Source organism: Linepithema humile, chromosome 2, assembly GCF_040581485.1.
Source record: "Linepithema humile isolate Giens D197 chromosome 2, Lhum_UNIL_v1.0, whole genome shotgun sequence".
Classification (NCBI taxonomy): domain Eukaryota; kingdom Metazoa; phylum Arthropoda; class Insecta; order Hymenoptera; family Formicidae; genus Linepithema; species Linepithema humile.
The window spans coordinates 11,425,728-11,569,906 of NC_090129.1; the positions used below are offsets into that span (position 1 = coordinate 11,425,728).

A 144,179-nucleotide genomic window follows, 5' to 3' on the forward strand; every position below is an offset into this window, starting at 1 on the left:
AAAAAGATTAACAAAGTTGAAGTACTCGACAAACGATTCGATTGCCTTTCTACTATTTCTCACGGTTGCGACTATGCTGCTCGTCTGTTCGGTAGAGAGTGCTTTTGAAAAATGCTGTTCTCATAAGGTAAATTTTTTTAAGTTTTCTCGTATTTTCGAGAAAGTTCCACCTTTCCTTATTCTCTGCGCCGGATCGCGCTCGCGCAGTATCGATCTTTGTGCGACGTCGACGTCGATCGATATTTGGCAGCCGTGAGCTGGCGCCGCTTATCAGATGATCAATGCGTAATCTTTCAATACAAACTGGCATCGATCATAGATATATTATATATAGATAGAGCTTTGTGAATCTTACGCCTGCCAAGATAAAATTATCTTTTCCTCCCTCGCGCATGTGCAATCACGCATTTATCTTCAAAAAACAGAAGTGTTTATCCATGGTTGCGTTCCGTTTTGCGCATAGCACGCATCGTTCGCATCGCTAATGCTTAGCGCATTGGCTGCGTTTCGTTTCATTATGCGCATGATACATGCTTTGAAACGGAACGATATTGAACGCATTAGAAGCGGAAAATCAAAATGGATTCCACAATAAATTGCGCTATCAATGTGACAATGTTTTTAATTGATGAAATGAGTGACAGTAATAGTAGTGAATCATCAATGACTCTTCCATTATGACTCTTCCTATTTTGACACTTTTTACAATATCGCTATCAATCGCTATATGCAATTACGCAATCGCATGGAACGCATAAGCCGAGAGCACAAGCTTTTACATAATGCGTAATGCATAAGCATAAGGAAATTGATTGGTCTATATATAAGCATAAGCAAATGCATAAGGAAATGGACCAATCAATTTCCTTATGCTTATGCGTTATGCTTTATGCAAAAGTCTGTGCTCCGGCCAATAAGCTGCTGCAACTCAAACTTGAGGTAGCTGATGCGTGTATTATGCGCTGCAGGTGTGGGAATCTAGGGAATTCTAAGCGCTGTTCATGCGCGCATTGAGTGAAACGGAACGTTTTCTATGGGTGTTTACGATAATTCAAGTTCGAGTTAGTTTCACTAGGACCGAAAAATGAGATAGACATAACCATCTAGAACCTTTATGATTTATGACAACTCGACGCTGTCTTGTATTGCTTGAGTTAAATTAATTGAATTTGTTGAGTTTATAGAGCAAATTTTATTGTAATAAAAAAATGTCAACTGCAAATCAGTCTATGAAAGAAACAAATAATGTTGGTATGTATGTTGGTATACTTCTTTAATAGATATAATTATATATATATGTATATAATTATATTTATTAAACTCAACAAATTCAATGAATTTAACTCAAGCAATACAAGACAGTGTCGAGTTGTCATGAATCATAAAGGTTCTAGATGGTTATGTATATCTCATTGTCGGTCCTAGTGAAACTAATAGCGTTTTCGAGTAAACGGGGTTTGAACGACCCAAGATTGGTTAATGACGTCATTGCAACCTCTCTACCAATGAAAGACTTGCATTTATAGTAAAATAGTGATTGATCAACCCTAGATCGTTCAAACCCCGTTTATTCGAAAACGCTATAACTCGAACTTGAATTATCGTAAACACCCTATGTAATTCGTGCGCATAATGTGCGAAACGGAACGCAACCCATGACAGTCAAGGATATAACCTAATTTTATGTAAAAGTGCTGTATCTGCCGAGATAAATATACGAATGCGCATGCGCGAAGGAGGAAAAACCGTCATTATCTTGGCAGGTGTTGCATTATAGCAAAAATGGTACAAAGCTCTATCTATATGTAATATATCTATGGCATCGATGGCATCGATCATGTAATTTTTCCCTAGGAGTAAAAACGTGAAAAGTGAAGTGGGAGTGGACATGCTCGCATTTTTCGTGTTTCTGTGGGCTAGCGCCTCTATGTGCACAAAACGTGCACATTGAACTACGTAGCCAATGTCCACGAATCCCGTAGGTAATGTCCACGATCTTTTGGGTTTCTTCCGTGCTATGTTTACGACTTTTTGGTTCCGATATGTGCTATATTTACAAAGTGTCGGTGGGCTTGTTCGTTTTAGCTACACTGGGGCTGCTCTGGGTCTGCTCTACACAGGATAATACAGGACAGATAAATAGTTTGTCCTGTATTATCTTGTTTAGAGCAGACCCAGAGCTGCCCCAGTGCAGCTAAAACGAACAAGCCCGGTAATGCATACTTGTAAAACATGATTATGTATATCAATCAGATTTGAAATATAAATACACACGTATTGTAAATACATGTATTGTAGCATTTATTTTTGCATTTACAGTTTATTTAGCAAAAGATCAGTTATTTTCAATAACCTGTGTAATTTGAAAATGTACATTTACATTATTTTAATAAATTACTTCTATAATTGTGTGTGTGTGTGTGTGTGTGTGTGTGTGTGTGTGTGTGCGCGTGCGTGTGTGTAAATAAAGTATTGCATTTTTGTCAATATTTAAAAAAATGATAAACTTATAGATATTTCATACAGTAATGACCAATAACTTATTTTGAATATTAAAAGCCAGGGTTGGGCGTTTACACGTAAACTATAATAGATGTAAAAATACATATTAAACACGAATGCAAGCTAGACAGTAAAAATAATCTTTTTATTTATAATTTGAGAGGACTATAGTCATGAATCGCCGCAAGCAAGTGTGCACCGCACAAAGTTTCATTTAACAATTAAGTTTTAAAATCTAATTCTATATTCTTAACACTACACATACACAAAATTTTGTGTGCTTGTTCTGGAAAACTTTAATTTTTTTTAAAACAAATATTGTATATCAATTGAAAAAAACCGTGTCATAAAACTTGAAACTATATTGGTCGGATCAAATACTTGTTTATTTTTTAAAATATAACTACCGTAAAAATTGCTCTTTTTAAAAATTGTGTATTTACCAATTCTTTATAAATCAGATATTGTCAAAAATTATTTTAAAAATGTTATTTATAAAAGATTGATAAATAAAAATATGCAACAAAAATGAATGAAATAATGAGACAACAAAGGACTTTTTGAAATTTTTTAATTTGGAAATTCATAATTTACAGTTCAATATAACAGAATCGTAAGAAAAATTTGAAACATTGTGGTTTATAATTACAGAAAAGCAGGTCATAACAATTCTTTACACAATTTCACGTCACAAAACTCACACAACACATGGACGTCTTCGGGACGTACCACATATGTCCTCAGATGTTCATTTTATGACGTCAGTTTTTGGACGTCGAAAGGACGTCCAGAGAACGTTTTATGGACGTTCCAAAATATTGTCTACATCTTTATGAGAGATAAGATGTTTTGAAGATGTCCTGGGAACATCCATAAAATGTCCCCAGGATGTCTGTGGTACGGCCCGAGGACATCTGTGGTATGACCCAAAGACGTCCATAATAATGTCTCAAAAGACATCCGTTCCCAGAGAATAATGTAATTCGTACGAACTTACACATATTTATATTATATATACTATATTATATTATTAGTGTATTATACATATATATAATCATATATAATAAAAATATTTAATATATATATATACTTAATAAAAAGTTAAAAATAAAAAAATTTAATAATACAAAAAATTTTTAATATAATATTTTTAACATTTTAAAATAATCAATTAAAAATACAAAAATTGGATTACTTAAAAATTGCAAATTTATTTTAATAAAAATTAAATACATAACAATAATAATCAATTATAAATGTCATAAATTTTATTTAAATAAATTGAAATTAATTATATAAAAATAAACTGAATTTAATTAATTATATAAGAACTTTTATTTATGTTTTATTGAGGTTTAAAAATCAGCTATTTAAATATTATATATTTTATTTAAGAAAATTGAAGAAATAGAAATTATTTTTATAAAAATTAAATCGATTTTTAATTGGATTTATTAAAAATATGTCAATAAAAAATAAATTGTACGTTTTAAATCATGTAATAAAAATATAATATAATTTATTCAAATAAATTAAAGTTTTGTAAATAGTAAATAATTAAATAAATTAAAATAATAACAAATTACATTGATTACATTATAATTTAAAAATAAACTGTACATTTTTAATTAAGTAATAAATATATCATATATTTTATTTAAATACATGAAAATTTATTGTATAAAAACATTTTTAGTAATAATTTATTAATATTTTACAATACTTTACAATTCATTCCGTAAAAATTAAATGCATTATACAAAAATGTTGAATTTATTAACAATTTGTTTTTTTTAAATAAACAATCAAAAATTAATACATTTTAACAAATAGATGTAAGTGAAATTTATAAAAATTAAATTAAATAAAATAAATAAAAATTCAGATTTTTAAAAATTTTTTATTTTTTATAATCAGAATTAATTTTTGACTAATCATAATTTAATTTACATGCAATTACAAAATATATGTATATATGATTATTAAATATATTCATAAAATAAAAATATATATATATGTGTATATATATATGTATAAGGGCAGTTTCAGCGACATTTTCAAGTATAACTGGGCAGTTTTGACGACATTTGGCAGTTTTTACGACCGTCGTGGAAAATATCGCGGTATAAAGGCAGTTTTCACGACTGTAGTCATATCCACCTTTATACGGCTGTGTAGAATCGTGCCGGGTTTTGGTAAATGTTATTTAATTCCATATAATAAATACTGAATAAATTTTTTGTAAATTATTTATCAATACAATTAATAGTTTATAATTAATATAAATATTGCCAAAAAAAAGTATTCTTGTAGATAAAAAATTATTTTAACAAATTACAGGAAAAGATAAGACGTAAACGGCCAAGGCTAGTTGATCTTGCTACATTTATTGTAAACAATTCATCGGCCTTAAACTTCTAATTGTATTTTATTTATATTTTAAAAATTATTTTATTAAACGTAAATTGAAAATTTTAATTCCAAAAAGAACATTAATTTATTTATATATTATTTTACATTTTAACAAAAAAAATCATTTTAGATATAATAAAATATTAAAAAATTGAAGCTATATTTTTTAATTAATTATTTTAAGTATTTATTAAGGATATATTTTTTAATTATAATTTATGTTACATTAAATAAATACATGCTTGTAAATATATAAGGAAACTGTAAATCGAAAAAAATTTAACGCTGCATTATATCAAAAAATAAGTACGTCGCTTTGTTGTATTCTACTCGATTGTTGACTCAATAACAAGAGAGAATGCTTTCTCTTCTATTATCTAAACGGCCGAGCGCGACAAAGCAACATGGTTTGTTCTTTACAGCTGCACTAGAAGTATACTAAACAGGAGGATAGTGCAGGCTAGACTATCTATCTATTCTGTACTATCCTGTTTTAATGCAGCAATAAAGAAGTGCGTTTGGTTCTGTATTCCTCCTAAAGAACTCTAGAATACCCCGTATCTAAGGCCCATTATACAATGAAAACATAAGAAATAAGGAATAAGCGATATCCAATAAGAGCACTATTTTTATGGAGACATCCAAAAAATAGAGCTCTCATTGAATATCGCTTATTCCTTATTTTTTCCATTGTATAATGGGCTTAATGACGGACAGAGGCGCGTTCAGAAACTACACTCTGGGGAAAAGTCTTTGTTTATTATTTATAGTATATATAATATAGTATATGTATACTATAGATAATAGACAAAGATTTTTACTTTGGGTGTAGTTTCTGAACGACCCCAGCATTTAAGTCCATTACACAATAGAAAAAAATAAGAAAAAAGGAATAAGCGATATCCAATGAGAGCTTTATTCTCGTCAAGACATCCGAAAAATAGAGCTGTTATTGGATATTACTTATTCCTTATTTTTTCCTTTGTGTAATAGAATTTATGCCGGTAAATGTACACCTGGTCACAGGAATACCTTATATTTATAGTATATTTTTATAGTATAGTAATATTTTTATAGTATAGTAATATTTTTATAGTATATGTTACGTATACTATATAAAAATGTTAAGGCATTCCTGTGACCAGGTATATTATGGAACCCGAAATGCACGTCTGGCATCACTATCTTAGATTTTAACAGTCATGATCAAAAAGTGATGCGTTTATAACTTTTAAAAACAAAAGAAGAATTGATAACTATTGCGTCATTTTTTGCTGTGCGTCAATGTATCCTATAAATGTACGAAATTGAGCTTTGTTTGAGTTATATAAATTTAGCACATGCGTATAAAAACATTAGTAATTGTTAAATCAGTCTCGTTAATATTTTTCTATGCTTCATTAAAGCTAACGTAGCAGCTTAATTATTATTTATTATTTCTAAACTGCATATTTGCATTTGTTTATCCAAAATGTTTGTATTAATATTTGCTAACGGATGCTATACTGTGTGTAAAAAAAAACAAATAAAAAGATTGTGTTAAAAAAATCTCACACTGTCGCAGCTCACAGTAAGTATAAATATAAATATAACATTATACAATGTCATTGTATAGATATTTTGTAATATTATTGTGTAAGAATAATATTGGAAAAAAATATATAATAATTTTTTGGTTTAGACTTGCACAATGCAAAATATTGCATTAATAACGTATATGAATATACAATGTGTTTTTATTAATAATGTGTTTTTATAAAATTTTAGAAAATAAATTTGTTTTACAAAAGATTGCAGACAACTTAAACAAAGAAATTCCAGCTGTAAAATTATTGAATCTATCAATATCAGGTAATGTAATATTAACTATGTATATCAAAAACTATATTAAACAATTATATTTATATAATGTGATATATGTACAATAAAAATTATTTTATTTTAATCTTATAAATCTCATTTGTTAGATGTATCATTAACTACTAGTGATGTGTTTAATGACACATTAAACACATCAAACTCAAATGTGAATAAAAATGATAACGCATCATCGAATAAAAACTGCAATGATATTGAGCAATGCAATAAAAATGATCAAATTGATTATAGTTTACCACTTTGTAACAATGCACATAGCAATGATAAAATTAAAAATTCCGCATCCTTCTCTATAAATGTTCTTACTAATGTTTCTACTAAGGATGACGATCTCAATAAAGTAATTAATAATAGTAAAGTAGCTACTGATAACAGCATAATAAATGGTAAGTCTTTGACATGTAAAATTTATTGGCATATAATATATATTTTTTAAATATATAGTGTTATGTTTGATATTTTAATTTTAGTTTTGTTTTATGTTAGAATTATGTGAGACATTTTATTTTTAAAATAATTATAATTATCTTTCCTAAAATATATTGCAATAAAAATTTTTTAATATTTTTTTATTTTTTACTTTTCAGATTTATTAACTGTAGATGCCACCTTATTAAATATTAATACATCAGATGTGAATTTGAATACAGAAAATATTAATGCATTAGTTGATAAAAACTTCTATGATATTCAACAATGCAACATGTGTGATAATAATGCAACACTTTGTGATAATGCAAATGCCAATAATGAAATTAAATCTCTTACGTATTTATCAAAAGATACTCTTATTATCGATAAAAATTTTAATAAATTAACTAGTAATAACAACGTAATGAATGGTAAGACTTTAACATGTATTTAATTTATATATGTATTTTCTATAAATTTTTATCAAAAATAAAGAATTCGACCATAGGGAATCAAAAATGTGAAAGAAAAGGATTTAAGTTATTAATACGTAACAATTTTGAACAATTTTGTTTATAAACGTATTGCCGTTTTGATTCAATCCTTCTTTTTCTATCAATAATAGTACAAAAAATTAACATACACAAATATCATGAAGGACATTGAATGCACATGTATTAAAACCAGTTGCAAATCAGTACAACCTGCAAATCAGGGACAAAAAAATTACAAAATCAAATCAGTATAATAATTTGTACAATTATAAATAGAAAATACTATAACTCTAGAAATATAAAAAAATAAAATTTTAACACTAATAAAAAATACTATAGATAAAAGATACTATAGCTTTAAAAATATAAATAAAAACATTTAAAAAATTAACGCTATTTTAAAATTAATAGAGAGACAGCAAGTAAGACTAATATGAAACAATTCATATGAAACAAAAAGGAATATCAGTCCTAGTCGCTTTACTCACAAGTGAATCAGAGTTTGATGTTGCAACACTTTTTTATCTCTCTGATTTGCATATTATATTACTTATTACGTAATTATTGAATTATTACGTAATTGCTTTTGGTATGAATTCTTCATCATCTACTCCGTGTATTAATTTATATAGAACTGTCATTTATAAGAATTAGATTCGAATTAGAGAATTGAAACATTTAGCACTTTATTTATGAATAAATGTAAATTACTCACAATTAATATGTACTAATATCAGCATTGGCCTTTTTTATTAATTATAAATTTTTCTTTTCAGATTTATCATTAAGTGATAATGTTGCTATATTAGACCAATGCAACATTAAATATTAATACATCAGATATAAATTCGAATGGAATGGAAGATATTTGTGCATTTTTTGATAAAAACTCCTTTATAAATTGTGATATTGAACAACTTAATACAGATGATAAAAATGATAATAATATAAACTCTTTTGATATTGAACAAAGTAATAGAAGTGATAAAAATGAGAATAATATGAAACCGTGTGAGCTTCGGCGGACGCGGATTAGCTCGCCGGAATCCAGGTTCGGTCGGTTGGGGGTATGTCAAATAAACCAAATACTCGTTTATCAGAAAAATAATGAAACAGTGTTTATTGAGAAAGATGTTGATACGATTTGCCTCGAATGATCTGCTACAATGCTCGTGCATACATGCGAAGCGTGTGTAAGATGAATTTGAAATACTATATAAATTAGCCAAATATCGGTGAAGTAATTAGCAAGTGATAGCGAAATAGTTCTTTAAAGCGGCGTGAAATGAATACAGAGTAGCGTGAAGATAAATGCGGAGTTTCGTTACTGGTAAAATAATTATTTGAGCAACGGTGGAATAATTATTTTAAAGCGGCGCAAAATATAAGTAAAAGCAACGTGAAAATAAATGCAAGATATCGGCAAAGGCGAAATAATTATTTAAGCAATGGTGAAATAATTATTTTAAAGCGGCGCAAAATATAAAAGCGAAAGCACGTGGAAATACATGCAAGATATCGGCAAAATGAAATAATTATTCGAGCGGCGGCGAAATAATTATTTAAGGCGGCGTAAAATAAATGCGAAGTATACGTGAAAATCAATGCGAAGTATCGTAATAATGAAATAATTATTTGAGGCGACGGTGGAATAATTATTTAGTATGACGTGAGGCGTCCTGGTGCGGTCGGCGAGAGCGCAAGCGCGGGCGATCGTGTCGCAACGGTTGGTACGAGACGGAGCGCTCGTCGGTGAGTGCGTTCGTAGTATCGCGAGTCTGTTCGATCGTAGATCGATGCGGACTATTCGGCGGCGCGGATTGGTCGACGCGGTGTTGCTTGCCGGACGGATTATCGTTATGAAATCCCGGCGAATAAACGCGGTGTGCGGACTTAGGCTGCCGATTACGTTCGGCGGGAGTACGAGGATGCTCGTACGAAGACGGAATTTAGAATAGCGACCTGGCTAGGTATGCGGAAATGCCCGCAATACAGAGTTCGGTGGCCTAGAGGAACCAAGTACGCTTGGCGGGTATACGAATATATTCGTATCCTGGAATCAAAGAATACCGAGGACGCTCGGCGGTACACGAGGATACTCGTGTACCGCCGAGCGCTGGCACAGGTATAGAGTCCGAGTATGCTCGGTCGGGACTACGAGGACGCTCGTAGCAGGGTTGTTCGCTGTCGATCAGCGAACGGAGTCTGGTGAGAAGACGTTCAGACGGGCCTCTTTTATACCCGGCTGGCGGCCGAATGATTTCGAATCGGCAAGCATCGGCGGTTTCGGCGGCGAGTCCCCCACAATACGGAATTTCGGAACGGTCGGGTGTGGGGGATTTTCGGCGGTTGACCGCCGTTGTTTTTGATAGGAAATTTATCGGCGCGCGATGCGCCCTTGGTGGGCTACGGACGATGGACGGTCCGTAGCCGTAACGATGCAGCGGGCTGCATCGTTACAAATATAACGTTTTTTGATGCAAATGCCAATGATGAGATTGAGACTAAGAATATTACATCTAATTGTAATTACAAATGTGTTATTACATCCAATTTAAACTTAATAATACTTATAGCATTATTGATAAGAAAGTTTCTTTAAATAAGACTTTCGGAGATACTTCAAATTTAACATTGACAGATTTTGCTCCACTTGCAGAATCTACATTTACAAAAGAGAAGTTAACACGACAATGTATGATCAGTGCTAATAATATTAACATTGACAACTCTTTGATAACTTCTGATAACTCTTTTACATCTGAGCATAATAGTAGTTTCCATCTATCAGATTGTTCTATATCACAAAATGAAAATACAGATGAAGATGAACATACAGAGATTGCAAATCGTACAAGTATAAATAAAACTATAAAAAATACATTAAATTTAACAAATTCGCTACATTCATCCAAAATAAATATATGCGATGATAGAAATATGTATGTTGAAACATCTGATAATCCCAAATTAAAGAAGAGTATGTGTCCATATTGTCATAAATTACAATCACAATTTGCGAGGCACTTAGAGTTAGTACATAAAACTGAAGAAGATGTAAAAAAGTTTTGTTTCTTACCTAAAGGTAAATAATTATTATCACAGTCTTTAATAATTTAAATAATTTTATTATAATTTTATTTAATAATTTAAATAATGTTATTACAAATATCTATCATAATTTTTTTACAAATTTTAGGTAATCCAGAACGAAAAAAAATTATTAATATAATTAGACGATTAGGAAATTTTAAATATAACACAGATCCAAACATTAATAAAGGAGATTTAATTGTATGTCGTCGTCCGGCAAAAAAATTGAACAAGCAAGCTGTTGATTTTATTCCATGTGCAAAATGCAGAGGTTACTTTTCTAAGAATAATATTAGACATCATTTTAAATTATGTACACAACAGACTGAGCATAAAAATCAAAGAAATATAAAAGTATTAGGACGTACAATAGCTTGCCATATACATTATACTGCAAGTACATTATTAAGAAGATTAGTATTTCCAGTGATGAGAGAAGACAGTATAACTCAGCTTATTAGATATGATGAGTTATTGATTGCTTATGGCAATAAAATGTGTCTAAAGTATCGTCTTCAACATCAACACGACATGATTAGAGCACGATTAAGATTACTAGGACGATTTCTTGCTGCTATGAAGGAAATTGATAATACTATAGCAGATTTTACTTCAATATATAATCCAAAAAGATATGATTATTGTGTGCAAGCTGTCAATAATCTTGCACAATTTGATGAAACAACATGGACATATAAGATACCTTCTATAGCATCTTCTTTAGGAACACTTATAAAACAAGTTGGACAAATTTTGAGAAGCATATGCATTAAGAAACAAGAATTCGACAATCAAGTTACAGTAGAAAATTTTTTGAAATTATTTGAAGAAGATTATCCTATCAGCATAAACAAAGTTGTACACGAAACTCAAGGTTGTCGAATGAGACAAAGAAACATAGTTTTACCATCTATGAATGATATTAAAATGTTGAATTCTTATTTGAAAGATGAACGTACGAAAGCTTTAAAAATATTACAAAAAAATGGATTTTCAATTCAAGCTTGGCGTATTCTAGCTGAAACAACATTAGTATCTACCATGATATTTAATAGAAGACGCGCTGGTGAATTGGAGCGTATTTTAATAGAAGATTTAAAAAATCCCGCAGCAATTTCGAAAGAAGAGGTACCTGAATTACAAAAATCTTTATCAAAATATGTACGAATAACAATACGTGGAAAATTAGCAAGAACAGTTCCCGTCTTACTTCACGAGGATATACTAACATCTATGCAAATGATTATTAAATATCGTAAATATGCTAGTGTTCCCATGGAAAATCCTTATGTGTTTGGTATAAACTCGACTGATAAGAAAAGATACAAATATTTGAGAGCATGTGTATTAATGCGAAAATATTCTGTAGCCTCTGGGGCGAAAATTCCAACTTCGCTACGAGGTACAATATTGCGAAAACACATTGCTACAATATGCATTACATTAGATATATCTGATAACCAAATTAGTGATTTGGCAAATTTCATGGGCCATCACGAAAAGATACATAAATCGCACTACAGGCAATCTGTCATAACAAGAGATTTGGCTATATCACGATTGTTAAAATATGCTCCTCGAGGAAGGAGAAGAGATATCTGATGAAAGCAATGAAAGTGAAGAGAATGAAAATATTGAACCGGATAATGAATATAATACAAATACAAATACTTCTAATATGTTATCAAAAAATATGAAGCAATTTAAACAGTTTAGAAATGAGGATGAAATAAATAATACATTAAGACAGAGAAAAGGTATGTTTAAGTAATACTAATATTTTTAAATATATAACTTAAAACTTTAAATATATAACTTTAAATATATAACTTAAATATATAACTTCTATATTATGTTTATAATGTTTTTATTAATTGTATCTATAATTAATATTTATATAAAAATGTTAAAATATATATGATAATATTGTTGTTATTATTATAGTACATTCTTTCGATTCTACAAAGAAAGTAAAAGAAAATTCAAGAGAAAAAATAGTTTATAATGATAAAAATGTAATAGAATCAAATAATGAATATACAGATTCAAGTTTAAATAATTCGAATAATCAACCGACGTCAAGAATATTAAAACAATCTAAAATAATGCTTAGCAGAAAGGATGATGTAAATAGTAGAACAGAAAAAAAAAAGAAAAGTATGTTAAAGTTATATTTATATAAAACATTATCTTTTAATAATCGTATTTAAAATTTACCTATAAGTGTATTAGACTATACTTATTATATATTTAAAGTGAATATATAAATTTATTATTTCAGTATCTCCATTTGGTCTTAAAAGAAGAAAAAGCAATAAAATTCGATGGACTGACGATGAACGCACAGCAGTTTTATCCTCGTTTTCTATTAACATGAAAAATAATAAGTTACCATCTTTTCGTCAAATTAATGAAGTAAAAGTAAAGCATCCAATATTAAAAAATCGTACAAATGCTCAAATAAAAACTTGGATCAATAATCAAATGAAAACAAAACATAACTTTAAAGATTAATTAAAAATTTATTAAAAGCAAAACATGAAAAATATTAAATATATTTTTAACTAGCTTATATTAATCATTCAACTAGCTTATATTAATCATTATATATAAGTTATGTCTAAATATTTTTTTCAATAAATGATAACATTTTAATATTTTTAGTATAAAACTGTATTCAGTATTCTAACACATTATAATTTTTAAATTTTAATAATTTTTAATAAATAGATAAATTAATGTTAATAATTTAATGTTTTTCATGTTTTTAAAGTAATTAATATTTTACTTGATTAAGTATAAGTTCAAAATGTGTCACAAAAATTTGCAAAAAAATTGAAAAATTACTGTTAAAATATAACGATACAAAACTAAACTTACATGATTGTAATAACAAAAAATATTTATATATATATAAAAAATATATATATATATATATATATATATATATATATATATATAAACATTTTTTTATCTATAGATATATTTGAAACAGAGAAACTAAAAATTAAGATGTGAAAAATATGAAAGTATTGAATAAGTTTTTTTTAATTAAGTTAGTAAGATTAAATTGTAAGTTAGTAAGATTTGTTTTTTGTTTTTTTTTAAAGAAAATTTTATTGTTATTTTCAAAAAAATTATTTTATATGAAGGTTTCAAATTTTTATGCTAACAATAAGCTATATTAAGTTTTGTTATATCTTTGAGTAAATATAATCCAAAGCATAGCAAAAAAACCCAAAAAAGATAAAGATTAGTATATTATTAATGCATGTTTATATAACATTATAATACTATAAACATCTCATGCATTATCTGATTAGATGACTTATTGCGAAATTTACAACTCAAAATATTATAACAGAAATGTTCTGGAGAAATTGAGAATTAATAGTAATTATAATTTTTTTTTATTTTAAGCAGTATTTTTAGAAATGTAAGGATTTAAAATTAGATAAATGTAGCTTATAATTGGCCAATTTTAAATCCTTATATCTCAACTACTGCTCGAAATTTGCGAGAAAATAAAATTGCAAATGCTTTTATGTCTTAATTTGCCTTCTTACCATATTTTATTTCTCTTATTATATTGAATTATTGTATTGTGATAAACTTATAATAAAATATTAAGTTTAAGAAAGTTATAAGAAATTTTATGTAACAAACTTATATAATAAAAATTTATATAATAAAAAAATATTTAAAATTTTTTTTCAATATTTTTATGTTTAAAAATTGTTTTTCCGTTTAAAAAATAAAATATTTGATAGTAATAAAATATGAAATTTAGTTGGCTAATTAAATTAAGAGTATTTAATGTGGTCACAGGTTCAAAAATCTAAAACATGTTAATAAATCGAATATGTATATGTATAATAGTCAAAATTTGTAAACTTAAGACATGTTAATAAATCGAAGTCTAATTGAAAAACGTATTTGTATATTATATACACATAATATTAGAACGTATTACAAAATATCAATTGAATAGTAAGATATTATGACCATAGACATAGTAAAATAAACTAAGTATAGAAGTTCAGAATATTTTTTTCTAAATTAGATAAAAAAGAAGAAAAGATTTAGATAAAAATGTTTTCTCTCTCTTTTTACCCAATTCACTGTAAATATAAGGAGCAATATTTACATTTAAGATTGTCGTCATTTTCTTAAGATATGGCTTTCTAATTAGTTTATAGTATTTTAAGATGATCTTAAATATAAAAATGAAATATGAATACTGCCCAATAAAATTTGTCTAGCTTTTGAAATTTATTAAAATTATGTAACATTAAAAAATTTGAAACTTATTAAACTTTTAAAACTTATTTAAAAATGTATCTCGTAAAATTATGTATTCTTCAATTTATACTAGCAACTTTTTTAAAAATAAGGTCTCACCAGGAAAAGATTTTATTATTCTTTAAATTTATTTTTTATAAATAATTTTTCTTTTAGTCCGCGTGGCAATATAAAGATAGTTTTAAACTATAATGAACGGCATAAAAGCTGTTACGACTAGTCCTTAAAACAACTATTATATCGCTACAATTGCAGTATATATAATTGTAGCGACATATCGGTTGTTTTAACGACAGTATATATAATATAATTTTACCGATATAATGGTTGGTTTAACGACAGTTTATATTAAGTGAATAAAAAGTACAGGGACGGCGAAATATCTCGAAAACTAAGCACTTTAGGAAAAAGTGTTTTAGACAAGAATTGTAGGGTTTAAGAAGATCTATTTACTGATTTTATCAATTTCACCTTGGGTATCGTTACTAGGATCAGGTCAAGATCACATTGATTTTTTTAAATGAAACATCCTACTTTTTATTCTAGAATCGAATAGCTGATGTCAAGAGCTTTTCAAAACGCTATAATGAAGTTATTTTTCATTAAGAACTTTCCGAGTTATGAGACTTAATGTCATAATATTTTGACATAAAATACAAAATATCTTGTAAAATATTCAGTTTTCGGTAATCTTACCTTAATACTTCTATGCACAGAATAATAAGACGGATCAATTGGTGTAAAAAAACACATAGTTGCTTTTAAGAAAAAATATGTAATTTGTGATATGCAGCTACACTTTTTTTAAAAACAACTATGTGTTTTTTTACAACCAATTGATTTGTCTCATTATTCTCTGCATTAAAAGTATTAAGGTAAGATTACCGAAAACTAAATGTTTTATAAGTTATTTTGCATTTTATGTAAAATACTATAACATTCAAACCTCATAACTCGAAAAGTTCTTAATAAAAAGTAACTTTATTATAGTGTTTTAAAAAGCTTTTGACATCAGCTATTCGATTCTGGAATAAAAAATAGGGTGTTCTATTTAAAAAAATCAATGTGACCTTGACCTGATCTTAGTGACGCCACCCAAAGTCAAATTGATAAAATTAGCAAATAGATCAGTTTAAACCCTACAACTCTTGTCTGAAACACTTTTTGCTAAAATGCTTAGTTTTCGAGATATTTTGCCGTCCCTGTACTTTTTATATACCCTGTATAAACTGTCGTTAAAACAACCGTTATATCGCTAAAATTATATATACTGTCGTTAAAATAACCGTTATATCGTTAAAATTATATATACTATCGTCAAAACGACCATTACATCGCTACAATTATATACTGTCGTTAAAACTGCCATATTACAAAAGAAGTCGTTGAAACTGCCATTCCATACTTTTTCTTTTTGTACTCGAAAACTAGATAAAATATGAAAGAAAAACTTTATCAAACTATTTTTAGAGTAATTACGCATATATGTATACAAAAAACAAATATAGTCGTCGAAACTGCCCTTAGACACATATATATATATATATATATATATATATATATATATATATATATATATATATAATGTATAACGTGCAATATTATTATGCCCGGGTACATAATTGTACGTAATTGTAATATAGTCACTATTCCTTTTACAGAGGCTGTGAAACACCGATACAAAAAGATCGACGATCGTGCGATCGAAACAACAATAATTGATTGGTTCCGGCGAGCGACAGATCGCCTAAAAAAACAGGAGAAGAATGTGTAATGCGTTTCATAATAAAAAATTTAAATTCTATTTAAATATTGTGTTTCAATTAAAATAAAAAAAGTATTTTATAGTTTAATTGCATTGGTGTCCGTTATTTATACTTGTATGCATTTAAGTACAAGTATATACCCATACTTAAACAACATATTTTCGTAGTACGGCATTAGTGCATCGTTGTAACGTAACATAATGGATTTCTTACGGACGTTTTTTTTTTAAAAATGATTTATGTCAGTAAAAATAGTATAAAATGTAAACAAATATGCGCGTTTTAATTTTGTTTTTGCCATTATTATAAAATATTTGTTTACTTTTAATTACACTATTTTTACTGACATGAAAATATATTTTACTAAATAAAATACAACAATAACGTACTAAGGACGTATAGAAGACGTAGTAACGTCACGATAATGACGTACTAACGACGTACCAACGACATACGACGGCGTTTTAAAGATGTACAAAGGATGTACTAAGGACGTACAGAGGACGTCTAAGGGCGGTACATTGTACGTACAAATGACATCTACTGAACGTTCTCGGAACATGTCTGGTACGTCATCTGGACGTCCGTACATGTCGAGTGGGACGTCCTATAGACATCCATCGAACGTCGAATTGTTGTATGGGAATTATTCGCTCACGCTATGAACCGACTAAAACAAATGCAGTCTACTAACTTTGATGGGTATTTGTTTCTGATTGTTGCTTAAGATAGTCCCCAAGCAACACAGTTAGTTAAAGAATACGTTTAATAAACGTTAAAAATTAATTTTATACGTATAAACTGAAAAATAAACGTTTAAAATTTGAGACGATTTTTGTACTAATTTAATAAACGTTATAAAAACGTTTTATAAGACAATTTTTAGACATGTGTTCTTTCAAATGTAATTATATAATTATAATAATTGAGACGTAAAAAGTATATAATATAATAAGATATTTCATTATATTTAAAAGTTAATAATCTTCAGAAAGTTTACATATAAATTTTTTTATTTCGAAGGAAGTGTATATATATATATATATATATATATATATATATATGTATGATAGTAAAAGAAATAATAAAAAAAAAAAAATATTTCTATTAAATAAATATTGGGAAGACGTGATAAAAAGATATATGTTATTAAAACATGAATATAGCAACAATATATATATATACATGCGCATGCGTCGTTCCTAGCGCTGTTGGCGCCTTTACTGTGTCGTTTTTGTTACTTGTGTCTTACGTGTTAATATAAAATAAAATATTTCTTTGCCACTCGTGCGCAACAGATATATTTATTGTAGCAGAAAGAGTAAAAAGTTCAACAAGTTATTTATATTTATAGGCATTGATACTGTGCAATTAATACCTGTGCAATTAATACCTGTACAATTTGGTATTAAATTTAAGGACAGTGATAACTGTGACGGAAGGTTATATTGATATTATAAACATAACCAAGCTTGGCTTTGTGCTTGTGTGAATATTTTCTAGCATATAAAATATACAAAGGTTATTACGCTGTGTTATATTGTTTGTTCTTGTAACAATAGCATTACATGGAAAATAAGACAAATTTTATTATGAATCTTTCAAAAAGACAAAAAAGTCGGCATTTTGCCAGACAAGCATATGAAGAATTTAAGCAGCTAAAATCTCTTTGTCATAAAAAAAAAACTTATAAGTTTAGTGATTCTGATATCGAATGGAATAACATTCCAGTATTGAAACCAATAGAATGCTCCACTAAACATGTACTAACAGATTATTTAAGCATATCCTCGAACACTCAAGCAGATAGTGATTTACATAGCATTGTAAATAATTTTGATTGGAAAGAAAACGTACCTCTTGACAAATCTTTAGAAAATGATTCATCAGAAACTGATTTTTCAGAAATAAATTTACCAAAAAAGGTGAAAGTTTCTAATAAAATGATACAATCTTTGGCTGAATGGGCTCTATTACACAATATAACTCATTCAGCATTAGATAATTTATTATTTCGCTTAAATGAATTTGTAGATGATCTACCTTTAAAGAGCAAAACTATACTTCATACACCCAGACAAGTGAATACTTTGAGTTTAGATAATGGTTTATACACACATTTTGGTATCGCAAAGAGTCTTTTCAAAATATTAAATGATTTAAATGAAAATGTAATTCTAATTTTAAAAATTGATGTAAATATTGATGGTGTCCCTATTTATAAAAGTAGTGGAATATGTCTGTGGCCTATTTTTGTAAGATGTATAGATATAAAAAATAAAAATCCTTTTGTAGTTGGCATTTTTACAGGCACTGGAAAACCAAAACCTTTGGATCTGTATTTACAAGAATTTTTATGTGAGTTAAATGTTCTATCAACAAATGGTTTTTTTTATAATAGACAACAAATAAAAATAAAATTAAATGCCTTTATATGTGATGCGCCAGCTCGAGCTTATTTAAAATGTTGTACTTCTCATAATGGCAAGTATGGTTGTGAAAAGTGCTCCGTTGAAGGAATTAGTATCTCACATCGAATGATATACAAAAATATTTTTGCTTTACGAAGAACTGATCAATCATTCTATAATCAAGTTGATGAAGATCATCATAAAGGTATTTCTCCTTTAATAAATTACAATATTGGTGCAGTAACTCAATTTCCTTTGGATGCTATGCATCTTTTGTGTCTAGGAGTAATGAAAACTTTATTGTTTCGCTGGGTTGTCAATGGAAAACCACTTTATAAACTTTCCTTTCATTCAATTAAGAACTTTACGAGAAAAATGTTGTTCTTAAGACCATTTATTCCGAATGATTTTGCAAGAAAAACAAGATCTTTAACAGAATTAAGTAGATGGAAGGCCACTGAATATAGGCTTTTTCTGTTATATGTTGGACCAGTAGTCTTAAAAGGTATTTTAGATAATGCAATTTATAAGCATTTTATGCTTTTACATTGTGCAGTATTTATTTTATCTAGTGCTGAACTCGTTAGATATATAAATTATGCTGAAGAACTTTTAAAAAATTTTATCTTGCATGCTGAACATATTTATGGAAATCAAATTCTAGTTTATAATTTTCATAATCTCATTCATATTTGCGATGATATTAGAAAGTTTGGTTTATTATGGGATTATTCCAGTTTTCCCTTTAAAAATTTTTTAGGCAAATTAAAAAAATTGATTCGAGGTCCATCTAATCCTCATCAACAAATTTGTTTACGCATTAATGAGTTGAGTATGCTTAAATTATCTATTAAAGAAGATAGTGTGCAGGTAATACATTCTCACAATAACGGTCCTATACCGAGAGAATATAAATATACAAAACAATTCCGTAAAATAATCACACCATCGTATACTTTATTAATATCAGACAATAACAGTCATATAGAACTAGATAACGGAACTATTGCTATAGTTAAAAATATTTTATTTGATAAAGTCCATACAAAACATTATGTAGTTGTCAATGAATATAAAGAGATAAAAGACTTTTACAACTATCCATGTAATTCATCTATCCTTCATACTTTTAAAGTTTCTAATTTAAACCCAACACTTCATACTTACGATTTAAAAAACGTGAAAAGGAAATTAGTTGCTTTACCAGATAATCAATCTGAAATTGATACATATATTATATTTCCATTATTACATCTTGATAAATAAAGTTTTTAAAATTGCATTTTTTGGATTTATACATAATTACTTTTGTTTTATATCTGTAATCAAATTATTATGTCAAAATGTATAAAATTGTTTAGTTGAGCATTAAATATGTTGAGCAATAATAAGTTGCGTATAAAATTTTTACTAGCAGTCTTTATTATGAATTCTTAATATTATTAATATAAAGAAAGTTTAAAATATCGGAATTAAGTGATCAACTTGCTTTAACTAAGTTTCATTTATTAAATTTCAAGAAAAATATCAAAAGTAATTATTTTTTAAATTTAATTAATAAAACATTTAATGTGTGGATTTAATATAATCGTTTTTGTATATATTTGTATGATTATAATATAGTATTTATTTTAGAAATATGTATTGTGTGGCTGAATTTATTGAAACTGCAGAAACAGAAGTTATACCAGCAAAATGGATTAATAAAGAAGGTACTAAATGCTTTTGGCCTTATTACAAAGGCACCGACCAAATTAAAAAAGCTATTTTATCAATCGAAATTTCTGATCCAGAGAAGTGGGTCGAGTATGATACCAGAATATTACATAAATATAGTGAGTACATTTGTGTAACAAATTTTATTTATTATTTTATTATTTTCACACATCTTATTTTATAAATTGCTTTTTTATTATTTTTATTTCTTATATTATTTTTCAAAAATACGAATAAATTTTTATTATATAATTTAACTTATTTGAAATCATATAAAATTTAACTTCGAAATATATTTATATGTAACAAATTAAAAGAATTAAATCTGAAAGGCAAACTTTATATTGCTAACGATAAATAGACAAAAGTAATAAATGACAATAATGTCTGGATAATAAAAGGATTTCTTGCTAAATAAACACACTTTTTTCTATTTGACTCAAATGTAATTAAGAATAAACTGAAAGATTTCAGGAATGATACAATTTCATGATCGATATTGCCCATGTTTAGAAGATAGAGATCAGTAAGCGTTCAGTGATTCTTTTATACGATTGGTTGTTGCCTTTAAGTGAAGAATCACTAGATCTAATTATAAGTGTAGAAACCAATCATAATAAAAAGAATCACTGAGAATTCACTGATTTGTTTCGTTTGAACGTAAGCATTGCTATTTACTTCTATATTTATCGGTTTATATTGAATTCACAGATGCCTACAGATATTTCTGGCTCTAACTAAAAAACAAAACCAGCATCTTATTTAAAATATAAAAATAGAAACACAATATATCACATGATGAACTTTGCTTGATTGCAGATACATATCAAGAAGCTCGCTCTCACTTATCAAAAGCTGTATATACATCTCATTTAGATTCGGAAGAAGATAATGAATGTAGACCTAAAAGAAAAAGAATATCGAAAACTTGGTCTTCAAGTGAAGAAAGTCTTATTTTAAAGAAACGAAAACAAAACAAAAATAAAAGTAAAATAAGGTCCCCTTCTACAATAAGATTATTTGATAACTGTACTTTAGATAAGGAAAACTTTGTAAACTCTCTAACAGAGTTACCACGTGAAAGGACATTCAAAGAAAATGATAGTTTGAGTTCCTCTATTGTAGCTACTACTTCTACGAATGACGATAATAATGAATATAGGGATAAAGAAGAAGAATATCGGAGATTTATTCTTCAAGTGAAGACAGCTTTGTTTCAAAGAACTCAAAGCAAAACAAAAATAGAAATAAAATAAAATCTCCTAAAATTACATCTGATAAATCTACTTTAAACAGGAAAAACTCAACTCTAAATTCTAACTTTCAAAAGGTATCATGTGGAAGGAATTTTATGGAAAATGAAAATTTTAGTTCATTTATTATGCCTACTACTTCCATGAACAATAACAAAAATGCAGGTTAGTTTTTTTTATAAAATTAAAATATTTGATTAATAATTATATTTAGTCATAATTATAAGTTTAGAATGCACTTTTGATCATAAGACGGTTTTTGTAGTCTATTTTTATATTTGAGATCATTTTAAATATACATATATAGTCTTAAGATGTGTCATAAATCAACTATAAAACTGTATTAGCATTAAAATATTACTTAAGACAGTTTTTAATTAAATTTATAATCCTATCTATAAATATATTAGCCATTAGCTTTTAAACTAAAATATATAAACGAAAAAAGTACAAAAATTAAAAGAATAGAAATAGCTCTAATTTCATAATTTAGAAATTTTTTTCAATATCACATTTGAAAAATTTGCAACGGAACACATGCTGAATGTGCATTATTTATAAAAGTATTTGCAATTATAAATGTAATTTGTTATAGATCATTTAATATAATTAACAATATTAGTGATAGAGGATGAGTAAAAATCCTTAAAAATGATTGATATAATCGATCTTAATCAATCTAATATTAAATATTCAAAATTCAGAATTAATTATTTACAATTTATGATAGTTTTAATAACTTATTAGAGATAACGAAGAAATTATTGATAAAAATATTATTTTTATTATAGCAATCCCAGTAAACTGCACTAAGTAACAGTAATATATCATTAATGTTATAATTTCCTACTCAACAATGTAACTTACATACAAGGCATGCAGGGCCGCGCCAAGGGTATTTGCCGCCCGGGTGCGAATTCTACACTGCCGCCCTTTTTTATTATATATTTGTCATATTAAATATCAAATTAATGAGCGATTACTGTATAATCTCTGAAAGTTACAGGTAAATCATATGCAAAACAAGAGGAAAAAAAATTCGAAATATAAATATTATGATAATATTTTTCATCTATCCAGGTAAGTATTAAAATAACTTTTAGATTTTCCTGTAACTTTTACAGATTGCATAAAATTCTAGCATAAAGATGTATATTCAGAATCGCGCCGAAGGGAGTATAAATTTGTAAAATAAATTGCCAAATTAAAAACAAATATTAAAATATATATTAATATATATTTAGTTTATCTTATTTATGAATTCTATATTAAAAATGCTTACGTCGTAATACATTATGCCGCAATCGCGCTCAATCTCTTCGATACGGCAATAAGCAAGATATGAACGTTTTGAATTTTTAATAACCATTTAGTGTTATTAAAATTGATTATATTAACATATAATCTATATAAATTTAACTTTACGTGCTTTTTTTGTTGCGAATTAATTTATTATATTACTTAAATCTAGTTCAGTTGCTGTCTTATTTTCAATACTAATAATACTTAAATTGGACAATTTTTTCTGTGTCATAGTCGATCTTAAATAATTTTTTATTATTTTTAGTTTAGAGAAAGATCTTTCTCCCGTAGCCACTGTTACAGGTATTGTTAAAAATATGCGCAAAGCTACTGCAAGATTTGGAAATATACTAATAAGATCATTAGCAAAAATATATTCTAAAACAGCTAATGGATTCATCTGAGGTTTTAAATAAATCTAAATATTTTCTATTTTTTGACACAATTCAAGTGCATCTATGTCAGCTGCTTTTCGTAAATCATCTGATAATTTAATTTGCAAGTCTATGCAATATTTTAATTTCATCTCTTTACTCATTGATTTTAATAGATAAATATCGTTCAAAAACTGAAAAGTATTATTATGGTCATTTAAAAGTTCAAAACGCTCATCTATTTTGCTTATTGTTATATCTAAGATAACAAAATAAAAATTAATCTTAAACGAATTTTCCGGAGAGTCAATTATTTCATCCATAGCTTCGTACATAAAAAGTTTTTTTTTCTTACGTGGTCTAATTACACTAGAAGCAGGAAATTCATTTTCACACTCCATGTCTTGTGCAATTTGTTTTGCATTTTCTAATATATCTTTGAAACCGTCATCAGATCTACATTGTTTTAAATAGCTGTTAAGTTCTTCAGCATTTGTATTATTGTTGGTAGCACTATATCAGACTTTTGCATCAAATTACTAACAACATTAATTTTGGATAAAATTTGATACCAAATTACCACAGAACATATAAATTTATACGACTTTATTCTTGTTAGTAAAGATTTGGCGAGATTTCTGCTGTTACTATCTCGGGATTGATCATTATACAAATTAAATAAAGCATCATATATTGAATCTAAATTATATCTGAATACCTTAACAGCATCAATTCTACTTTCCCACCTTGTTTCACTAACTCGTTTCACAGTTAAAGTGGGACATTCGTCTTTTAAAATTTTCCAACGATATATCGATGTCGAAAAAAATACGTATATTTCTTGAATAATGTTGAAAAAATTTTCTATTTCTAGAGAAGCCTTCACGGCATCGTTAACTACCAAATTTAAGGTATGCGCGGCGCACGGTACATAAAATGCTCTTGGATTAATATCCAAAATTCTTTTTTGAAGGCCGTTGTGTTTCCCTTTCATGTTTGCCCCATTATCGTAATGCGTGACCACGCATGTCGTAAATATTAATATTTTCTTGATATAAAAAATCAATAAGAAAATTTGTTAACCCTTTATCTGTTGTATCTGAAATAGAACAAAAGCCTAAAAATTGTTCCTTTATTTCAATTTTTTTGTTCTCATTATTTAAATGCACATATCGTACAACGATAGTTACTTGTTCTTCATGAGATACGTCCGGAGTAGAGTCTATTATAACTGCATAATATTTGTTCAATTTTAACATCTCTATAATTTGATTTTTTACATTTTTACCTATTATAGATATTAATTCGTTCTGAATTCGATCACCCAAATAATGAGGCATTTTATTATTATCATTTTGTATACGATTTATATGTTCTAACATGACATTATCAAATTGAGCAATCATTTCAATTAATTTCAAAAAATTTCCATTTTCTTCTTTATACAATTTATTATTGGTACCTCTTAACGCCAAATTTTGTACTGCCAAATATTGAATTACATGTATAATTCTTTCAAGTACTAATTTCCATCGATTTTTTTCTAGTTTAATGATATTTTCATTAATTGTATCAACCGTTCTATCATATTTTAATGACTTATTGAGATCAACCCACGATTTAAAACTTTTAACATGTTTTTCACTTTTTTCGTGTCGTTCTAAAGTTCTAGATAGATGTTGCCAATCCTTAAAACCATCTTCATTATTAAAAACGTTAATTTTATTATTAAAAAGTTTACAACAAAAACAATACGCGGCGTCTTTTAATTTTAAATATAATAACCAATTTCTGTGAACTTTTTCGTTATTACTTAAATGTTTATAATAATATTCTGAAGAAAATGACTTTTTTTTACTATCTACGGGAAAGTTAAAGTTTTGAATTTGTCTTGGTCCAATATCAATTAAAGTCATTCTAACACTATTAAAATTTTAGGCCACAATCCTGGATCATGAAAATCATCAATATTGTAGGAGCTTTCATCTGTAGTGCACGTTTTTTTCAGATGTACTGCTGACAGTTTCGTTTATACAAGAGGCACTTACATTTGTAACTGATACGCTTTTAGTATTGGAGACGCCTTCGATGTTGCACGGACTATTAAACGAATCCTTTGTAGATGTGAAATCTTGATTCTCTTCTGTATAAACGTTTTCTTTTGGAGGTTCAGTACATTTTACATTTTTTGAAAACGTGGGCTCAAAAAATTTTGAAATATTAGTTGTATTTTTACTAATATTTTTTTCTTTTTCTAATTTCTACTTTCGATATTCAGCTCTTGAAAGCCTTTTTTTTCCATCTGACATGTATAGATAATCAATTAACTTTTTAGCATGTTGAGAAAAAATCAATTATTTTTATTAAAAAAGTCAAGCTACAACACTAACAATATTAACATAACATAAATTGACATAAAATTGTTTAATTTTTAGTTTTAATTAACAAAATAATTAAAGTCAATGAATACGTATTATAGATAATAAGTAAACATAGTTATGTTATAAATTTTAAACTAGAAGAATATATATTTATTAACGGTTTAATATTATATTAAATATATACATTATAAAAAAGTAATTTACCTTTGCTTATATGTATTTTTCTGAAACATTGACCAACAAAAACTAATAAGTTCAAAACGTATTCGTTAAATGTAATCAATACGATCAAAATTTTGAGTAATGGGTATCTAATTCCGAGCACTGACAGCGGTCTACGATCTACGGCTTTCGAGTCCACACAAACAACAAACGAGAATCGCTATTAACAATATCGCATTATTACCACAGCCATACTTTTGTTTTTTTAATTATGTGTCACATATGTATGACGTCGGATTAACAAAACAGAATCGGCACAAAAAATATAAAATCTATAACAAAACCTTCAAAAAAAAAAAAAAATAGAAGAGAATCAAAATTCTATATCTGTGAAAGATTTTTCGAATAATTCACGCAATAACTGGGATTCATAAATAAAACAAACTGAATTTGCCGCCCCCTTTGTTGTGCCGCCCGGGTGCAATGCACTCTTTGCACCCTCGGGTTGGCGCGGCCCTGAAGGCATGTTACATTGCAGTTATATTGTTGAGTGAGAAATTATAACATTAATGTTACGTTATTATTATTTTGTGTTTACTGGGATATACTGACAAAAATTTGACTATATATTTTTAATGTATTTTTCTTTAATCATATATATATAGTCACAATCGTTCTTACAAGTTGAAGTAAAACTTCTATTCTTTTTTTGATTACAGATGAACCACTGCAATTGTTAATTTTGAAAAAACTTAGGAAACTCGATTATGCAAAACAATATTATTATACCTGATATACAAGAAGTATTAAGCTATGTAAAACCTCAAAGATTGGAAGTTCAAGAAACAAATGTCCCAATAACACTGCCAATTGACAATGACACTCAACTTAATGAATTTGAGCAATATATTTCGACTACTGAAAATTATAATGCCATGGTAAGTGTTTTACTTTTTTTAACTAATTTGAATTCATTAATTTAATATTGTGTACATTTTTAGATATTGAAATTTAGTCGTATTGGAGGTCATGGTACTGCAGAGATCAGTAGAAAAATAATGAAAAATCTTATAACATCTAAGTTTGCGATGAATTTTAATTGGGGAGGAAGAGCTCCAAACAGGCCTTTTAAAGAACTTAAATCAAAGCATTTGCTTCTTGGTATGTCTTAAATTTATAATATAGATAAATAACTTTGTTTTATGATTTTATCTTATTTTTTTAATACTCTTAATTTAACTGGTTTTTCTTTATAGATTCTGTGCGTAAAGCAATTCCTTCGGCGTTAACGGAAGAAATTGAAGCAGCCATTAAAGATTGGCTGAAACAAGCCAAGACAAGAGTTAGGTCGCATAATTGACCGTAGTCTTTGTTTCCGTAGCCTAATCGTTTCTTTCAAAGACATATATTACACATATATATTTTTATTTTATTATTAATGAAAGACATATATATTACACATATATATTTTTATTTTGTTATTAAAAATTGGCTGAAACAAGCCAAGACGAGAGTTAAGTCGCATAATTCCTAATCGTTTCTTCCAAAGACATATATTACACATATATATTTTCATTTTATTATTAGTGAAAGACATATATATTACACATATATATTTTTATTTTGTTATTAAAGATTGGCTGAAACAAGCCAAGACGAGAATTAGGTCGCATAATTCCTAATCGTTTCTTCCAAAGACATATATTACACATATATATTTTTATTTTATATACTAGTCTTTACTTTAAAAATGTTTTATTTTGTGATTATCATTTATGCGAATACATAACTTTTTGTAATAACTTGTGTATAACTTCTGTTTCTGTAAAATTTAATATTTACTTTTCAATTATATTCGATTTTTTATTATAATATATAATTAAGTAAACAATTATTTTAAATAAAATAAAACTTTATTAAAAAATTAATATTTTTTAAAATTTAATAATATAAAAAATATTTAAGTGTACATTTAATTTATATTAAAGAGGTTTCTAGGCCGGTATTCATAGTCAGATCTTATATTTAAGATTGTCTTAAGATCTCATTCAGCCAATGAAATAGCAGTATATAGTGTCATTTCATTGGTTGGATGAGATCTTAAGACAATCTTAAATATAAGATCTGACAAAGGCTACGGTCAAGCGGATGCTGCAGATGCTTCGGAAGCGTTTCATTGACCAATCAAAATAAAAAAAATGTGAATTTCTTTATTCTGGTTGGTCGATCAAACGCTTCGAAGCATCTGTAGCATCCGTTTGACAGTAGCCTATGAATATCGGCCTTAGACATATTTTTAAACAACGTTTACTTTACAACGTTTATTTTAACGTTTTTTTTACTAGTATAAAATACCGTTTTTATACGAGACATTTCGACCGGTTAATAAACGTATTTTTATACATTACAAAAACGTTTCGGCTAAACGTTTGTTAAACATTCATTAAACGTAACTGTGTTGCTTGGGTTATGTCATGGAACTTTGCAAAGTTCATACAAAAATTTTGAAATTTAACGCATTTTGCATTCTTTATTTGTATCCGTATAGTTTCGTAAAAAATCAGTAACTTGTTTAATAAAGTACCAATCTGAAAAGTAAAGATTTCAAATTTAAAATTTGAATATGGAATATTTCATTATGATCATTTTTGACAAAGTTACACTCATTCGAAATTTGCCTATTTTTAGAGAGCAGAATGAGTGATACTTTAATTTTGCTGTCGAATGTATAAGTAAAAGTAGCAATCTTAAATTTGTTTACAAAATGATTTAAAAATGATACTCTTAATTCGAGTTTTGATATCTTGTGGAGCAAAGTTATTTGATATTTGATTTTTAATAGGCTAAAGAACGTATTACGAATTTATGGATAAAATAAATTAAGACTTTCGTTATTCTGATATTTTCCTGGTAATTATATATTGCGCAATAGAGAAATGATCTCGGCATCTTTCGCGCATCAATATGTATTTTAGTGCTTGCTGAATATGTAAAGATTTCACAAAAAATTAAACTTTTTGATATAAGAAGTTTATAAAAAAAACATTAAAGAATAGTTAAATAAAGTACAATATAAGCGCGTGCGGATAAGATCAGCGGGATTTCGAGCCTAAGCACATCTCACGCACACACAAAACGCTGTACCTGTGTGACGCGCGCTCGGCTAAAAGTAAGTTCAGCGGGTCGACCGAGCGTAACAGATAGATAGAATTGACGGCCCGGATCAAAGAATTCGCCCAGCGCTTGAAATCCTGTAAAAGTATTGTCCAAATGTCTCAGAGCATGAAAATTTTGAAAGTCGCAACATTAATTTTTTTAAATATAGGTTTGTAGAGATCGACGAGACGGAACTTTTTTCTATTTGCAGTTTTTTTGTTCGATGCTTATTTTTAATAATAAAAATAAAAAACTGAAAAATTTTTATCCTTAAATTCAATAAGATTTTAAGATATAAATCGTCGTAATTTGGCCAAATTTTATTGAAATTGTTTGAAATTTGGTATACGCATGCAGTATAGTCTAGCGATGCCTACAAAACAATAAAGAAGCTGAAAATCGCCTATTGTTTAATAATAATTAATTGCAAATTGAGGTCAATCGGTAACCATGTTTTTTTAGTTTCGCCGACAAAAAGTATCGAGGGAACTTGAAATTTGGAACAACTTCCAGTGATACATTTGTTCCTCACTACTGAAGGAAGATTTCTGGAAATTTTCAGATTGATTCATTGAAAATTTGCGGAAATATGCATTTTATAAGAAAACATGCGACACCGGCAATGATAGCTTTGTGAGCGCTGAGCACCATCAGGCAGCGTACTCGCCGTTCGGATTTCCAGGACTCGATTTTATAATGATTTTTTAATGGTTATACATTTGAACAATCGCTCACTTCCCACGAAATATCGAAATGATGAACTATTATTTATACGGTTTCTTAATTAAATACTTTTATTATTATTATTTCGAAATATTTCACATACACTCCAGAGACGCGGTTTTTAGGACGATAGTAATTTAACAAATAACAATAGTTAAAGTTGTAAAAAATCATTATAAAATCGAGTCCTGGAAAACCGAACGACGAGTACGCTGCCTGATGGTGCTCAGCGCTCACGAAGCTATTATTGCTGGCGTCGCATGTTTTCTTATAAAATGCATATATCCGCAAATTTTCAATGAATTGATCTGAAAATTTCCAGAAATCTTCCTTCAGTGGTGAGGAACAAATGTATCACTGGAAGTTGTTCCAAATTTCAAGTTCCCTCGATACTTTTTGTCGGCGAAACTAAAAAAACATGGTTACCGATTGGCCTCAATTTGCAATTAATTATTATTAAACAATAGGCGATTTTCAGCTTCTTTATTATTTTGTAGGCATCGCTAGACTATACTGCATGCGTATACCAAATTTGAAATAATTTCAATAAAATTTGGCCAAATTACGACGATTTATATCTTAAAATCTTATTGAATTTGGGGATAAAAATTTTTCAGTTTTTTATTTTTATTATTAAAAATAAGCATCGAACAAAAAAACTGCAAAAAAAAAAGTTTTGTCTCGTCGTACTCTACAAGTCTATATTAAAAAAAAATAAATTCTGCGACTTTCAAAATTGTCATGCTCTGAGACGTTTAGACAATACTTTTACACGATTTGAGCGCAGAGCGAGTTCTTTGATCCGCGCCCTCAATTATTATCTCATTTATTATTTGAAAATAAAATAATTATGTTTTGAAAGTACTTTCAAAATATTTACTATTTGTCAATCGTTTTTCATTACTTTATTTTAGGGAATATTAAATTAGAAAAATGGACTGTCAATTCATTTCGTCGTGCTGGTCTGTGTGCAGATCATTTAATGCTAACTCATTTAAGGGAGAAGGCAAGAAAACATTAAAACGCGATGCTGTGCCAATTCGATTTAATGATTTGATAAATTTAGAAGAAAAATCTGAGGCAGCTATAGAAATAGGAGAGATGCAAAGAGCAAAAAAAGAACAAAACCAAATAAAAGAAATGGAAGAAGTAGGAAATACATATAATAACGCAATTGCAGGAACATCATTTAATATCGATCATAATGATAAAATAAATAAGCAATTATTAGATCGATTCAAACAAACTTATCTTCCAGCAAAATTAAATTTTGACAAATCATTAGAAGAGGAAGATATTACAGAATGGATGCATTTAGAACCTGTAAGATATGAAAACATTGATAAGTGTGATCTGTTAATGACAAAATTGTGAAAAAGAATATAATCCAGAAAAGATAATTAAAAGTTTAAAACGTGAAAATATTCGTTTGCGGCAGACTATAAAGCGTTTAAAATTGCGTTTACAACGTCGCCAAGTACCTAAGAAAAAAATAAATAAAAAAAATAACAAAAAGAAAATACAAAATTTAATTAATGAACAAAATCTGCATCCCGTTGCAAAAGCAATGATTAATTAACAACTCTATACTCCACATGCGGCATATACAGAGGAAGAAAAAACTCTTTTGAAGTAGCTTTTTTATTATTCGGCATCTGCATTGCGTCGTTTACGAAAGGCAGGTTGCAATTTTCCTGCAGAACAAACTATTAGAAGATGGCACGAAGAATTTAATATAATGCCAGGATTTTGTGATGTTCTATTCCGCAAATTGCAGGAAAAAATTTCAAAGTTGCCTGTAGAACAAAGAGTTTGTGCTTTAAAATGGGATGAAATGTATATAAAATCATATGAAGAATACTCATTTAGTCTGGATCAAATAGAAGGACTCGTTGATCTTGGGCCTTTAGGAAGGAAAAGTGAAAGAACAAAATGCGTATTTGTATTTTGTGTGGATAGTATAAATGCGCTTCATCCATGGCTTCAACCGCTAGCATATTTTCTCCCAGGAAAATGTATGAAAGCGGAAGAAATAGTGATTTTAATGAAAGAATGCTTAGATAGATTGAGCAAAACGGGTGTTAATGTACGACTTATAACGTGCGATCAAGGTCCATCAAAGCGCTTATGCTCAACTTGGTGTGCACTCAGATAAGACATATTTTATACATAATGAAAAAAAATATTACGCATCATTTGATTTTTCACATTTGGTAAAAAGATTGGCAAGCTTGTTAAGAAAACATAAATATTTGTATTGCGATGGAAAAATAATAGCATCATATCCCGATTATGAAATAACATGGTCTATTGATTAAGTATGTACTGATAGGAATTATTAGAAAGAAAGAAAAAGAGAAAAAATATCAGGGCGCGAGTGGCTAAGCCGGGAAGCTTTCCCTGATATTTTTTCTCTCTTCCTTTCTTTCTAATAATTCCTATCAGTACATACTGATTCTCCATATGTGAGAACAATGTACTAAAATTTTCATACACTTTAAGTATCTCGAACCAGAAATCGGTGTACAAAGTTAACTGTCTCACGTAAACTAATAAATTAATTTCTTTAAGAAAAATTAAAATTCCGCACTAACATCCCGCGACGGCTCTCAATGCCCTTCTATTATATTATGTGATAGCTATCATTTGAGTCTTTCCTTTATATGTGTTAGATTGTTAATTAAAAATGTATATCTTTGTTTATTTTACATTATGTCGTAATTTTTCGTAAATTGTACTCTAAAATTCAAGATTACAATTTGCACACTTTCTTGCGACGGTTCATAACTATAGTCTTCTCAAATTATAGATGAAAAGATTGTTTTTACTGTTTAGCTTGCATTCGTGTTTAATATGCGAGTATTTTTGCATCTATTATAGTTTACGTGTAAACGCCCAACCCTGGCTTTTACTATTCAAAATAAGTTATTGGTCATTACTGTATGAAATATCTATAAGAGTTTATCATCTTTTTAAATATTGACAAAAATGCAACATTTTATTTACACACGCGCACGCACGCACGCACGCGCGCACACACACACACACACACACACACACACACACACACACACACACACACACACACACAAAATTATAGAAGTAATGTATTAAAATAATTTAAATGTACATTTTCAAATTACACAGGTTATTGAAAATAACTGATCTTTTGCTAAATAAACTGTAAATGCAAAAATAAATGCTACAATACATGTATTTACAATACGTGTGAATTTATATTTCAAATCTGATTGATATACATAATCATGTTTTACAAATATGCATTACCGACACTTTGTAGATATAGCACATATCGGAACCAAAAAGTCGTGGACATAGCACGGAAGAGACCCAAAAGATCGTGGACATTACCTACGGGATTCGTGGACATTGGCTACGTAGTTCAATGTGCACGTTTTGTGCACATAGAAGCGCTAGCCCACAGAAACACAAAAAATGCGGGCATGTCCACTCTCAGTCTTCTCTCTGAGTGAAGTTTCACGTGAATTCAAATAGAGCGTTCTTATATTTAATAGAGACCCTAAAAAAAGAGACTCGCCAACTCGTCATGTGACTGTTAGTGGACTCTGATTGGCTGGTGTATGGATCGCACATTTGTGCCCCGTGCGCACCATAAAGCTACACTGAACTACACTATAACCATGGTATAAAGACAAGGGTATACTCTTGCGCACGCGACCAATCAAAATTGTCAAAGTGTGACGTCACAGATAAGCGGTAAATTTAAAACTACTGTTTCCAAGCAGCTTATATTAGCAGCATTCTCGTCAAATATATTATTTTGATTTCAAATTTGCAGAAAAAAATCTATTTTGAAGTAATATTTTATGAACTAATAAATATCCTGTAATAAAGTATAATATAAATAAACATTATAAACTCTATACAGAAAAATTAAATACAAAATTAACATAAAAATATTAATCTTTTTCGTTAAGGTATTAGTATTTTTTTCTTAGATATTAACATTTTTATCGGTTACGTTTTCACTGAAAAGATTTCACTCAATCATGCGTTTCCAAACATAAACGTCAAGCACTGAGGATTACCATGTTTAGTCGAACCGTTCGGATGGTCTGATTGGCCCCGAGTGTGACGTCACACTTTGACTGCGCAGTGAGTGAATACGAGATGAGCATACCCTTGTATTTATACCATGACTATAACCTATTTTGATGAAGTGTGATGTGGTTAAGATCTATAGAGAGAAGGTTACCTCAGGAAAACCGGTTGTGGGCGAGGGACGATGAAGTAAGGGGGGAGCTAGAAACAGCTTGACGGCGAGGGGTGACGAAAGAAAGGGGGAGCTAGAAACAGCTTGATGGCGAGGGGCGATGAAGGAAGGGGAGAGCATGATGATCTCATCGACAAACAATAGTTGTCTCTCTCTTTCAAAGTTCTTCCTTTTCTAACTGTTTCTAACTCTGTCACTCGCTCTCATTATTGACTTTCATATGGCAGTTTAAGAGGTTATATAGTAAAAATCGAAGGTACGTATATTAATTATTTTGTCTGTTATTTCCCCTAACATATTCAAATGAACAAAACCGAAGAAATAATTTAACCCACATAACCTAAACAATATTTCTTTTATCTAAATACATACAATTTTTATATTTTATTAGCAAATATTTGAAAATTGTTAATACTTTGCAAATTTTATCATATAAATATTCACATTTGCAATGTTGAAACATATATTACAATTTCATTATTTAAGTTTGTATCATAATAAATTTGTGTATGATGCTTTTTATATTACCCTAGAATTGCACTTACATTTATGAATTTCAGTTACAATTTCTTGACAATTTTTGAGGTTTTCACAATTAAATATAAAAAATAAATTTCTTTATAGTATTTCTTTTGTAAATAATGCATATAAACAGTAAATATTATTTTAAAAATAATTTTTAAATATGTACTATTTTTTCTTTTATTTTACTACTTTACAAATTTTTTTTTTTGTGTATATCCCCAAATTACATTTATTTTCATTGATATTACAGTCTAAATACGAGTACAAAGCAATTTGTATTACAAATGCATCTGTTGCAGCGATATTTAACATTATAAACGTTAAATATCTAGCGCTATAATTTGCAATATATGTAATTTATAGCGCCTTTCTAATTTACTTTTCAATTTTTATTACGCAATTTCCAGTGCTATCAATATTTTACAAAATAAAAGTATTTTTTCGATAAAAAGTCAAAGCATTTCTATATTAAAGGAGCGAGAGAAAAAACACTAAAGCGTGCGAGAGAGACAGCTACTGTTTGACGATGAGATCATCATTGCCCCTCTTGCCGCTCACCCCGCTCAGCATTTGCCCCTCTTGCCGCTCGTCCCGTACAGCATTAGCCCCTCCTGCCGCTCGTCCCTCTTTGCGCATGAGGTAACCTTCTCTCTATAGATCTTGGGTAATATTATACTATATATTATAAAGACAAACGTTTCGACCTATATTTACTGCGTTCGGCATTATAAATCTGAGATGCGAGCTAGCAAATGGCGAGCTTGAATCACATGATCTTTGAGCAATCCGAGCACCGATATTAATTCCGAACGATACAGAGCATAGAACTGTCAGAGTTATGTAAAACTGTTAGTTAAGGTTATAAGATTACAAGATCTTTTTATGTGAATGTTTAACATATCGTCAACCATATATTTTTCTGGTTTTTTGATATTAAAGATTACAAGATTATAAAAGATTTAAGGTTACAAGATTGAGACTAGAAGAAAAATTAAAATTGGATATTTATTTTTTAATAAAATATAAAAAAATAAAAAATAGATGAAATGGTTTTTATTATTAATTTTGCTCAAGACATATTTTTTGATGACAGTGATGATGAAAATAAAAAGTTAAATATTGCTAAAGTTTATCAATATGCAGAAATTGTTCCTCGGTTTTCGGATAAGACATTTCAAATGCATTTTCGAATTACAGCGGATACTTTTGAAGATCTGCTTGTAAAAATTCATAGCATTGAAGAAAATAATACACATGTTGGACACAAACTACTCCCGTTAGAAAAACAATTAATGATTACCATTTGGTGCTTAGCAAATATTGAATCTTTCCGGTACACTTACATAATATCATATAAAGACTTGAATATTTATAATTGAAAGAAAACTTATCTACTTTTTTATACTTTCAGATCAGTAGCCGATCGTTTTGATTTTAGCAAAAGTACTTGTTGGGACGTACTATACAGAACTTGTAAAAATATATTACAAGTTAACAGATATAAAATTATATCATGGCCAAATAGAGAACGTGCTCTAAGAATAATGAGACAATTTCAAGAAATTAATGGCTTTCCTAGTAAATATTATAAATCTTTTATTATCTCAATTTCAAATTTTTTAATCTTTTTTTTTTTAGGAATTATCGGAGCCATAGATGGATGTCATATTCGTATATTAAAACCAAAAATAATCCAAATTCTTATTGTAACAGAAAAAATTATCATTCTATTCTTTTACAAGGTGTATGTGACAACAACAAATTATTTCTAAATATTTATACTGGAGAGCTAGGATCTATTCACAACATGAGATTATTTAGAAAATCTGATTTGTATGAAAGAATAAAAAACTCATTAATTGATTTTCCTGAAGATAGCCATCTAGTAGGAGATCTGGCTTATAAGTTATCTTCATATTTATTAGTTGGCTTTAAAAATGTTGGTAGATTAACTAATAGAGAGAAAAATTTTAATCATAAATTATCACAATGTCGTGTAGTAATAGAGAATGCATTCGGATATCTTAAGGGACGTTTCAGACGCTTAAAATATCTTGAGACTATTAAACTTGATCTAATTTGTTTACTAATTATTTCTGCATGTATTATGCATAATATTTGTATTTTAAAAAAAGACTTGCCTGAAGAATTTATAGATGAAATAGAATTGAGAAACGCAAGAGAAGATAATGAGTTTCTGGCAAACATTAATGAAGATCAAGGACATGACGAAGCTTTATTAAAAAGGAGAGAAATTATGAATGTTTTTTCTATTCAAAATGTATAGTTGAAATATTATTTTATTTATAAACGCAAAATTACAAACATAACTGTAATCTAAAGCTTGTTAAAAGTTAAAAACAAAAAAACATTTTATTTTACTTATAAATTTTTACTATTTTTTTAGTCAATAGGTACTTAAAATTCGTAACATTTAACATTATTATAAGAGTTTTTTTTAGTTACACGCATATATCTAAATATAAATGCATATCACACATGAAAATATCACATATTAAATGTTACATATAAACATATACTAACAGTAAGTGTTAACGCATACATGTTATCCTATGTATAGTCATGGAAAAAATAAAATTACTATATTATTCATTATTCATTTTGTTTAAGACTATTTTGTTTACAAAAATTCTTATCTAATAAATCTTTGTTATCTTGTACATACATACATAAAGACTTATTTTTAAACATAACAGAAATACATATTTGACAGAAGAACATAATAAAATTAAAAAAACATTAAAGTAAGATATTTGTATGTATTTTAAGGAACTTTAGTTAAATCACAGTATGAAATTTCGTAGAAAATTTTTACTTACTACAGTATTATAAGTATTATATTATTATATTATTATTGTAATAGAAACCCTTTTTAACTATACACTCATCAAAAACAAAAAAAATAATGCTGTTCCAATTTAATCTGACGATCCTTTTCTAGTATCTTTAGTTTTATTACGAAGTATCTCAATGTATTCATTGAAACAATTCAAAAATTCATCCTGCCTGCGCATTTTTTCTTGGCGTCTTCTTTCTATAGCAGAAGTTGCTGCTGAACGTTTTTTAGAAAAAGAGGACGTATACGTAGATTTTTTTTTATCACTCTAGAGGAGCATTCTTCATCTGTATTAACTACTTCACTTGTGCTTTTATCAGTATTGCTTAATTCTTTCTTAAATACCAGTCCTTTATTACTACTACATGTAGCTACAGGTGTAATTTCTGGTTTATTGTGAAGTATTTTATTCATTATCTCAAAATATTCCCATCGTCTTCGATTTTTCCCTGATGTTGCATTATGTTCTTTAATATCTTTATATATCTTTAACAAGCCTTTCCATTTTGTATCACATTGTTGCCATGTAAATAAAATATCTAATTTATCTTTAAGAGTTTTGGATATTTTCATCCAAACATACTTTTTTCAATGAACTTTGAAATTGGTCTTCATATTCTTCAACTAAGTTAATCAATGCCAAAGTGGATTCAGTTGTCCAAAGTTTCTTTTCTTTAAGATTTTGTAGATTTTGTTCAGATGATTGATTTTCATTCATCTGATCACTCATCTGTTCTACATTTTCTTTATTAGCTTCTATACAAACAGATTGATAAGTATTATCTGTAAAATAAAAAGTTTAAAAATTTTTTAATATTTAAAATTAAAAAAATATATTAACCGGTTCTTTAGTTTTATCCTAAAACGTAAGATGAATAAAAAGCTGTTAAAGCTTTTAACCTAAGCTTTTTACCTAAGCTTTTAACCTAAGCTAACCCCGGTAAAAAAACATCTCATAATTTCCTAGAAAATTTTAAGAATTTTTCATAATTTTATTTTATGAAAAATTCTGAGAAAAAATTTCTTATTTATTCATATTTTTAAAACATTTTTTAGAAAATTATAAGAAATCTCAGAATAAGAAATCTCAGAATATTTTCCATTTATACGTATGAGAAATTTTTATCAAATTTGTTTTGAATAAAAATATGAATTATCTCCGTATTATTCAGAATATTTATGTGAAACTTGTAAAAATATTTGATATTTATATAAAACTATAAAAATATTTATATAAAACTTGTAAAAATATTTGATATTTCTAAAGACCTGTGTCCACGATGCAAGAAATTGGTCCAAGTTCTTGGTCTGAGAAATGTATAGCCAATTAAATTGAAGTTCTTATGAAAAAACAGCAAGTTGATTGGTTACACATTTCTTGAAGCAATCCAATCATTTTGGGCCAAGAACTCGAACCAATTTCTTGCATCGTGGACACGGGCTTTAATATATACAGATCTGGAAAATATGAGAAATAATGAATTTATTCATATATTTTCATATATTTTCATTTCTTTTCTGAACTTTTCTGAAAAGTGTGCCAATTCATATAAAAAATCTTAAAATTTTCTGAAAAAGTTATAAAATTTTTGTAAAAAATCTGAAAATTTTTATGAAAAATTCTGAGAATATTTTTTATCAGGGAGATGTTCGTGCTTATTTATTTATTTACATCAATATATCACAGACGTTTCGGCCTTGGCTTAGGCCTTTCTCAATGTGATAAAAACGGTTTTGTTACATTAAAATATAGAGCGTAAAATTAACATAATATCTTATTTTAGTACAGTTTTTTACTATAATCTAAAAAGTAACGTTCGCATTATCTATTCTCATTCACAATTTGAGAATACTTCTCAATTCTCAATTAGTTTCTGACCATAGTTCGTTTATATATTGACTAAGGTTTTTAACACTCTTTTGTAAAGTCTCAACTAAGTTGAAATTGAGAATTGACACATGGCTAGAAAATGACCATCCAATTTTTCTTAATCAACTCTTATTCTTATTGGGTCTCCTTTTACATTCACTGACGGTATTTTTAATAAGTAACATATAATTCATATCGCATCGATCGCCGGATTGCGTTTTGTTATATATCATCGTTTCAACATGCGTCGGAGAGAAATTGTGAATGAGAATAGATAATGCAAACGTTACTTTTTAGATTATAGTAAAAAACTGTATTAAAATAAGATATTATGTTAATTTTATGCTCTATATTTTAATGTAACAAAACCGTTTTTATCACATTGAGAAAGCCAAGGCCGAAACGTCTGTGATATCATATTAATGTAAATAAATAAATGAGCACGAACATCTAGCTTAGGTTCTTAACAGCTTTTTATTCATCTTACGTTTTAAATATTTATTTGTATAAAATAATAACTTAGGCCCCCTATTTTTTATCTTTTAATAATAATCATTGGTTGTGTGTGTGTGTGTGTGTGTAGCTTTTTTTACCATATAAAATGCGCAATGACATCAATCATTATTGTTAAGAAAGAAGGCCCCCCCCCCTTATTTTATTACATTTATTTATATACAACAAAAGTTTCGGTCTAAAAATTAATCAACAAATTCACATTCTTCGCTTTCAAATAATGTTATAACCTCGCAAATTGTCAAGGAAAAATGAATTAAAAAAAACTTACCTTTTTTATTATATAAATATTGTTCACCATCAATTTCTATTATTTCATAAACATTGTTTGTGGATGCAGACATGATTCTGATAACTGTTTACACTGGCTTTTCGTTTAAGTGACACTCTCTACACAAATGTTATTCTACCCTAAAAAGCAGCTACTGTAGGTTATAAATTTTAATTTGGCGCGTAACATTATATTGGGAGCTTTCCACCTAGGAGACACAGGGCGGTATTCATAGTCCGTTCTTATATTCAAGATCGTCTTAAGCACGAACTTATATTCACTCTCTTCGTCAGACACAATCTATGTGTGACGAAGAGAGCGAATATAAGTCCGTGCTTAAGACGATTTTAAATATAAGAACGGACTATGAATACCGCCCACAGATCGACACTGTGTGACACGGTCAAACACTGTGCTTGGATACTTAATGGAATGCGTTTAATTCTGAACTAGACTGCTAGAGTCTGCTTATGGGCGGTATTATGATAATCAACACTTTTTGTAACATATAAACAAGAATGTTGTTGATATAACATTAATAAAATTTTAACATTTTCCTTATTATCCATTTTTTATTATAAAAGAAGTTTTTTCTGAAAATCAATTTTATATATTATTATACTTTTCTTGAAAAATAATATGTATATATAGGTTATAATATATTTTTAATGTCTAATTTAATCTGCATTAAAACTAATAATAACTACTTATGTAAATCTTATTAATTATTAATCTTATTAATTTATTTTATTTAAGAATTATATTTCTCTTATTTTTTCAATTCTATAATTACTTACTAAAATATTATTTATATTGTTCACAGTATCTCGTATCACTATAAGTATCTTATATTTTGTCTTGACAGATAGTAAAAGAAACTAGTAAAATCTAATAACTCGCAATAACTCGTACCGAAAAATGGGACGCAACACATTTTTTCGTTCGAGCTTCTTATTCGAGTTTTGCATCCAAGTTCAGTGTGTACATGATCCGAGTTCTAGTAACTTTCCCTCGGTCCGAGATCTCGGACCGAGTTCTAGCATCGTGGACACAAGGCTTCAGTCCGAGATCTCGGACCGAGTTCTAGTATCGTGGACACCAGGCTTTAGGCCGGTATTCATAGTCCGTTCTTATATTCAAGATCGTCTTAAGCACGAACTTATATTCGCTCTCTTCGTCAGACACAATCTATGTGTGACGAAGAGAGCGAATATAAGTCCGTGCTTAAGACGATTTTAAATATAAAGCCTAATTGAATTTGTTGAGTTTATAGAGCAAATTTTATTGTAATAAAAAAATGTCAACTGCAAATCAGTCTATGAAAGAAACAAATAATGTTGGTATGTATGTTGGTATACCTCTTTAATAGATATAATTATATATATATGTATATAATTATATTTATTAAACTCAACAAATTCAATGAATTTAACTCAAACAATACAAGACAGCGTCGAGTTGTCATGAATCATAAAGGTTCTAGATGGTTATGTATATCTCATTTTTCGGTCCTAGTGAAACTAACTCGAACTTGAATTATCGTAAACACCCTAGGTTTTCTTACAGATGTTTTTAAGACATTTGTGCTACCTGGGTGCACATATACATATGTATGAATGCATTATTTTATTAATTCCGTAAAAAAAGTACATTTTTTTGCGGATAAAAAAAACTTTTCTTTTATTGTTTCTTAAACGTTTTTTTGTCGGAAAAATAACGTTTTTTTGATCGTTCCTTAAACGTTTTTTTGTCAGAAAAATAACATTTTTTAAAATGTATTTCAGGTTGACATTTTTATCAATGAGAAACGTTTTTTAGAACCGTTATGAAACGTTTTAAAGAAACATTTGTGAAACGTTTCTGAAACGTACATGTGCTACCTGGGTTACTTGTCAATTGCTCCAGTTGCTTTGAAACAGCCAAAACAGCATTGCCGCTATGTTCATAGCCAGTCATGATGTAAAAATATGTAGAGTCGGAACACGCCGACTCGATATGCCTTGACACCCGCGCAAGTTCATGTGTTAAGGCATTAGTGTGACCAGAGGTTTGTTCTTTATAGCTGAACTGGCTGCACTAGTTCAGAGTTTATCTTTCTCCTTCCAATGTGGAAGGAAAAAGATAAACTCTGAACTAGTGCAGCCAGTTCAGCTATAAAAGGTTTGTTTTTTATTCCTACACTGAACTGAACTAGAACTAAACTAAAACTAGGGAGTTTAAGCAAGGATTGAGAGTGCAGACTGAAAAAGTGCAAGAATAAAAAACACTGCAGTGCAAAAATAATGTGTGACAATATAATAAATAAAATAGTAGTATTGGAATTAATAGAATCTTCTGACGAAGATGATCATTAACGATACAGATTATTATTTAACGATACAGATTTATATATTTAAATTTTAAACATTATATTTTAAACATTATACATTAAAATAAAAGTTAAGTCTTGTTGTTAAGTTTTTTATTTACAAAAATTCTTACTTACAATTTCATACTTACAATTTAATTATCTATTTATGGCGCCTATTTCTTAGGCTGCTGTTCTTGCACTGCTTGCACTGGCTCTAGACCTGAGGTCTGTTTTTTATAGCTGAACTGGCTGCACTAGTTCAGAGTTTATCTTTCTCCTTCCAATGTGGAGGGAAAAAGATAAACTCTGAACTAGTACAGCCAGTTCAGCTATAAAGAACAGACCTCTAGTGCAATCAGTTCAGTGAACTATTACACTAAGTTCCGCTACACTGTCATAACGAACAGCGTCAGTAATACCAGTTCTGCAATAAAGAACGCTTCAGTGTACACTTTTTGAACTAGTGCAGCCAGTTCAGGAATAAAAAACAAACCTAAAGAACAAACCTCAGGTGTACATACATTACTGATCTCACTGTAATGGCCGGAGCACAGACTTTTGCATAAAGCATAACGCATAAGCATAAGGAAATTGATTGGTCCATTTCCTTATGCATTTGCTTATGCTTATATATAGACCAATCAATTTCCTTATGCTTATGCGTTATGCTTTATGTAAAAGCTTGTGCTCTCGGCTTAAGGGTGCTGTTCCATGACAAACAGAACTTCGGAAATCGGAATCTCGGAAAAGTACTAGAGAGGTATCAACCAATCAGAATCATGTAAGATTCCGACTTTTTCGTTGGCTGGGTTCCCCATGGATTGACTTTTACGGAAAACGGAACGGTATTCTAACCTCAAATTATCTTTTAATTTAGAAAATGTCTTGATTATTTTATATTATAATAAAAAATATATGTAAATTTTATTTTTTTTTCTTTATGTATTTTTTTATAATAATAATTTTTTTTTTTTTTAAACAATAACAATAAATTTTTTAATTTTACAGAATTCCGGAAATATATTAGTGCATGGCGAACCCAGCAATAAAAATTCCGTACCGACTTGTGACGTCTAATGTAACACGACACACACACACACACACACACACACACACACACACACACACACGCACGCACACGCGCGCGCGCACGCACGCACGCACGCAAGTTTTAAACAATTTTTTTTTTAAACTTTTTTTAAACATTTTAAAATGTTTATATATATATAATATATATATATTATTATTATTTTAGTGAAATACAAAAGATTATTGAGATCGTAGTTTTATAAGACATTTATTGTTAATGAATAATTATTCGGTAAGTAATAAAATGATGATGCTTAAATGATGGTTTTATTAATTTATTTTTGGAAGTACCAGCTGCACCGCTCCTTTGAGTAAATTCCTGAATTTTTTTGTAACTATTTAATGACTTCCGATAACGATCTTTGAGATAATTCCATCTTTTTTCCGCTTCTATTGGTGTATACATTCCTGAAATATAAATTTACAATATACTTATAAAAGAAAATTTCTGTTTATATATATAGCATCGCGATACTACCGTGTCGCTTGATATTTTTTAAATATAATTAACTATAAGTATAAATCTTATCTTAAATAAATATATTTAATAAATGAATATTTTACCATTTAAATTTTCAGTTACTTTCTTCCATAAATCATTTTTTTGTCGAGTTTGTTCTTTTAAAGGCATTTGATAATCATATAATGGAGGTCTCTTTTGAACAGCATTTATTAAATCTTCATCAAGTGCTTGTTTATTTGTGTAATAGAATGCATTACTGTGCATATTTTCTGCCTCTTCATTTTCTAATGTTTTTGTACTGTTTTCTTCTTTATCATTTTCTTGATTTAAATCAGTATCTAAAAGGTAATATATATATTATTAAATTTTACATTAATTTTACATTAATTAATAATAAAAAAAAAGTAAAATTTATTGTACCTTGTATGAAAATATGTCTTTTATCATCTGCAACCAACACTTATCTTTATCAAAAATTGTCAAACATGTATGTGAGGCGACTTGATTTTCTTTTAATACCCAGTTACAACAGCCACATATGTATTGCTTTTGGAAATAATAAAAAATTAATTTTCTTAAATTAAAATATTTTTTAATATTTTTATTATTATAATATTTAATCAGTTATTCAATAATATGACCTAACCTATAAACTTTGTATTTACAATATATATATTTGACTTTTTTAATTAAATATATTTTACACAATAATATACAAAATTATGGTAAATTGAAATTACACCACTGACCTTTACCTTTTCACTCATGATGGGAAATAAATTACATGATAAATACACGATAATATCCGATAAAACGTTGCATGTATATGCTTCTCAACTTGTCTCAAGTAAAAATATGTAAGTAGTGCTAGAAAATAAAATTCACTAGATGATTCTGAGAGATTGGTTGATTTCCACTGTAGTACTTTTCCGCGATTCCGATTTCCGAAGTTTTGTTTGCCATGGGACAGCACCTTAACGGAACAGTAGTTGAAAAGAGATATATTTATCATATCTCTTTTCCTCTACTGTTCCGTTACTGTTCCGTTCCGCTATTTCTTTTTCCATGGGGATATAGTCTAAGACTTTTCGATAGTCAACCGACAGGCGGCGTCAGCAATTGGCTGCCAGCGATTCCTCGACGTGCAATATATCGACACTCGAACGATACGATCAGTCGCTGCTTCCGTACGACAGTGTTGCTAGACGGGACGCTTTTTTTCACGAACGCACTTGAGAATCGGCCTCAATGGTGTACTAATTGAGGAAAAAAAAGGGCACTTGTAAACCCTTCTATTAAAAAATTATTAGAAAATTTTGTTTATCGTTAAAAAGTGATAAAAAGTAATAAAATAATAATAAATTAAACGCATGTAAATATTATGTTTATTTTTATAATAATAAAATAATTAATAATATTAATAAAAATAAGCTAAAAAAGGAAAGGATGTTTAAATAATTGTTAATAACATTTTAATAACAATAAAATATTTTATTTGGCAAAATTATTTTCCCGCTTTGCAAGAACTTCTTTAATAATATTGGTGCACTTTGATCGAGCCAATGAAAGATCTTGCACGATTGAAGAATCTATACAAATGTCTTTTAAGAAAGGAACTAAGTGATCTGCGGTATAAAGAGCAACGTTATGTTCAGAATAAAAAGCTGCTAATTTAATTTTGGCTCGTTTAACGTTTTCAATATGAGAATTTTTGGAATGTTGGCTTTGGCTTTGACTTATTTGAGAATTACTGTCACAATTTTTAATATGTTTAGCCCTTTGTGAATGTCGTATTAAATCTGATTTACAGCATCTAATGGTAATATTGCACAAGTTACAAATTGCCTTATTTTCCGTAGGATGAGGAGCCAGCCATCCTTTAAATAAATCGTCAGCTAACCAAGAATTTTGAAAATTTTTAATATGCGTCTTTTTAATGGCTCCTTTTGAACTATCCATATTTCGCGTAACAAAAAATACATAGAAATATATATATGATATAAATATTATTATTTTTTACATGTACTCACCTAACTTTCTCCTGTAGCCTGTCAAACGTCTAACTTTTCGCGCCAGCAACCAACACTATAAGCCGTATACACCGCTGGATTCATAGCTGCAGTGCTGCGCATGCGCGAGAAAAAGCGTCCCGTCTAGCAACACTGCCGTACGAAGCCGGATGCGGCGAGCGATCCAGAACATTCTGGAATATACGGGACCGGCTTCTTTTTCCGGAGTCACATGTAAAACGGCACTCTGTTCGGAGCCGGCACTAGAGTCAGTCGAAATAAAATTGTCAGTGAATTAAATCTAGTCTCGCGGGCGGTTAACTAATATTAAGTGTATTCTGCATTTTGCAATAAAGACCATTTATCATACTGTTAATAAAGAAGTTTATTCGTATTACTGATATTCATTTGTCTAGTCGTTTTATCGTTTATTGAGTAACTTTCATCACTATTCGGAGAATCCGAATGTACGAATAGAAAATTATTGAACGGAAGAAGAAAGAACGAGAGAAAAAATATCAGGACGCGAGTGACTAAGTTGGGAAATAATTAAAAGTTTTACAGGTATGTAAAAATCTTTCGAGTCGATAGACATAAATGCCAAAGTAAGCATGGTTAAACGAATAAGGCGAGTGGCAAGAACATATTAGTATATGTTAAATTTACACTTTGTTGTAATATTGCAAAATGACTTCATTTTTCTATTGACAATAGCAAATCTGAATTATTTAAAAAATTGTTAGTTTAACATATGCGAATATATTAATAAATATAAAATATTATTTTTCAGACAAAAAAAGATTATCTGATAATTTACACTGTTAAAAACAAATGCGGAAAAAAGAAAAAAAAGTTACGAGAAACAAATCTTGAACACGGGATTTTTAATATTCCAGCCATTTGCCTTAGAAACACTTATTTTTTAGCCTTTCGGCTGCGTTTGCTTTGGACGCTTACGTGCTGAAAGCGTTATTCTATCTCTTTTTGACGTATAATGAGCCGACGCAGCCATTGTTTGTTGCGTCGGCTCGGTGGAAGGGAGACGTTTGTTCTCTTCCAATGGTCGACCGAATCGAGCGCACACGGACACGTGACGTCATCGGTTCTCGGTTGTGTTTGTATGATGCTTGCCGCTTGTTTCTGGTAACTCTGCTGGTGATCGGCCCGAGAGGCAATTGTAAAGCCCGTATTAAGCCTTGTGTCCACGATGCTAGAACTCAATCCGAGATCTCGGTCCGAGTTCTCGAACAATAATATTTATACTTGGCTGAATATAGTTAGCGTTGTAATCGAGTTACGATTCTTTACGATGATTTTCTGATCTATGTTATAGAAAACTCATATCTTCAAACAACCATCAAGTTGGTTTATAGATATCGGTTGCGTTCCGTTTTGCGCATAGCACGCATCGTTCGCATCGCTAATGCTTAGCGCATTGGCTGCGTTTCGTTTCATTATGCGCATGATACATGCTTTGAAACGGAACGATATTGAACGCATTAGAAGCGGAAAATCAAGGGCGGTATTCATAGTCCCTTCTTATATTCAAAATCGTCTTAAGCACGGACTTATATTCGCTCTCTTCGTCAAACATAGATTGTGTCTGACAAAGAGAGCGAATATAAGTTTGTGCTTAAGACGATCTTGAATATAAGAACGGACTATGAATACCGGCCCAAAATGGATTCCACAATAAATTGCGCTATCAATGTGACAATGTTTTTAATTGATGAAATGAGTGACAGTAATAGTAGTGAATCATCAATGACTCTTCCATTATGACTCTTCCTATTTTGACACTTTTTACAATATCGCTATCAATCGCCATATGCAATTACGCAATCGCATGGAACGCATAAGCTGCTGCAACTCAAACTTGAGGTAGCTGATGCGTGTATTATGCGCTGCAAGTGGTGGGGATCTAGGGAATTCTAAGCGCTGTTCATGCGCGCATTGAGTGAAACGGAACGTTTTCTATGTAATTCGTGCGCATAATGTGCGAAACGGAACGCAACCATCATCAAGTGATGCACCGCTTGATTTTGAATGTTTTATTTTATTTAGATGGTCCAGATATTGTGATCTTAAATTATTAATTTTTTTTTTTGCAATTTTAGTTGTTAGTGGTTGTCCTGTTAATTCTTTGTACTGATTACAGATTATCTGTAAAGCTTGATCTCGTTTCATACGATTATGATAATCAACACTTTTTGTAACATATAAACAAGAATGTTGTTGATATAACATTAATAAAATTTTAACATTTTCCTTATTATCCATTTTTTATTATAAAAGAAGTTTTTTCTGAAAATCAATTTTATATATTATTATACTTTTCTTGAAAAATAATATGTATATATAGGTTATAATATATTTTTAATGTCTAATTTAATCTGCATTAAAACTAATAATAACTACTTATGTAAATCTTATTAATTATTAATCTTATTAATTTATTTTATTTAAGAATTATATTTCTCTTATTTTTTCAATTCTATTAATTCTAATTACTTACTAAAATATTATTTATATTGTTCACAGTATCTCGTATCACTATAAGTATCTTATATTTTATCTTGACAGATAGTAAAAGAAACTAGTAAAATCTAATAACTCGCAATAACTCGTACCGAAAAATGGGACGCAACGCATTTTTTCGTTTGAGCTTCTTATTCGAGTTTTGCATCCAAATTCAGTGTGTACATGATCCGAGTTCTAGTAACTTTCCCTCAGTCCGAGATCTCGGACCAAGTTCTAGTATCGTGGACACAAGGCTTTAGACCAAGATCTATAGAGAGAAGGTTATCTCAGGCAAACCGGTTGTGGGCGAGGGACGATGAAGTAAGGGGGGAGCTAGAAACAGCTTGGTGGCGAGGGGCGATGAAGGAAGGGGAGAGCATAATGATCTCATCGACAAACAGTAGCTGTCTCTCTCTTTCAAAGTTTTTCCTTTTCTAACTGTTTCTAACTCTGTCACTCGCTCTCATTATTGTCTCTTTTATGTATCAATTTAAGAGGTTATATAGTAAAAATCGAAGGTACGTATATTAATTATTTTGTCTGTTATTTCCCCTAACATATTCAAATGAACAAAACCGAAGAAATAATTTAACTTACATTTATGAATTTTAGTTACAATTTCTTGACAATTTTTGAGATTTTCACAATTAAATATAAAAAATAAATTTTTTAATAGTATTTCTTTTGTAAATAATGCATATAAACAGTAAATATTATTTTAAAAATAATTTTTAAATATGTACTATTTTTTCTTTTATTTTACTACTTTACAAATAATGTTTTTTGTGTATATCCTCAAATTATATTTTATTTTCATTGATATTACAGTCTAAATACGAGTACAAAGCAATTTGTATCACAAATGCATCTGTTGCAGCGATATTTAACATTATAAACGTTAAATATCTAGCGCTATAATTTACAATATATGTAATTTATAGCGCCTTTTTAATTTACTTTTCAATTTTTATTACGCAATTTCCAGTGCTATCAATATTTTACAAAATAAAAGTATTTTTTCGATAAAAAGTCAAAGCATTTCTATATTAAAGGAGCAAGAGAGAAAACACTAAAGCGTGCGAGAGAGACAGCTACTGTTTGACGATGAGATCATCATTGCCCCCCTCTTGCCGCTCGCCCCGCTCAGCATGTGCCCCTCTTGCCGCTCGTCCCTCTTTGCGCGTGAGGTAACCATCTCTCTATAGATCTTGGTATTAAACTACGCATTGAAGACTAAGATTGTAGATTGAAGATTGAAATTTGATCAATCAAGACAAAGAACTTTTAGCTCTTTTTGTTTCGATTGATAAAATTTCAATCTTTAATCTTCAATCTTCAATTTTCAATGCGTCTGATACGGGCTTAAGAGCCTCCAGATTTATATGATGGATCAACCTTTAGGTTTGGGTATGAAATTAGTTTTGCCGAGGTGGCGCGCTTATCTCGGTGGAGGTAGAGTTCCTATATATAAGGCCGGAGCACAGACTTTTGCATAAAGCATAACGCATAAGCATAAGGAAATTGATTGGTCCATTTCCTTATGCATTTGCTTATGCTTATATATAGACCAATCAATTTCCTTATGCTTATGCGTTATGCTTTATGTAAAAGCTTGTGCTCTCGGCTATAGAGTCTGGCCACGCTTGTGTTTATTTTTATTGATCGAAACAAAGTTTGGAAAAACATGGCGGAACCAATAGGAATCCTTATAGAAAGTATAATAATTTGAAAAGAAATAGAACAAGAAAATTAATAACAATTAATATTATTTTTTTCTAGAAATTTTTTAATTGAAAAATAAAGAAAAATTAACTAGTAATACTTAAAGGGTGTTTACGATAATTCAAGTTCGAGTTAGTTTCACTAGGACCGACAATGAGATATACATAACCATCTAGAACCTTTATGATTCATGACAACTCAACGCTGTCTTGTATTGCTTGAGTTAAATTCATTGAATTTGTTGAGTTTAATAAATATAATTATATACATATATATATAATTATATCTATTAAAGAGGTATACCAACATACATACCAACATTATTTGTTTCTTTCATAGACTGATTTGCAGTTAACATTTTTTTATTACAATAAAATTTGCTCTATAAACTCAACAAATTCAATTAATTTAACTCAAGCAATACAAGACAGCGTTGAGTTGTCATAAATCATAAAGATTCTAGATGGTTATGTCTATCTCATTTTTCGGTCCTAGTGAAACTAACTCAAACTTGAATTATCGTAAACACCCAAAATCATATCATTACAGTATATATTTAGTTACAGTATATATTATTATTACTTATATATTCAGTATCACAATAATGTTTGTATCACAATAATAAATAAAACTTATTTAAATAAAACTTATTATAAATAAAACTTATTGTAAATAAAACTATTAAAAACAATGTGAGGTTAGAATTACAATTTTTATGACAAATTCTACTTCTTTATAATATCATTATTCTTAGATATTTTATTTTAGAAACCATATACCAAATAATTGTACTTACTTTTATAGGCTTTACTCTGCTTTTATTAATACTATCAATTTGTAGTCGAATAAGGTGTAGTCAATGAAAGTTTTATTCCATAAATATGGTAAACACAAGATGCGTCTATGCATATACCGCTGTTATGTTTTTCCAAAACTAATCGAGTGGCCAGACTCTATATATAGGGACTCTAGCTGGAGGTGCGTGCATCTAGCGACTACATGGTGATTGGCTGACAATCGCGGGATATAGCGACCGGCTCGGGGTCTTTTTTTGTCTTTGACCGAACTTTAGGGCCACTTTTTCCAACGTCGGTTAACTTTAACCGACTGGTCACTTTTCAGAATAGCCAACTAAAAACTCGAAACTTGTATATGTATATGTATATACAAGTTTCGAGTTTTAAGTTGACTATTCTGAAAAGTTACCAGTCGGTTAAAGTTAACCGACGTTGGAAAAAGTCAAGATCTATAGAGAGAAGGTTACCTCAGGAAAACCGGTTGTGGGCGAGGGACGATGAAGTAAGGGGGGAGCTAGAAACAGCTTGACGGCGAGGGGTGACGAAGGAAAGGGGGAGCTAGAAACAGCTTGATGGCGAGGGGCGATGAAGGAAGGGGAGAGCATGATGATCTCATCGACAAACAATAGTTGTCTCTCTCTTTCAAAGTTCTTTCTTTTCTAACTGTTTCTAACTCTGTCACTCGCTCTCATTATTGACTTTCATATGTCAGTTTAAGAGGTTATATAGTAAAAATCGAAGGTACGTATATTAATTATTTTGTCTGTTATTTCCCCTAACATATTCAAATGAACAAAACCAAAGAAATAATTTAACCCACATAACCTACACAATATTTCTTTTATCTAAATACATACAATTTTTATATTTTATTAGCAAATATTTGAAAATTGTTAATACTTTGCAAATTTTATCATATAAATATTCACATTTGCAATGTTGAAACATATATTGCAATTTTGTTATTTAAGTTTGTATCATAATAAATTTGTGTATAATGCTTTTTATATTATCCTAGAATTGTACTTACATTTATGAATTTCAGTTACAATTTCTTGACAATTTTTGAGGTTTTCACAATTAAATATAAAAAATAAATTTATTTATAGTATTTCTTTTGTAAATAATGCATATAAACAGTAAATATTATTTTAAAAATAATTTTTAAATATGTATTATTTTTTCTTTTATTTTACTACTTTACAAATGATGTTTTTTGTGTATATCCCCAAATTATATTTTATTTTCATTGATATTACAGTCTAAATACGAGTACAAAGCAATTTGTATTACAAATGCATCTGTTGCAGCGATATTTAACATTATAAACGTTAAATATCTAGCGCTATAATTTGCAATATATGTAATTTATAGCGTCTTTCTAATTTACTTTTCAATTTTTATTACGCAATTTCCAGTGCTATCAATATTTTACAAAATAAAAGTATTTTTTCGATAAAAACTCAAAGCATTTTTATATTAAAGGAGCGAGAGAGAAAACACTAAAGCGTACGAGAGAGACAGCTACTGTTTGGCGATGAGATCGTCATTGCCCTTCTTGCCACTCGCCCCGCTCAGCATTTGCCCCTCTTGCCGCTCGTCCCGCACAGCATTAGCCCCTCTTGCCGCTCGTCCCTCTTTGCGCATGAGATAATCTTCTCTCTATAGATCTTGGGAAAAAGTGGCCCTTAGAGACTCTTTAATAGAGAGTGAGGTTTGTATCGCTCACGCGACTGTAAGGTGAAGTAAGAATAAAGTCTAGTTTCATACGGAACACGGGTGATCATTGCACATCCCCTTTTTGCTTTCTTAGATTACGTTCCAAAACGTCCTCTTCGAGGAAAATTTTACTTAATATAATATAGTATATGTTACGTGTACTATATATTTCAAGTAAAATGTTAATCGGAAAGGCCATTTTAGAACCTAACCTTAAAGTGCTTTTCTGACGATTATGACCAAGATCTATAGAGAGAAGGTTACCTCAGGCAAACCGGTTGTGGACGAGGGACGATGAAGTAAGGGGGGAGCTAGAAACAGCTTGACGGCGAGGGGCGACGAAGTAAGGGGGGAGCTAGAAACAGCTTGTAGGCGAGGGGCGACGAAGGAAGGGGAGTGCATGATGATCTCATCGACAAACAGTAGCTGTCTCTCTCTTTCAAAGTTCTTCCTTTTCTAACTGTTTCTAACTCTGTACGCATTAAATTTTATAATATTGCCAAAAAAAATCACAAGCACGTAGGTGATAAGAGGAAAGATAAAGATAATCAAAGAAGAGTCGCCAATAAATATAAAAAAATTATTAATTAATTTAACGCAATTCACAGATTAATACAACATATATAGATGTATTTTTATTATTATAGATACTTATAAAATTTTATAATCACAATATTGCCGCATATTTAATGATCCCTAATATATACCCCATCATATTTGTTTTAAAGAATTATTTTAAGATTTCAACAGAAACATTTCAATAATATTTTATTAGTAAATATTTGAAAATTGTTAACACTTTGTAAATTTTATCATATAAATATTCACATTTACAATGTTGAAACATATATTACAATTTCATTATTTAAGTTTGTATCATAATAAATTTGTGTATAATGCTTTTTATATTACCCTAGAATTGTACTTACATTTATGAATTTCACAGTTACAATTTCTTGACAATTTTTGAGGTTTTTACAATTAAATATAAAAAATAAATCTTTTTATAGTATTTTTTTTGTAAATAATGCATATAAACAGTAAATATTATTTTAAAAATAATTTTTAAATATGTACTATTTTTTCTTTTATTTTACTACTTTACAAATAATGTTTTTTGTGTATATCCCCAAATTATATTTTATTTTCATTGATATTACAGTCTAAATACGAGTACAAAGCAATTTGTATTACAAATGCATCTGTTGCAGCAATATTTAACATTATAAACGTTAAATATCTACCGCTATAATTTGCAATATATGTAATTTATAGCGCCTTTCTAATTTACTTTTCAATTTTTATTATGCAATTTCCAGTGCTATCAATATTTTACAAAATAAAAGTATTTTTTCGATAAAAACTCAAAGCATTTCTATATTAAAGGAGCGAGAGAAAAAACACTAAAGCGTGCGAGAGAGACAGCTACTGTTTGACGATGAGATCATCATTGCCCCTCTTGCCGCTCGCCCCGCTCAGCATTTGCCCCTCTTGCCGCTCGCCCCGCACAGCATTAGCCCCTCTTGCCCCTCGTCCCTCTTTGCGCATGAGGTAACCTTCTCTCTATAGATCTTGGATTATGACTGCGTTCCGAAATTCACTGCCAGTACTGAAAATCTACAATATACGTTACGTAAACTATAGATTTTCAGTACTGGCAGTGAATTTCGGAACACAGCCTATTACGCCACGAGTGGTCTAGCGTTGGGTCTTTGGTAATTTCCCTAAATAAAGAGAAATTATCTTACAGTATATGAGAAATGGAATGTTGCAGATCTATTTTTGTGCGTGCAACGGGAGTGTTTTTTTTGCCATTTCGGTGCTACATAATCCGATCGCCTTTGTTTCGATATTGTCGCGACTGCGTGGTCTTCCCACCATTTTGGATACGTTATGGCTTTTGCAAATCAGTGCGATGACGCGACACGTGATGCAGAATATGCGACGAATCGCGAGAGTAGAATTTTCCATCTATTCACACAGGTGCGATACATCTTTACGTGAGCGGTACGTGAGCGGTTGTAATCCTACAAATATGTTATTATAAAGAAATATAAGACAAATAAGGCCAACGAGCAAAATAAGGTGTTGTAAGATGTAGATATTTTTTCATTAAAATTACACAATCTTAGAAAAATATAAAAAAATGCTGATGACCTTACAACTAGTAATGGGTATTAAGATACTTTAAATTAGTTCTAACATATTATGAAAAATTCAAATCTATTTGAATATTACTTGAATATTACTCAAAGATTACAATCTTAAAAGTCTTGATTTATCTTGAAGGTTTTGAATGTCTTGAAAAGTCTTGAATGTTTTAATTTTTAGAAAGAATAAAATTTTGGAGAGAGAGAGTAATTTTAAAAAGAGTTTAGAGAAAGTAAAAAGATACTAGAATATTATAAATAAATATAACGCATTAAATTTTATTTATTTCTTATCGTTAAACAAGAATTATTTATTAATAATATGGAAACAAAATTTTGTTTACTATCTATAGTATTATCTATAGTATTATTTTCTATCTATTTCTCTAATCTATTTCTCTTTTTATCTAAAATAATTTCTGTTATAAAGAATATTCTATCAAAACTTTTAAAATCTATTAAGACTTCCAAAATTGTACATCTTCGAATAATATTCGAAATGTTTTGAAACAGAGCAATGACTAAATTGATTGAAAACTTGCAAGAGATGTGATTGAATACCCATCACTATTTACAACACTTTTTTTGCTCGTTGTTGACCTTATTTGTTTTATATTGCTTTGCATAATACAAGCTTATTACTTTTACTTATTTTTATATTATTCTATGTTAGAATGTAACCCAAAATTAACTTTTCTAATTTTCAACAATTGTAGCTAATTGTTGATCGTTTGTTGGTTATTGTTGGTCTAATTTTGACGTTTGTTGATTATTAATTTAACCTATTAAATTCAAGACGACAGATCCAACATGGCGGACAGAATAAGAATTTTGAGAATTTTTGTCCTCCATGTTGGATTCGCCATTTTGAATTCGGGAAATCTGATAAGAGATTTGTAATCAGCGACCCAAAAAACTCCTATATACAAATTTGTATAAAAATTAAACTATTTTGAGAATTTTCGTCCGCTATCTTGAATTCGGGAAATCTGATAACAGATTCGTAATCAGCGATCCAAAAAAACCCTATATACAAATTTTTATAAAAATTGAACAATTTTGAGAATTTTCGTCTGCCATGTTGGATCCGCCATCTTGAATTTGGAAAATCTGATAAGAGATTTGTAATCAGCGACCCAAAAAACCTCAGTAGACCCATTTTCATTGGGAATTCATCAAAAGAAATTGTTGTGCTCGAAATAATCGAAAAAAGCGTAACATTAATGGCTTTGGACCGCCATATTGGACGTCGCCTTTAATTTCAAAATACTCATCTATACATTTTGAAGCTTAGGGTCCATGGACGCAAGATTTTCACTTTCCAGAGATATCCTCATCCGATTTCGATGTGAAAATATCGATTGAAAAAAATGTTGGAGTGAAAAAATCGGGTTTTTTTTTTAAATAAACAAACATAACTTTTTCGGATCGCATTTTGAAAAAATTCTGAAGACAGATTTTGAAAGTTCGATAAATTTTACGTCAGAAATAATTGTTTTAGAATTTTTTCCGGACCGGTTTAGTAGAAAAAACAGCCGCTGAAAAAAGCCACGAAAAAACGTCCGTTTGGGCTTTAATGAGTTAATTGTTATCAACAAAATGAATATCAGTGTGAACCCAGATGGTAAATCGTGGAGAAACTGAAACTCCATATTCACTCCATAACGTGGAGAACAATATAATTTCTCAATTTTTAATCAAATATAAACCCATGAAAAGTAAAATCATACTAATTCTCAATTATTAACCAATAAATGGGATCTAAAATCTCAATTGTCATTGATTCATTATTGGGCTTTAAAGCGGACATAGCTAGAACAATTATTGCTTCATAGCATAAAGAAATTTGTTTCTCCAATATATATCAATTATTATACTTGTGAAATTGTCAATTCTACATCAATTATGAACCTTTTAAATCCAAAAATAATTTCTCTATATTTACTCAATAACAGCTCAATTGTATTGAATATGTGCACGCAACGGCATCTTGAATCGTGATTGGTTCGTTCTATAAGTAATAGTTCAAGCGCATATTCATTAGTTACAGCACTTATATCTGCCTTTTCATTGGCTCATGCATGTTTGGCTGATGCAACATCGACACTTAAGCCGAGAGCACAAGCTTTTACATAAAGCATAACGCATAAGCATAAGGAAATTGATTGGTCTATATATAAGCATAAGCAAATGCATAAGGAAATGGACCAATCAATTTCCTTATGCTTATGCGTTATGCTTTATGCAAAAGTCTATGCTCCGGCCATTACGAGCAGTGTGCCGGCAGACATTATGGAGACAAAAGTTCGCGAGTTTGTACCGTTCGTACCGTACGTTATTGTAACGTAGGATTTCGAGTTTCGGATATTTAACAATTGTGATTATTGTAGACCTTACGCTTCTGCAATTATTAAGCGTGGTCTCATTTATTGTACGTTATTATATAAGTATATAATTATTTCTAATTTATTTAAAAATATTCGTTGTAATTTTACCCGAGACGGGGAAGAACAGAGCAAATAAATTTAAGATGTAATTATTTGGGTTATCATAATTTTTATTAGATAATTAATAGAAAGCAAATATATAATTTAAAAAAATTAATTTCTTGATTTAATTGTTTCATAATTCATACAAAATTGAGAATTGATCAGTCACATTGCATTGATCCATTATGGAGCTATACTTGATTTAACGATTCTAACATAAAAATATTAAATTTTATTAATGTAGAATTGGGTAAAAATTGAGAAATTTTTTTTCTATTTGGAATTGATCTAAAATTGCTCTGTTTACAGACATAGCTAGACCAATATTTTGCATAGCTAGACTAGGATAAAATTTTGCAAAGGAAAAAATCGTCTCAGAATTCACTCAAGAATATGGCATTGCAAGGACATCAGGTTCTTTTGAATCATTTTGATATTGTTTTGCATGAAAATGATTATCTTCAAATCTCCATAACTCAATGAAAAATGATCGTACAAAAATAAAATAATATTATTTTGTAGGTAAAAGATAGCGGTACAGGTGGCGTAAGTAAAATCTTAAAAAAAAATTATCTTCAACGCAACAATGTGTTAAATATGATCAAAATCGACGTTTTTGCTTATATTTAACACTTATTTTATCCCATTTTTCATGGTAATGTGACGTGATAGGCAAATTCTGAATGCGGAATCGTTTTCAGCGATCAAAAATACGTCGGAAACCGTTGGTTTTGTTCGTAGGCCGAAATCGTGTTGAACTGTGTTATTGTTGGCTTAATTTTGACGTTTGTTGATTGTTAATTTAATTTTTATTAACAAAATAAATATCACTGTAAAGTTAGCCTACCTAATAGGAATTTTTAATTTTTTACAATTTAAAAAAAAAATAATTTTTTTCAACATGCTGCTGCATACTTTTTCTTAAAAACAACTATGCATTTTCTTTATACAAATCGATTTGTCTCATTATTCTGTGCATAAAAAAATTACGGTAACATTATCGAAAACTAAATATTTTACGAGATATTTTGTATTTTATATCAAAATATATCAGATTAAGATATAAAATATTTTGTAAACCGTTCCATTGTTGCTTATTTTACCCTAATAACTTTTTATGTAGAATGTTACAAGGAATCTATTTACATAAAACAATTAGGGTAGTTCCATATGAAACTATTAAATTGCCTTCTAAATCTGCGAAATGTCTTTTTCTCGAAAAATTTCGCTCTATTTATTTTATTTTCCCTTTGAAATCCTGCAACTTTTGTCTGAAACATTTTTTTCTAAAATCACATTTTTTCCAAATATTTATCTGTCAAAATTAAAATGTAACAATTCAATTGTAACAAGTTGTGTATTATACAGGGTGTTCTTCGAATCGGTCGACACGGTTTTTGAGATACTTCTGATAGATTGACAACAAAATGTTTCTAACAAAGGTTTGTTGGTTTCTAATAAAGAAAAATTTCTGCAAGAAAAATTTCAAAATTGTTCCTTTTTTAACAAAAAATCAAAGTCAAATTATTAAAAAAAAAATAAAACTATACATTTTTCTTTCCATATTCTTGTAGTACATAAAAAGACGAATTCATCTATATAGCATTATGTATCATTTTGATTATTCGATCTCAAGATAATTCAATTAAAGAATCAAATATGTAGTATAGGCTCGCAGTAATAAAATATCAATGCTGTGATAAAGGGGATATCGAGCCAATGCCAGTTGTAATTACTTTGTATAATCTTCTATATTTAATCTTTTTACAAACTTTTTCAGTCTGCATCTGACCATCTTCAGTGAAAAATGAAATATAACGTATTTCTCGTCCAATACAAAAAAATATGGTTGAGGTCAATACTAAAAATTTTTATACACTGAGAAAAATGGTTTTATTATATTGATAAAACGCTTCTAGTTGAGCGTACTTTTGTTAAACGAAACAGAATTTCTGGTTATCGTAACAAAATTTTACATTTTCTAACTACACTGTTTGGTTAACTTTACTATAAAAATCTGATTAAGTGTTTTCTTGTTGGATCTACAAAACTTTTTGTTATATTTACATAAATCGCAGTGCTCTGCAATATTTTCATCATTTACTGAACGATTGATCAACTGTTCGCCGCATTCATTTGTTACACTGCTACTGCGCCTTCGCTACTAGTGGCGCCGTAGTAGTATAACAAAAGCAGTCGGAGCAGTCTCAACTGATCTCGCTGAAAGTTTACGTCGCGTCGTGGAATCCATTACGGAATATTAGTTATCCAAAAAGTTTTATGATCATGTGGTGTTTGTTTTTTTAATGAAATATATGTATACCAGTGATGCGATGTTTCCTACCGAACTCCCGGCTTCCGAGCCCCACGCAAGCGAGAAGCGCATACATGTTCTCGCTAGAAATGGGTTGAATCTGTTATTTTTAAATAAGTTACGACTGTTAAGGTGCCTTTTCACGCTGACGCTCGACGCTTAATTTCAGTGTTAGAAAACATCATGTGATCAAAAACTACTGCAACGGTTGGTTATTTTTAGTCACGTGATGCCTTCTAACTCTAAAATTGAGCGTCGAACTTCAGCGTGAAAAGGTACCTTTATTGCTATTTTCAAATAACAGATTAAAATAACAGATAATGGTTGCGTTCCGTAAAGCGCATATGTGTGCATGTATCCATAATATACGTTACGTTTACTATAGATACATACACGCATATGCGCTTTACGGAACAGTCAATTATGACTGCTTCGGTGGCCGGTGCGGTGCATCGCTCATCCACTCATCGCATCACTTGCACGTGCACCTTCGCAGTCTCCAACTCCTCGGCACTAGTGTCTCTAGAATATTTTAAGGACACGACTCGGCACTGCCTTGCACCGCTCGAGCGGTGACTTGACGCAAAAACAAAAACGGAACAATTTTTGAATTTTATGATTTTTTATGGGACATTAAATCGCATCTAGATATATAGAGATATCTCCATTTTTATAGAGGCACAACTCAAATATTTAGTGTTTTACCTATATAAATATTTGCATTTTTAAGCTCTACTTAATAGATACAGAACTGAACAGTAATTATATTATAACAGTTTCAAAAAAATGATTAAATTTAAATAATTACGCTATTTTGTATACAACTTGAAACTTTTAAACTTGAATATCTTAAAACTTTGTTTTTTAAGTTGTGCCCCTATAGAAATGGAGATATAATATAGTATATTGTTACGTCCCTGTGGTGTTTGCTATTTCATTTGTTTTTTTCGCGGCTTATTGCTTCTCTTTTGTTTTAAACGATATACACTGGAAACACATGTTTTTCCTCAATTTTTTCTGTTTCCTTTCTCTAGAAATACATTTACTACATCCATAAAATGAAAAAAATACTACTGATTGTTTTTTCTCATCCTTAAAAAAGTTTTCATTTAAATATTTAGTAAATTTAGTTACTGGACATTCGCAGTTCGCACATGTTCTGTGTGTCAGTATTCTGTTCTTAGCTGTGATCACATTGTTTTTATATTAAGAGTTTTGCGTCGTTATTTGAGAATCCCTAGGTAAGTGATTAATATATTTTTTAAACATATTTCGTATCTACACATTTCATTTTGATTCCATTTATAATAATCGAGATAATAATACATAATTATTATTGATTTTAGGTACTTTAATAAAAAATGGTTTTAAAAGGTCGCAAGACTTCAATTATATGGAATTTTTTTACAGTGAAAAATGACATATACGCCAGCTACAATTTTTGCAAACAGAACCTAAGTTATGAATCTTCCATATCAAACTTAAAACAGCACATAAAAAACAAGCATCCATTTACTAAAATTAGGGATACAGTAGCATCAGCGAAATTACGACACCGACGAGTCAACGACTTCAGCGGCGTCTTCCGCTTCTTCAGCATCACTATCTGAACACTGCGATCAACACCAGTTCCTACCTAATGAAAATGACGATCAACAACAACCAGGTACAACAGTAAATTTACCTGCTTCAACAAACTTCTGGAAACAAAAAAAAACGCACTTCAGAGTACTTTAAGTGCCATTCCAAAAAAAATAGGATTCACCAAAAAAAGAACAACTTGACGACTAACTCTTAAAATTAATTACGAAAGATTTTTAACCATTTTCGATTGTTGAGGATATCGGATTTAGAGAATTTTCTGAAACTCTAAATCCGTCATACACACTTCCAAGTAGAAAAACTTTAGCAAACATTCTTTTACCAGCAAAATTTTTGAAAGTTTAAAATTCTACAAAAGACTTAGTAAAAGATTGTGCTTCTGCGACTATCACCACCGATTGTTGGACTTCAATTAATAATGAAGGCTTTATTGCTGTAACCGCGCATTTCATTGACAATAAATTTAATATTTATTCCGTCTTATTAGAAGTAAGTTCGTATAGTGATTCTCACATAAGTATCAATCTGACAAATGAGCTGAAACGAAATAATCTCCGAATGGAATTCGGAAAAGAAAACTTTACTTGCGGTAAGTGACAATGCGACTAATATAAAAAAAGCTATAATTGATGAGCTCAAGTAGCGCCATTGGGGCTGCTTAGCACACACACTTGACCTCACAGTGCAAGATGCATTAATGGAGGTAAATTTGATTTTGGACAAAATTAAAATTTTAATTTTGCACTTTAAAAGAAGTACCTCTGCGCAAAATAAATTAGATTTCTACCAGAAACAATATAATCGACCTGTTAAAAAGTTAAAACAGGCTGTGGCTACAAGGTGGAACTCTGTTTATTATATGCTTGATCGTCTTTATGAGGTGAAAGAAGAAGTTCGAGCGACTTTGGCGGCATTGGGCAAAGGTCGCTCACGTCGCAGTATATTTCTTCATTACCTACGTCTGTTATAATATTATTTTCATTTTCAATATCTACTACATGTACCATTACTATATTATTACTATTATAATTGTTATATTATTATAACATATTTATATTCAAGAATGTTATTACATTTTTTTATATCATTGACCTAATTTTAAAATCTCGAAAGTCCATTTTAGATATTTTTACAGTTTTGGATTTTTTTAAAAATTATTTTATTTTATAAAGGTAATAATTTTGCAAACAATTATAATTTTTGAACTTAAGTTTTAAAATTAGGCATTAATTACTTTTTATTATTATTTACTTGTTCTTTTAATATTACATTTTTTATATACTTTTTATTATTTACATGTTTTTTTCAAAATAAATTGTTCTTACTTTTTTTGTCAACTTTTATTCATCTAATCTTAATGCATATTCCAAATATTCAATCTATACTGCAACAAAACTCCCTACAATTATTGCACGCGCGCGCTGCCAGTGCTGCCGTGCTGCTATTTGAGTTGTTACTGCTAAACTGCTTTTAGAGAAGAGAAGAGAGAAGCAGAGAATAGCAGAGAATACCAGAGAATACAGGTCGCTGTTATAGTGTTATACTGTTATTGACTGTTATTGGTTAGATTGACTCGTTTATGATTGTTTTGTGAGATACGCTGCTATTCTGTTCTAGGATTGTTCATTGTGGGCTGCTGACGCTGCTGTTATTTTTAACCTGTTATTTATTTTGATGAATAGCAACCTATTACTGTTATTTTAAAATAACAGGTGAAAGATAACAGGTTGTTAAATAACAACACATCATTAATTCTTGCTTGCATGGGGCTCGGGAGCCGGGAGCCCGGTAGGAAACATCGTATCACTGAATATACTTGAAATCAAAATATATTGTTATTATTTTTAAAAAACCACACCTATTTGAATTCGTTTTTTAACTATAAAGTTGTGTTGTAGGATGGAATTCAACAGAATCCTCTGGTAATTCCAACAAAAAATTTGTTTTGTTTTTGAACAAACGGACTAGTAGAATCAACCAGAATTTTTTATAATACAACAAAACTTTTTTTCCAGTGTATAAAAGTTCTTATTACTACACGTCCATAAGTAAAAAATAAAACAAAATAAAATGAATTGTACTGCTTATCTCTGAGACCGTAATTATTGTAACTAGATGTTAATAGTTAGCAAGACAACGGACGACTGTGAGGGAAAATTCGAGTGGCTAAAAAATGAGTGAAGCAAGGAACTAAAGGAAACAAGGGAAGGGGGGGGAAGAGGCAAAGAACAAGTAGAGAGTGGGTGAGAAACAAAATTATAACGAAGGAAAAAGGTTGAGGATAGGAATATAGGCATCTGAGAGAAATTCTGTATCACTGTGTTTATTTAATCTAAAATTTTGTCGTTTGATATTCACCATTTCGAAAGTCAATCTCTTATAGTATGACCGTTCTTCGTCTAAAATCTTGACATTAAGGGAAGAGATACATGTAGAAGATCAAAAAAATCGATTTTCTGGAAATAGTCGGAATCGATAGCAAAACTATCCAAGAATATTTCCTAAAAAATTCAGGTCGATATAAAAAGTATTTTTGAAGATACAGCTTGTTGACGATCAAGCGCGCGGGACTACTCATAACGTGTTTTGCAGCGCGCTACCTGACCCGTCTTTCGACACGTTCGAACAAGATTATACGGGTCGGCAGTTGCTTTTCCCTGCTAAAGGGATCATTGTATTCGCATTTCAGTATCTGTGTACGTGTTTCTTTGTGTATATGTAGTGTATATTAGAGTGTGTATATTAGAGTTGTGTGAGCAGCTATTTAAATATTTTCGACTACGGTCAGTCGAGCATTACGGTCAGTCGAGCTGTACTTGTTGACGAATCGATACGCTGCAGAACGGTAAAATGTCTACGTATCCAAAAGCAAAAGACGGAGAATGTAAACGTGCATCGAGACCGCGGAAAAGAAAGTTTTATGGCGAAAAATCGACGAAAGAATACAAAAATACGGTAACGAGTGCCTCTCACAAAAAATTAAGCAGTGAAAAAGTTTTCGATGTACAGATTAACAATTCGCACGTGTATAAAATTATAGAATTTGTCCAATCAAACTCGTGATTATGTTCCAATCGATGGCGAGTAATCACGGAGGGAGAGCTGCTTTTTTAATGCCAGATTTGTGTTCTTGCAACCTAGTTTTAAGTTATCTTTTAGTTTGCCCCACGTAGGATGCATCGCAATCCCGGCATGAAATTGATAGACAACTCCGTTGTGTGACAACTTTTCGAGATTACCCTTGTGATAATACACAACTTGTTACAATTGAAATTAAATAATTAGCAAATAACTCATAAATAAAAGTCAAAAGTATGCTTAAGGTTGTTATGGTTATAATGTCAAATCAATTCAAGTGTGATATGAGATATACAAATATGTGTAACATATGAATTATTATAGAAAATTGATTATTGAATAGAATTTGATATTAAGGAAGCCAATAATAAACAAAAATTAATTATACTGATACCCTCTGACCGCAGCAAATAACATTATTTCCGGCGAGACTAACTTCACGGTTGACAGTCGTGCTTGCGCAATATGTGCGCTATTAAAAATTATTATTTTGTTATAATTAATAAATAATCCACCAACAATCATTCTAAGAGGCACAATTGGGACCAACAATCAATCTTCTATCGACTTGACGCGTAAAAATTAAAAAAAAATTAAAAAACCCTATTAGGTAGGCTAACTTTACACTGATATTTATTTTGTTAATAACAATTAAATTAAGAACCAATAAACATCAAAATTAGACCAACAATAACCAATAAACGATCAACAATTAGCTACAATTGTTGAAAGTTAGAAAAGTTAATTTTGGTAGGCTAATTTCACATAGGTGGTACAGACGCTATGCTCCGCCATATTGGTTGCGTTAGGCTTTGCGCACAATAGAGAAAATATTAGGAATAGAAATAAATATTAAATATTAGGAAGAAGAATTTGGAATTATTTTATTTCAAACAAAGGAACGAAATGTATTAGTTATTTCTATTTCTTAATTTTTAATTCACGATACGTTAATATATTCAATTTTCTTGTTCTGAAATAAAATAATTCCAATTTTCTATTCCTAATATTTAATATTTGTTCCTATTCCTAATATTTTCTCTATTGTGCACAGAGCCTTAGTGTCACCATATTTCTGACATTAAGGTACAAGACCATAGATAGTGTTCGCATTGTTGTTTCAGATTCTCGGTTGGTAAGCACTCTGTGAAGAGCACAATTGTCGCTGTGGTAAATAGTAACTTGGACAATATGAATCGGCAACGATTGGAATAATTATCGTTTACTCAGTTGTTGAATGAGTTAGCTAAGTATGGCTTAGTTCCGCAGGACTCTCAGTCAAAGTGTATTGACTCACTGTTAACGCATTTTGAAAGGATAATGATCTGTGGATAATGATCTGCTTTTGCTCGCGGATCTGCTTTTAATATTAACCAGTCATCTGGCATGGACAATACGCAGGTGTCACGCACGCGTCTAACGCAAATCTCGAGTCAAATAAGGTAGAACAAGCGTCGTCATCAGACGTTTTATTGCAAAGGATACTTGAAATGGTGTTACAACGGTTAGATAGAATGGAGTTGAACCAACAGCTTCTATTTCAGTCTCTAAATTTAAACTTTAAATGATAAGACAAATAATTCAACTGGTCTGGTTTGAGCTTTGACGAGTGCTGTTCAACTCAACCTCTTCGGTGGACCAGACCGCCCAAGAAGTCCTGCCATGCAAAATTCATTTAATGCACAAGCGGTTAAACTTCTGGCTTCGACACTATCTTCTTTTGGTGGTTCAGAAGAAGAAAATGTGGATTTATGGGTGCGCAAGGTGGAAATAATTTCCAGAATTCACGGGGTAACTGAGGACATAACATTATTTGCTGCCATCAGTAAACTGACTAAAAGGGCAAGAGACTGGTTTGATTTAGATATCGGCGTGATCAACGACTCGTGGTTATCTTTTAAAGAGGCGGTAACCACTCGCCTTGAGAATTGTATGACGTTCCAACAGATAATGTATAAAGTAGAAGGTCGTCGTTGGAATTATCAGAAGGAGACATTTTAAGATTATGCTCTACATAAAATAAAGCTCATGCAGAATTTGGATTTACCTGAAAAAGAAGCCATTCAGTTTTTGATAACGGGAATTGGGAATATTCCGTTAAGGTATGCTGCAACTGCTTTGAAGCCTACGACGATTGATCAATTTCTAAAAGAAATGGCCCTAATGACTGGAGTATCGGGAGAGACAAGTAAAAAGCACACTTTCTCTTCTTTTGACAAAGGTCACAAGACAAGTGGTAAGGAAAATTTAAGTTTATCATAGAAGACGAACTCTTCAAAGAATAACAAGGATTTATTTTGCAGTTACTACAAAAACAAAGGACATACTAAGTCGGACTGTTTCAAATTGAAACGAAAAGAACAGGCAACGCAGTAGCCGTCTTCGTCATCATTCGTTCCGGTAGCAGCAACGTCAGCTGTTCCGATATCAACAGAAGAGGAGGATAAGCAGCCTTCATCGATGGTGGCCTGTGTTCAGCAGGAGAAAAATAGAGATAAGTGACTCTATTGTAGAAGTAAATTCAATTAATGGTATATCTTGTATTTTAAGCGCTTTATTGGATACAGGCAGCCCTGTTTCATTTATCCGGCCTTCAATCTTTAGAATCTTTTTTTGATCATAATACGAAGATAGATAAATCATTAATTAATTATTTCATAGCGTTGAATGACACTGATATTTCAATTATTGATGCTATTAAATCAAAGATTACATTATATTCATTACCGGATAATGAATCAGAGGTTACTTTACATATTTTTAGTAAGGATACGTGGCCCACTCATTTTATTTTAGGTAAAGACTTCTTTCGCAACAACAAGCTCACTCTTTTGTTCGACCTGTTTGGGGCAAACTCAGATGATAAGTTACAATTATTAAACGAAGTCGCTTTAGCAGATATAGTTGATCAAGATGATCATAATAATTTAAATATATTACTGTTTGATGTCAGAACAGATTTCGGCAACAAAATTGATAAGTAATTAGTTGACTTGATCAAAGAAGTAATGAATACTCAGGTTGTTAATGCAAAAGATAACTATACGGTTAAGACTGTTCTAAAGGACGATTCAACGTACGCTTACGCCCCGCGGCGATTCGCTTGGTTTGAGAGACTACAAATAAAGGAGATCATGGACGATCTTCTCAAACGTGGTATCATTAAGTAATTCATATAGTAATTCACTTTAATGCGCAAGGGTTGTACCAGTAAAAAAAAAAAAACGGATCGCTTCGAGTCTGTGTCGACTTACGATTATTAAATGATCAGATGATGAAGCAAAAATATTCATTTCCTCTTATTGAGAACTGTCTAGCTCAACTGGGTGATAAAAACGTTTTCTCTTTGCTGGACTTAAATGATGGGTTCCATTTGATCAAGTTACACCCCGATCATACTAAATATTTCTCGTTCGTTACACCGGACAGACAATTCGAGTATACGCGATTACCATTCGGATTCTGTAAAGCACCCGCGAAGTTTTAAAAGCGATTAGTTCAAATTTTGCAACCCCCTTATTCGGAAGGATAAGGTTCACATAGATGATATTTTGATTTCGTCGGTAACGATTAAAGAAAATTTAGATACACTAAAAAGAGTATTGTTGTTACTCAAGAATCACCAATTTACGCTTAATTATAATAAATGTTGTTTTTTTACGTAATACTGTGAAATATTTAGGTTATGTAATATCCTCTTTAGGGATAACATTAAGCGAGCGTCACGTCGACACAGTCAAGCGTTTTCCAGTTCCTAAAAAGACAGTAGAAGTGCAAAGATTTCTGGGCCTGACAAATTATTTTAGAAAATTTTTACCAGAGTATGCCAATAAGGCCAAGCCGTTGCACAACCTTCTTAAAAAGTTCACTGAATTTAATTTCGACAACAAATGTCAACAAACCTTTCAAAATCCGAAAAATGAATTAATTTCATATTCGATTCTTCGGTTATATAATCCGCTTTTGGAAACGAAAGTACATACAGATGCGAGCGCTGTCACTTTAGCAGCTATCTTTTTACAGAAGCAAACTTCTGGTTCGTGGATTCCCATCGCGTACTATATCTGTGAAGTGACAAACAATGCTGAGAGTCGTTATCACTCTTTTAAGCTGGAAATGCTCGCTGTAATAAAAGCAATTGAAAGGTTCCATTCCCACATTTTCACAGCTTTTTGTATGGACTTTTATTTACCATGGTAACAGACTGCCACACGTAAGTTTACTCTATAAAGCTCATTAAAATAAAGTTCATTTAACTTTAAATCCTTGCATAGCAAGATGGACTTTAAAATTGCAAAATTATACATTTAAGATCGTGTATCGGATTGGACGGCATATGCCACATGTGGATACTATGCCGTTCGAAAAGGAACTGCAGTATAGACAGTTAGCAGACTTATAAATCAAAGCATTAGCTCAGAATTTGGAAACTGCTGATGCTCAATTCCACTAATGTAGATTAACTTTAATCTCGATTCAATTCTTAGAACTAGAAAAAAATGAAAAGTAAGTTAAACCGAGAGATTAAAGTTAATCTACGTTGGTGGAAATGGGCATGAGCATGACAAATTTATTTTAATCAAAGGCCTTGTATACTGGAAATTCTTAGACAAACCTCGATTTGTGATTCCTAGCTCTATGATTAAAAATATTTTGCGCGTATATCATGACAACATGGCACATTGCGGTGTCGAGAAAACGCTCCAAGGGATAGGCGTTAACTACTGGTTTCCTTCGATAAGAAGTAGGATAAGAAGTTACACAGATAACTGTTTAACCTGTTTGATAATAAATACGTCAAATGCACTTGAAGGAGAAATGTAACTGATCACTCCTTCTCGCATATGTAATGTTATACAGCGATAGTTGATATATCATTAAAATCGTAATATTGCAGTGATCTTAAGTGGTCTAGACATTAAAGGTGGTTGTCGTGCAGAATTTTTAGTAATTAACGTAAAACTTTTTATGTGAATAACTTTTTATCGAATAAAGCTAGAAATCCGGGGATAAGTTCTAAGGTATCTTTACTTACTAGGAAATTACTTTATTGAGGAAAAACCAACTGTCGATAATAAAAAATTTTATTAGTGAAATTTTGTGTTTTACGACAGCATCATATTCTGAGTGTTTTCAAGTACTACAGGCTATGGATAGTACGTGTGTGTGTTCATTGTCACGTTCCGGCACAGTGGCGGTGACACGTAGTGTATCTTACGCGAGATTCAATTAGCAAGATTCGATAATTTATATTATTTATTATCATATGGGCGATTGGGCGTCGATTGCGCAAGAGAACGACCGATAGGAGTAACAGGGTATCTTTCAGGCATACGCTCGTTTTTCAGTTGCGTATTGTATTTTTGTTTGTCTTACTCATGCCTTTTCGCGAGAGCTTTAGCAATATCAAAAGCTGTAAATGGGTCAAATTCTTCGTCTAATGACATTTGCAATCTATATTCCAACGGTAGTCCATCGCGGAATGATTTTGCAGTTAATTTATCAATTTCTTTAATTAGTAGATGACCTACTGACTTCTTTTCGCGGCGCGAAGTTCCTTGATGCGGCTGATGTAATCGAGCATCATGTTCATTGGCTTTTATATACACAGTGCTCAATTCACTGTGATATTGATCAACTGTTTTTGACGAGCCGAAAGCAGTGGTTAAAAGATCGACCAATTGTGTTGTTTCGCACGGCTCGTCTTCGATGGCGTAATATGCTCTACCGCGAAGTTTGTTAATCAGTAATTTTGTGAGACTTCGTTCAGAAAACGTGGGTACTAATTCTTTAGCGCGGCGGCAAGCACATACAAACTGCGATAACGGGACATTATATCCGTCAAACGTAGGTACTGATTTTGTAGCTTCGCGAAAAAATACTTTTGAAATCGGCGATATTTCCGCTTATTCCTCCTATTGATTATAGCCTCGTTCCCTGTTCATTAGTCGCGTTGTACAATACTTAAGGGGGATTAGTATCTAGTAAGAAAAATAATGTGTTTCGCTAAGATAATCTTTATTATACTGCAACGTGTCCGTAGCCGTTATACAGAGCGAGAGTCCGTTTTTTTTTTTAATAATAGTGATAATAAATTGTCACAAATGGCGTTAGCCAGATACTCTTATTTCTAGCATCCTTCGAGTCAAATTAATACAGATCAAAACTAAAGTGACAAAGGCTAAAATAAAATAACTAATTAGCAGCTGAAAGAAAAAAATTAATATCCGAGTCTGTCAGGTGCTTTCAAACATCGTCCACTTCTAGTTCGGCTAACTTTTGTAGTGGTTTGTGAAGCCTGCTTCTCGTCTTTGTCTTGAGGCTGATTTTCTCCATCTATGTTTTGCTCCGTAATATTTTCCGATGTCACCTCCAATGGATATAAGCGTTGAATAGGGCGTACTAGTTCTCCAGTAGCAGTTCTGACTTCAGCTACTCGTACGACCCCATCTTTTCCAGGGAAAACTTTAGTTACTCGTGTTAAAGGCCAATCTAATCGCTTACGGTTATCTTGTCCTATTAAAACGATGTCTCTAATTTTAATTGGAAAAAGACTGCCTTTTGTTTTACGTCGACACAGCTGGCCTAAATATTCCGAACGGAAACGTCTGCATAGCTCGTTTCTTAAGTTCTTGCAATACCGCATTTGTTTATTCAAATTGATGTCTATGTTATCTAAATCCGTTATCATTTCGAGGGATTTCTTGAAACATCATTGGGCTCAAGGTTTTTAATTGTGTTGGGTTTTTTGCAAGATACGTTAATGGGCGTGAATTAATAGCAGCTTCGAAGTCGCATAAAATGGTGTTCATTTCTTCATATGATAGACAAGCTTTCTTTAAGGTACGTCTTAGTAGGTCTTTGGTTATTCTTACAAGACGCTCCCACCATCCTCCCCACCAAGCTGCTGAAGGTGGATTGAGATGCTGTTACGTCCTGATAGAAAATTTTTTCTTGGACTCGGCGATCAATGTAGGCGGGCCTGATCGCACGAGCCGAACGGTTTGTTTAGGATTAGCGATGGGTCAGCGATCGCGGAAGAGTCATTTTACTCCGTTAGTAATAATATGGTATAGGGCGTCAAAACAAACCCCCACCACCTACTCCGTCTGGGCCTCCTGCTGAGGGTCTGGCGCCAAAACATTCCCCCACCTCTCTCTGACGGGATGGGAAAAAGATGGCGGCCGCGCGCAAGATAGCGGCCGCGCGCAAGATGGCGGATGTTTGACGCATTAATTTTAAAAGATTTTTTTTTCTAGTTGGATTCGAAGCTGGATAGTTGAATTTCTAGTCTGTTGGGCTAGCTGGATATGTAGCGAGAGAAGTCCTGGCGGCTATGGAGAAAAAGATTTTTTTTTTCTAGCTGGATTTGAATCTGGAAAGTAGAATTTCTAGTCAGAGTCTTAGTCTACTGGGCTACCTAGAAGTTTAGAAGGAGAAGTCAAAGGGTCGTATTTATGAGAAGAGGGGTATTTCATGGCAGGTATAGGAAATGTAAAAAACATCGCCATAGTGTCAGACGGGGAGATAGAACTATGGCCAAGAGACCTGTGAGCGGGCGTCTGGCAAGTATGAGAGAACAAAAGAATGACGTCACGGAGTCAAACGGTCACATGGTTTCTAGTCTGCTAGTTCGATATTCGACGAGATAGAGTGATGGTTAAGGGCCCTGTGCAATGGTATAGAGCGTGCGCCGGGCACTATAGCGAACAAAAGAATGATGTCGCAGCGACGAATAATCATGCGGCTTTTAGTCTGATATTTGGCGTGATGGCTAAGGGGCCGCGTGCGCGATATTGCGTGAACGGGGTGAGCGTCAGCCACCCGTTTTCGCAGATTGAGCGTGCTGTATGGATTGACGATGGCGAGTGGAGCGTGCAGGAACATGCGAAAGGGAAGGAAACGAACGCAAGAAATCAATACGAATACAAAATCGTTTATTTGGAATTTTTCTTAAGAATACATAATTGAACAGACAAAATACAAAAATAAGTTTATACATTTTATGATTTTCAACAGAATCAAATTTAATTATGAATGATAAAAGTATACATTAATGTATGAATTACAATTTTTGTTGAAATCTAATTATATGTACAATTCGATCGAAGTAAAACGCGATTAATTCTAAAAATACAATTTCAAATTGATCATCGAGAAATGTTAAATCTTTTAGTTGCGTACGTACATTAGTTTGTATTTCGTGACAATTAGATTTGAACGTGAGTTTTATAATATTGTTTTCAATATAACCCACGATAGGTAGTCTTATTTGTATTTTATTAATAAGGTATTTAGCGCAATCATTGGCACTAGTGGTGATTATATTCAGTCGATTCAAATTAGCGTTTACACATTCGAGTATATTTTCTAGTCCCAGAAAACTAGCTCTCTGCATTGCTATAGCAACCGAATAAGTCCGTCGTTTTTTCGGAGCATGAATTTCTTCTTTAGTCGTGGTATTTTCCACAGGTTGAACTTTTTGCCCGTTTTCTCGATATGTTAATAACAATGCTCTTGCTCCATAAGCAGTGGTGAAATTTATAATTATCTTGTTGATAATAATCAAGTTTGGCGTAATATTATTTCCATTTAAGTAATCCGACATTTGCTTCATATTTTCTTGAAATTTTTGCCATTCCACCATATTGAAACAAATACCATCGGCTTCCTTGGATGAAAATTTAACGAAAGGTTGAAAATCGAAGTCGTCGTCGTTGATTGAAGTTTGCAGCCGGACATGAATTTTCTTTGTATAGGAAAAATTCAATCCATATGTTGTAGATAACAGCATGCAATTCTGCTTAATTTTTTCTGCGATGTCGCATCTTGCTTTGAAAGTGTCATTGCACTTTGTCGGTTTTTCGGATTTCACAATTTCCTGGTGTTTATCCATGATACTGATTTTTATACGTAGACGCGAAATGAAAATACGAAAACTGAAACTTGTTCGCTGTTGAACTTGTAGGTTTGAATGCTAGGAGACGAATGAGAAAAATTTTACCATCTACGAAACAGAAAATCGGAAAAATGGTGGGGAAATTTGAATATATATAAACTTTAAGCACTATAATTGGTCGCAAATGTGACACATTAGCAAATATTACTTTTTCGAACTTTCACGAAAATTCTACTAGATAAAAAAAGTTTTGATTTTCGTGTTGTAACATGTTACGGCATGTATACATTTTCAGGATTTTACAACGGAAAAATTTTTGCTACCCTAATATAATTTTTACTAGGAAAGTTCTCCTATTTTTAATGCGGGAGAGGATGGCGTCACTTTTAACTAATAGGATTAAGTTTAGATAATTAAGTTACTTGTAATGGGGATAGGAAGAAAGGGGCTCTAACGGATAAGGAGTAGCGTCGTTTTGGACTATATACGATGGGGGTGGGTTTTTGATGTGGCGTAAACCGGTTGGTATTAATTAACATAAGTGGGGTGCATTAAGATCTAGGTGCCTTAAAATCTAGATGGGCGTAGTCTTTAGACCATACCATAGAATGATGGGTGATCTATAGAAGTGCTTGCCCCGATTCCAGGCTTTCTGATTGGAGGGTTGAGAATCGGTGTATAAGTTCTTAGGGCCTTGGGTCACTGATCTAATAAATTTGACAGTTTATGATTGTCGCGTGCTCCTGGAGTCGCGTGGAGAGTATGACTAATGCATCTAGGTTTCCCAGACCTACTGAACATGTGCGCCGTGTCAAGTGTCACGCCTTCTCGGCGTTTGACTGCGGTCATTGCCCGATCATTACCCAGTACAACTCTATCTATTAGCTAGGGTTCGTGTAGGTGGAATCCACAAATATGGACTAGCTGATGCCAGTTTTATCTCTTACTCTAAACATCTGGAGTCGGCTGAAGACTCCAGCTACAGCAGAGTTTTGACTTTTACGACTTTTCTGGCGCCGATAGGCACACTGAGCGGCTAAGATTGTTTGAAATATTGATGCCATCTGCTACTTTTCTCTGTGAGAATGCTCGAGCTCGTGGTGTCTCGTGAGAAAAGCAGCTCTGGCGTTATAATATTCTTTAAAAATTTTGTTGGTCTCGCGTTTACTAGGTCTGGTATTTAATGTTATATCTTATTCAAAAAGAAAAGACTCGTGGAGTCTGATCAGGACGTAACACCCCCCACCTTAGACAAATATTGGGGGTATGCAACATTTGCAATTAAATTAAAGATAGATTTTTTTCTTTTCTCGGTTAACATTCCCATTTGAAATGCTGGGTCGTTATTACGCAAGCTTATTTGTTAAAAAGAAGGGAAGGAAAAGATGACCTCCAAAACCCCTTCCTTATTCCTTTCGTTCTTTTTGCTGTCGCTGTACATACATGAAAATTTTTTCTTTCGATTCTAGTTCTAATATAAAAATTTAGTATAAAAGATTTTGTGAAGTCTTCTTCCGTAGAATTCCTTTAAATATTTGATAGAACATGGTAAAATGAGTAAGGAAAAGAAAAGATGAAGTTTTATTTACGTGATAATCGTGTCCCAGAATATCACATGCAAAGGCCCGCAGATCAATCCAACCACATGTGCCTTTTTATTGCTTTTCTGGGTAGCCACTTATCTTCTCCATCCCTCGGGCCCAGCTCGGTTTTCATCTCCATACAGGAACTTCTCTGTACAGTTGTTACGTCGCGGCAAGTCTTTGTTATAAAAATTAAACTTAGGAAACATGATTGCTTTCGGGTAATCGGGCCTATGGGACTCTACCCTAGGTACGCGCAATCCAATCAGTTGTCTAGGAAAAACCGGAAAAGTAAAAGCCTGTATCGATTAGGGGAATATTTGATATAATTTAATATATGCTAACACTAATTCGCGGGTTGATGCGGGGTCGCGGACGTCGTGATTTTGTTAATTATTTAATTTTGTACTTACCAATATTCAGGCGTTCTGATTTTTTGAGATGTAATCCTCGAGTCCCCTAACGGTATCCGTGCCGGGTTGATTGAGAAAGAAATGCTGTCTAACGGGATCAGCGTAAAGGGCCACGGCCGGTGGGGGTTGAATCCTTCACGTCGAGAGAACTGGTCAGAGTCGTTGCACACACTTTCGTACTCAGAGTCGTAATATTTTTCCACGCCGATATATTGAGAATGTTCCGCAGTAATCGGTCTGGTGTATTGAAGGAGCAACTGGCGCGTGCGATATTTTACTCCTCCGCGACGCGTCTTGGATTTTGGCATGAGAAGGAGATTGTGTCAATTCGAAAATTCCAGGCGTAAAGCATGCGGTGGGCCGCACCACGATTCGCGGGGATACAGAAATTAATACAACGTGCGGTGGTCCGCACCGGAGTTATTAAATCTGAGTGCTGATTTGTAGTGACACTAGGATGGATATAGAGATAGGTTAAAGACGCAAAGATAATTGAGCTGAAATGTTAATTTAACAAACACTTTACTATAAATTTTAAAGTACAAATTCTGTTAATAATCTACACGTTACACTTTTATTAACTTACGCTTACGAATACTTTTAATAAGTTACGTTTACAAATGTTAAATGATTCTAAGTTTGATATAGGGATAGAGTCGGATTCAGAGATGTTGCTCGTGTCGAGACCGGAGTAGAACTGAACTTACTTGGCTAGCGTGGGTTTTTTTATACCCAAAGATTTTATTACTTTTATCGCAAAAACAGGGTTTTGGAATTTTGGGTTTGAAGGGTCTTACGGATAGGTCTCAAAAAAAGGGTTTGAGAAAGTTGGATGGTTTTATGGCGGGTCTCGTACGTGCCTCGGGGACCGAGCACGTTTGAGGGTTTTATGGTGGGTCATGTACGTGCTTCCGAGACAGGGTACGTTCGAGGATTTTCCAGAAGGTTCGAGAACGTTCTGGAAATGGAATATTCTGGAAGGTTCGGGAATGTTCGAGAACGTTCTTGTAAAAAAAACGTTTGAATAAATTTAACTATAACGGCCGGAGGACGTTAGACAGTCTTCTTATTTTCAATGTTATTAATAATGTTATTAATAAAGTTTCCGCAACCTTCACATGGGTTGATCTCATGGATCAGGTAGGGTGATGCGATAGGTGCGTACTCAGGTTTGTCCTTAGTCACAAGATTATGATAACATTGGTGAATTGTGGTAGTCTACTACACTTAATGTATTATCTCATTTAGGGCGGTCGTACATTAAGTTCCGTAAGCAGTAAACAGGCTCCAGAGTGATCTTTCAGTGTAGCGTCAAGTGGATTAGTGGCACCTTACTTCTCAGTATTTATATATATATATATATTTTGTATATTAATTCAAGTAGTGATTAATTTTTTATATAATAGTGTATTAAAGTGAAAATTTGTTTAACAAAAATTTGTTGATCTTATAAGTTAAAAGCTTATGCGGAATTTTCCTTCTCCTTTTTTTTCATTGTTTTTTTTTGCAAATTTTAAATAAATGTTAAATTTAATAAATAATAATAAAAGTAAAAAGGGTCGTAAGATTGTCAATTCCAGGATTCTAGTAAGGGTCTCGAAAGCAGTCCAGTTCTTTTGAGGTACTTTTGTTTTACTTTTGTTTTTTATGACTCTTTCTTTTGGATTTATAGCCTTCTACCAATGCCGCTATTGTCGGCTTCGATCAGGGAACCTTTCAATGTAATATCTGCATCTCATGCAGGTTTTCTTTTAGAAGTTTCGTCACTCGCACATCTGATATTTTTTATAAAGGAAGGAGGGTCTCTCAGACCAGATGGGCAGATGCTACAAGCGCGAATTAATTTCGCCAGTGCGTTTTGACACAACTGATTGGATAATGACAATTAATCTTACTTGGTTCTTCTATCATAGGAGTCGTCGGAATTCCCTGCGCAATGGTAGGCCTCGTGACAATTTTTGTTGTATGGACCGCATACTCCTTTTTCTTTGCTTCTTCGGAGCTTGCTGGACTATTATAATTTTCATTCTTCTTTTGGAACTGACAACTGAGCACACCATTAGGTTTCTTTAACTTAATAAGTAAATTAGTAGAAGGAAAATTCCGTCTTGATTGTCCGATATATATATATTTCGTATTTTTACGTTTACTAAATCTAGCTTATATTAACTTATAATATTAGGGGGACCGGAAAGTAATGTCGTTTTTTTACATTAAATTCAAACAGATAAATTTTTAACAAGTTTTTATTTTTAATCAATGATGTAATCACCTTCGTTATGAACAACTTTTTGCCATCTAGTGTGCAAATTTTCAATGCCGGATCGATAAAAATTAATTGGTTTTTGAACAAAATATCTGGAGATGGCATTTTGGACATCATCCAAATTTTCAAATTTTTTGCCATTTAGAAAATGTTGTAGCGATCGAAATAAATGGAAATCCGATGGCACAATATCGGGCAAGTATGGTGGGTGAGGCAATATCTCCCACTCCAATTCATTAATTTTTTCCAGGGTTTGTCTTGCGCAGTGCGGTCTTGCATTATCGTGTTGCAGAATAACGCCTTTTCTGTTGACAATCGCTGGGCACTTTTCAATTAAAGATTGATTTACTCGATCCAATTGTTCACAGTAAAGGTCTGCATTCACAGTTTGTCCAGGTTTCAGCACTTCAAAATGAACGACCCCGCGAATACTCCACCAAACACACAAAAGCGCCTTTTTGGGGTGTAAACCTGGCTTAGCTGTACTTCGTGGCGATTCATTCGGAAAGAGCCACTGCCTTTTGCGTTTTGGATTATCATAGAAGACCCATTTTTCATCTCCAGTGATCAAGCGATCAAAAAACGCTTCTGTATTGTGCCGCTGAAGCAATAAGTTGCATGTGGTGGACCGGTTAGCTTTGTTTTTTTTGGACAGATTATGCGGGACTCAAACAACCTGCTCTGCTTACTTTACCAATCTGCTGCAAATGTTCTTGGATGGTCGACCAAGGTTGGTTAAGAGTGTTTGACAGTTCCTCGATTATCTGACACGGATTTGCTTCTACTTCCGCCCTTAACATGTCATTGTTTAAAGTTGTTGGTCTTCCTGATCGATACGAGTCGGAAAGATCAAAATTACCGGATTTGAACTTAGAAAACCACCTTTGGCATTTACGAACGTCTAATGCACTTGGATAAACATCGCAAATGTTTTTGGTAGCAACTGTTGCGTTACTACCCTTGTGAAACTCAAAAAGCATATAATGCCGAATATGTACCTCTTTTGGTATTTGGCTGGCCATTTCACCATAAATTGCAAAAAAAATTTTAAGATTTAATTATTAACGAGTAAACAAGTCAATCTAACCTTAAAATGTCTTTGGCACGACTTTGAAGTACACAATGAGCTGATAAATAACAAACGAATATCGACATGCACAGAAACGACATTACTTTCCGGTCCCCCAATACTTATGCTAACTTATCTTATAAGTTTACCATAGGGTAAACTGTTACCGCTGGCGTTAATGTTCTCTTCACTTCTCCAAGGTCTATTAGATCTTGAAGAAGATTTCGGCCAAACTCCTCTCGTTTCTTCACTATGGAGAGTCGGATGAGGGCACCTTCGTCTTTTATTGGTTTAATTATATTAAACCAACCTTCGCGGTTTTCCGCCACTGACTCTTGTCAGTGTTTTTGTTATCTTGGATTATATCAGTCCGCGCGTTGTGGGTCCAGCGTAGGTTAATCCACAAGGAATGGCGAATCAGGATTGCTCTCGGAAGTGATTTTCAAGACGATATAAGTTGTATTTGGAGTGGCATTTGAACGCGTCCCAGTCTCTTAACATCAGCTGGACAGTGTCGTCCTCGTTGAAGCGGATGACAATCGCTCGTTGCCATTCCCGGTTTGTCGGTACTGCCATCACTTCGTCTTCCGTGACGAAGTCTGGATTGAGGAGTATCCTGTCCTTCTTCCTCTCCATATACTCATTCATATCTTCTAGCAGTTCATCGAGCTGGGCGTCGCAATGTTTTAAATGCACCCAAAGTAAGGTAGGGGATATCACCTTTACTACTCTTACTTCGATGGTCGAACGGGATAAGGTCCTCGTATTGATATGCTCAATATTCATTTTGACGCTAAAAGGAGATGATTGTTGTAAATTATACTATTTAACAATCGTGCTTTTGGAGGATTATAGTTGCGTATTTGTTGGCTTCAAGGGTTCAGAAAGATTAGGAAAGAAAAGATAATAGATAAATGAAAAGTTGCTGTCTTCTAATGTTACTCTTTTAATTCGAAGGTAAAATATTGTTCTTTTGAAGCAAGAGGAGGGTATATTTTGTTGGTATTGATAGGCAATTGTAAATTGTTTTTTTTTCAGGATGTCTTATAGGTTTTAATTCAGATGCCTCAGTGTCTTCGTCATTTTCATATTCTTTCGCGTTTTCTTGTTTCCTTTTTCCAGAAATGTTTGTTTTGAGGTGCAAAAGAAGGTGAGTTACTGAGTTCCAAATAGCTCCTATCAAAAATATAGACCATCCGTATACAGTGTGCAAGGCATAACCATGCACGATCGTGTCCAATATTAATTTCACAATTTTTATTGCCAGAAAAATTCCTATAAATCCAGCATTGATATTGCCAAAAATAAGGAATTGATCCTAGAACTTTCTCCATGCTGATATGGCTATCTTTTCAACAGATGCTTCATCCAGAAAATTGGTGAATAATCCTCCGCCATGTATTGTAGTGGGTTGTCCCATCATTCCTCTGGCCAAAGTATTTAACATTGCTGGTCGTTCTGCAGGAGACATAATGTGATCTCTGAGTTCAGCTAGGTCAATTTTGCTATAAATACCGCTAGTGGCGAGTGAACCGGCACTCGCATATTTCCAAGTGGGTTTTGTCATAGGTTTCATAATAAGTGAGGGTTGTTACGTCCCAACTAGTTGCGAGTACCCCAATGAGTTAATCGAACCGACAGGACTGGTCGTTAATTTGGGTTACGGAACCTATGCGATTCTACCCAGGGATACGCGCGATCGACGTTCACGAGCAACTTACAGCGGCTCACGGAATGATTGCGACGCGAGTTTGACTTAGAGCGATACAGGTAATTTCCGACCCTATCTCTTCTAATTCGGCTGCTGTACGCGTGAGGAGGAAATTCGCGAATACTGTTCGGCAAGTTATACAATTATTAGAACCCCGGACAATAGTTAACTCGCGCCGGCAAATAGCGCAACGTCTCACCTCGGGGTTTGGATAAATAACGAGGCTGTGTCTCCTCAAGAGGCACTGAGTTTCGAGGGGGATTAAAGGGTCGAAGATGACGCAATTCCTGCAGAGAGCCGTTGACGTATTATTATCTTCGCTATTTACATGCAAGAAGTCTAATGTACACCACGCGATAAAATTATGTTCCATGTAGGACTCGTAGATGCAAAAAGGGAAAAAAGAAGAGGAAGAGAGAGCCGGGTATCAATTCTAAGAAAGATCTCCCGTTCTTTCGAGAACATTCCAGTATGTTCTAGATGGACCGTAGACTATAATTGGGTTCCAATAGTCGCCTTTAGGGCTCTACCCGGCGGTTAGGTTTTATTACCCCTACCCTAGCACGTGCGGTTTATGGGCCTTACCCTAACACGCACGGTTTATGGCCTTTACCCTAACACGCACGGTTTATGACCCTTCTATAAAACCGAGGGCTCAGAGGTTCGCTTTCACTTTTATGGCGGGTCCCTTCCGGCCCGTACATGTAACGACAAGCAAAAGAAGGTTTTAGAAGCTGTGCTTGTGATTTGTATTATTCTGTGGTCTGATCAACGCAATTTAATTAACGGACTTACCTTTAGTGAACGCTGATGTTTCTCGTGATGGAGTGTACTCTTTCCTGGGAGGTTTCTTGGGTGGAGTAAGCAGCCCAACGTGGATCGGAAGGGTTGATCCCGGCTACCTTTGGAGGTGGCGTCAGTGCTAGTGGGGCCAGGGTGTACAGCCACGGCTGGTGAGAGTTACAGCCCTCTCGTCTCACGAACTCGCCAATGCTCGGGTTGTGTGACGCGAACAATTGCTCGTACTCCCAGTCTTCGTGACTCTCGACTCCGAGATGGTTGCCGTAATTTGAATTTGCGGACGCGAGTCGATATTCCAAGAACAACTTGCGAGCACGATACTTCATGCCTCCCCGACGCGTTTTGGATTTCACCATTGAATTACAATACTAGGAAGGAAGACGCCAATTTCTGTGATCCGTGGTAGGCGTGCGGTGGTTCGCACCACGTCCCACGGATGTGTGCCTTGATGAAGCGTGTGCGGTGGTCCGCACCACGGAATCACTGGACACGTGCTCATGTTACGTCCCGGCGGGTTTCTGTTGTTAAAACTAAACTCGAGGGACACGATTGCCTTTTGGGGTAATCAGGCCTATGGTACCCTACCGGGTACGCACAATCTAATTAGTTATTTAGGAAAGGTATGAAAAGAGTAGAATTCCGTTTAAATAAGGGTATTGGATGTAAATTATTGATAATAATAAAAGATTCTGATTCAAGGGTTTCTTTAGGAAGTCGAAAACATTTCGAGAAGAAACTAGAGTATTCGATTAGAATTAAGGGATCCAGAACTTTTGAGAAGGGTCCGAAATACTTGGTTTCTTGTTGTTTAATACTAATTTGCGGGTTGATGTGGGATCGCGGGCGCCGTAATTTCGTGGATTATTGTGGTGTAAATCTAGCACTTACCAACGTTTATGCGCTCTCAGCTTTCGAAATGTATTTGATCCTCCTTGGGTCAGCTAACGGTATCCGCGTCGGGTCGATGGAGAATGGAATGTTGTCTAGGGGGATCAGCCTAAAAGGCTACGGCCGGTGAGGGTTGAATCCTTCCCGCCGTGGTCGGAGTCGTTGCACTCACGTTCGTATTTGTAGTCCAAATAATCTTTCTCTACACCGATGTACGCGGAGTTTTCTGCTGTAACCGGGGTTATATACTGGAGGAGCAATTTGCGCGCACGGTATTTTACTCCTCCGCGGCGGGTTTTAGATTTTGGCATGGAAAGGAAATTGCCAATATAAAAATTCCAGTTTTCAGCGCACGTTCATCTTGTGAAATGAACACCGCTCGTGTCTTCACTAACATAAAAAAACCGTGCAACGGTACGATGAAATAAGCATACCATCGCGGCAGGGGGCACTCTGCGGCGGAGGTGCGCGCACGCCAGCGTACTTCGCGGCGGTCTTTAATGAGCTGATTCGGACCGCGAAACCGAAGAAGCTGGTCAAGCGTAAAGGCTAGACAAGCGGAATTGCTCGCGCCAGCGCCTGCGCACGTGGGGGAGTGTGTTCATGAGATATGATACTCCTCCACGATGAAAAGTTGCTTTCCCCTAGAAAGAATTGAGCAAAAATGATCGTTTTACGTGAATTTACGTGGGGCGAGAAATGGGAAAATAAACTTAAAAAAAATCATGGAAGAATTATTTTTTTATAATATAAATACAAAGCAAAAACGATGAAAATATAAACAATTTTATTATTTCTTAAATCTTAACATGACTTTTTTGTATAATTTTAACATTTTCTTATCCTATTCTTATTCTATTTTTACAACACAATTTTCAATTACTTTTTACGAAAAATTTATAAACTTACATAGATGGGAAAACGTGCGTGCAATTATTTAACTGATAAAATAGAGCGAAGGAACAGTATCGTGAAATAATAATAATTAGCGTTCGGTTAAATATCCATAAGAGACGGAACAACAACTGTCGAGAAATCTACATTTTAGCAACACGGATGTGCAAGCTTTCACTTCGTCGCGTGTTATTATTTCGTGAAAGGCTGTACGTCGAATTGCTCTGAAACGTAGATTTATCGAAGTTTCTCGCGATTCTACCGCTGCCGACTCCTCCTCCATCTCCTCCTTCTCTTCCTCTTCTTGACCTTCTCGCTCTTTACGTAATAATAATTCCCTAATACTATTAAAATTAATTAAACGTGAGTTTTCAAAATTTAGAGTTATACCCTTTACTTTACAAACTTCTCGCGTTTGCCCTTCCGCTGTGCGAACCACGTATGCGTAAAATTTAGGACTACCCGATACAAACGCCTCGATATAGCTACCGCGACCATATCTCTCGAGTTCGTTTGTCATATCGCTTAGAAAATTATCTGTACACACTTCGTATTCACCGGAGACACCGCTGCTGCTTACGTAAATACAAGAGTCGGTATCGTAATATAAAACACGCCGATCTAAGCGTTCTAAATATTTATACAACACTAATCGCGCTAGCGCCGTTGTGTACGCCGCTAAAACGACGTTGGTAAGAGGCGAGGGAACGTCGGCCTCTTCCCGCAGTCGCCATGAAACATACATCACATCTTCATTTACCGGCAGTATTTCGGTTATTTCATGTTTGGGGCTCGTGAGCAAACTCGCTAATCGTTGCTGAGTTTTTACGATTTCGATATTCGTTAGGTTGGGTCGTTGGCCGAATTTTCCCCAAAAAGAATTTAGAGACAACTTCGCGACCGAACGTAATCCCGAATTTTTTGCGATATTGTTACTTTCGAGAACGATATCTTCGGTTTCCTCGCGAAGATATCGTTCTTTAGCCTCGTCATCGATACATTCACTCGGCCACCCGCTGGCTTCTTGTTTCAATTTTAAAAATGTATTAATATATTCGGCGAATAACCCACCCTGCCGCGTACCGTGATCGTAGCGTGTCGCGTTGTACTGCCAAATCTCACTAACCTCCGACACGAAATAACCTTTTTCAATCGCTTTGCGCAATTTGCATGATACCCGTAAATTCACGTTCGGAAGGCTTGTGTGTACAATTTTCGCGTGAAAATGTTTCGCAGCAACTGCGGCACAACGCATATAACAGTTTTCCGCGTACGCGATATGGTAACACGGGGTGAAAAAGATCGCGCGGTGTGAGTACTTTACAACGTACGAGGCCTTCGACGGAGTCGAAATCGTAATTCGGGCCTTCTCCGATTAGTACCGAACATTCCTCCCCGACATACACCGTGGGATGCCCGATCGGAAAAGTACCCGTTTTTAAAACATATAAAATGCGACGATCCAATCTATCTAAATATTCGTATAATACAAAACGCGCCTGTGCCGTCGTGTAAGCCGCTATAACTATGTTGGTACGAGGCGAGGGTACGTCCAGCTCTTCTCGCAGCCGCCACGAAACATACATCACTTCGTTGTTCACGGGTAATATTTCGATTATCTCATGCTGAGGACTCGTGAGTAAACTCGCTAAACGCTGTTGAGTTTTTACGATCTCGGTATTCGGCAGGTTGGATCGTTGACCAAACTTCCCCCAAAAAGAATTTAAGCATAGCTTTGCGACCGAGCGCAAATCAGGATTTTTCGCGATGTTTTGCTTATCGAGAACGACACCTTCGGTTTTCTCGTAGTCGCGAAGATATTGTTCTTTAGACACGTTATCCTCGCACTCGCTCGGCCATCCGCTGGCTTCTTGTTTCAATTTTAAAAATGTATTTATGTATTCCGTGAATAATCCACCCTGCTGTGTATCGGGATCGTAGCGAACTGTGCTGTATTGCCAAATCTCATAAATCCTTGTTACGAGATAACCTTTGTCAATGGCTTTGCGCAATTCAAGCGATACCCACGTACTTTCGAATTCTCGCTTGGCCGGCTCGTGGGTACATTCATCGTGTGAAAATGTTTCGCAACAACTGCGAATAACAGCTTTCCACGCACGCGATAGGGTAATACGGGGTAAAAGAGATCGCTCGGAGGGAGTACCCTGCAACTAGGGTTGCCAAATCTCTAATGAAAAGTAATAGAAGATTCAAAATGAAAATATAGGAGAATATAGGAGAAATATTTACAACAAATTCGGATAAATATTTAAAATTTATTAGTTACAAAATGATGCGGTTTATTAACGAACGTTAAAATATATGAACAAAAATAAATATAAATTCTGCTTATTAAAAAAACGTAACTTAACTTTATTGCACAATGCAAAAGATATAACTCTTTGATTAATTAATATACTTATCATTTTTTTGTGCTTTTTTAAAAGGAGATGATCATTCTTTATTATATCGTAAAACTCTTTGCAGTTTAAGTTAAAATTTATGGTTGTTAGTAATTCGGCCCTTATTAATTCAACGGAACATTTATTTCTTACGCATGACCATTTATTATTCATTATAGAAAATATTCTCTCTACAAATTCTGTAGTTACTGGCATACTAAAGATAAATGACATTATCTTTATAATGTTTGGTATTTCTGAATTTTTGACGAACACATTCGTATACTTTTCTACGGTAGAAAGTGAATCAAAATTTGAAGAATTTTGTCTTAATAAATAAATTCTTTTTTTGAAAGTAGCGATTTCATCAGTTCATCCATTTGTGTCGCCATTTTTAAACTATATGATTCAGGAATGAGCTCAATTACAGAAACAAACTCATTATAATTTGGAATTTTGTCATTTTGTATTTTTAATTTATTAATAGTAAAGAGCCAACCGCAATTATCAAAATTAAACCATTTTTTAAAGTAATAGATTGCTGCGGATAAACAACCTTCAAAATCCTTTTCAATGATTTCTTGTTTATTTTTATCAAGTAATTTTAATTTATTTTTAACTAAGAAACCATAAAATTTTTCCTCTTTTTTTTTAATTAATTTGTTAAATAATGTTTCCATAATACCAAACAAATCTACACAGGTTGTATTATTTTTTTCTAAGAATTGAATAATATCTTCAAACAGTTTCAAAAAATTGTTAGCGAACAGCAGATAAATTTCTGGGATCATATCAGTTTCAGAGTTTTCTTCAATCATGTAGTCATGTTCTTTTAAATTTAAAAGTTTCATGATCTGTTTTGGACGTTCATACTGTTCATATCGTTAAAGTATGCTATTAGAGCTGGCCAATCCTTTAATATTCTACCAATACACGGATTAAGCGAGAGCCAACGTGTGCTAACATGATGCAGAAGTTCTTCAAAATGCAAATCAGCAAATTCAAAAAATTCTTTGAGAGTTTCCCTACGTTTTGCTGATTGTGAAAAATGAGAATAAATTTTTAACACAATATTTTCAACATCTACTAATAGTTTGTCAGTACTATGATATATTTGACTGTGTTATGAATAATGTGTGCGTGACAGTTTGCTTTGAACATAGAATTATTTTTATTTTTTAATTGTGTAAATAATGAGTTGTTAATTCCAAAATTTGCATTACAATTATCAGCACTAAGGCAAGATACATTATTAAATGATAATTTCAATTTGTCGAATATTTGTATTAGTGAATTGCTCATTCCCCAAGCTGTTTCATCGGGATTTTCATTAAAATCTATTAATTTATTCTGTTACGTCCTGATAGATGTAGAATTTTTTCGTTGGGCTCGGCGATCGACGTAAACGGGCCTGACTGCACGAGCCGAGCGGCACGTTTAGGACTTGCGACGGGTCAGCGACTGGAAGAGTCGTTTTTACTCCGTCAACAAGTCAACCGTTCGTGGTTCCCTTTTTGGGTCAAGGAATTGAATCCCTATTACCCGGGGCGGAACCTTTGTGCGCAATTTGAGAGGGAAGGGGTGAGGGGGTGACGAACGAGGAGGGTGTGATCAAATAAAAAAGAACAAAGTTTAATTTACTAAAGACAACATTTTAATTTGATTGAATTGATAATTAGGATACAAAAACTTAATTCTTGATCGCATGTGTTAATAATTTTATTTGTGTATTCTTTACAATAGTGCGTGCGTGCGTGCGTGCGTGCGTGCGTGCGTGCGTGCGTGCGTGCGTGCGTGCGTGCGTGCGTGCGTGCGTGCGTGCGTGCGTGCGTGCGTGCGTGCGTGCGTGCGTGCGTGCGTGCGTGCGTGCGTGCGTGCGTGCGTGCGTGCGTGCGTGCGTGCGTGCGTGCGTGCGTGCGTGCGTGCGTGCGTGCGTGCGTGCGTGCGTGCGTGCGTGCGTGCGTGCGTGCGTGCGTGCGTGCGTGCGTGCGTGCGTGCGTGCGTGCGTGCGTGCGTGCGTGCGTGCGTGCGTGCGTGCGTGCGTGCGTGTGTGTGTGTGTGTGTGTGTGAGTGTTTCATTTTTCCGGAGGGAGGACAGAAGAAATAATAGAATAAAGAGGAATGAACTGACTTACTCGTTGCAATATAGTTTCGGATTGGGTTGAGTGTGTTCGGTGATTCTGAGCAGGCGCCCCGTTGAGGGAAGGTGTTATATGAGCGTCGGACCCCTTTTTTTTTGTAAACGCGTGGGCACCCTGCTGCGGGATGGTGTCGTCAGGGTGATGGGCTCTCTATTTGAGATGCACCACGAGATGGTCGCGATAAAGTATCAACTGGTTTTACTCTTTGATTCGCGCCCCCGAACTACTCGAAAAACTGTTTCGAGAAACTGAGCTAAACGGAATAACTGCGCAAAACTGTTTGAAAAACTGTGTGTGATTGTGTCCGGAGCCACCAGAACACGGGTTTTTATACCCTTTCTTTGGGGTAGATCCCTTTGGAAAATCTTAGGTTTTTGGAGCGGGGATCGAATAGGAATTAGTCTTGCGAGAAGATTTTTAATGTGGGGGAGGATGGCGTCATTTTTAGCTAATAGGATTGGGTTTAGATGATTAGGTTACTTAAAATGAGATAGGAAGAAAGGGGCCCTAACGAATAAGGAATAGCGTTGTTTCGGGTCCATATATGATGGGGGTAGGTTTTTGAGGTGGCGTAACCCGGTTGGTGTTAATTAGTATAGGTGGGGTGCATCTCAGTGTCTTAAGATCTGGGTGGGCGTAGTCTTTAGACCATACGATGGAATGATGGGTGGTCTATAGAGGTGCTTGCCCCGATTCTCGGCTTTCGGATTGGATGGTTCAAAATCGGTATATAAGTTCGCAAAGCCTTGGGCCACTGATCTAATAAATTTGACAGTTTACGACTGTCGCGTGCCCTTGGTGTCGCGTGGAGAGTGCGACTAATGCATCTCGGTTTCCCAGACCTACTAAACACGTGCGCCGTATCAGGTGTCGCGCCTTCTCGGCATGCGACGGCAGTCATTCCCCGATCGTTACTCGGTAAAACCCTATCTATTAGCTAGGGTTCCCGTAGGAGGAATCCAAGAATATGACTAGCTGGTGCCAGTTTTTCTTTTTATCTCTTACTCTAACCGTCTGGAGTCGGTTAAGGACCTCAGCTACCGCGAAGTTTTGACTTTTACGGTTTTTCTGGCGACGATAGGCACGCTGAGCGGCCAAGGTATTTTGAAATATCCATGGCCCTTGCTATTTTTCTCTGTGAGAGAAGATCCGAGCTCCTGGTGTCTCATGAGAAAAACAGCTCTGGCGTTATAATATTTCTTAAGAGTTTTTGTTGGTCCCGCGTTTACTAGGTCTGGTATTTAATGAAAAGAAAAGAATCGTGAAGTCTGATCAGGACGTAACAATTCATTACATCTACTTTCGGATTATAATATTGGACTGTTGTAGGAAAATATTTTCTATTTTTTATATTTGAAGCATCGGTCTGCACTGCGAAAAATTTGGATAACTGCAAATTTTCTAGAACTTCTTGTAATGCTTTAGGGCCTAAAACTTTTTTAACTATAGCTTCAGCTTTAGTTCTACCAAGTTGGATGTTTCCAATAAGTTTAAAATACGGATATTTCATATATATATATCTATGCAATTTAATTTGGCAATCTAAGCTATTATACGACAAGTTGTGCCGAACATTGTGGTAAACATATCCAATTTCTAATGATGTTATCAGTATTGCAAAATCCAAATTGCTGTTATTTTGCATTTACTTATTAAATTTACTTATTAAGTTATTATTTTTTCTGCATTCAACACTTTTTTTTATGCTGCTGCGTTAATTCGTGTTGTTTAACCTGCAATAATAATATCCATATATATCTAATGCTAATCTAAACCTTTTTAACACAAAAAACAAATTTTCTATTAATTACTTGTGAGAGTCCTTGATTTCATATTGAAAATTCTTTATTGCACAAAGTACATTTAGCCTTACTCTTGTTATTCGTTATTTTAGACAACCATGTAAACTGTTTTTCCCACTGTATTTGATAAGAGAAATTATATTTCCTTTTCTTATTTGTCTTCGACGACGATTTCTGTTCGCTTTCATTACTGCTACTAATCGCGTCTATGTCATTATCACTGTCACTATTACAATCACAATCCATTATTATTTTACGTAAATTCCGATTTCTGATATTCTGATGGCGGATTAAAATTCAGAAGTTAAGTATTTAGTGGCGTTCTCAAGTGACAAGACAATCGAACAATTGAAGCTGAAGGCTACCGGCAGTACCGAGTTACGAGTTACCGACGGTGTACAGAAGAGGACAGAAATGCCTTCCCACGTGAATTGCTACATATATTGTTAAAATAATATATATCCCTATATGCAGCAATTCACGTGGGAAGGCATTTCCGTCCCCTTCTGTACACGGTCACGGCCCGTTACGGAACTCACGGACCAGAATTTTTTATGCAATAAGGCGAATATAGAATATAGGAGATATATAGGAGATATAGGTCGAAATATAGGAGATTTTCTCCTATATTCAAACCTTCATAGGAAATAGGAGGTTTGTTCTAAATATAGGAGACTCCTATTAAATATAGGAGATCTGGCAACCCAACCTGCAACGCACGAGACCTTCGACGGAATCAAAATTGTAACATGGACCTATGCCGATTATAGTCGAGCATTCCTCCGCGACGTACACCGTGGGATGTCCAATTGGGAAAACTCCGGTCTTCAGTACGTACGGGTACAGAGAACACACATCCACGTAACGTATCTTCTCTGTACCCGTAATCTCGTACCGCGTCACGATATTCCCCGTGCGTCCACCGCATCGCGCGGGTTGAGCGGCTCAATCTCTATCATCGGGTGATTCTGTAAAAATTCGCGCATTTCCCTATCTTCCGTTATCTCGCGATCGAAGGCGCATTCCCACTTCTCTATCACCGTGTACCCCCGTCTTCAAAGACGATACGTTGTTGCGATGGTACGCTTGTAACGCAAATCAATCGTATCCCCGCGTTCGTTGTTTACTGCTAGCTCCCTATCGCGATTAATTTTGAAACACGATGGACAACTGTGCCGAAAACAACCATGGAATTGCAACACGTGATAGTGCGTTATACCGTTTTCTACCGACTCGTAATAACCATCGACTAGCGTGCCGTCTTGCAGACGATATTCCCGAGTGCGTCCTGCGTGGGTGATGTTATGTCCGAGCTCGCTCCTTCCATACCAGCCACTGAAGTGCCTTCCGCGATTGGGTATTCGCGCGTCTGTATCCGCCCGGTGGAATTATTCCAATTTCTCATTCACGTAGAAAGTTTTTTCTAAAAACCCTCATACACGTGGAAGCGATGGTTGTGCATTCCTCGAACGGACACACGCGACCGCACTTCAAGAAAATCTTTCTGAAAGACATGCACGCGCGTCTCAGAATATTCACATCGTTGCGACAGTAACGCAATATCTCGCATTCGAAATCAAACACGTAATTCGTACGAATCATTTCCGCGTGCCACGCTAAAAACTGTTCGCGCTCGTTCGTATTCATTCTATCGGGTGAATAATATCGAATATCCGGCACGGACTGACATATGACTGATTATCGTTAGTATTAAATAAATGCGGAAAAATACCTTTGTCCGAAGTATTCGTCAGGCCGAAAGCCTTCGGTAACTCCGATAAACGCATTGGCATATAATTAATACTATCGATAAATTTCGTATGTCCCACTGTTAGTACTACAATTTTCGTCCCGTTTAAGATTACCCGCGGTTCTAATGCGATTCCGCTCTCAACAATATAACGTAGGATAAATTGCGCATCGAATGCTTTCGCGTTATGAGCTATACAAATTATGTGTTTAAAATATTTAGTCAGACGTATCGCGAAATCTACAAATTCCTTTACAGGATCACGACGAAATATGTATTCACGAATACCGCACCACCGACAGCGCACCGAAGTATCCTCTATCTCGGCACACGTTTCGCAAATCTGTTGCGCGACGCAAAGTGTAGGCACGTAAATATTTACACTCGCGGTACCTTGAAGTGTGTCATCCTGTCGCGTCTCGAAATCGTAAAACACGAATGCGATGCGACTTTCTGTTTTAAGTACGCACTCACCCGCGTTTTGTTGTTGCTCTCCTCCCTCTCCCAAAACGTGCTCCGTGTCGTTAGTACGGAAATTAGCTTTGTCAGGGAAAGGAAACATGTGACAAAAATGATTCAACGGCTGGGGAGAACGACACGTCGAACAGTAAGTTACGCCGCATTCGTGTTGTTTATAACGCTCGATTAAACGACCGCATTCTTTGCAAAAACATACGGTGCTACGAGACGATTGCATCGTATGATTTTTGCGCACGATGATGCTCAAGACACGCGTGATTGAAAAATTCGCGATTACAATTTTCGCAATGAATATGCTCCGCGTCGAATCGCTCGCACGAAGGTACCGCGTAACACCGAGGGCATTTATTTGAGCATCGGTGTCCCCCTACATCGCTATGGTAACCGACGTTACACGGTACGCAATAACCTCGGCTACCCGCGGCGGCTCTTTAATTTAAAATAACGCTGTAATGTCATAATTCAGCGTGATATAATAGGTTTAAACACGAGGCCGGTTCGCGATGTAGTGAGGCTAGTATCGCATTTCCATCGAATAAGGCTTTACCCCCGCGACCAAAAGTTTCCGCGCTATAGACCATTATCGCGATGTTTTCCGCGGCTAGATATTGCTGGAAATGTTCGATTTCGCGAATACCGCAACCCTCTTCTGGAATTGTAATACCGACTTTCCTCGTTAAATCACGTGCCAGCTCACGTTGTAACGAGAAATGTCAGTATCTCACGGCGTTCCATCTTTCTTGTAGATTACCCGTACGTAAATTACCACGTTTATTGTAAATTTGCGCCGTTACGAGTGCGTGAGGAAAACATAAGTTATCCGAGTTGGATATCGTTAAAATCGAGCGTTTACACGCACGACCCGTAGGAGGAGTGACACGGAAAACGCGGATGTTGAATTCCTGCGCTACGTTTAAGCCCCCGGAGCTTTGAGCTAACGAACTCACGAGGTTCCAGATATTCTCGTGAGTCAAATCACGAGATGGTCGGAACGAAATACCCGCGGGCCCGTGCGAAAGATTCGGGGAATCGAAACTAAGTCCGATGTAATCACCAAGAAACACAGGAAAGTACCGCGTACGCGTGAAGCTCACGAAACGCGTTTTCTAACCACGCGTAAATCTTCTCCCCCTCTGGTAATGGTCGAAGGCGAAAATCAGCCTCTCTCTCTACTACACCGAAATTTCTAAACTCATGCACGTTTTTCCTTATTAAATCTAAATAATTAAAATTTTCCTCGTTATGATTCGCGATCTGTTCCGGCGCACCAACCTGATTCTCCGGAAACAGCGCTTCTTTCTCCTCTTCTCTCTCCAGTCTCTCCTCCCCACGAACTCCTATCTCGTTGTCGTCGGTTTCTTTGGCTTGATTTTCCGCCGACTGCTGCTGCTGCTGCGTATTTTCTTCCATTCCTCCCCCTCCTCCACTGAACTGATATGGAAAAATCGAAAACAAACAAATTAGTTTATCTTTAAAATTTGGAAAATTATTGTTTTTACACTTCTATACTCGAATTTTACGCGTTGTTAAAATTAAAAATAGTAATACATTTTATATTAAATTCTCTCACCTCTATACAGGATTATTCCCTTTCTTGCTTACCGTTGATCGTGTTGATCATTGATCACTAATATTCCGGCGAGTAAGAAATTTCCGGGAAAATAATTCCTAAAAATTTTTTGTCCGATTAGAATAAAGGTATTCGAGTATAAAAGCGTTATCTGTGCAAAAATATATAATTGTATTTACCTCTTTCCCTCAAAAGTTCCTCTAGGTTCTGTTCTTCCGCTCCACTCAGCTCTTCCCCCGTATTTTCCTCTTGCACCTCATCATCATCCTCCTCATCCTCCTCCTCCTCCTCCTCCTCCGAATCTTCTATTATTATTGTATTTTCACCTCGTTGGTTAAACTCTAAAAAATTCACCATTGTTTTTTGGTGGATAAAAAATTTTTATTTTTTTTCTTACTGCGATAAATTTCTCATTACTCACCTGGTGAAAAAATCTCTTCCTCGTCAAATGAACTCACTTCGTGAGTTCCAACTTTTTCTTCCTCGCTCTTGCTATCCAAGTTAACAAGAGGTGGCTCAGGTGTGAGCTCGATACGTGCACGTCCTGAAAACATTTAATATTTCATTATTTTTTACAAATTTACCAATATAAAATACTTATTTTCCATAAAAGAATATGTGCTAAGACTTACGTGAGGGTCCAGCTTCTGGTGAAGTATCAGCCCGCCGCCTTATACCGCGAGGAGGAGTATGCTCTTCGGGGCGTACAATACGCCGCACTCCTCTCACTCCCGCGATCCTGTGAGGCGATGTGTTCCGATGTTCTACTCCTTAAAAAATTTTATTTTTAATTTTTTATAATTATATATACATATATATATAATAAAAATTGGAAAGAAACTTACCGTTTTTATTCGCTTCCGAAATCGATCGATGAAAATGAAGTAATAGAAAGGCTATATGCCCACCCGCATCATCTTCCTCCTTTTTGTCATCACCGAAAATACTCCTTATTTCGATAATTTCACCCGCGTAGATTGCAAGTCGCCGATAGGAGGCAAAATGCCTCAAGCGAAATAGCACCGCTAGCACTGCACTAGGGCACACCCCCGCAAATTTCGCAAACACTTCAAAATTTATTTCATCGTTGTCGGATAACAACGATAAATACCTACTCACATCGAGCCCACACAAACCGCGTCACAGTAGTAAATATGTCTCGACGGTTTTTCTTAAATTCTCACCCATTTTCACGTACTCAAAATAATCTCACGCGAATTTACGATACGAAGAAACACGACGCGTGTTAAGCGCTGCGAGGAAAATTTTGAAATGCCATTTTCCTATCATGAACTAGTCGATTTATACTTTCAGTCGGCTTAGAAAAAATCAAATGACTTCAGGTTGTGTACCTTTTACAAAGATTTTCGCACGTTGGCGGCAACTTTACAAGATGTATATTAGTCTAATGATCAAAGAATGGGCAATATAGTGGAAAAGATAGTGCAGAATGTAGGACGTAACAAAAGCATTATTTTTGGTTTAATTAATACAAAAACCTGGGACGGAACCTGCGCAATCTTTAAGGATTAGATAGAATGTCGAGGGTTAAATAAAAAAAATTTGGATTCGAAATTATAATAAATTTATCATTTTTAATGTAAAAAAAATTAATTAAATTATACAGTTACAAATGGTAAGGCTGTTTGAAAATACAACGTAAAAGTTTTTGTTTTAAATTAATCGGATTATTTGGATTGCTGGTTTAGAGTGTGCAGGTGAGTACATGTGTTTATGTATATATCGTGTAATGGAGGGGGAAGGTTAAGGGATTTCTTCTAAGGTGGCTGTGGATCGGGGAAAGACGTGCTCGAAGGCGGAAATAGGGACGATAACGAAAAAGAATCGGTGTTCATGGTACACCAGGAAATGTGAAAGGTGAAGACTTCGGGATAGGATTCCTCTAATATGGTCAGAAATCACGGGACCTGGATCTAGAATGGGATAGTCAGTGGGGATCGGACCGCAGAATTTAGGGAGCTGGTTAATGTAAGCGAATTTGTTTATTGGAGGGATTTCGAAATAATTTTCTTCGGGATCGGGGTCGTTAGAGTCATACTGAGAGGAAGTTTCAGGTTAGCGGTGATGATCAAGAGGGGGTGAAGTTTGTGGTTTGGCGGGATATTCGCTTAAGAATTTGATTGAAGGAACAGGAGAAGAGGGAGAAGGTGGTAAGAAATCGTTCGAAAGGGGACGAAAAGGGGAACGAGGTTCCATAAAGGTGGACGGAGTAGGCGGATGTAATTCAGGAGGCAGTTCAAAATTTAGACACGGCTCGGAAGAGGATCCAGAGAGGAATGAGGTCGGTTCAGGAGTAGAGAGGTCGCGCTGGAGAGATATAGATTAGAAATTTGAATAAGGAGTCGGGGACTCACTAAGAGGTAAATTTACCGGAGAATAATCTGGAGCGATGGGAGAGTAATGGTAGGGTTCGACAGGAGAAAAAGGAGGAGCAGGGGGATTTGATCCGGGTTGGACAATTTCTAGGAGATTAACGTGATGATGACTATTGTAAGGACTAGGATGAGGATTGCAATTGCTAGTGTCACGTCACGGCGCGGTGGCGGTGACACGTAGTGTTCACACTTTTACGCGAGACTCAATTGGTAAGATTCATGAACCGATGAAAATGGTAAAAGATAGAAGAAAAATAAGATAACTGAAATTATAATAATAGGTTATACGAACCGTATAAAACCATTTAAGTCTCTTAATGATAAATATATTTGAATTATCAGAATATTATATCCAGGAACTGTATTCTTAACGAATGATTAAAGGTATATTTTCTTTATAGTATATATTTCTTTATAGTAAGCATATTTAAATTGTCTAAATGCGTATGTAAAACGGGTCAACTTTAGAGAATAATTAGTAACAACCAAAGAACCGTATTCTAATGAATAATGCTTTATTTAGAAGTGAATAAAAAAAAAGGAAAACGGGGTAACGTTATGAAAACATAAATGTTACAATTTAATATAAAATCGTAACCAAAACCGTATTTTAATGAATAATGTCTCGTTTAGAGACCAACAAGGAATTCAAATAAAATCATAAGGGGAAGCAGTATCGCATCGATATATTGTCGCGACTCCGCAAACAGCGTATATAAACAATGATTAGAACCATATTCTAATGAATAATAAATCATATAGGGACGAATAATGAATCAGAATAAAACCATAGCAATATGAATATCATAATAACAGAATCGTAATATAAAATCGTAATCAAACATTGTAAATAACGTGTAATCATCAGTTTTTCGCCGTCACGCAGTCAGAATTTTACAAGCGGCCTATAACCGAGCCGAGTAGAAGCGGATAATTGCAGACTGAATTAATTTTGCCTTTTAATGATAAATTTACTTGGACATCTTAAAATTAACCGCACTTATTAGATAGATTTTACGTCTTACGCTAGAGCGTATATTGCGTATTACCTCTTGTAACGCCCTCCGCTAGTAATCGCGTAAAAAAAATCGCCAAATACCATTAAAATATATCGAATAGACAATGACCAAATTTAAGGAAGTAACATCGGATCACGTTGATCATAAAAACTTTCTCCGTTCTCAGCAGGGATGCGATATTTCCTATCGAGCTTCCGGCTTCCGAGTTTCCCACAAGCAAGAAGCGCGTACATGTGCTGCGCAAAGCGTTCCGCGCAACACATGTACACGCTTCTCGCTTGTATGAGGCTCGGAAGCCGGGAACCCGGTAGGAAGACACGGAGATATTACTTTAGTATCTGGCATTATTTCTCGGTCGGATTTAATTTTAAGTATTTTTGCATAAGATGAATCTGGAACGGACTCACTGAAGTCAACCTGTATGATACCTGAGACCACTGCGGGATCAATTTAGCTGTGGGAGGCCATGGTTCATTATTTATCGGCATCAATCTTCCAATGGCAGGTACATTTTTAATCTTCCATTTGTTGTTCGCAATCATTGCAAATACATAAGTGTCCGCATGGCACAAATATGTGAGTAGTAGTCTTGTTCAAACACGTGCAACATGAGCCGCGTATGCGTTCGCTTGATATCGGACTTGATGTGGTTACTGGATGAAATGGTAGTTGGTCGTCCTGTTCGTCGTGATTGTGCAAGTCAAGAGCACCGTAATCGTCATCTGGTGTGGCAAAAATACGTTCATTTACAATAAGAAAATTCCATTAATAATTGATAAAAATATATACAAGTACGGTGAGTGAAATATGTATATACGTACCTTCCAATGGTAGTCGTGTAGAGATGAATCTTCAGGTGAATCGTTGTCTCTTGTTGTCTTGTTATCGAAAAATCATTTCATTTCACTTGAGTTATTTTCAGCACAACGCGTCTCTGTCTTTTATTATTTATCACAATTTAAGGAGAACACGTAAAAATAGGAATAACATTTAAGGGTTTAAAATCAAAGATAGAATTCTAAATTTTACTAAATAAATGTAATTATAAATGAAATAGAAATACATCACTTTAGTGAACGAGATTAATGAATTATAAAATGATTAATTTAATGAACTTATAAAATGCAAATTCTTGCAAAACTGATATAGGTACTTATACTCTAGGAATGGAACTCGCAACTCACGGATTAAGTACTAAGCGCGCAAAAATAAACCGACATAAAAAAACTAACAAACCGAACTGAATTAACTGAACTAACTGACTTAACTTAACTTAACTGACTAATTTTTACTGAACTGTTGTGGCGGCTTTACAGGACCTGTTTTTATACCACTCTGGACTGTTGGAGACAAAGGTTTATCCTATGCAATAAGACCGCATATGGATCTAGTTGCGCTTTAGAATATTGGACGCTTGAGGTATGGTTTACATAAAACCATGGGTGATATCCGGGCCCAAGTTTTGAAAGTGACGAAAGATAATTTACAGTCGTACGCTTTGAAAGGCAACAAGAGGTTTATGTGACGCGAAAGGTTTCGGGTTGCGTCTTTCTGGCGACATGTGTCAAGCGCAAGTCATACAATAAGCGATATTCTCGATAAGTGATAAAATAGAAAGTCTAAACAAAAATTTAAGAGCGGAAATCTACTCGCAAAAATACAGGGACGTTACACTAGCATCAATGACAGAAGGATGATTCTGACCGATTCTGTCATTGGTGTTATGGGTACTGTTATGAGGCCTATTGATATCGGTATTACTATTGAGATTAGCCTTGGCGGCTAATCGTTTTACGCGGCGTGTTGGACGGTGGCAGGTTCGTCGTAATGCTCGCTCAGAATGCTGTTAAAGGAGAGCCGATCTGGCGGGCTCGGAGGGTAGAGGGGGCAAGCCCTGTTCTCTACGATTCTGACGGTTACGTCAGCGGGTGGCAGTTCGTTTAGTTTTTTTATTGTCAGGGTTATTCACTAAAATTTGTATTTCGAATTTTAATATTTAGAAAAGGAGAGAAGAAAATAATAGACAGTGATTGATGGCTTTAATAAGATTTAAAGAGCTGATAAACTCGCTCGAAACACGCTCAAAAGAGAGGGAATTGAAACAAGATTTGAAGAGCGAATGGGCTCGCTCGAATCACGCTCAGGAAGGGGAGTTAAAACAAGATTCGAAGAGCGGATCAGGCTTGCTCGAATCACGTTCAGAGGAGAAGGATGAGGAGGATGATTAAACCGTGCCTATGTAATTCTATTAATAATAGTAGACTTTGCCGAAGGAGGAATAATATTCTGATTTTGAAACTTATTTTTTTATTCCTTGCAGTGGCCGCTTGTTTAGGCTGTGTAGAGGACTCCCGTGGCACAAGATTTCACTCACTAGGGAATTTATTAATTCACGGAGGCAGAGTGATATGGTGGATAGTAACAGAGTGACGGAAGAAAAGCTTAACTTGTCGAGGGAGAAAAACTGTGTTTCAGCCGGCATTTAGGGTTTTTTATACTCTGGATAGAGAGGATTTTCGGGAGTTTCGTGCGTAGGGAACAAATTAGAGTTCAGAATCGTTGAGGAAATTTGGGTTGGGGGAAGCAAAATAGAGTTTGACGAATAGAATTTAAGATAGATAGGATATTTGGTGGTGATAATTGATATCGGATGATATGAGAGTTCTTCTGTTTTGGATATGATACAATTTTGAAATGTCGAGATTAATTTTCTAACGGAAATGCAGTGTTGGTGATAACGGAGACTGTTTCCTATATATTTTTGTTTTTCTGTATTTATCTATGTGTCCGCGCGAGTCCCGTTATCGTTCGAGTGTTTAATGAGATATTTCTTGTAATGTCCTTCCGACATTTGATTTACGTTTGTTATAATAAATTTTTTTATATAAGGTATCGGGGAAAGAAAGAAAATGAAGTGCATAGGACGTAACACTACTGTTAATAATTTTGTACAATTTTTTATGTGTTACAAGCTAAATATTGTACATATGTGCTCAAATTTAATGCTTCTTTGTCCCCCTGCAGTTAAATGATAGGTGGAATGAAAGATCTCGAGAAATCTTACACACAGTTTTCATTCTTTAGATCTTATCTACCTACACTACATCCATCCATACACTATCTACATCCTCCTACACATAAACATTAAGATTAGCCTAAAATCTCAAGATTTTTGGTGATCTATTTTATATATATTTCTAATTTTTTTTTTGATCTCTTAAATTTAGTTTGATGCTTTAACTTAATTTGTTGTATTGCGACGTGAACTAGCCTCGGAATCACGCCAGATCCGAGGGAGCACGCCCAATGAAAGTCGGTAGCCCGCGGTACTCTACGTTTTTCGGGAGCCAGGTAACTTACGCGGTGTCGGCGGTAAACGCGCGACTCGGTAACTCGCGGTATCGGCCAATAATGTTCGATTCGGTAACTCGCGGTACTTCGCGTAATTCGGGAGCTAGTTAACTCGCGCGGTATCGGCAATAACTGCACGATTCGGTAACGCGCGGTACTCCACGCAATTCGGGAGCAAGGTACTCACGCAATATCGGCAATAAATGCACGACTTCGGTAACTCGCGGTGCTCGCGTAATTCGGGAGCAAGGTAACGGTAACTTAGATAATTCTTATAATATGTCCGGCCGCTCCCCGCTCAGTATATGGCAGAGGGGCGTGTTACGTCCCGGCGAGTCTTGATTATAGTTGAAATTCAACTCACGAGACACGATTGCCTTTTGAGTAATCAGGCTTATGGAGCCCTACTCTGGGTACGCGCAATCAAATTAGTCGTAAAAGAAATCTATCAAAAGAGTATGTAAATCCAAGTTAAGGGTGTAAACGCGGCTTTCTTCAAGAGACACGCGCGATTAATGTGCACAGGTGACCGTGAGCTTAAGGGATGATGCGGTTGCGCGTTTGGCTAAATGCTATAGTGGTAGCTTCCGAACTTGGTTCGTCTGATTCGGGGTGAGTACGGAGGAAATCTGCTAATACTATTCGACAAATAAAGCAATTGTTTGAAGGGCGGACGATAGTCAATTCCTGCCTGCAAATACAACAGCGTTGTACTTCGGGGTGTGGATGAATGATTAAACTATGTCGCCTTAGGAGGCACCGAGATTCAGTGGAAATCAGGGGGTCGAACACTACGCAGCTTCTACAGAGGGCGTCAGGCGAATGACTGGTGTTACTGATATCTACGTGTAAAAAATCTATCGTACACCAACCTGTAGGGCGTTCCATATAGAAACGGCGTGAGGGGCCCTAAGATCGATAGATTCTAAAGCTCGCGATACAAATTTGGTTGTGTACTCACCGGAGCTGGGTATAGATGTTCTTATCGGTTAGTCGTTCCTGGCAGTCGGTTGGAGTAAGCAGCCCACCTTGGATCCGCAGGGTTGATCCCAGTCACTCTAGGTAGCGGAATCGGAGTCAGCGGGATCAGCGAGTACGGCCAGGGTTTCGTGGGGTCGTATGATTCACGTCGATCGTAGTCACTGACACTAGTATTATGCTTCGCGAACAGGAGTTCGTATTCAAAATCTTCTTGAGTGTCCACTCCAAGATATTCGGCACAGTCTGTGTTCGCGGGTCCGTACCGATAGCTACCGAGCAATTTACGCGCGTGGTATTTACGTCCGCCTCTACGGGTCCTGGATTTAGATTTAGGCATGGGGTTAGATATCCAGGAAAAAGAAGAATACCGGTAGATGTGATCTATGATAAATGTGCAGTGGTCCGCACCAAATATTATAGATGTAAGCTTTGATTAATAGCGTGCGCTGGTCCGCACCACTAATTATCAAAACGTGTGCTCACTTCCAGTAAGATGGGAGATGTTGTATGAAGGTTGGTAAATTAACACTCGCGTTCTATTAATAAATCTAAAATATATTCAGTTAAGGTTTACACTTAGTCTGTCTTAGAATTAACAAAGTCGCGTTACAGATACGCATTCGAAACTTATACGAGTTACAATCTAGCGCGAGTAGTGATGTAGTAAGATTTAGCAGGAGATGTTACACAATTCGAAACTTATCTAGCGCGAGTCGTGATATAGTAGATTTAGCAAGAGTTAGTACGAGCTTAGAGTAGTGTACGCGTCGAAGTCGGAGTTAGAACTGAGAGGGAGCGCCGTTACGTGGGCGCTTTTATACCCAGTGAGCCCCACTATCCTAGCGCTAAGGAATTTTGGGACGGAAGGGTCTTACTGTACCGTTAGGCCGAAGGGTTTTATGACAGGTCCCTTACGTGCCTCGGGCGTTGGAGGGTTTTATGACAGGACGTACCGTTAGGTCGAAGGGTTTTATGACAGGTCCCTTACGTGCCTCAGGTGTTGGACACGTTCGAGGGGTCTTAGGGATGGATCCTTCTAGAAGGTTCGGGTATATTCTAGAAGCGGAAGGTTCTAGAAGGTTCGGGATTGTTTTAGAGATAGAGTGTTCTGGAAGGTTGGGGCTTCGTGGAAGGTAGAACGTTCGAGAGACTTCGAGAATGTTCTTGATGGAAATAAGATGGAACGTTCGAGAGACTTCGAGAATGTTCTCGAAAGAAATAGGATGGAATATTCGAGAGACTTCGAGAATGTTCTCGATGGAAATAAGGTGGAACATTCGAGAGACTTCGAGAATGTTCTCGATGGAAATAAGGTGGAACATTCGAGAGACTTCGGGAATGTTCTCGAAAGAATTAGGATGGAATATTCGAGAGACTTCGAGGATGCTTATATCTATTTTACACTTGGGTTATACTTATATTATACTTATGTTATACTTATCTTCTACGCGTTGTTATTAATTATTCTTATTTTATGGTTTTAACTAACAATCGAAATTTTAAAAAGGAGGGTGGGGGCTGGACGTTACATGAGATGGAATTTAGAAGAGGAAAAGGAAAAATTTAAGTATGACGGCCGGAGGACGTTACACCTCCCTCCCCAGGAAGAAAATGATGGACGTTAATGTTCCAGCATTTTCTTTGGAAATTATTAACTCTATAGATTGTTCCGTCTCGCAAAACTTATTTTAGAAATAGAACGCAAAATTATTTTAGGAAATAGAATTTAACTTAATTCTAGTATAACAATTTTTTTAGAAATGGAACGCAAAACTTATTTTAGGAAATAGAGTTCGACTTAATCTTAGTACAAAAATTATTTTAGAAATGGAATGCAAAGATTATTTTAAGAGATAGAATTCAACTTAATACAGAAATTATTTTAGAAATAGAATTCGCAAAGCGCGTAGCTTAATTCTAACGCTAAATTTATTAGATCGAATCGGAAGTGACATCTTCGGGTGGAATTTCTCCTGTTACTCTTTCTCCGTCGTTGATGTTGTTGGCTGGCCCTCGGGTTTTCTTCTTTCCTAGCTGCAGCAGTAAGTGGGTGATGGAGCTCCAGATTGCTCCTAAGAGATGGAGGCTCCATCCGTAGACGGAGTGCAGAGCGTAGCCTCGGATTATGGACCCTACTATTAACTTAACCAATCTTATTAATAGCATGATGGCAAGGACTCCTGCGCTTGCTGATCCAAAGGTTATGAACCCCTGCCAGAGTTTTGATACTGTGTCCTCTTCTTTAGAGAATCTTCGTCCATTAGGTTGTAGATCGATACACTCCCTTGTGGAATGGGTTTCCCCATTGCTCCTTGAGCTAAGGTATCCAACATCGAAGGTTTCTCGATGGGGAACATAATATGGTTCCGTAAACGCTCAAGATCCTTCTCCGAGTATATGCCACTGGTAGCCAGGTTCGCAGGGCTGACATATTTCCATTTTGGCTGGGTCAGAGGTTGAATGATAGACGGTGGTATTGCTTCGGCGGCCTTAGGCAGGAATTTGAAGCAATTGCACATAGGTTTCTTCCGTCTGTGGTTCCCAGTCGTCCAGTTGGCAATTTCCGATGTCAGTTAATGATAGTGTAGTGATGTTGAGTCCTTCACCCCCGCAGTCGTATCCGACCATGGCTTGGGTAGTGGTGCTCATGAGAAAGAGTAGGAGTGTTGTCCGGATTGGTTCCCCCGAAGTGTACATCATCGTGGAAGAATGGGTTTTGATTCGCTCTCCAGTGAGCGGTCACTTTTATTTCTTCAATGGTGGGGGGAGGGGGACTACTTTCTCCCTCCACCATAGACTTACAGACTAGATTTATCGTTAATTACAACTAGTACTTATATTCTAGCTATCTTAATTTTGTTCATATGTACGATTTTAGTTTTACTATTACTTATTTTTAATTTAACGTTACATCTAGAGAGTATTTGAATAATTTCGTAGGGACCCGTATATTGGGCAGATAATTTGCCCTTGAGCGGTTCTTTTAATAAAAATACGTGGTCGCCTGCCTTAAAATTATGTGGATTTATTTTTTGGTCGTAGCGAGTCTTAGTTTTCTTCTTGTAGGCAATCAAATTTCGTTTGGCATTCTCTTGGGCGTTTCGAATTTTATTAAATAAATCGGTCAAATAAGAAGTGTAACTTTCATTTTGTATGTCTTCCGGCGCGTCGTCCTCAGAGGGTACTCGGGCTATTCGACCAAAGACAAGTTCGTACGGTGTAAATTTAGTACTTTCATGAAAGCTGGTATTATATGAGAAAGATGCGAGTCTTAGATGTGTATCCCAATCATTTTTGATTGTAAACTGTTTAAGATACTCCCATAACACATGGTGAGATCTTTCTATTGAACCGCTTGTCTGTGGTCGATAAGCGGTAGCTTTGAAATGGGTTATACGAAACTTGCGCGCAATTGCACGCATTAGGCTGTTTAAAAAGTGAGAACCCTGATCGGTTAGAAGGGCTTTAGGCGCACCGTAAATGCAAATGAATTCTTGTACGAATGCGTCGGCAACTTCGAGCGCTGAGGCTGATCGCAGGGGGATCGCTAACGAGTACTTAGTGAGTAAATCCTGAATTGTTAATATATAATTGTATCCATTGGGTGAGGTTGGCAGAGGCCCCATAATGTCTATTGATACTTTATCGAAACTAGCATCCGGGGTATCTGTGAGAATCATGGGCTGTTTAGTTTTAATTCTGGTTAATTTTTTTAATTGGCAATCGCGACAATTCTGGATATATGCTTCTATTTCTCGCTTCATGTGTGGCCAAAAGTATCTATGTTTTATTCGATAATAAGTTTTTGTGATCCCCTTATGACCACCTATTGCCGAGGCATGATTTTCCTTGATAATTTCTTTTCGCTTGTTTTCGTCGGGAATTTCAATCTGATTAGTACAAATTAATATAGTAAGATTTTCGTTGGTGAACAATTTACGCATGTAGCTAAAAACCTCCAGCCAGGCGATTTCTGCAATATTACTTCGGCAAATTGAAATTATTTTTAATTGTAATTCTGTTATTACGTCTAGGAGGGAATGCAAGGCCTCCTTTACTATTTTTAATTCGGTAGAGTATCCTTCCTTTTCTTTTATTGTAAGCGCGATAATGCGGCAATTCCCCTGGTTGTGGATTTTAGCGCGGCCTAGAGTACCCCCCGACAAATTCAAGTTTTCATTTTGCTTTAATAATATTCGCGCCCCTTCATCGCAGGGTTCTCCCTTTTGAGTCACAAAGATTACGAGGTTATCTCTTCGTGTGGAGAAGTTGTCTCTAATAAAGGTCATCTTTGGATTTGGAAAAACGTAAGGAGGATTGGGATTGTCAAAAATTTCAGAATCACTGTTGTTGTTAGAGTCGTCTGTCGATGAGTCAGTTTGATTTTTGTCACTCTGTTGATCTGTTGAAAGATTTTCCTCTTTTTCAGAATCATCTGAACTTGCCTTTTCTGCACTCGGATGTTCGATGCTGAGATTCGTAGTCCTTTTACGAGATTTAGAAGTAAAAATCTCTTCATCAGAACTCGAGGGATTTGCGGTTATCGAAAGTGGTAGGAGTGGGACAGGGTTTCTGGACAGAGCGTCGGCATTTGCATTAATTTTCCCAGCTTTGTATGTAACCTCGTATTCGTATTCTTGCAGCTTCAAACGCCAACGTACAAGTCGCGAAGTAGGATCTTTGACAGAATGGAGCCACACGAGTGGCTTATGGTCTGTAATCAAGATAAATTTGCGACCATACAAGTAAGGGCGAAAGTGATTTACACAGTATACTATAGCGAGTAGTTCTTTTTCTATTGTCGAGTAATTTTGTTCTGCATTGTTAAGTAGTCGTGAAGTGTAACTTATCGGTAAATCTTTACCGATGGGTCCTTGACTAAGGACACCGCCGATGGCAAAACCTGAGGCGTCAGTAGTAACAACGAAAGTTTTAGTGAAATCCGGATATTGCAAAATGGGCTCTTTACAGAGCATTGAGCGTAATTGATTGAATGCTGAATTTTGCGATTCGGTCCAATTAAACGTTACCTCCTTTTTTAATAGGCTGGTGAGAGGCTTAGAGATCTTAGAAAAATCAGGTATGAATCGCCGGTAATATCCTGCTAATCCCAAAAACTGTTTAATATTTTTGGCAGTTTTGGGGGTAGGGAATTGTTGGACCGCTTTAATTTTTTGAGGGTCTGGCTTAACTCCTGTTTCACTAATTACATGGCCCAAGTAAGTTACTTCTTTCCGGAGAAATTCACACTTGTCGGGTTGAAGGCGAAGTCCGGCATGTCTGAGACGATCAGCAAGGGTTTTGAATTTAATTTCATGCTCCCTAAGCGAACTGGAATATAGCACAATATCATCGAGGTAAACAAATAGTTCCGTTCCTTGTAATCCACTGAGGACTTGGTCCATCAGTCGTTGGAACGTCGCAGGAGCGTTTTTTAACCCGAACGGCATCCTTGTGAACTCGTAATGTCCATGTGGCGTGGAAAAAGCTGTTTTATGGGCATGATCCTTGTCCATCTTGATTTGATGGAATCCTGAGGCAAGATCGAACACACTAAAATACTTAGCACTGCCGAGCTGATCCAATATGTCGGTAATGTTCGGTAGTGGGTAGGCGTCACCTATAGTTTTCTCGTTTAAAGCGCGGTAATCAATCACCATTCTCCATCGTTTGTTCCCTTTTGAGTCCGGCTTTTTAGGAACAATCCAAAGAGGAGAGTTATAAGGAGAAGTGGATGGTTCGATTACTTCACTTTCTAATAAGGTTTTGATTTGTCTGTTAATTTCTTCTTTATGTATAGGAGGAAATCTATACTGCTTAGTATTTATTGGTTGATCGTTTATGGTTGGAATTTTGTGAGTAAGAACGTTGGTACTATGCAATTTGTCTGTAGAGAGCCAGAAAAGATCGCTGTTGTTGTCAATTAACTTATTCACGTGAACGGCCTCCTCTTTGTTTAAGTGATTTAATCGTAATAAGCTTTTTATTGTTTCGGCCCGATGGTTGCCGCTAGAATCTTGTTGAGTAATCGATATTATATGCTGAGTTTTGCTTTCATCATTCTCAGGACTTTGGAGATTTTTATTAAACTTATTTGCAATTTGTGGTGGGCACGTGGTAGCGTATGATTCTATCTCCTGAAGTTCCACGGTCGGGATTACCATCTTGTAATCCTCTTCCGTGGCATTGATTATTCCCACGTAGGCCCTTCCGTTACGATTAGTGACGACTGCATCTCCTAGGTAGATGTCGTCATCTAATTGAATCCGCGGTATGTAACCGGTTGTCACCGAGTTGGCTACATGAATTTGTAGAGTAGTGCGTGATCTGGCCGGGATAGTTAATGTGTCCGGTTTTCCAAGGGGCAGTGTGATTCCCTTCCAGATAATATTTCGATTAACGAAATCTAAGATAGAGGCGTCTTGCAAGAAATCGGATCCTAAGATCCCATCTTGCGGAATTGGAAAGTCGTCGTCGACGACATGGAAATTGATTGTATGACCGAGGTATTTTATACTGGTCATACCAAGAGTTTCAACCTCATCCTCCGTGATCCCGCATAAGTATATCGTTGATGCGGAGAGGGTGGATTGTTTTGGATTTAGTGTTGAGATTTTGATGAGATTGGGGGCGGCCCCTGTGTCGATCATGAATTTTGGCTCCCCCAACAGCCCTAGGGCGGGGAGAGTCAACGTGAGTGTGTAGGCGAAATCGCGAGGGCTTAACACCGCGATTCGCTCTCTTCGCTTGCTGGCACTATCACATTTACTGGGCGATTCGGCCGTGATGGCCCTCCCTCTCGAGGTTCGCCCGATGGTCTCGACGGGTGTGTCGAGTTTCCCTGATTTTGGCGGGAATTGTTATACTGCCTCTTTCGGCATTCCTCGATCTCATGACCGAAATTTTTGCAATATCTGCATTGTTTTGCATTGCGGTCGACAGTCGGATTTTGCTGCGACGTATTATTAATATATTCCTTTCGATCTCGATTGTTTTCGCTCGTGGTGGTGATCCTGGATTTGATATGTGCCGAATGAGCGAGAGGATGATTAGTATGATATGTACTTTGTTCATTGCGTCGCGGTATACTGAATCGTTCGTTGTCTATTTCTTGTCGTTTTGCGAGAGCTTTCACCTGGGAGAATGCAGTGAATGGGTTTACGTATAGATCAGGAGTTAATTGTAATCTATAACTAAGAGGTAACCCATTACAAAATGATCGCGCCGCTAGCTGGTCGATTTCGATGGTGTCGTTGTTCGTCAAGATTCCTTTTTGGCGTCGTGTTTCATCGAGAATTGACGTTCGTAGATCTTTGGTGCGACTAATGTAGTCTAGTATATGCTCATTTCCTCGAAGATAAATAGTGCTTAGTTCTCCACGATATTGATCAATAGTCCTGGGAGATCCGAACGCTCCATTTAAAAGGTCTATTAAGTGAGTCACCCTTTCGCATCCTTCATCCTCTACCGCGCATATTGCGCGCCCACGCAATTTTGTTAGGAGGAGTCGTGTCAAATTTCTTTCAGAGTAGGGAGGAAAGAGTTCTTTCACCCGACGGCAGGCTCGTACAAATTGAGAGAGGGGAATGTTACGTCCGTCAAACTGGGGGACCGTTTCCAAAGCTTCCTTAAATGAAATTCTTGGCCCGTAATTGTCGTGGTAAGGTTCGATTGAAGGGGGCCCTACTGCTAATGCCTCGAATTTATGTCCTTGATTGTCCCTAATTGGAGACTGAGTACGTGTTAAATTACCGGGATTATTATGTAATTGTTCCGATACACGACCGATATTTGTTAAATTCAATTCACTTTCGTGTATTGCGAGCGAGTCGAATTTTTTATTTAATTCTATTTCTTTTTCTTCTAATTCGCGTCGTGTATTTTCGAGTTCGCGTTCGGTAGTGCTTTTGTCGCGAGAAAAAACCTCCTGTTGCTGATGCAACATTTCGGATTGTTGTCGGAGCTGTGCTTCTTTAGCGTTCAATTGAGCCCGGTACTCTTCGAGTTCCGCCTCACTTGCTCCCTTCAGGATTTTTCCTCCTTTACGAGTTTCCATTGCGACTAATCAACGTATCCCACCGCTGTCACCAAAATTATGTTACGTCCCGGCGAGTCTTGATTATAGTTGAAATTCAACTCACGAGACACGATTGCCTTTTGAGTAATCAGGCTTATGGAGCCCTACTCTGGGTACGCGCAATCAAATTAGTCGTAAAAGAAATCTATCAAAAGAGTATGTAAATCCAAGTTAAGGGTGTAAACGCGGCTTTCTTCAAGAGACACGCGCGATTAATGTGCACAGGTGACCGTGAGCTTAAGGGATGATGCGGTTGCGCGTTTGGCTAAATGCTATAGTGGTAGCTTCCGAACTTGGTTCGTCTGATTCGGGGTGAGTACGGAGGAAATCTGCTAATACTATTCGACAAATAAAGCAATTGTTTGAAGGGCGGACGATAGTCAATTCCTGCCTGCAAATACAACAGCGTTGTACTTCGGGGTGTGGATGAATGATTAAACTATGTCGCCTTAGGAGGCACCGAGATTCAGTGGAAATCAGGGGGTCGAACACTACGCAGCTTCTACAGAGGGCGTCAGGCGAATGACTGGTGTTACTGATATCTACGTGTAAAAAATCTATCGTACACCAACCTGTAGGGCGTTCCATATAGAAACGGCGTGAGGGGCCCTAAGATCGATAGATTCTAAAGCTCGCGATACAAATTTGGTTGTGTACTCACCGGAGCTGGGTATAGATGTTCTTATCGGTTAGTCGTTCCTGGCAGTCGGTTGGAGTAAGCAGCCCACCTTGGATCCGCAGGGTTGATCCCAGTCACTCTAGGTAGCGGAATCGGAGTCAGCGGGATCAGCGAGTACGGCCAGGGTTTCGTGGGGTCGTATGATTCACGTCGATCGTAGTCACTGACACTAGTATTATGCTTCGCGAACAGGAGTTCGTATTCAAAATCTTCTTGAGTGTCCACTCCAAGATATTCGGCACAGTCTGTGTTCGCGGGTCCGTACCGATAGCTACCGAGCAATTTACGCGCGTGGTATTTACGTCCGCCTCTACGGGTCCTGGATTTAGATTTAGGCATGGGGTTAGATATCCAGGAAAAAGAAGAATACCGGTAGATGTGATCTATGATAAATGTGCAGTGGTCCGCACCAAATATTATAGATGTAAGCTTTGATTAATAGCGTGCGCTGGTCCGCACCACTAATTATCAAAACGTGTGCTCACTTCCAGTAAGATGGGAGATGTTGTATGAAGGTTGGTAAATTAACACTCGCGTTCTATTAATAAATCTAAAATATATTCAGTTAAGGTTTACACTTAGTCTGTCTTAGAATTAACAAAGTCGCGTTACAGATACGCATTCGAAACTTATACGAGTTACAATCTAGCGCGAGTAGTGATGTAGTAAGATTTAGCAGGAGATGTTACACAATTCGAAACTTATCTAGCGCGAGTCGTGATATAGTAGATTTAGCAAGAGTTAGTACGAGCTTAGAGTAGTGTACGCGTCGAAGTCGGAGTTAGAACTGAGAGGGAGCGCCGTTACGTGGGCGCTTTTATACCCAGTGAGCCCCACTATCCTAGCGCTAAGGAATTTTGGGACGGAAGGGTCTTACTGTACCGTTAGGCCGAAGGGTTTTATGACAGGTCCCTTACGTGCCTCGGGCGTTGGAGGGTTTTATGACAGGACGTACCGTTAGGTCGAAGGGTTTTATGACAGGTCCCTTACGTGCCTCAGGTGTTGGACACGTTCGAGGGGTCTTAGGGATGGATCCTTCTAGAAGGTTCGGGTATATTCTAGAAGCGGAAGGTTCTAGAAGGTTCGGGATTGTTTTAGAGATAGAGTGTTCTGGAAGGTTGGGGCTTCGTGGAAGGTAGAACGTTCGAGAGACTTCGAGAATGTTCTTGATGGAAATAAGATGGAACGTTCGAGAGACTTCGAGAATGTTCTCGAAAGAAATAGGATGGAATATTCGAGAGACTTCGAGAATGTTCTCGATGGAAATAAGGTGGAACATTCGAGAGACTTCGAGAATGTTCTCGATGGAAATAAGGTGGAACATTCGAGAGACTTCGGGAATGTTCTCGAAAGAATTAGGATGGAATATTCGAGAGACTTCGAGGATGCTTATATCTATTTTACACTTGGGTTATACTTATATTATACTTATGTTATACTTATCTTCTACGCGTTGTTATTAATTATTCTTATTTTATGGTTTTAACTAACAATCGAAATTTTAAAAAGGAGGGTGGGGGCTGGACGTTACATGAGATGGAATTTAGAAGAGGAAAAGGAAAAATTTAAGTATGACGGCCGGAGGACGTTACAGGCGCAGTTCTTTTACTTTACGGTGAGAGTCTGGAGTGAGAAGTGAACACAAGGACAACTCAGCAATTAAGATTTAACAATAATATATTTCAACAATTTGGTTAACAAAGGTTAAAGATGAATAGACGGTTCGGCCTGAGCCGATACGGCGGAGATAATTTAATATGGCGGCAGTGAGGCAATTCGCCCACCAAAATCAGTAACAGGAATGAATTTCGGTAACAATATAATACTTCGGAAATGCGATCACGAAAATTAGCGGCAGATCCTACGATACTCAGTGAAACAGATGGCACGTATCACGATAACACGACGCGACCGGTGAAGGCCAAATAAATATAATTCGAACGACGGTAGCCTAACGGCCAGAAATGATATGTCGCGGAGCGGCTATTTTCGCGGGTTTTTCTCGTTTCTCGCTAAAGCGGCGGTAACAGCCGTCTCGCGGAGAACGTTTCCGCGCAAAATCCGCCCGCAGACATCGAATCGCGATCGTTTTCGATATTAAGGTAACATGGAAAACGGTAACAAAGACGGTATCATAAAAAAAGAGACGGTAACGGAAAAACGGTACGGCAACACGATAACGAAACGAAACGGTAACGGAAACGATAACGAGAGAGAGGGACTGTCGGTGCTTGATCCACGCAAGATGAAGAGACTTTGACGCAATATCCGGAGCCGGCTGGATATGCGGTAACTGAGCGTGCCAAAAACGCGCTCACGGTAACAAAATCGCGGTTAGTCGTGTGAGAGACACTAAATACAGAGTTTTAGACGCACGCTACCAGCCATAACCGGACGGAACTCTACGGCTACCCGAGAGGCGGTTTACAGTAGTTCGAAGTCCTCGGCGACGTCGGGCTAAGTTCTGGAGCTGGTCCTTACACTTTTGCGGCACACCGAACAGTGAATCTTCTCTGCTCTGCAACTCGGTCTTTCTAATTCCGCGTCGCCTTCTCGCGCATCCTGCCGATTTTCCGAAAAGGGGGGCCCCTGAAAACCGTCCACAGTTCATTCAGGGCGCCCCCCCCCCGCTTTCTGTGGCTTCTTCAAATTAGTCGGTCCATTGTTACGTCCCGGCAAGTCTTTGTTATAAAAACTAAACTTAGGGGACACAATTGCTTTCGGGTAATCGGGACTGTGGGACCCTACCCTGGGTACGCGCAATCTAATCAGTTGTCTAGGAAAAACCGAAAAAGTAAAAGCCTGTATCAATTAGGGAAATATTTGATGTAATTTAATATATGCTAACACTAATTCGCGGGTTGATGCGGGATCGCGGACGTCGTGATTTTGTTAATTATTTAATTTTGTACTTATCAATATTCAGGCGTTCTGATTTTTTGAGATGTAATTGGTCTTCCTCGGGTCCCCTAACGGTATCCGTGCCGGGTTGAGAAGGGAATGCTGTCTAACGGGATCAGCGTAAAGGGCTACGGCTGGTGGGGGTTGAATCCTTCACGTCGAGAGAACTGGTCAGAGTCGTTGCACATACTTTCGTACTCGGAGTCGTAATATTTTTCCACGCCGATATATTGAGAATGTTCCGCAGTAGCCGGTCTGGTGTATTGAAGGAGCAACTGGCGCGCGCGATATTTTACTCCTTCGCGACGCGTCTTGAATTTTGGCATGAGAAGGAGATTGTGTCAATTCGAAAATTCCATGCGTAAAGCGTGCGGTGGGCCGCACCACGATTCGCGGGGATACAGAAATTAATACAACGTGCGGTGGTCCGCACCGGAGTTATTAAATCTGAGTGCTGATTCGTAGTGACACTAGGATGGATATAAAAGTAGGTTAAAGACGCAAAGATAATTGAGCTGAGATGTTAATTTAACAAACACTTTACTATAAATTCTAAAGTACTAATTCTGTTAATAATCTACACGTTACACTTTTATTAACTTACGCTTACGAATACTTTTACTAAGTTACGTTTACAATTGTTAAATGATTCTAAGTTCGATATAGAGATAGAGTCGGATTCAGAGATGTTGCTCGTGTCGAGACCAGAGTAGAACTGAACTTACTTGGCTAGCGTGGGTTTTTTTATACCCAAAGATTTTATTACTTTTATTGCAAAAATAGGGTTTTGGAATTTTGGGTTTGAAGGGTCTTACGGATAGAAAAAAAAAAAAAAAAAAAAAGGTTGGAGAAAGTTGGATGGTTTTATAGCGGGTCCCGTACGTGCTTCCGAGACAGGGTACGTTCAAGGATTTTCCAGAAGGTTCGAGAACGTTCTGGAAATGGAATATTTTGGAAGGTTCGGGAATGTTCGAAAACGTTCTTGTAAAAAGAACGTTTGAAAAAATTTAACTATAACGGCCGGAGGACGTTACACCATATCGCGTTGATCAGCCGATGTTTCCGAAAAGGACTGGTTAGGCTGGCCGGGTTATACTCCGGTCCTTCCGGATGCAGCATCCGCGGAGTTCTCGGTGCCGTTTGCAGCCGGGCGAGGTCCGCTGCTGCACTACTTTGCTGTTGGTGACTGAAAGCAATGCGGAGTTAGATTTTACGTTTTGGGGTTACGGAGGCGACGGGGTTGCGGTACTTGACCTTTTTCCGGTGGGGTCACTATCACGTAACACCCGTTGGTGATCCCCCGGTCTCTATGGCGATGCTGTATCTTCGCCCGAAGGCACAAAGTGCGCAACGCCGCCCGCACGGGGTCTTGCCTTACAACTTAAATAACGATAAACATACAAAACAGGAACGAAATACAGAATAATACGCGAACGATGGTGGGGTCTCGCGGGTTGCTCTCTCAACGCGAGGAGCAACTCCAGGATCCGGTGCTCCCTTGGCCGGGCTATCGCTCTTGTGACGGCGCTCGAAAAGCGTCACAGTATAAAACGTACTCCTGCTAAAAACCTTCGGTATTTGTGTCAGTTATTCTTTGTGAAAGAAATTTACATTGTAGTGATAATCTGGAGGAAGTGATGAAAGAGGAGATAAAGGAGGAGGAGAAAAATATCTTATATTAGGAGAATTGCTGCGAGTGATGTTCGAATAGAAATCTGGATTGAGAAATTCGTTAGAAAGGAGATCTATCACTTGGTCGACATGGTCGGGGAAAGGTTCAACTGGGTGTGGCAGTTGAGACTCAGGAGAAGCGGGTGCTAGGATTACTTCTTCAAAGAATTTTAGTGAGGGAGTAGGGGAAATTGAGTGAGGTCTTGATGTGGGGGACTGTATGACATGTTTATTGTTTGTGAAATATGTATGTGTAATAAATCGGAGCCTCAGCGAATTGACTCTATATCGCAGGTATGGCGATAGGAAAAATGCTATTTCCCAAAAAGCTAGGAGATTCTGAGAATGAGGCGTGAACGGTGGGCGAGTTGAGAAGCTGAGCTCGTGCTAGTGTTCATTATAATACGAAAGGAAAACTAAGTTTCTTGTATCGAAGCGGAATCGGAGTATGAATTTGAATTCAAGTAAAGACTTACTGGTGGATAATTTTCGTCTGGTTCAAGTTAAATGCGGCACGGAAGACTGACAGTGTCAGCCCTCAGTTTAATCGGTAGGAAGTCAACTCAGTCAAGAATTGCTGTTACGTCCCGGCAAATCTTAGATGTAAATGCTAGACTCAGGGGACACGATTGCTTTTTGAGTTATCGGGTCTATGGGATCCTACTGTGGGTACGCGCAATCCAATTAGTTATTTGGAAAGAAGTATAAATCCTTTAAATTAGGGATGTTCGATGTATCTTTAAGGTGTGTCGTTTGATCTAGGAGGCCTTATTTAAAGCTTCTGGAAAGATCCGGAGTGTTCGCGAAGGATCTAGAATGTTCGAGTTTGAAAGATTCTGGAAAGATACAGAAGGTTCGTGAAGGATCTAAAATGTCCGGTTCTGGAAAGGTCCAGAAGGTTCGTAAAAGATCTAGAATGTTCGATTTCGAAAGATTCTGGAAAGATCCAAAAGGTTTGCGAGGAATCTAGAATGTTCGACAAAAAATTTAGAATGTCCTATTCTAGAGTGTTTGTGAAGGATATGGAAAGATCTAGAATGTTCTACGTAGAATGTTCGCGAAGGATATAGAAAGATCTAGAATGTTCTATTCTAGAATGTTTGCGAAGGATATGGAAAGATATGGAAAGATCTAGAATGTCCTATTCTAGAATGTTCGCGAAGGATATGAAAAGATCTAGAATGTTCGCAAAGGATATAGAAAGATCTAGAATTTTCCTTGCTACCTAGCGTTATGGGTCTTTGCCTTGTTATTTGATCCTAGCTTTCACTTTTATTGCCCTAAACTATTTTGCTAGGTAAGTCCTTTATAGGGTGTACTGAATTTTCTAAAACTTACCACTTTCTCGAATCTTCTTATGAAGTCGTCCTGGAGAGATATTTGGTTCTTCTTGGATGGCCTAACGGAATGGTTGCTGGATCGATCGAAAACGCAGTATTGCTTAGCGGGATGAGGGTGAATGGCCACGGTCGGTGAGCGTTGTATCCTTCACGTCGAGAGAATTGGTCAGAGGTGTTGCACAAGTTCTCGTATTCATAGTTGAAGTAGTTTCCTTCCACACTGACGTATATCGAATTTTCTTTAGTGGTCAATTTTATTGAATACTGGAGGAGCAGTTGACGCGCACGATACTTTACTCCTCTACGACGCGTTTTGGATTTAGACATGAAGGAAAATATTGTTAGTCCGAAAATTCCAGGCTAGAGGCGTGCGGTGGGCCGCACCACAATAAGCGGGGATACAAAGACCAAGTACAACGTGCGGTGGTCCGCACCGGAGCAAGTGGTTCTGAGTGCTGATTCGAAGAAACAAAAGGTTAGGGTAATGATTGAGGTGTGATTGTACGCGAGAAATAGTTTAACTCCAAATTGTTATTTTAATAAACACTTTTACTAAAATTATTTAAGTACAAACACTTCACTAAATTATTAATACTTAGCTAAGTAGCTTAACACTAAATATTTCTAAGTTTCAATATAGATTTTGATTCTAAGCTCCCGATACAGAGTTTGTTGCTAACTTCGGATTCTAAGAGTCTGATTCAGAGAGATGTTGCTTGAATCGAGACCGGAGTAGAACTGCCTTTGCTTGGCTAGCGTGGCTCCTTTTATACCCAAAGATTTTTATTGCCTTTATCACAAAAAAGGGGTCTTGGAATTTTAGATTCGAAGGATTTTATGGGTCAGAAAAAAAGGGAAAGGCCGAGGGAAGATCGAGGATGCTCTCGATAGGTTTAGAGGATGGAACATTCGAGAGAATTCGAGAATGTTCTCGAAAGATGTGAAAGATAGAACATTCGAGAGGATTCAAAAATGTTCTCGAAAGGTGTGGAAGATAGAATATTCGAGAACGTTTTTTGAAGAACGTTTGGAAAAAAAAAATTAAATTTAAAGGCCGGAGGACGTTACACCCCCCTCCCCAAGAAGAAAATGATAAACGTTAATGTTCCAGCATTTTCTATAAGGGTTATAGGTTTACTTTTAGTTTAATGCTGGCCATCTTAGTGTTGATTGATCTAACGCTGAATTGCTAAAATTGTTTATTTATTTTGTCTTATTCTTACGCTTATTTTCTAACACTGATTTACTTTGCCTTATTTTATTGCTTATTTTCTAACGCTGATTTAAGAAATTTACTTCGCTTTATTCTGTTGCTGATTTAAGAAATTTACTTTGCTTTATTCTGTCGCTGATTTAAGAAATTTAATTTGCCTTATTCTGTCGCTGATTTAAGAACTTTATTTCGCCTTATTCTATTGCTTATTTTCTAACGCTGATTTAAGAAATTAGATTATTCACTCTAGGTTCGTCATTGTTTTTAGATATTTGTTTAGCTCACCATAGTCTGCGCTGACTACTCGTTGTTTTCTCGTTATCACACTGTTCACTCGTTGGATTAGTACTGATGATAATTTCTTCGAGTGGTGTTAGAGGTACCCTTTTGGCTATCTGGTTTTCGTCCTTGTGATGAGAATTTCGCTCCTGTATTTTTCTCCCAGATGTAGCAGCAGGTGGGTGATAGAGCTCCAGATCGCTTCTGGGAGGTGGAGACTCCATCCGTAAACGAAGTGTAGAGCATAACCCCGTATTATCGAATCCACTATGAGCTTGGCTAGCTTTATTATTAATATTATGGCTAGGACTCCTGCGCTGGCTGATCCGAAGGTAACGAATCCCTGCCAAAGTTTCAGCCCGGTACTTTCCGCAATTTTTCTTAGGGAGTCTTCATCCATTAAATTATAAAGAGAGATGCTCCTTTGAGGAATGGACCTCCCCATTGCTCCCTGTGCCAGCGTATCCAACATGGAAGGTTTCTCGATGGGAAACATAATATGATTTCGTAACCGCTCGATCTTCTGTAGAATATATTCCGTTGGTGGCCAGATTTGCAGGACTGACGTACTTCCACCTTGGTTTAGTCAATGGTTGTATGATCGGTACAGATAGTGCTTCAACGGCTATTGGCAAGAATTTGAACCAGGTCCCGTCGATTTGGTACATACTTGGAAGCATTTCATTGCACTCTCTAGTTGTTTCGCTTTTGATAAGTACCCGGGATCTGGGCAAAAGGAAGTATAAGATGCTGCCATGAGCCACCGGTGTTACGTCCCGGCAAATCGCGAGTACTTGTAATAAGTCGATCGGATAGACGGAATTAATCGTAATTTTCGGGTCGTTGGGTCTACGCGATCCTACCCGGGGATACACGTGCAATAAACGTACACGAGTAATTAATAGGCTTTACGGCCTGATGGCAGTACGCGTTTGACTCAGGGCTATGTGAGTAGCCTTAAATCCTGTTCCTTCTGATCCCGGTGTGGGGTGAGTACGGAGGAAGTCCGCAAGCACAATTCGACACGTGAAGCAGTTACTCGATGCGTGAACGATGGTTAGTTCTTGGCAGCAAATGCAACACCGTTGTACCTCGAGATGCGGATGGATTACTAAGCTGTGCCGCCTTAGAAGGCACCGAGACTCGATAGGGATCAGAGGGTCGAGGACCACGCAGCTTTTGCAGAGGGCTTCTGGATTCTGTCTATCGTTATTGTCTACGTGTAGGTAGTCTAATGTACACCACGCAATGGGACGATGTTCCATATGGGATCGACGTAAGGGTTTTACGAGCAAAAAAGGTTGGAAGAGTCGAGTAAGGGTTTCACGAGCAAAAAGGTTGGAAGGGTCGAGTAAGGGTTTTACGAGCAAAAAGGTTGGAAGGGTCGAGTGAGGGTCGCTCGTTGATACTTATACTCTACGCATGTTGAATACTTATACTCTACGCAATGTTAGATATCTACACTCTACGCATGTTAGCTATCTATACTCTACGCATATTGTACTATATTCTACACATGTTATCAAGAGTGATTCGTTATGATCTATGCGCTGTTACATGACTACGTTATTACCTAGTTGTTGTTGAAAAGAAATTGTCAAAGGGGGGGGGGGGGGTATGGGATGTTACACCGGTAACTCATTGTAGCACTTCTTTGTCTGACTACTTTGCAGTGTCACGTCCCGGTGAATCACGAATACCCAAGAAGGGTCGGTCGGATAGCCGGAATCAATCGCGAAGATTTTCGGGTTACTAAGCCTATGCGACTCTACCCGGGGACACGCGCGATTAACGTGCACAGGTAACCATATAAGAAATTAAGGAATGATGCGATTTCGTGTCTGGCTAAATGCTATAGTGGTGGTCTCTGCCCCCGATTCGTCTGATTCCGAAACGGGATGGGTAAGGAGAAAATCTGCTAAAACGATCCGACAGGTAAAGCAGTTATTCGGAGCGCGGATAATAGTTAGTTCCTGACGGCAAATACAACAGCGTTGTATTTCAGGATGGGGATGAATAACTAAGCTATGTCGCCTTAAGAGGCACCGAGATTCAGTAGGAATCAAAGGATCGAACACTACACAACGTCTGCAGAGGGCATCCGGCGTGTGACTAACGTTATTATTATCTACGTGCAAGAAATCTAGCGTACACCACGCAATAGGGCGTTCCATATAGAAGCGGCGTGAGGCGCCTTAAGATCGATCTACGGGGTCGTTTCGGTGGATTCTCTTAGCCTTTAGATTCTAACACTTGTAATAACAGTTTTATTTGTTTACTCACCGGAGCTGGGTATAGTTGTTCCTATTGATTGTTTGTTCTCTGTGGTCGGTTGGAGTAGATGGCCCACCTTGGATCTGCAGGGTTAATTCCGGTGACCTTAGGCAGTGGAGTTGGCATCAACGGGATCAACGTATACGGCCAGGGTTTCGTGGAATTGTATCCCTCGCGTCGATCGTAGTTACAGACGCTAGGATTATGTTTCGCGAACAATAGTTCGTACTCGAAATCTTCGTGGTTGTTCACTTCAAGGTGTTCGGCACAGTCTATATTCGCGGGTCCGTACCGATAACTACCGAGTAGTTTACGCGCGTGATATTTACGTCCGCCTCTACGAGTCTTAGATTTAGATTTAGGCATGGGAGTTAGTTATCTAAGGACAGGAGGATATCAGTAGATGTGATCTACAATAAGTGTGCAGCGGTCCGCACCAAGTATTACAGATGTAAGCTTTGATTAACAGCGTGCGTTGGTCCGCACCACTATTTATCTAGGCGTGTGCTCACTTCCAGTAGGATAACGAGATGGTTGTATGAAGATTTAGTGAAATAACACTCGCGTTTTAATCAATAAATCCAAATATATTCAAATAAAGTTACACTTAGGTTATCTTAGGATTAATAGAGTTACACTTGGTTAGAAATACAAACTACACATTCAAGACTAATACAAGTTACGGTTTGGCGCGAGTCGTGATATAGCAAGATTTAGCAAGAGACGTGTACGCGTCAGAGTCGGAGCTAGCACTGAGAGCGAGCGCTGTTACGTGGGTGCCTTTATACCCCGAGAGCCCCACCATTCCCGTGATAAAAACAGTGCTAAAGAATTTTGGGACGAAAGGGTCTTACTGTACCGTTGGGTCTTACCGTTAGGTCGAAGGGTTTTATGACAGGTCCCTTACGTGCCTCGGGCGTCGGCCAAGTTCGAAGGGTTTTATGACAGGTCCCGTACGTGCTTCAGGTGTTGGGCACGTTCAAAGGGTCTTAGGGACGGATCCTTCTAGAAGGTTCTGGTACATTCTAGAAGTAGAAGGTTCTAGAAGGTTCGAGATTGTTTAGGAGATAGAATATTTTGGAAGGTTGAAGGTGAGGATTCGAAAGTGCTCTTGAGAGGTATTCGAGAGACTTCGAGAATGTTCTCGAAAGGAATAGGATGGAATATTCGAGAGACTTCGAGAATGTTCTTGAAAGAAATGGGGTGGAACATTCGAGAGACCTTGAGAATGTTCTCGAAAGAAATAGGATGGAACATTCGAGAGACTTCGAGAATGTTCTCGAAAGAAATAGGATGGAACATTCGAGAGACATCGAGAATGTTCTCGAAAGAAATAGGATGGAACATTCGAGAGATTTCGAGAATGTTCTCGAAAGAAATGGGGTGGAACATTTGAGAGACCTTGAGAATGTTCTCGAAAGAAATAGGATGGAACATTCGAGAGACTTCGAGAATGTTCTCGAAAGAAATAGGATGGAACATTCGAGAGACTTCGAGAATGTTCTCGAAAGAAATAGGATGGAACATTCGAGAGACTTCGAGAATGTTCTTGAAAGAAATAGGATGGAACATTTGAGAGACTTCGGGACAACTTATGCCTGTTTTATACTTAGGTTATACTTATATTATACTTATTTCTATGCGTTGTTGTTAATTGTTCTTACACTAACAGTTTAAACAAAAGTAAAAAGAAGGTGGGGTCGGGACGTTACAGCAGTTTATCGGCACGCATTTGATGATATAAATGACTTCGCCGGCTGTTAGAGCAGTGTAGCCTGGTTTCCGCATCAATCGATAGACCATCTCGTCTGGCGAAATGCTCAAGAGCGAGAGTGCGTTCTCCAGGATTTGTCTCTTTAAAGCGCACTTTTGGCCCATTATATTCTTGTACAATTGGGTGAGCTGGGTGTTTAAGTGTTTTTCCACGTATATGAATTTAGAGTTTACATAAGAGAAAATGATGTCGACAGATATTTTTGTTGACGTGCTGAACGTGCGTCCTCTCTGGGTCTCGAAAATGAGCAGCTTAGGATGCTTTATTTGTATGATGTAGTAGCCACAGATGTTGGTATCTGAGGTTTTGGCTAACGCAAATGTGGTATCCCTGGTCGTTACCGTGTAGACGGTGGGAAAGCCGATTTGTGTGTGCAAGCTTGGATATTATGACTATATCTCTATTTTCGTGGCCAAAAGTACTGTTGTTTAATTCTGTAATACGTTTTGGTGATCCCCTTGTGACCACCTATTGCCGACGCATGGTTCTCTTTAATAATGTCCTTTTGCTTGTCTACATTGGATATTTCAATTTGATTCATACAAACAAGTATTGTAAGATCTTCGTTAACAAGTAATTTGCATATATAGCTATAAATTTCCATCCAGACAATCTCTGCGACGTTACTACGTCAAATTGATATTATATTCAATTGTAGTTCATTTACTACATCTAAAAGTGAGTGTAAAGCTTCTTTTGCTATCCTTAATTCTGTGGAATATTTTTCTTTCTCTTTTATAGTAAACACAATTATGCGGCTGTTGCTCTGGATGTAGATTTTTGCTCGTCCTAATGCTCCTCCCGATAGGTCTAAGCTTTCGTTCTGTTTTAGTAGAATCCGTGCTCTCTCATCGCAAGGTTCCCTTTTTTGGGTTACAAAAATAACGAGGTTGTCTTTTCGCGTAGAAAAATTGTCTCTAATAAACGTCAGTAGTAATATGACAGGTATAGGGCGTCAAAACAAACCCCCACCACCTACCCCGTCTGGGCCCCCCGCTAAGGGTCTGGCGCCAAAACATTCCCCCACCCCTCTCTGATGGGATGGGAAAAAAGATGGCGGCCGCGCGCAAACAAGATGGCGGATGTTTGACGCATTGATTTTAAAAGATTTTTTTTCCAGTTGCATTCGGAGCTGGATAATTGAATTTCTAGTCTGCTGGGCTAGCTGGATATGTAGCGGGAGAAGTCCTGGCGGCTATGGAGAAAAATATTTTTTTTTTTAGCTGGATTTGAACCTGGAAAGTAGAATTTCTAGTCCGAGTCTTAGTTTACTGGGCTACCTAGAAGTTTAGAAGGAGAAGTCAAAAGGTCGTATTTATGAGAAAAGGAGTATTTCATGGCAGGTAGAAAATGTAAACAAACATTGCCATGGTGTCGGACGGGGGAGATAGAACTATAGCCAAGAGACCTGTGAGCGGCCGTCTGGCAAGTATGGGAGAACAAAAGAATGACGTCACGAAGTCAAACGGTCACATGGTTTCTAATCTGCTAGTTCGATATTCGACGAGATAGAGTGATGGTTAAGGGCCCCTGTGCAATGGTATAGAGCGTGCGCCGGGCACTATAGCGAACAAAAGAATGATGTCGCAGCGACGAATAATCATGCGGCTTTTAGTCTGATATTTGGCGTGATGGCTAAGGGGCCGCGTGCGCGATATTGCGTGAACGGGGTGAGCGTCAGCCACCCGTTTTCGCAGATTGAGCGTGCTGTATGGATTGACGATGGCGAGTGGAGCGTGCAGGAACATGCGAAAGGGAAGGAAACGAACGCAAGAAATCAATACGAATACAAAATCGTTTATTTGGAATTTTTCTTAAGAATACATAATTGAACAGACAAAATACAAAAATAAGTTTATACATTTTATGATTTTCAACAGAATTTAGAAATCCGTATGTAAATAAAGTAGTAATTATTCAAAAGATGCTAGTGAAAAGAGCGCAAGATTATACAATATTCAATTAATGCAGAAATAATTAGTGCAAATTCCAATTTATTAGGTTTAATTGAGGGCAAAGTTTTCTTATTCCTCCTCAGAAGGATTAATTTATTGTATAATTATCTGAATCATTGAAAGAATTACTAGAAATAAGAAATCCGTATGCAAAATAGCAACTATTCAAAGGAGCCTCTTGAAGAGAGCGAACAACTTTACAATATTAAATTAATGAATAAATAATTAATTAGCGCAAGTTTTAATTTATTGGATTTAATCCAGAGCGGAATCTTAATTATGAATGATAAAAGTATACATTAATGTATAAATTACAATTTTCGTTGAAATCTAATTATATGTACAATTCAATCGAAGTAAAGCGCAATTAATTATAAATAAAAAAAAATTAATTATAAATAAAAAAAAATTAAAAATACAATTTCAAATTGATCATCGAGAAATGTTAAATCTTTTAGTTGCGTACGCAAGAAATGGAATACAAAATTGTTTATTTGGAATTTTTTTAAGAATACATAATTGAACATTACAGTCAAAATATAAAAATATTTTATTTGACTTACTGAATACGTTCTAAAAATATTATTTCAAAGCACGCATCGAGAAATGTTAAATATATAAAATAAAATGTTTTATTTGAAATTTTTAAAAATACATCATTGAATATTACAAGTACTAGTACGTAGTTTCGTTTGCTCATTCTTTTTACAATAAAAAATTTTGCGATATAAGCATACTATCAGTCTGTCGTTTTGGTTATAATCATCGGTGAAAAAACGAAGAAATTGCTCAAGGTTGTAATCAAGAGACAAATAGTAAAGAAACACGCAACAATATTGACCGCATGTTTGCGAAAAAAATCCTTGTAGCTGCTCGGTGTTCCATCGATACGTGGTGGAATTTCGTCGAAGTCGCAGATGAAATTGTTGATCCAAGTGAGGCGGGATTCCGTAACTATCGAAATATGTGCCGGTACCATGCTCGTCGATGTAAAAAGCGACCCAGTGTCTTTCGGGGCGGTCATGCTCGTCTGTATTAGCGACAATGGCTGTCGACCTCGTCCACACCCTCGGTAGTCTGTCGGCAGGATAGACCCCCGCATATCTGACATTGAGACGATGCAACGCGTGTAAGATTTCCAGTAAATTCATTTGTCGCGTAACAAGACGGTGCTCGTGTGCGAGGAATTATTTGTATAGTAGAGTCGCAGGGGTTTACCTCCTTTTGCGTAGAGTAGACGTTCTCGAATGATTGTGCGTTAACGGGGATGGTTTGTTTAGCGTTGCTATCGGTAGGATATTCTTCTTCTATCTTTACGCACGGTATATCTTTTGCAATGTAATTACGTGATTGATTCTTCTCTTCTTCTTTCGTCTCTTCTTCTTCTTTTATAGCGTTACGCCACGCTTTGATATTGCGAATTATATCGAGATTTTTATTTTTTTTTATAAAAACACCGCCGTCGGTTTTTTCGCTTTCGCTCCAATTCTCATGAGAAAGATCATCACAGCTCGAAACGATGCTACACTCGCTACTAGTGTTTTGAGCGACTATCCAGCGTTTCAATTTGCAAGCGTTGCGTAACGCGCAAAGGAATTTGTCTGTAGAGCAAAATCGAAAGCCGTGGTGAGAGCACCGATGTCCGTTTTCTTTGTCTTCTGACAAATTTTTAAATGCCGGAGAAATTCCTTCTAGATTATATACGTTTCTGGAAAGTAGACGCCGCAAATAGCATGCCTTTTCTTACCCCCTGCTATAGAAATAGCGCGTTCGACGTGTTATTTCTCGTAGTTGTATTACGAAACATTTAAGATCGGTTTTGCCATCAAACCACTCGATTCCGTGATAATTTCGCGAAAGCCAATTGTTTTCTCGTCTCGATTTTTCGGGTAAATCGTCAAAAGAATAGGGAGGCGTCATAATCCAGTGTCCAATGATTGGTGAGTTAATTGCGACAACAGCCACTTCTTTCGGAATAAACTTCTTGTCGGCATCGCGGAAACCCTGTATATCGATGACTATATCCATGGTTATGTCCAAGTACTCACTCTTTTCAAACGAAGCGACGACGTTCGTGTCTCGAACAAAACTGAATCTCTTTTCGATGCTTTACATGCCATTTAAGAAAAACAGGCATTACGAAATGTGTGTAGTAGTAGCGGTGGGAGGCAGAGGCTTGGCGTTATAAAAACCTAACCGGCAAAATCGACGATAACTTGTCGAGAGGAGTCTATTTCTAGAATATTATTGAACTCTGCATAAACATTACAATTAACGGTTGCGGTAAGCGCCTTATCAAATTTCACTTCTAATCGCAAACTACCATGTTTCGCGAGATTCCAATGTCCGGTGCAATGAGCGGACAAATTGGGGGTAAGATCAAAAGCGAAAAGAGCCCTGGGCATAATCCTCTCTACTTATAGAATTTCCTTCGTTCAAGAAGTGAATGCCGGTTCCCAAGAAAAGCGTGTGGTAGGCTTCGACGTAAAGGTCTTCGTCTTTCGAGAAGGTTGGTTATAACGGTCTACTGGGAATTTGCATACCATCGGTATACAGAGAAAAGAAATTTATACCGTAGTTTTTAAACGGATTCAGTTTTCTATCACCATTAAACGCTCTGTTATCGATAAAACCGACTATTACACGTTTTGGCAGTTGTCCGAGTATTACATTATCTATCGATTCTCCTACGAGTTCAGCGTGAATCGTAAATGTTTTAACTTCGACTTTTGTGAGAAGATATTTGGCGGTGGTTTTACTCAACATTCTCGCATGCGAGAGTAACACACCAGGGCTTATCTTTGCTCTTCTAACGAGCAGACTAGCGTCTAGAAGGCGTATTTTTCACAGCAAATTAGATTTCATAAGACAAAATGAATCTTTCGAGCAAACAAGTCTCATTTTAACTTCCACCCCGTTGATTAATCATTTATCCTGATTGAAAACGTCGCAGTGAAGATGACCTATGAGATCTAGCGCCTGTTCTCGTAATGTAACGTAAGCGTCTCACGAGAGCCTGATTTGGGGTTTGCGACTCTAGGAGTCCATTAAATCCGGGGTATCCGCGTTTCACTCTTTTTGTAATATTAATTCTCTTATACTATTAAAATTAACTAAGCGTGAGTTTGCAAAGTTTAGGATTATACCCATTATTTTGCAAACTTCGTGCCTAAGTCCGTATGGTGTGCGAATGTTACGTCCCAGCAAGTCTTGGATATAAATACTAAACTCGAGGGACACGATTGCTTTTCGAGTTATTGGATCTACATAAGGATACATGGGACCCTACCCTGGGTACGCGCAATCTAATTAGTTAGTTAGGAAACAAAAGGAGTACAAATCCGTTTTGAGGGGTATCCGTTTTGAAAGGTATTCGGTGTAATTAATATAAGTTGTTAATCTAAAAAGTTCTGATTGAAAATTTCTAGAAAGATCCAGAAAATTCGAGAAAGATCTGGAATGTTCGACTTAAGATGGTTCTAGAAAGATCTAGAACGTTTGAGAAAGATCTAGAATGTTTGACTTGAGAGGGTTCTGGAAAGATCCAGAACGTTTGAGAGAGATCTAGAATGTTTGACTTGAGAAGGTTCTGGAAAGATCCAGAACGTTCGAGAGAAATCTAGAATGTTTGACTTGAGAAGGTTCTGGAAAGATCCAGGACGTTCGAGAGAGATCTAGAATGTTTGACTTGAGAAAGTTCTGGAAGAATCCAGAACGTTCAAGAGAGATCTAAGAGGTTTCGGTTGCTTATTGTTTAATGCTAATCGGCTCAATACAGGGTCGTAGACGTCGTGATTTTGTTAATTATTAATTATTTAAATTTTTGGATTTACCAATCTTCAAGCGTTCTCAGTTTGAAATGTATTTGGTCCTTCTCGGGTCTCCCAACGGTATACGTGCAGGGTCGATAGAGAACGAAATGCTGCCTAACGGGATCAGAGTGAAGAGCCACGGCCAGTGAAAGTTATATCCTTCGCGCCGAGAAAATTGGTCAGAATTCCTGCACAAGTCCTCGTACTCGTAGTCGAGATGATCTCCTTCCACACCGATGTATATCGAGTTTTCCGCTGTAGCCGGTTTACTGTATTGGAGGAATAATTGGCGCGCACGATATTTCACTCCACGGCGCGTTTTGGATTTTGGCATGAAGGAAGATGTTGTTGGTTCGAAAATTCCAGGCTAGAGGCGTGCGGTGGTCCACACCGGAGCAAGTAGTTCTGAGTACTGATTCGAAACAACAAGACTGGGGTAATGGTTGAGATAGGGTTGAATACGCGAGAAATAGTTTAAGACTGAAGTATTACTTTAACAAACATTTTTACTAAGAATATTAACATACAAACGCCTTATTGAATTACTAACACTTTACTGAGTTACAAACACTTTAATAGGTAACAGATACTTCACTAGACTAAGTTTAACTTGTTATACTTCTAAGTTTCGATACAGAGTTTGAATATTTCTAAGTCTCGATTCAGAGATGTGGATAGTGTCGAAGTCGGAGTAGAACTGCTCTTACTTGGCTAGCGTGCGTTTTTTATACACAAAGATTTTATTGCTCTTATCGCAAAAAGGAGGTTTTGGAATTTTGGGTTCAAAGGGTCTTACGATAGGTCCCTCCAAAAAAAAGAATCGGAGAAAGTTGGAGGGTTTTATGGCGAGTCCAGTACGTGCCTCGGGGACTGGGCACGTCCGAAGGTTTTTATGGCGAGTCCCGTACGTACTTCTAAGACAGGGCACGTTCGAGGGTTTTCTAGAAGGTTCGAGAACGTTCTGGAGATGGAATATTCTAGGAGATTCGAGAATGTTCTGGGGATGGAATATTCTAGAAGGTTCGAGAACGTTCTGGGGATGGAATATTCTAGAAGGTTCGAGAACGTTCTGGAGATGGAATATTCTAGAAGGTTCGGGAACGTTCTGAAGATGGAATATTCTAGAAGGTTCGAGAGTGTTCTCGAAAGATTTAGCAGAAGGAAAATTCAGGAATGTTTGAGAACGTTCTTTGAGGAAGAACGTTTAAAAAAAAATTTAATATAACGGCCGGAGGACGATACACAAACAACGTAAGCATAAAATTTCGGGCCATCGGATACAAACGTCTCGATGTAACTACCGGATCCGTAGCTTTCGAGTTTGTCCGTCATATCGCTCAAAAAATTACCCGTACGTGGCTCGTATTCGGAAGAATCACCGCTGCTTACATAAATACAAGAATCGGTATCATAATATAAAACACGCCGATCTAAGCGTTCTAAATATTTATACAACACTAATCGCGCTAGCGCCGTCGTGTGTTACGTCCCGGCAAATCACGAGTACTTATAGTCAGTTGATCGGATATAGCGGGATTAATCGCAAAATTTTGAGTCGTGGGATCTACGCGATCCTACCCGGGGATACGTGCGATAACGTACACGAGTAATTAGCGGGCCTTACGGGATTATGGTAGTACGCGTTTGACTCAAGGCTATGTGAGTAGCTTCCAATCCTGGCTCTTCTGATTCCGGCGCGGTGTGGGTACAGAGGAAATCCGCGAGTACGATTCGACACGTGAAACAATTACTCGATGCGCGAACGATAGTCAGTTCTTGGCGGCAAATGCAGCATCGTTGTACTTCGGGGTGCGGGTGGATTACCAGGCTGTGCCGCCTTAGGAGGCACCGAAGACTCGATAGGGATTAGAGGATCGAAGATCACGCAACTTCTGCAGAGGGCATCTAGATTATGTCTATTGTTGTTATTGTTATCTACGTGTAGGAAGTTCAATGTGCACCACGCGATGGGACGATGTTCCATATGGAACCGGCTCGAGGTTCCCCTAAAGGGAATTCTCTACAGAAGTATATCGAAAGGTCTCGGCCTGGCGAGGGTTTTATAGTCTCTACCCTCGCACGTGCAGTTTACGACCTACCCGAACACGTGCAGTTTACGACCTACCCGAACACGTGCAGTTTCCAAGCAAAAAGTTGGAAGGGTCTAGGAAGGGTTTTGTATTACTGTGCTAGGTTCTATGCACTTTGATACTTATACTCTACGCGTGTTAGATACTTATATTCTACGCATGTTGTGTTATACTTTACGCATGTTAGATACTTATACTCTACGCATGTTGTGTTATATTCTACGCATGTTGTGTTATACTAACAAGAGTGATACATTTTGTTTGAATTCGCTATGATCTATGCGCTGTTTACATAACTATGTTGTTACCTAGTAGTTGTTGAGTTAGAAAAATTAGGAGGAGAGGGGTATGGGACGTTACACGTGTACGCCGCTAAAACGACGTTGGTAAGAGGCGAGGGAACGTCGGCCTCTTCCCGCAGTCGCCATGAAACATACATCACATCTTCATTTACCGGGAGTATTTCGGTTATTTCGTGTTTGGGGCTCGTGAGCAAACTCGCTAATCATTGCTGAGTTCTTACGATTTCGGTATTCGTTAGGTTGGGTCGTTGGCCAAATTTCCCCCAAAAAGAATTTAGACACAACTTTGCGACCGAACGTAATCCCGAATTTTTCGCGATATTGTTACTTTCGAGAACGATACCTTCGGTTTCCTCGCGAAGATATCGTTCTTTAGTCTCTGTCACGTCCCGGCAAATCGCGAGTACTCGTAATGAGTCGATCGGATGGGCGGGATTAATCGCAAATTTCGGGTTGTTGAATCTATGCAATTCTACCCGGGGATACGTGCGATGAACGTGCACGAGCAACTGGGAACGGTTTATGGGATTATTGGGGCACGTGTTTGGCTCAGAGCTATACAAGTGGCTTCCAAACCTATCTCTTCCAGCTCAAACGTGGTGCGGGTGCGGAGGAAATCCGTGAATACGGTTCGGCAAGTGAAGCAATTACTAGAGGCACGAGCGATAGTTAATTCACAACGACAAATGCAACAACGTTTTATTTCGGGGTTTGGATAGATCACAAGACTGTGTCGCCTCAAGAGACACCGAGATTCGATGGAAATTAGTGGGTCAAAGATCATGCAGTTTCTACAGAGCGCTGTTGGGGTATGACTACTGTTACTATCCACGTGTAAAAAGTCCAACGTGCACCACGCAATAAAATTGTGTTCCATATAGAGGCGGCGCGAGGCGCCCAGAAGGGAATTCTGTGCAAAAGTATTTCGATGGGTTCTTGGTTGGCGAAGGTTTTATGGTCCCTACCCTTGCAGGTGCAGTTTATGACTCCTACCCTTGCACGTGCAGTTTATTGCCCTTCTATAAATTCGAAGGCCCGAGGGTCGATTTCTCTTTTACGACAAGTCTCTTAGAGATAGGTTTCAGGAATTATATTTGCGCTTCGGGTTACTTGCGATTCAATTAGTAAACCTTATTTATGCACTCACCGATGCCGGATGTAGATGTTCTTAATGATGGCTCGTACTTTGTACGTGACTGAAATAAACGGCCCAACGCGGGTCGACAGGGTTGATTCCGTTGATCCTTGGTAGTGGCTTCAATGTCAATGGAACCAGCGTGTACGGCCAAGGCTTTGATGAATTGTATCCCTCCCGTCTCTCGAATTTGCAGGTGCTGGGGTTGTGTGATGCGAACAACAACTCGTATTCTAAGTCTTCGCGACTCTCGACCCCGAGGTAATCGGTATAACTGGTATCCGCGGCCGCAAATCGATATTCCGCAAGTAACTTGCGAGCGTGGTATTTAACTCCTCCCCGACGTGTTTTAGATTTCGACATGAGGTCGATAGGAAGGTGCCAATTGTTGTGATCAGCGATAAGCGTGCCGTGGGCCGCACCACGTACCACAGATGTGTGCTTTTGAAGAAACGTGTGCGGCGGTCCGCACCACAGATTCTCTAGGCACGTGCTCACTTTCAGCGAGGGATGGGAAGTATTGTGGGGTTGTTGAATGAAGGTTTGCACTTTTAACCAATAAATCAAATTATATTCAATAAAGTTACAGCTTCACTTATATTACGATTAGTAGAGTTACGTTATAATAAACAAATCAAATATTATTCGATAAGGTTACAACTTCACTTATGTTAGAGTTAGTAGAGTTACGTTTAATAGATAAATCAAGATATATATATATATATATGTATATATATATATATGTGTGTGTTTAGTAAGATTACAACTTCACTTATGTTAGAATTAGTAGAGTTACGTTAGGGTTAGTAGATCTAGTGCAAGTTTAGGAGTTGTGTGCGCGTCGAGGTCGGAGTTAGAACTGCACGTTCTGGCTAGCGTTCTCGCTTAGCTGCGGTGCGGCGGCTCGAAAAGTTGTGTAGGGGAGAGTTGTGGGGAGAGTTTGTGGAAGGGAAAAGGTTTGCGTAGGTGGAAAGGGTTTATAGAGGCAAAAAGTGTGGAAGGGTTTTACGAGCAAAAAATATTACGTAAAGGGAAAAGGTTTATAGAGGCAAAAAGTGTGAAAGGGTTTTACGAGCAAAAAGTATTACGTAGAGGGAAAAGGTTTATAGAGGCAAAAAGTGTGGAAGGATTTTACGAGCAAAAGTATTACGTAGAGGGAAAAGGTTTATAGAGGCAAAAAGTGTGGAAGGGTTTTACGAGCAAAAAGTATTACATAGAGGGAAAGGTTTATAGAGGCAAAAGGTGTGGAAGGGTTTTACGAGCAAAAAGTATTACATCGGTGGACCCGTATTGCTATGTTATGTTCTATACGCTGTTACATGTTAATACTTAAACTAACAAGATTACTATATTCTATACGCTGTTAAATATTAGTATTTGAATTAGAAAAATAAAGGGATGGGGTGGGATACTGGACGTTACACCTCGCCATCAATACATTCACTCGGCCACCCGCCGGCTTCTTGTTTCAATTTAAAAAATGTATTAATATATTCGGCAAATAACCCACCCTGCCGCGTACCGTGATCGTAGCGTGTCGCGTTGTACTGCCAAATCTCACTAACCTCCGACACGAAATAACCTTTTTCAATCGCTTTGCGCAATTCGCACGATACCCATGTACCCGTTGTTACGTCCCGGCGAATCACGAGTACCTTACTGAGTTAATCGGATTGGAGGGACCGATCGCTAATTTCGGGTTACTGAATCTATGCGATTCTACCCGGGGATACGTGCGACCAACGTACACGAGTAACTGGGGGCGGTTTATGGAATTATGGCGGAGCGTGTTTGGCTTATGGCTATGCAAATGGTTTTCGAACCTATCTCCTCTAATTCAAGTACGGTGCGGGTGCGGAGGAAATTTGCGAATAAGGTCCGGCAAGTATAACAATTATTCGATGCGCGAGCGATAGTCAATTCGCGACGACAAATGCAATAACATTTTATATCAGCACTTGGATAGATTATAAGGCTGTGTCGCCTCAAAAGACACCGAGAGTTGATAGAGATTAATGGGTCGAAAATCACACAGTTTTTACAAAGCGCCGTCGAGATAGGATCACTGTTACTATCCACGTGTAAGAAATCTAACGTGCACCACGCGATGAAATTGTGTTTCATGTAGAGACGGGCGCGAAGCGTTAAAAGGTGATCTTCCGTTACTGCGAGAATAATCTAGTAGGTTCTGGATTCGACGGATGGTTTTTATGATCCCTGTCTTAGCACGTAGGGTTTATGGCCCCTATATAAACCCGACGGCTCGAAGGCCCGTTTTACTTTTACGACAGGTCCTTTAGGGTTAGATTCCAGAACTTGTACTCACGCTTCTGAGTTCTTCGCGATTCGAAATAACAACTTTGCTTATGCACTTACCGGAGCTGGACGTAGATATTCTTGATGATGGCTCGTTCCTCGTGGTCGACTGGAGTAGGCTGCCCAACGTGGATCTGATGGATTGATTCCGGTGACCCTTGATAGCGGATTCAGCGCCAATGGAACCAGCGTGTATGGCCAGGGCTTCGAAGAATTATACCCTTTGCGTCTCTCGAAATTGCAAGTACTGGGGTTGTGCGATGCAAACAGCAACTCGTACTCTATATCTTTATGACTTTCAACCCCGAGGTGCTCGGTACAACTTGTATTCGCGGACGCGAAACGGTATTCCGCAAGCAATTTGCGCGCGTGATACTTAACTCCGCCCCGGCGTGTCTTAGATTTAGGCATGAGAGTTGATTATTAGAAAGGAAGATGCTGGTTGACGTGATCTGCAGTAAGCGTGCGGCAGTCCGCACCACAGATTCTCTAGGCACGTGCTCACTTTCAGCAAAATGAGGTGGAGGTTGTGTGGGATGTTAAATGAACATTTGCACTTTAACTAATAAATAAGACTATATTCAATAAAAGTTACACTTGGCTTATCCTTGAATTGGTAAAGTTACACAAGTTATATATTCGATAGAATTACACTTAGCTTATAGTAAAGTTACGTTATTATAGTATCTAGCAAAGTTACGATTTAGTAGAGTTAGAGTTTGGTGCGAGTTTCGGGAGTTGTATTCGCATCAAAGTCGGAGTTAGAACTGAGCTAAACACGGCTAGCGTGGGTGCTTTTATACCCAAAAAGCCCCACTACTCTTGTAGCAAAAACAGGGTTCTGGAATTTTGGGATCGAAGGGTCTTACCGTTAGGTCTCAAGAAAAAAAGGGTTAGAGAAAGTTGAAGGGTCTTACCGTTAGATCTCAAGAAAAAAAAGGGTTGGAGAAAGTTGGAGGGTCTTACAGTTAGGTCTCAGAAAAAAAAGAGTTGGAGAAAGTCGAAGGGTTTTATGGCAGGTCCCGTACGTGCCTCGGTGCCGAGCACGTTCGAAGGTTTGGAGGGACGGCCCGTACGTGCGTTTGAGACGGATTCTTCTAGAAAGTTCGAGAACATTCTAGAGGTGGAAGATTCTGGATGGTTCGAGAACGTTCTGAGATGGAATATGCTGGAAGGTTCGAGAACATTCTAGAGGTGGAAGATTCTGGATGGTTCAAAAACATTCTAGAAGTGGAAGATTCTGGATGGTTCGAGAACGTTCTGAGATGAAATATGCTGGAAGGTTCGAGAACATTCTAGAGGTGGAATATTTTAGAGAGAGTTTAGGAAAAGAAAAATTTATGTATGACGGCTGGAGGACGTTACACTGTAAATTCACGTTCGGAAGGCTTGTGTACAATTTTCGCGTGAAAATGTTTCGCAGTAACTGCGGCACAACGCGAATAACAGTTTTCCGCGTACGCGATACGGTAACACGGGGTGAAAGAGATCGCGTGGTGCGAGTACTTTACAACGTACTAGGCCTTCGACGGAGGCGAAATCGTAATTCAGGCCTTCTCCGATTAGTACCGAACATTCCTCCCCGACATACACCGTGGGATGCCCGATCGGAAAAGTACCCGTTTTTAAAACATACGGATACAGAGAACATACATTGATGTATCGTATCTTCTCTGTACCCGTAATTTCATAGCGAGTCGCAACATTCCCCGTACGGCCACCGTAAAACGCATCGCGCGAATTGAGCGGTCCGTTTTCAACTATTTGATGGTGCTGTAAATATTCCCGCATTACGCTATTTACAGCTATTGCACGATTGAAATCGCACTCTTATTTCTCCGTCATCGTGTATCCGCGTTTTCGAAGACGATATGTCGTTGCGACGGTATGCTCATAACGCAAATCGATCGTATCCCTACGTTCGCTGTTTACGGAGAGGTTACTGTCGCGGTTGATTCTAAAGCACGACGGGCAACCGTGCCAAAAGCATGCGTGAAATTGAAACACGTGATGTCGCGTTACGCCGTTTTCTAACGATTCGTAATATCCGTCGACGAGTGTGCCGTCGAGTACGCGATATTCGCGAGTACGCCCTGCGTGAATAATGGGATGACCGAGCTCTCGCTCCATCCACACCAGCCAACGCAGTGCTTTGCGCGATTGCGTATTCGCGTGTCTGTACCCACCCGATGGAATTATACCAATCTCGCTTTCATGCAGAAAGTTTTTTCTAAAAACCCTCATACACGTGGAAGCGATTTTTTACATTCCTCGAATGGACACACTTTTCCGCGCCTCAGGAAAATTTTCCTAAAAGCCATGCATGCTCGTCTAAGAATATCCACGTCGTTGCGACAATAGCGCGATATCTCGAGTTGAAAATCAAAAATATAATTCGCCCGGGTTAACTCATCGTGCCATGCTAAAAACTGTTCGCGTTCTTTCGTATTTATAGTTTCTGGAGAGTAATACTCGGCGCTCAGCAACGGTCCTACATAGGATTGATTATCAGCTGTGTTAAATAATGCGGAAAAATGCCTTTATCCAAAGTATTCGTCAGCCCGAAAGCCTTTGGTAATTTGGATAACTGCTTCGGCATATATTAACAGTGTCGATAAATTTTGTATTTCCTACCGTTAGTACTATGATTTTAGTATCGCTCAAAATTACTCGAGGTTTTGTTGAAATACCGCTTTCCATTAAATATCGGAGGATAAATTGCGCGTCGAACTATTTTGCGTTATTGTGGCAAATTTGTGGTCTTTGCTTGCTGGTCGGTATGAGGAGAGGCGACCGCGCGAGCCGAACGATTTCCTTTGGCTGAGAACAGGTCAACGATCATAAGGATCAATATTACGCTGTTAGAGGCCTCAACCAATCGTTCGTGGTTCCCTTTTCTGGTCAAGAGACTTAACTCCTTTTACCAAGGGCGGAACCTCGTGCGATTTTCAAAGAGGAGGAGGGAGGTGGATGACGGAGGTTCTACAACTATTAAGGATTTACACATGTAGGATGTAACACCTCATTCGTGCTGTTTCTTTTGTTCGATTAAACGATCGCGCTCGCTGCAAAATCGTATAACAGTTCAAACGCTTTGAAGCAAATGCCTGTCGTACAATTTTTGCGCGCGATAACACTCAAAGCACGCGTAATTAAAAAATTCGCGATTTTATTTCGTGCAGCGTATTCGCTCTTGTTCAAATCTCTCGCAAGTTGAAATCCCGTTACATCGTGGACATTTATTAGAGCATTGATGCCCTTTCGGGTCACTACGATAAGCTACGTTGCACGGAATGCAATACCCTCTACTTCCAGCAGCGGCTCTTAAATTTAAAATTACGCTTTAATGGCGCGATTCGACGACGACGAAATAAAATATTTAATCGGGATATAGGTTCGCGATGTAGAGAGGCTAGTACCGCGGTTCCGTCGAATAATGGTTTATCCCTGCGTCCAAAGGTGTCAGAATTGTAAACTATTATTGCGACATTTTCTGCGGCTAAATATTGTTGGAAATGTTTGATTTCCTTAATTCCGCAGCCGTCTTCCGGAATCGCGATACTAACTTTTTTCGTTAATTCACGTACAAGTTTGCGTTGTAACGGCGAATTTTGTATTCTCACTGCGTTTTATCTTGCATGCAACTCGCCCGTACGTACATTTCCACGCTCGTTATAAATTTGCGCCGTCACGAGCGCACGAGAAAAACACAGATTATCGGTGTTACTTATTATCGAGCGTTTACCAACAATATCTATCGCGTTATATCCACGTCCCACGGGAGGGGTGATACAAAAAACGCGGATATTGAATTCTTGCGCTACGTTTAACCCCCCTGAACTCTGAGCTAATAAACTCACGAGATTCCAAATGTTCTTGTGTTTTTAGCGTTCTTGGGGGTAAGGAAATCTTGGACAGCTTTGATTTTCTGAGGGTCAGGTTTGACCCCAGTCTCACTAATCACGTGGCCTAAATAGGTCACTTCTTTCCGGAGGAACTCACATTTATCCGGTTGTAAACAGAGTTCGGCCCGTCTGAGGCGTTCGGCGAGAGTTTTTAATTTGATTTCATGTTCTCTGAGAAAACTGGAGTATAATACTATGTCATCGAGGTAAACGAACAATTCCGTCTCTTGTAGTCCGCTCAGTACTTGGTCCATCAGTCGCTGAAATGTAGCGGGAGCGTTTTTCAGGCTAAAAGGCATCCGCATGAATTTGTAGTGCCCATGAGATGTAGAAAAGGCTGTTTTGTGCACGTGGTTCTTATCCATCTTGATTTGGTGAAAGCCTAAAGCAAGGTCAAACACGCTAAAGTACTTAGCGCTGCCGAGTTGATCCAGTATGTCGGTGATATTGGGTAATGGATAGGCGTCTCCTACGGTTTTTTTGTTCAGGGGTCGCGATAGTCCATCACCATTCTCCTGCGTTTGTTTCCCTTAAAATCCGGTTTCTTTGGGACGATCCAAAGGGGGGAATTGTAAGGAGAGATAGATGGATTAATTACTTCATTCTCCAGTAAGGTTTTGATTTGTTTGTTAATTTCATTCTTATGGACGGGAGGAAATCGATATTGTTTTGTGTTAATAGGTTAATCGTTAATAGGTGGGATTTTGTGGGTGAGCACGTCAGTGCTGTGCAGTTTGTCTATAGGGAGCCAGAAAAGATTGTTATTGTTGTTACGTCCCAGCAAATCACGGGTGTTTAAAGTAAACTGTCCGGATATAGCGGGACTCAATCGCAGATTTTCGGGTCGCGAGATCTGTGCGATCCTACCCGGAGATACGTGCGATGACGTACACGAGTATTTTAGGGGGCCTCTAGAGCCCGGTAGCGATGCGTGTTAGGCTCAGGGCTATGTGAGTAGCCTCAAACCCGGTTTCTGATCCCTGCGTCGGGTGAGTGCGGAGAAAATCAGCTAGTACAACTCGGCAAGTGAGACAATTGTTTGATGCACGGACGATAGTCAACTCCTGGTGGCAGATGTAACACCGCTGCACTTCTGGATGTGGGTGAATCACTAAACTGTGCCGTCTTAGGAGGCACCGAGAATTTACTGGTATCAGAGGATCGCGGACTATACAACTTCTACACAAAGGGTCTGCGCCCTGATTGCTATTGTTGTCTATATGCAAAAAGTCTAGAGTGCACCACGCGGTAGAGCGATGTTCCATATGGGACCCACGCGATGTTTCCCAAAAGAAAGATTCGTATCTGATAAAGATCTTATAACTCTGACTCTAACCCGTGTAGGTTTATGACCTACCCGAAGGGTATAGGTTTACGACTTTAGAACACGTGCAGTTTTACGATCGTCCCGAAGGGTGTAGGTTTACGACCTACCCGAGGGGTATAGGTTTACGACTTTAGAACACATGCAATTTTACGATCGTCCTGAAGGGTGTAGGTTTACGGCCTACCCGAGGGGTATAGGTTTACGACCTTAGAAATATAGTATTGAACGTATACTCACTGTTGCTGGATATAGCTGCTATTATTGGCTGCTTGACTCCTGCTGTCGATTAGAATAGGTAGTCCACTTTGGGTCCGCAGGGTTGATTCCAGTGACCTTTGGCAGTGGGTCCAGCGTCAGCGGGATCAGCGTATACGGCCAGGGCTTCGTGCGGTTGTAGCCCTCACGTCGATCGAAGTCACAAATACTAGGATTGTGCGACGCGAACAATACTTCGTATTCAAAGTCCTCGTGGATCGTCGACTCCAAGATGATTAATGCAATTCGCGTCCGCGGGTCCGAACCGATAATTAGCGAGTAGCTTACGAGCTTGATATTTGCTTCCGGCCCGGCGCGTCTTGGACTTAGGCATGGGAACTTGTTGGTCGAAAGGAAAATGCCAGTTGATGTAGTCTGTAATAAGTGTGCGGCGGTCCGCACCAAATACTACGGATGTATGCTTCGATTAACAGTGTGCGGCGGTCCGCACCACTACTGATCTAGGCAAGTGCTTACTTCTGGTAAAGTGAGGAAAAGGTTCAATGAAGGTAGATAAACGAACACTAGTATTTCGATTAACAAATAAAAGTATATTCAAGAGTTATTACACTGTTCTTACATTAAAGTCTAACACTAGATATATTCCGATACAATAAACTCACTTTAGAATTAGAAGACTACGATATTAGAGTTTGAATTAGGAGTTAGATTTAAAAGTGGTCTCGGGTCGAGACCGGAGCTGGAACTGACTGGATTTCGTGAGGGCTCTCCCTGAGCTGCTGCAAAAGAGTTTCGGCGGCTCGAAGATGTAGCGTAGGTGGGAGGGCGTTGTGGAAGAGAAAACGCTTCGGTGAGTGGAAGAAAAGGTTTTCCTTTGGTGGAAAGGGAAAAGAGGCTGTGTGGGTGAAGAGGGAGAAAGTTTCCCAAGCGAGAAGTTGGGAAATGGTCTGATAAGAGTTTTACGAGCAAAAAAGGTTAGAAGGGTCCAGCGATAGTTTTACGAGCGATAAAAGTTAGGAGGGTCGAGGAAGGGTCGCTCGATGATGCTTATCTCGTTTTACGAGCGAAAAAGGTTAGATGGGTCGAGGAAGGGTCGCTCGTTGATGCTTATCTCGTACGCAATGTAAGTTTCCTATACTTTACGCAATATTGGATTCTTATACTACACGCAATATTAGATTCTTATACTCTACGCAATGTTGAATGTCTGTATCTTGATTTATATTCTACGCACGTTAGTTGTCTATATTCTAGTGCGCCGTTAACGTTACACCTATGTTATAAACAAAAAGAAATAAGCGGAAAAAGGGGTGAGACGTTACATTGTCATGGATTAGTTTATCTACATGAGTCTTTTCTTCTTGATTCAGATGGTCTAGGCGTAAGAAGTGTTTTATAGCTTCGGCGCGGGTTTCGGCGTTTGAGCTCTGATCGGTGGTAGCCATTATACGTTGGATTTTGATTTGATTATTTCCAGGGTTAAGGTGATCCTGGTTGTATTCGCCCTTGATCCGCGATGGGCACGCGGTGTCGTATAGTTCTATCTCCTCGAGTTTTATAGTAGGGATTTCTGCTTCGAAATCTTCTTCTAATGCGTTCACTATTCCGACGTAAGCCTTTTCGTTCCGATTGGTGACGACTGCATCTCCTAGACGCCGTCCCTTAGCTGGACTCTAGGCATGTAGCCGGTCGTTATGGTATTGGTTATATGGACTGGTAGGGTGGCCGTGTTTTGGCCGGAATCGTTATAGTTTTTGGTTTACCGAGAGGCAAGGATATCCCCTTCCAGGTGAGTGTGCGATTTATAAAAACTAAGATAGAGGCGTCGCGCAAGAAGTCGGATCCTAAGATTCCGTTTGTGGGATCGGAAAGTCGTTCCCGACTACGTGAAAATTAATGGTGTGTCCCAAATATTTTACGCTGGTTACACCAAGGGTTTCGACCTTATCTTCCGTGATCCCGCACAGGTATATTGTGGGGGCGGAAAAAGCGGTTTGTCTCAGATTTATTGACGATTGTTTAATGAGGTTAGGGGCAGCCCCAGTATCAATCATAAAATTTGGCTCTCCCAACAGCCCTAGAGCGGGGAGACTCAGAGTGAATGTGTGTGCAAAATCGCGTGGGCTTAACACCGCAATTTGCTCTCTTCGTTTGTTGTAGTCACGGTGTTGACCGGGCGACTCGGCCGTTACGGCCCTCCTTTTCGAGTTTTGCCCGTTGATATCGAGAAGTGCGTCGCATTTCCCTGGTTTAGTCGGAAGTTATTGTATTGCCTCTTCCGGCATTCCTCAATTTCGTGTCCTATATTTTTGCAGTACCTGCATTGCTTAATGCTGTGGTTGGTAGCTGGGTATTGTTGGAGAATGTTATTAGTATGTCCTCCGAGGTCCCGACTGTTTTCGTCTACAGTGGTAGTTTTCAGTCTGACGGGGGTCGAATGGGCTAGCGGCTGATTGGTGTGATACACGCTTTGTTCATTACATTGTGGTGTACTAAACCTTTCGTTATCTAGTTCCTGTCGTTTTGCGAGGGCTTTTACTTGGAAAAATGCGGCGAAAGAATTTACGTACAAGTCTGAAGTCAGTTGTAATCTGTAACTGAGTGGCAGTCCGTTGCAAAACGAGCGTGCTGTCAATTTGTCGATCTCGGTGGTAGCTTCCGGACGAAGTACCTCGAAGGTAGGTTGAAGACGTAAGAAATAGTTGAGCCGAGATGTTAGTTTAACAAGCACTTTATTATGAATATTAAAGTACAACTTCTTTTACTAAGTTACACGTTACAAACACTTATTAAGTTGCACGTTACAAACACTTTTACTAAGTTACGCTTAAGGTTAAATAATTCTAAGTTTGATACAGAGTTTAAGTTTGATAGAGTCGGATTCAGAGATGTTGCTCGTGTCGTAGTCGGAGTAGAACTGCCTTCGCTTGGCTAGCGTGGGTCCTTTTATACCCAGAGATTTTTATTGTCCTTATCACAAAAAGGGAGTCTTGGAATTTTTGGTTCAAAGGGTTTTATGATTCTAGAAAAAAAGAGAAAGTTGAAGGGTTTTATGGCGGGTCCCGAGTACCGTACGTGCTTCTGGGACAGGGCACGTTCGAGAGTTTTATGGTATCTAGCAAAAAATAAAGAATATTCTATTCGAGAGTGTTCTCGAAGGGCGTAGAAGATGAAACATTCGAGAGACTTCGAGAATGTTCTCGAAAGGTATGGAAGATGAAACATTCGAGAGACTTCGAAAATGTTCTCGAAAGGTATGGAAGATGGAATATTCGAGAGACTTCGAAAATGTTCTCGAAAGTTATGGAAGATAGAATATTCAAGAGGATTCGAGAATGTTCTCGAAAGGTGTGAAAGATGGAACATTTGAGAGACTTCGAGAATGTTCTCGAAAGGTATGGAAAATGGAATATTCGAGAACGTTCTTTGAAAAAAGACGTTTAGAAAAAATTGAATTTAAAGGCCGGAGGACGTTACAAGTGATTCGAACTTTTTGTTGATTTCGGTCTCCCTTTCAATTAAACCGCGTCGAATTTTTTTGAGATCGCGCTCTGAGGAGTCCTTATCGCGAGCAAAGGCCTCTTGTTGTTGTTGTAGTAATTCCGATTGTTGTCGAAGTTGCGCTTTTTTGGTAAGCAATTGGTTTCGTGCGTGGCAAACTGATTGTTTGCCACGCACGAAAATCCAAGTGATAGCACTGGGTATTTGAGCGATCGGTGTCGTAACGACAAACTGACTGAACCGAACTAAATTAGACTGACTGATCAGAATAGAACTGACAATGAGATTTTTCTGAACTCAACTAAACTGAACTGAACTAATAGGACTAACACGGGTTTTTATAAATGTTACCCCTCTCCTACGGAAAAATTGATTGGTTGTTTTGGTCTAAGTGGGGCGTAAAAATGCTAACACTTAGAAAAATTTATGCCTCGAGTGGTAGTTCGTGAGTCTGATAAGGTGATTTTTGTCCTTATGTAATATAATTTGGTTGACAAGTTTATAACTGCCCGCCGGTTCAAGGATATTTAGACAATATAGATAGCGCACCCCGAGTAACCCGACCTGGCAACCTCTTGACTGGTGTCGTCTTTTCTGACTGAAAGCGTTTTTACTTCCGCGAGAGAAGAAAATATCTTTGTTTGGTTTTGATACTCAGAGCTGCAGAAAATTTGGGGCTGTGGTGATTAAGCCTTTAGTTTATGATGTCAGTTCTGTCAATGGTTTAGAAAGGTCAATGGTTAGAAAGGTTCAAATATCGTGCCTGTAAGTTAAGGTGCAGTTTATAATTTTTTGTCAGAACCAGTGTGGAAGGGGCTAGTTCTGAGAACCCTTGTTTAGTGGTATTGGTATCATGCAAACAATTTAAAATTTATTACTTCTCGAGTTTGCCAGATACGGTTTCGTTTCTAACAAATTATAAACTCGTGAGAAAAAAAAATAATTGTGGAGTTTTATCAGGACGTAACAAATATAATATAAGTTTACTACAACAAGAGGCACAAGCTTCCTTCCAAATACAAAGCTGGAGACTTTGTTTATATTAGGGATTCCGTATTAAAATTAGGAGAAGACAAGAAACTTAAACCCGCCTTTAAGGGACCATATATCGTGACAAAGTTTTAAATAAAAATAGGTATGTAGTACAGGACGTAAAGACGGTCACAGGAATGCCTTAACACATGAACTTGCAGAAGTGTAAACTTTACAAGCTAATTCAAATGTGCCTTGACACTGGTTGACAAATTCATGTGTTAAGGCATTCTTGTGACCGTGTGTACCTGGTTTCAATCATATATCCAGGCCGTATAACTCAGTTCTTTCGCCTGATCGTATGAAAATTTACGACAAATTAAGTATGCCTTGACATAAGTTTAAGAATACACCTTGTAACTTTTTCGTTTATCTTTTGTATTTATCTTTAACGTTAATCTTCTGTGTACTTTAGATTTAAGAATTTCTAGATTTAAAAATTGTTTATTAGAAGTTAAGAATTTTGTGATTATATAAAAGATAAGGCTATTATTTACAGTGGCCTAGTTTCCACCGAAGCACCTAGTCTGGCGTAGAACCGAATTTAAGTCGATGGAAATGCGATAGACTACGCTCATTTTACTCCCGCTTTGATCCACAAATACTTTACTTTTAATGGAAACAGCACATTAAATTTGTTTTGCACCAAAGTAGAATCGGATTGAAGATTTCGGTGGAAACTGGACCAGTGATAGGCCTTCTATACCTTATAAAAGTCTGATACTGATAATAATATTGGCGTTTTTAATGAGCTGTGATAAAGACTGTTTTGTGATGAAAAGTAATTTTAAATAAAAAACCGATTAATGATAAGAGCTTCCGTATTTTAGCATTCTAATATTTTTTTTAGAGTTTAGTAATGCGTTAACTAGAAAATAAACAAAGCAAATTAGCTACTAATCCGTTTATATTTTGTAATATGAACTGATTGTTACTTTTGGTTGTGTTGAGTGACATTAATAAACAATACTTAGCTATCCAATGTATTTTAATACAAGAAATTTACGTTCAATTATTCTTATAATTAAGTTTACA

General features: G+C 35.9%; 2 protein-coding genes, 6 long non-coding RNA genes and 1 pseudogene across 17 annotated transcripts; 5 read left to right on the forward strand and 4 right to left on the reverse strand.

The window, feature by feature from the left end:
- The first annotated feature begins 9,935 nt into the window (after positions 1–9,935).
- LOC136998230 (uncharacterized) lies at positions 9,936–13,110 on the forward strand. Its single transcript, XM_067350726.1, has 2 exons — positions 9,936–10,782; positions 10,897–13,110. Exons 1-2 carry the CDS (start codon positions 10,233–10,235, stop codon positions 12,390–12,392), a joined length of 2,046 nt encoding a protein of 681 aa, XP_067206827.1. The 5' UTR covers positions 9,936–10,232; the 3' UTR covers positions 12,393–13,110.
- Positions 13,111–18,040: 4,930 nt separating this feature from the next.
- LOC136998156 (uncharacterized) lies at positions 18,041–29,340 on the forward strand. 5 transcript variants are annotated; one of them, XR_010888785.1, is made up of 10 exons: positions 18,041–18,379; positions 19,169–19,216; positions 19,307–19,474; positions 19,553–19,774; positions 20,030–20,139; positions 20,905–21,104; positions 21,805–22,403; positions 27,177–27,395; positions 27,459–27,618; positions 27,714–29,340. It is a non-coding gene; the product is annotated as an uncharacterized lncRNA (long non-coding RNA). The 5 variants fall into 5 exon arrangements; XR_010888784.1 differs by lacking the exon at positions 20,030–20,139 and having other exon boundaries at positions 18,042–18,379; positions 27,714–29,339; XR_010888783.1 differs by lacking the exons at positions 19,553–19,774; positions 20,030–20,139 and adding an exon at positions 23,030–23,318 and having other exon boundaries at positions 18,042–18,379; positions 27,714–29,339.
- Positions 29,341–29,895: 555 nt separating this feature from the next.
- LOC136998155 (uncharacterized) lies at positions 29,896–32,506 on the forward strand. The gene is given in 2 exon segments (XM_067350525.1): positions 29,896–31,659; positions 31,661–32,506. Coding segments are annotated over 2 exon segments (1,221 nt in total). The 5' UTR covers positions 29,896–31,269; the 3' UTR covers positions 32,492–32,506.
- Positions 32,507–35,790: 3,284 nt separating this feature from the next.
- LOC105669231 (uncharacterized) lies at positions 35,791–37,732 on the forward strand. Of its 3 annotated transcripts, none has more exons than XR_010888788.1 (4): positions 35,791–36,227; positions 36,314–36,449; positions 36,528–36,694; positions 36,755–37,732. It is a non-coding gene; the product is annotated as an uncharacterized lncRNA (long non-coding RNA). The 3 variants fall into 3 exon arrangements; XR_010888787.1 differs by having other exon boundaries at positions 35,792–35,974; XR_010888786.1 differs by having other exon boundaries at positions 35,793–36,449.
- Positions 37,402–40,921, reverse strand: LOC136998158 (uncharacterized). The gene is made up of 2 exons (XR_010888792.1): positions 40,628–40,921; positions 37,402–38,756 (listed from the first exon to the last, which is right to left on the reverse strand). It is a non-coding gene; the product is annotated as an uncharacterized lncRNA (long non-coding RNA).
- A 3,337-nt stretch (positions 40,922–44,258) lies between these two features.
- On the reverse strand, positions 44,259–45,531 carry LOC105669235 (uncharacterized). 2 transcript variants are annotated; one of them, XR_001100231.2, is made up of 4 exons: positions 45,285–45,531; positions 44,950–45,075; positions 44,631–44,867; positions 44,259–44,474 (listed from the first exon to the last, which is right to left on the reverse strand). It is a non-coding gene; the product is annotated as an uncharacterized lncRNA (long non-coding RNA). The 2 variants fall into 2 exon arrangements; XR_001100230.2 differs by having other exon boundaries at positions 45,279–45,531.
- A 269-nt stretch (positions 45,532–45,800) lies between these two features.
- Positions 45,801–76,342, forward strand: LOC136998157 (uncharacterized). 3 transcript variants are annotated; one of them, XR_010888790.1, is made up of 5 exons: positions 45,801–47,102; positions 55,071–55,303; positions 66,054–67,165; positions 67,233–69,142; positions 69,242–76,342. It is a non-coding gene; the product is annotated as an uncharacterized lncRNA (long non-coding RNA). The 3 variants fall into 3 exon arrangements; XR_010888789.1 differs by having other exon boundaries at positions 67,233–76,342; XR_010888791.1 differs by lacking the exon at positions 55,071–55,303 and having other exon boundaries at positions 67,233–76,342.
- A 2,310-nt stretch (positions 76,343–78,652) lies between these two features.
- On the reverse strand, positions 78,653–79,271 carry LOC105667538 (histone-lysine N-methyltransferase SETMAR-like; annotated as a pseudogene).
- A 14,150-nt stretch (positions 79,272–93,421) lies between these two features.
- LOC105667537 (uncharacterized) lies at positions 93,422–94,087 on the reverse strand. The gene is made up of 2 exons (XR_010888793.1): positions 93,599–94,087; positions 93,422–93,459 (listed from the first exon to the last, which is right to left on the reverse strand). It is a non-coding gene; the product is annotated as an uncharacterized lncRNA (long non-coding RNA).
- Positions 94,088–144,179: the final 50,092 nt, after the last annotated feature.

Bases quoted from the DNA above. Each gene is read 5' to 3' on its own strand.
- LOC136998230 (XM_067350726.1), top strand. From the start codon at position 10,233: ATGTGTTATTACATCCAATTTAAACTTAATAATACTTATAGCATTATT. The intron at 10,783-10,896 runs GTAAATAATTAT...TACAAATTTTAG, and splicing joins GTTTTGTTTCTTACCTAAAG to GTAATCCAGAACGAAAAAAA.